The sequence below is a fragment of the Mercenaria mercenaria genome, chromosome 10 (genome assembly GCF_021730395.1).
Source record: "Mercenaria mercenaria strain notata chromosome 10, MADL_Memer_1, whole genome shotgun sequence".
NCBI lineage: Eukaryota > Metazoa > Mollusca > Bivalvia > Venerida > Veneridae > Mercenaria > Mercenaria mercenaria.
Window position 1 is genome coordinate 66927829 of NC_069370.1, and position 144179 is coordinate 67072007.

The following is a 144179-nucleotide window of genomic DNA, read 5'->3' on the forward strand; positions in this document are numbered from 1 at the left end:
TTTTTTTCTTTTGTACACTCAATGACACTGGATGCTAGCGCAGCCCCTACTGTACAGGAGCAATGCTCATTATCGCCTACTTTCATCCAGTCTCCTCTTCTACGAGAGCCCACAATCTGTGGTTAATTGGTCCCTTTCGAAAAACAGACTGTTATGAGGCTGCGAAACCAGGTTCCATAATGTCTGATCACATCATCTCTAGATAAAGAGCCTGTTATAGAAGAGGCACATGAACAAATTGAGAATGTATACAGTAGAACTATATGTTTTACCCAAAAAAGACTTTTATTTTCATAGCCATGCAAAGTTGTAACCCTTACCCTGCTAAATTTCTTTTATGAACTTGTCCATCTTTCAATTTGGACAATACCGTTAACTGATAAAGGGGTTACTGACTGAATGGCTTTTTTGTTTGTTTTGAGTTTAACGCCGTTTTTCAACAGTATTTCAGTAACAGCGGGCAGTTAACCTAACCAGTGTTCCTGGATTCTGCACAAGTACAAACCTGTTCTCCGCAAGCAACTGCTAACTTCCCCACATAAATCAGAGGTGGAGAACCAATGACTTCAGACACAATGTCGTTTATCACATAGTCACAGAGAACATACGCCCAGCCCGAGGATCGAACTCACGACCCTGCGATCCGTAGACCAACTCTCTACCTACTGAGCTAAGCCGGTGGGCTCTGACTGAATGGCGAACAGTGCAGATCTTTTTAAGCAGACAGCACCTGGGTCATTCTTATATTTTTTGAACTTTTAGGGATAAAAATGATAAATTTTAAAGCTTTATAATTTACAAAAGTTTGGTTCAGCCGCGTACAGATGGTTATTCTTAATTAGAAAACTAATCCACAATGGGAAAACAGCGTTTTGACATTAATTTAAATAGGTTTCTCGTTTGTCGTTTCCAAACTTTGGTCATTACCGTAACAACAGATAGATTTTCTCTAACTAGAACACACCTGAGTCTGTCAACATCGTTGAAAACATTATTTTGCGAAACAAAAGTGTCTCAAAGGTTCAAAGACTTCGTAAATTGAAAATTATTTCTACACAGATTATAAAAGATCTGCTCACAATCTGCGTTACGGAAATGACATAGTATATACGGTTAACAGGTTTCCAAAACTGTTATTTTAACAATTGTATAAGACATAAATTACAGAATTGTTTTCTGTAATGAAATGTCTGTTTTAAATAACAAAATGTCATATCCGTTATGTACGGAATCCTGTTGGGACCATTTATAATGTCGCCGTCGCGTTTGTGGGGTCGACACACGACAACGCGAAGTGACATAGCGACATTACGAAGTGACACCCGACAATCGCAAACGACGGCGACAATCCCAAACGACAATGTCGCGATATCCACTTTGAAATGTCGCTTTTCAAAAGCACGATATATCGCGATGTCACTTCGCGTTGTCGAGCGTCATATCACATTGTCGCTATGTCACTTCGTAATGTCGCGATGTCACTTCGCGTTGTCGTGCAAACGCGACGGCGACATTATCAAACGACATGCGATAATCACAAACGTCGTATCGTATGTCGCGTGTCGCGGGTTTGGGTTAGGTTCGACGCGCGACAATTCCAAACGATACACGACACGCGAAGTGACACTCGACAATACGAAGCGACATTTTCATAATGTCGTATCGCATTGTCGTGTGTCGACCGGTGTTCACTTGAATAAATACCGGCTAATCTTGGTCGCATTTTTTCGAAACATTCATCAATTTTATTTTATTATTAAAAGCGTTAAAAGTAAGGTATCAAAGTGAAATTTCTTTTAATAAGTAGTATAAGCCTAATCGAATATTAAATACAATGTTCTTCCCCGACGGGCACCCGTCAGGAACATTTGCTGAACTTTGTCATTTTTGGTTTAAAATATTAGCAGTAAAATAAGGAAAATGTGCTTATAAAATATTTATTTTGGATAAATAACTGCAAATAAAAACTTGTTTTGATAGAAAATGACAAAATCTGAAAGTTTGTGACAAAAACGACAACATCTGTTCGTCCGTCTGTACGTAATTAAAGATAAAAGCTGTATTGCCGTTCTTTTCCGTACACATGATATTTTAATGAAATAACTTTTATAAATTAAATTCAAACATTGTCTAAACGGATATGTAACTTGTATAATTTTACCGCCGACGGTTTTGTCGGAGGACCGTCTCAAAATGTATCAGCTTTCGTGAAAATATGCATACTTCTTCATATATTAAATAGAGGGGTGGTCCTTGTCTGAGAAGCCATATCTTCATAACCTGATGTCCGATTTTAATAAATGATACCTTGCTGCAAAGGACAAGTCAGTACCTAGAGAAAAGAGGCCACGTCAGGTTCGAACCCGGTCGGCTAGGGGTCAAGGTCATAGGTCAAATTCCGGTAATATTCTCAAAATATGAACTTGTCAGAGCAGTCAAGACGGTCCTGAAAATCCAAGCACTACCTTCACTGAGTCCAATGACACCATTAAAGCAATTCTCACGGCTCCCCGAGTCGGGTCAGCTTAGTCTTGGCCAGCACCCTACCGCATATAACAGGTTTGATCATTTTCTGAAGGTAGTGCTTGGGTTTTCAGGACCGTCTTGACTGCTCTGACAAGTTCATATTTTGAAAATATTACCGGAATTTGACCTATGACCTTGACCCCTAGCCGACCGGGTTTGTACCTGACGTGGCCTCTTTTCTCTAGGTACTGACTTGTCCTTTGCAACAAGGTATCATTTATTAAAATCGGACATCAGGTTATGAAGATATGGCTTCTCAGACAAGGACCACCCCTCTATTTAATATATGAAGAAGTATGCATATTTTCACGAAAACTGATACATTTTGAGACGGTCCTCCGACGAAACCGTCGGCGGTAAAATTATACAAGTTACATATCCGTTTAGACAATGTTTGAATTTAATATATAAAAGTTATTACATTAAAATATCTTGTGTTTGGAACATTCTACAATTATTTGAAGTTAATGAAAAACACGGACATTTTCCGTACGGAAAAGTACGGAAATATTTTACCTTTCCACCGGTAGACGGGCGACATGCGATACGACATTATGAAAATGTCGCTTCGTATTGTCGAGTGACACTTCAGGTGTCGTGTATCGTTTAGAATTGTCGCGCGTCGACCCTCACCCAAACCCGCGACACGCGACATACGATACGACATTAGGAAAATGTCGCTTCGTGTTGTCGAGCGTCGTTTGAGATTATCGCATGTCGTTTGATAATGTCGCCGTCGCGTTTGCAGGGTCAACACACGACAACGCGAAGAGACATCGCGACATTACGAAGTGACAATGCGATATGACGCTCGACAACGCGAAGTGACATCGCGATATATCGTGCTTTTGAAAAGAGACATTTCAAAGTGGATATCGCGACATTGTCGTTTGGGATTGTCGCCGTCGTTTGCGATTGTCGGGTTTCACTTCGTAATGTCGCTATGTCACATCACGTTGTCGTGTGTCGACCCCACAAACGCGACGGCGACATTATAAATGGCCCCAACAGGATTCCGTAGTTATGTTATCTGTTATGGAAATGACAGTTTCGGAAATGACAAATTGTTTAAATTTTGTCACATCGCTGCTTTTTTTAGTCTAAATAAGTATTTTAAATTCAGGGTGTGGAATCATGTAAGCAAAATCTACAAGCGGGTGTTATGCTCTTAATTAATTAAATCTAGTTAGCAATTTGGTTAAAACTAGACCTTCCTGGTTAAAATAGGCGTTGCGACTGTAATGACAAACAAAAAGTATACTCACTATAATAAATCAAAGCCTTGAGATGTCTGGTGGCGGGTTTTGTTAGATTTATTTTCTGTTTAAATGCCAATCTATAAATATACATGAATGAGAAACAAATTAACAAAATATACAAATGTGCCATATCTAAGATGAACTCTGCCTGACCTAGCTTGTGATGTAACCATGGGCTGGAAAACCTTATCATTGATAGATCTTATGTAATTCAAATGATCAGTGTGAATGGATACAGGTTGAATCTCAGAACTGCTTGATCATTGATAATTCATCCGCATTGTTCATGAATGGGACTATTTTGTGTAGCACATGAACATCCTTTGGAAGTGATTTGGAATAAAATAAAGATGCTATATATGATTGTCAGAATTACACTTGTAACTTTGGTAGCGGGTAAACCCGCAACCAAAAATAAAACATGTTGACCATCAGAATATATTATTACATTCCATTATGTTTTGTAAAAGACAAAGGTCTTTAAATAAAAACATCACAACATTCTTCTATGATACCCCTTTGAATGATTATAAATACTTAAATCTGTTCCGATGTCATAGGGATTCCACATGGGTTACGGAAATGACGTAAAAGTTAGAGGCAGATTATTTTATGATGTTACTTGCAAGTAGCTCATGAATTTATTTCAAGGAAAAAAGTCCACTTAAATTAGCTAATATTATAAACTGTTGCCTGCATTAAAAATCGATTTGTTGAAGTCACGCCGGTCCAGAAAGGGACACATAGTCTAGATCTACATCTACATCTACATCATTACGCCAAACTGTCAGACTTGACATTTCTTTGACGGTGTGCAAGAAAAGAGAAAGTGTGAGAAAACTGTAAATAGTGAAAGCTAGAAGTTTAAGTCCCGGTCAAGATTGGGTGCAGATACAGTAGACAAAAGTTAGAACTGTGAAGATGTACCTGGTCATGATAAGAGAATTTTTATCAGAAATACAATAAAAATATATAATATCTGTCACATGTGTGTTATTAAAGGTAACTAACATGCTTTATATTATTTTTTTTTTTGTTTTCAGAATTAAAAAAAAGTTTGGGGACAGGAGTTCCGAAAAAAAATATAGAAAGACCCGTGGATCGCTGGTCGGAAAGACAGAATCCAACATGATAAGGGTTAATAATATCACAGAAGAATCGTGTAGATCTACTGTATTATAAAACGAAATCTGTAGATGTATAAGGCGTAGTCAAGTGTAAGTACGACTTCCCCGTCTACCCGGAAGCGCCTCATTAATTACTCTAACAAAGTTACTTCCCTTCATGTCAGGCCCTCCATTGAAACGAAAAGTAGGTCAGGAAAGCCGTAATGGATAACAGCGGAATATGTTGAAACTAGGATATTCAAAGCAAGCCTTAGCAGACAGTAAGACACAGTTATAATTTAACTTTAATACAGTAATGCTTAAGTGCATGATTATATTTAAATCGCTCTACTACACGCGTTTCGATGCGACATGTTTTTACGACTTGTCAGCTCCAAGGGCCTCAATCAATACAACGGATGGAGTGATGTTTTGCGTGTTCTATAGTGTACTAAAGTAAGAGTAGTGCAGTAAATTGCAGCAGATGCATAATGTTTTGTGCAACTGTGTTAGAATTGGCCATGATTTGAGAGTATATATTTGTCACGAATATGATAGGGTGGTGAATGTCTATTTCAGTCTACTGAGTAAGGGAGTTAATTCTGTGTTTACTTCCCTTAAGAGGTGAAGGCCATGCTTGGGGTATAAAAATATGTAGATATTAATTAGTTTTAAAACACTGCTTTCTTACCTAGTATAGAGTAACCAAAGGCGGATCCAGGTGTGCGCCCCCCCACCTTAAACTCGCCGGAGCATAGGTAATTTGTCTTTTGTTCTGGATGAAAAAAGTACAAAATATGCATTTTTTCTCGCCCATTATGCTCGCAATTAGATATAGGAGAGATCGCCGTGACGTCACACATTAACCTCTGGGCAAAACAAATGTTTTTACATCGTTTTTGTATGGGATCGGAATTTTTAATTCTTAATAACATTTTTGCTCATTTATGGATTTTCAAAATTCAAAAAGTTTTGAAATACTTCTTTCAAAAACAGTCAAAAATCTGAATATTTGTTTATTACACATACAACCAAGACATGTTTAAAGGAGCTACCTTACATTTTTAGGCATTTGTCTACATGCTCGGAATAGGCTCGCTCACTTAGCTCAATACAATATTGAGAGCACAGAGATCTGAGGATTTTTGGGTGAGGCATTGATAAAAGACATTATACTGGGAATAATGTATTTATAATTGATAAGCAGCAAAGTCCTGATACTCAGATTATGCAATATATTATCATCAGATATACAGTAGAAGCATATTTTTAGGTTATTAGATTTGTACCGAGAAATATGCACAAGTTCTGCACATAGTGACTTTAGGAGCGCAATATCATTCACCGAAAGAACAAGTGCATATTTCTCGATGCAAATCTAATAATCATTTTGTTACATATACAATGTCATACCACACTTAGAATTATTATACAAAATGATATAGATTTGTTCTTAAGCTTGAGTAAAATTGTATACATCGTTGTTAAAGAACTTTCAAACGCAACAACGTGCATGAAACTGACATCACAAATGATGTCACATAGCCAACGTTTTAGTTTCCACTGTAACTTAACTGCATTTATAAATGGGTATGTAAAAATTTAATCTGTCGAAACATTAAGAAGCGGTTATAGGCTGGCAGAATAATTTCACACAGACTTAGACCAAGACTTAGTGAATTATACATAACCAAGTGAAGACATAGTTGTCCAAATGGCTGTTCGGTGTATGTGTCACTGCGTCCATACAGATTTCTTTGTCCGGACCATAAGTTTATCATTGATTGTGGGATTTTAAAATAACAATTGTTCACCACCATGAGACGGCGTGTCACGCTCTAAACCTGTGTCAATATCTTAAAGGTCAAGGTCACACTTGGAGTTTAAAGGTCAAATATGGCTATAATTGACCTTGTCTGGACAATAACTTCGTCATTGAATGTGGGATTATACAATAAGCTGGCACAATTGTTTACTACCACCATGAGATGGTGTGTCGCATGCAACACCGGCATCAATATCTTAAAGGTCAAGGTCACACTTGGAGTTTAAAGGTCAAATATGGCTATAATTTACCTTGTCCGGACAATAACTTTGTCATTGATTGTGGGATTTAAAAATAACTTGGCACAATTGTTCACCACCATGAGACGGCATGTCAAAGGTTAAGGTCACACTTGGAGTTTAAAGGTCACATATGGCTATAATTGACCTTGTCTGGACAACAGCTTCGTCATTGAATGTTGGATTATAAAATAACCTGGCACAATTGTTTTATTTGGCATATGTTTGTCTCAGTGAGACAGAGTTTTGTGTGCAACTCCCAGTCCTTTTGACAGCTGGCGGGCTCAACATGTTGCCCTTGGGCATCTAGTTTTGTATAAGCATTGGGGATAAAGTTCATTCCTGGATTTTTGTTTTTGCAGGTAACTAGAAAAATGGATGACAGTTTCTCACAAGAGACCCTAGAATCATCATGCATTTCCCAAACAATCGATGAATTGACACAACTTCACCAAGTAGTTAGCTACTCAACTAGCCGGGCTAGTTCTTCTCAACAAAATGTTGCAGGCAGTCACCATGGCAATGAAAGTAGCAGACACACTGTCACTCCACAAGATCATGTTCAAGGTCATACATCAACAAGTACATTAATGAACTATCAACACAATTCCTCAGTTGACACTGAAACTGCCATTCACATGCCAGATGGGCAAGTCTTGACACCACACTATGTCATCGTTGAAGATCCCATATCACTTCACAGTTATGCCGACTTTTCAAGTCCTGGCATATTGCCAGGCTTCGGACTTTCAGAAGAAAAGGATCAGCCTGTTGTTGTTGAAAAAGCAGTGCCCTCAAATAGCTATGAGATTTACATTACAACACATGCAGAGCCTGGTACTGTTTCTTCAGCAACTGACATGAAAACAACTGTAACTGAAGCTGCAAGTACCAGAAAGGAAACAATACTCACTGTCCCAGTGATAGACATTCAGAAATCACCAAAGAACCAAGTATCAAGTATAGATGAAGAAAAAAGCAGAGGCAGTCAACGTTCTGTTACGTTAACTGAAGTGCGTGAACAGTTAAAAGAACATTTAAGTAAAAAAGAAGCTGAAAGTCTTGGACTTCGCAGGTTGAAAGTGACTGCTGTGAAAGAGCAGAAAAATGTTTTTGACAATTCAGAAAGAGATGGCAGTAATATACCAGCAACGTTAGCCACAAATTCTATAGATACTGTTAAAATTTCGCAAGTTAGTTCACTCGCAAACTCAGTAGAAGCAAGCACTAATACTGAAGACGACATGGCATTATTGAAATATGATACTTCTGATAATGAACAGTTAGTAAAGAAACAAAAGACCCAAGAGAGGACAGCACAGGAGAAAACGTTTTCTGAAAACCTTGGTCTTATTCCAGCAGAGAGTGAAATAAAGATTAAAGAAGAGAGGGCAAGGAATGCATCAAAAGGTGTAAGGACTCGTAAAAGTTTGGAGCTTGGAACTTTAAATGCTACAGTGGAACCAGTTACTTTTCCTGGTGTGGCTAAAGTTAAGAATAACAACAGAAGTGTTGATGTCGATTTTGATGAATCTGTGCCATTGCTAGGACACAAACATCGTCCTGGTTGTTACAGATGTGGTTCATGTACCAAGACATTTATGACGATTTGTAAGTTGCATGATCACTTGCAAGACCATTGTTTTGGAGGCTCATATCACTATGACCACCTTTTGAAAACAGCATTTCCAAAATATGACACCGCATGTTCCTATTCACAGACTAATTATGAATTTGATAAAGATCAGGCTCAGAAAATCTTAAAACCAAGAAAAGGTAAATTAAGTGTTAAATTTAAGGCACCAAAACTAAAAACAAAAACAACAGCTTTAAGGAACTTCGTACCTGTTGGTAAAAGAAAAAGAGGAAGACCTAGAAAAATTCAGGTTGCGCAGGAAAATGTTGAAAATGACCCAGATGAAGACATGGAAATTCAAAATGATTTCGCTGATGGCAATGAAGAACTAGTATTAAAAGAAGAGCCAGTTAGTTATAATATTGATGGGACGCCATTTGATACTGATGGTGAGTCTGAGTCAAAGATGGATGAAATAGATGATAAAGTTGAAGAAAAGTTTGAAAATATGGATGATAACACAAATGCTTCCAGCGATTTTGTTGATAACTATCTGAAAAACCTTGATGATGATATTAACACAATTGCTTCAAGTGAGCCTGAGAAGGAGAAGAAAAAAACACGTAAACGAAAAAGTAGCATTCCGAGAAAAATTATGGTTAATTCTGAATCGGAAGATGGTGAGAAAATAGTTAACAGTAGAATAAAACCAGAGATGAAGATAACCTGTGAATTTTGTCCAAATAAGTTTCAATACACACGCGGGCTCATTCGGCATGAACAAGAGAAGCATGCAGACCAAATGAAATATAATTGTGATGAGTGCAACCAGAAATTCATGCGTGAGTATAATTTGGAGCGGCATAAGCTTTGCTCGCATACAGTTGGAAAATCTAAGTTTATACAGCAAAGAAAAGGAATTTATCGTGAAAAGAAGAAACCTGGACGTAGACCATTGGAAAAATCCCCAGAGTCAACAACGCCTTGTGAAATATGTGGAATTGACGTGCCATCTTCAAAGTTGGATATTCACATTCGTTTACACACAGGTATATATATAGTTTTGGGCTACTGTAGTACATTTTCACAAATCTGTTAAAAGTACTGAGGAAGAAAAGGCAGGAAAACTGTTTGAAAGATTCAGATAATCATAAAGATACCTGTTACTTTCAGTGGTAAATTTAAATGTATATAACCTAATTTGTTAGGGTCATAATTTAGTTTAGTATCCAGCATGTTTGTTAGTGGTTTGTACCTTCTTTGAGGTTTAATTCCTGAATAGGCCTTTAAGGATCTTCCTCCATTAGTAAAGCTTATTGCTGCTTAATGTTGATAGCCGTGACCCATCTATAGGTAAAACACAGGGCTGTTTGGGAAAACAAGATTATAAACGGTTAACAAATTAGTTTTAATGAAGTTATGTATCTAAACTGTAGGCTTTTAATAAAGGGTATTTTAAATTTACATTTGATATAATGTTGTTGCAGCATACAGAAAAACCTATGAGAAGAACTGGCTTATAAAAAAAACAAAAGTTTAATATTATCCAATCTATAGTATTCTGTATACTTTGGAAAATAGTTCTGCACAAATATCAATGCTTTCACATCATATAGTAGAAGAAAAAAGTGCTGGTACATCAATCAAAGATGGCTTTATTTCCAGGTGAACGTCCCTACATTTGCCATGTATGTGGGAAGGGTTTAATCAGTGACAAGAAACTGAAGCGCCATCTGTTGATACATTCCGAGGTGCAACGTCATACGTGCGATGTGTGTGGACAAGGCTTCTCAATGAAGTACAAGCTGCGGACACACATGTTTGTGCATACTGGTAAATATTTGCAAAAGCTTCTCTTTTTTTGTTGAAAACAATGCAACCTCGAAAGAATAAACACCGTTGAGAAGACCCGTATACAGTATACACTCCAGGAAAATAAGATCACAACATCTGTTTATGGCAAATATTTCATTCTTTCAACTTGTATGCAAACATTTTGATATACATTTATCATTATTCATTAAATCTGATCTCACATGGTGGTTTCTCTTATGGTAACAGAAGCATGTCCTTTGTTACCTGTGCTTGTGCAGCTTGTGCAGCTTGTTACATGTGCTTATGGAGTTTGTTTTGTAATTCATGAAATACAGAAACTGTTGCATGTACTTACAAAAATGGAATGTTAATAAGTTAATGAATGTAAAAGTTTATTACAAACTACCAATCATTTAACAATGTCATGACTTTCATGGATTATAACACAAGCTCTATGTTCATATGTGATAAAGGTCATGTGCATAAAGTATCTAAAGAGTAGACTTTGCGCTTTTTATGCCCCGGAAGGGGGGCATATAGTTTTTGAACCGTCTGTCAGTCTGTCCGCAATTTTCGTGTCCGGTCCATATCTTTGTCATGGATGGATGGATTTTCAAATAACTTGGCATGAATGTGTACCACAGTAAGATGACGTGTCGCGCGCAAGACCCAGGGCCATAGGTCAAAGGTCAAGGTCACACTGAGACGTTAAAGGTCATTTTTCATGCCAGTGCATTCGTGTCCGGTCCATATCTTTGTCATCCATGGATGGATTTTCAAAAAACTTGGCATGAATGTGTACCACAGTAAGACGACGTGTCGCGCGCAAGACCCAGGTCGTAGCTCAAAGGTCAAGGTCACACTTAGACGTTAAAGGTCAGTTTTCATGATAGTGCATTCGTGTCCGTTCCATATCTTTGTCATCCATGGATGGATTTTCAAATAACTTGGCATGAATGTGAACCACAGTAAGACAACGTGTCATGCGCAAGACCCAGGTCCGTAGCTCAAAGGTCAAGGTCACACTTAGACGTTAAAGGTCATATTTCATGATAGTGCATTGATGGGCGTGTCCGGTCCATGTCTTTGTCATTCATGCATGGATTTTAAAATTATTGGGCATGAATGTGTACCACAGTAAGACGACGTGTTGTGCGCAAGACCCAGGTCCGTAGGTCAAAGGTCCTAAACTCTAACATCGGCCATAACTAGTCATTCAAAGTGCCATCGGGGGCATGTGTCATCCTATGGAGACAGCTCTTGTTCTTTTTGAGTATTGCTCTTAGGTTAGAACAGTGGTAAGGTTGATTAACCTTTAGCCTGCTAGGGGCGAGTGATTCTGCCTTTGCGACCAGCACGTCTGTGCAGGCTGATCATGGTCTGCACTGTTTGCTATTCAGTCAGTAAGTTTTTAGTGAACCCTCCTTTGAATAATAAGTGGTACAGCCCAAATTGAACGATGGACCAGCCCATTTTAGAATTTTAGCAGGCTAAAGGTTAAGAATTTGCCTAATGGGAAGGGTCTGCCTGCATACAGAGGTGTTTACTCTTTAGAGGTGCTGCTAGTAGAGGTTATACTGTGAACAGTATTCTAACACAGGCAATGTAAGCATGAATGTGATACAAGATTGAAGATTAGTAATTATGAGTTCTCAACTGATAAAATGGGTGTCGTGAATATACTTTTTAAATCTTTTAAATGACTTTGTGGTATATTTTGCAAGACAAGTATTCAGACTCAGAACCTCTTGGAGTTTTTGTTTGAAGCTATTGTCCACACTGGTCCATACTTGCAGGAGTTCTAAAAAATGAGTATGTTGTTTAAGAAATAACAAGTTCCCAAGTGTGGTTTATCGTAGAATAACCCATGTTTTGAGTTCTTATGTGTAAGAATATATCATGAAAGCCGTAGGCCTGAGTGATATATTGTTTCGCATAAGAACGAAAAACTAGGGTTATTCTACAATAAATCACACTTGGGAACTTGTTATTTCGATTCAAACACGACATACTAGTATCAACAGCGTTAGAAAAAAATGCTAACTACTTTTTACGACAAGAACTACACTTTTTTTGCAACGCACCTGGATCATTCTATACATAGAGGATGATGTCACTACTTTGCACCCGCATGGGTTATCGCAAAAGAACCATTGATTAATTTTCTCCTATGTGTATATAGGTTATTTGCTGGTCGTGTTAGAATACATGTTACTGAGTAAGGGGAAAGTATGTTATGACCTTAATGTAGGTTTTAACTTTAAGATAGTTCATCCTTCTTGGTTCAATAACTTCTGCACAATGATGTGAGTATTTTATAAAAACATAGAGCTATAAAACCAAATGGAGAGAATTTTTCCTCTATCTTGATTCCAGGTCACAAGCCGTATCTGTGCTCAGTGTGTGGAGCTGAGTTCAACAACAGCACCTCCCTTCTGCACCATAATCGTACTGTACACCTGGGTGACAAGCGGTACGAGTGTACAATTTGTGGGGGGCGGTATGGGAAGAAGTCCCAACTTGAAGAACACATGTTCAGTCATTCCAGCGAGCGGACCCAGACATGCAAGTAGGTTCTTCAGGCTTAACCCTTACCATGCTGGACAGGATTGATTCTGCCTTTGCGACCAGTGTAGGTCATGATCAGCCTGCACATCTGTGCAGTCTGATCATGATCTGCACTGTTTGCCATTCAGCCAGTATATTTTGGGTAAACACCCCTTTTAACAGTAAACGGTACTGTCCAAATTGGAAGACAGACAAGTTCAAAATAGAAATTTGGCAGGGTAAGGGTTAAAGTGCCTTTTAGTCTGTAGACAGGCTAATTTTAGCATCACATTTATTTTGTAGTCTGATGGGCAACTGGTATATTGGCATTGTTAAATATTTGTATGTCTTAGCTGGTTATATTTTAGGAGTTAGTGCTGCATAATTTTCATGACCATGTTGAATTTGTGTGTTGCTCTGTTCACGAATATTTTTGAATTGGAATTTGCCCTTCACTCAAGTGTGTTTGAAACCCTAGCAAGGGAAGCAGAATTATTGTAACAGGAGAAACTAGTAAGGCATTCAGCTGCCTTACTGAAAATCAGTGGTTCCACCAGGTTGCCCATCTGTGTCCAAAATAATCTCCAGAGGGGCACATGGGGGGCTTTGCAACATAAAGCTGGATAGTCACCATATGACATGAATTGCTTTGATGTGCCTTAAAATCCAACAAAATAAGTATATTTGAGCCGTGCCATGGGAAAACCAACATAGTGGGTTTGCGACCAGCATGGATCCAGACCAGCCTGCACATCCGCGCAGTCTGGTCAGGATCCATGCTGTTCGCTAACAGTTTCTCCAATTCCAATAGGCTTTAAAAGCGAACAGCATGGAGCCTGACCAGACTGCGCGGATGCGCAGGCTGGTCTGGATCCATGCTGGTCGCAAACCCACTATGTTGGTTTTCTCATGGCACGGCTCATTTATCATATGTATAACATCATGTTGGTGAAATAAAACCATTACATTATTTTGGTATTACACTAGTCATTGACATTGTTTTATGTGTAGAAGATGTTGGGCGAATTGACTTTCTTATTAAAAGGAAAATAAAAAAGTTTTTATATTTAAGAAAAAAATCTAAAGTGATTTATAAATAGAATCTGATATTTGTGTGTTTATTTTTTAAACTTCTTAAATAAAATATGATAAAATACTTTGCAGAGCCTTACATTTTATTTTGTTCATGTACGTAATATCCTCTACATCTGTCTGTTCATTAAAATTTTGCTTGGGGATGAAGAAATTTATATAAACACCACACTATCATTCAGTTAATATATGAGCCACGCCATGAGAAAACCACATAGTGCATTTGCGACCAGCATGGATCCAGACCAGCCTGCGCATCCATGCAGTCTGGTCAGGATCCATGCTGTTCACTTTCAAAGCCTGTTGCAATTAGAGAAACTGTTAGCGAACAGCATGGATCCTGACCAGACTGCGCGGATGCGCAGGCTGGTCTGGATCCACGCTGGTTGCAAACGCACTATGTTGGTTTTCTCATGGTGCGGCTCAAATATTAGTTATAAACTGTAGTTTGGATTATCTCCCTAGTCCTAACTACAGGGTACTATTTGGGACTAATTTGTGTCAATCCATGAAATTGAATCCTAACAGGCAAATAAAATTTCTATTCATTTTATATTCAAAATTTGAAATCCTCGAATTCATTTGCTAACAAAATATCCTTTTTTGATGAAACCACAAAACTTTCATACCCTCAAGATAAAATGATTTCATAGTTAAAAAATCCACAATTATGGAAACTCTGTGTTAAGGTGGTAATATTTTTAGCTCACCTGTCACAAAGTAACAAGGTGAGCTTTTGTGATCGCGCGGTGTCCGTCGTCCGTGGGTGCGTGCGTGCGTCCGTAAACTTTTGCTTGTGACCACTCTAGAGGTCACATTTTTCATGGGATCTTTATGAAAGTTGGTCAGAATGTTCATCTTGATGATATCTAGGTCAAGTTCGAAACTGGGTCACGTGCCGTCAAAAACTAGGTCAGTAGGTCTCAAAATAGTAAAACCTTGTGACCTCTCTAGAGGCCATATATTTCACAAGATCTTCATGAAAATTGGTCAGAATGTTCACCTTGATGATATCTAGGTCAGGTTCGAAACTGGGTCACGTGCCATCAAAAACTAGGTCAGTAGGTCTAAAAATAGAAAAACCTTGTGACCTCTTTAGAGGCCATATATTTCACAAGATCTTCATGAAAATTGGTCAGAATGTTCACCTTGATGATATCTAGGTCAAGTTTGAAACTGGGTCACGTGCCATCAAAAACTAGGTCAGTAGGTCTAAAAATAGAAAAACCTTGTGACCTCTCTAGAGGCCATATATTTCACAAGATCTTCATGAAAATTGGTCAGAACGTTCACCTTGATGATATCTAGGTCAAGTTCGAAACTGGGTCACATGTTGTCAAAAACTAGGTCAGTAGGTCAAATAATAGAAAAACCTTGTGACCTCTCTAAAGGCCATATTTTTCATGGGATCTGTATGAAAATTGGTCTGAATGTTCATCTTGATAATATCTAGGTCAAGTTCGAAACTGGGCCACGTGCGGTCAAAAACTAGGTCAGTAGGTCTAAAAATAGAAAAACCTTGTGACATCACTAGAGGCCATATATTTCATGAGATCTTCATGAAAATTGGTCAGAATGTTCATCTTGATGATATCTAGGTCAAGTTTGAAAGTGGGTCACGTGCCTACAAAAACTAGGTCAGTAGGTCAAATAATAGAAAAACCTTGTGACCTCTCTTGAGGCCATATTTTTCATGGGATCTGTATGAAAGTTGGTCTGAATGTTAATCTTGATGATATCTAGGTCAAGTTCAAAAGTGAGTCACGTGCCATCAAAAACTAGGTCAGTAGGTCAAATAATAGAAAAACCTTGTGACCTCTCTAAAGACCATATTTTTCATGGGATCTGTATGAAAATTGGTCTAAATGTTCATCTTGATGATATCTAGGTCAAGTTCGAAACAGGGTCATGTGCGGTCAAAAACTAGGTCAGTAGGTCTAAAAATAGAAAAACCTTGTGACCTCTGTAGAGGCCATACTTGTGAATGGATCTCCATAAAAATTGGTCAGAATGTTCACCTTGGTGATATCTAGGTCAAGTTTGAAACTGGGTCATGTGCCGTCAAAAACTAGGTCAGTAGGTCAAATAATAAAAAAACCTTGTGACCTCTCTAGAGGCCATACTTTTCATGGGATCTGTATGGAAGTTGGTCTGAATGTTCATCTTGATGATATCTAGGTTAAATTTGAAACTGGGTCAGCTGCGATCAAAAACTAGGTCAGTAGGTCTAAAATTATTAAAATCTTTTGACCTCTCTAGAGGCCATATTTTTCAATGGCTCTTCATGAAAATTGATCTGAATGTTCACCTTGATGATATCTAGGTCAGTTTCGAAACTGGGTCACATGCGGTCAAAAACTAGGCCAGTAGGTATAAAAATAGAAAAACCTTGTGACCTCTCTAGAGGCCATATTTTTCATGAGATCTTCATGAAAATTAGTGAGAATGTTCACCTTGATGATATCTAGGTAAAGTTCAAAAGAGGGTCACGTACCTTCGAAAATTAGGTCAATAGGTCAAATAATAGAAAAACCTTGTGACCTCTCTAGAGACCATATTTTTCAATGGATCTTCATGAAAATTGGTCAGAATTTTTATCTTGATAATATCTAGGTCAAGTTCAAAACTGGGTCACATGAGCTCAAAAACTAGGTCACTATGTCAAATAATAGAAAAAACGACGTCATACTCAAAACTGGGTCATGTGGGAAGAGGTGAGCGATTCAGGACCATCATGGTCCTCTTGTTAGACAGAAGTCTTCAGTTATTTCATTCTTTCATGTTGAAATTAAGAACAACCTTATACTATATCAGCAGAGCCACTTCTCTGAAAGAAATCATATTTGGCATACTGTAAAATCATTTAATTTCGTGGGCATAAAATTCCGTGCTTTCGGTCAAAACGGCAACTTTGTGGGGATATGAATTCGTGGATTTCAACTTTTGAACATAAAAAGAATGAATGGGCATTTTACCTGTTCTTTGGGATTAAATTTCATAGATTGACTCAACCACAAAATCCATGAAAATTAGTCCTTCACGAATATTAATGATTTCACAGTATTTGATAGTGTCAGAAACTTTTTTAAGAATTAACCTTATCCCTGAATATACAAACCTATAAAAGGCATATATAGTTTTATTACTGGATGACGATTGTATTAATGTTGAACTTCATTGTTTCGTTTTTTGTTATTAGGTACTGTGGCAAGTCATTTAAGCATGCCAAAAGTTTACGTCGTCATGAATTTACGCACGTCTCCAACCAGAAGTTCCAATGCGACCAGTGTGAAAGTAAATTTTCCCGCAAAGACAATCTTGAACGACACAAGATGTGTCACTACGAGGCAACTCTTCAGTGCAGCTTTTGTAAAAAGAAGTTCCGGGAACGTCAGCCACTTCTTGAACATGAACAATTTCATGTTAATCAAAGAAAGAACACATGTCAGATATGTAAGGAACGATTTCAAGACGAGACTTATTTCTTAAACCATATGGAAAAGAACCATGGCATAACTCGCGACATGGTTCCTATGATTAATGCCCTTGCAATCTCTCCAGTAAAGGAGGCAAAGTCTAGGAAGTCTGGAGGAGACCAAGCAAATCAAAGTTTGATAATTGATCCAATAAAAGCTTCAGCTTCTTCAGATGATGACCACTTGGGATTGTCTGCTCCACAGTCTACGTCAATAGACACGCTAAACCTCAGTATGAGTGTAGCGGGAATCTTACCAACCTCAGAACAAGATCTTGGAAATGGTTCCCAATCAAACATGCAGTCTGGTTCCCTTTCTCTGAGCAACCTAACACAGCAAGTATTTAATGTTGGTACAAATACACCAGGTATGAACATGAATGTTTCTCGCGGGATTTTTAACCAGGCAGGGAATGCTAGCATTGTTTCGAGTGGGGGCGTCTTTCCGGGGATGAGCGAAGTGCAGAGAATAGCTCTGAATGTCATGAATGCCGGACTTGATCAATCAGGGGCTGGGTTAGCTCTTCCTTCAGATAATGTGTTGATGCCTGACCAACAAAGAATGATTCAGGATGTCGTAGGTCCTGGTCTTCCAAATATGCAAGGTCAGGGTTACCGATTGCAAAACCTTTTTAATCAGTAACTGATTTATGTACTTCCTGCAAGAATATAAGCATTTCTTTATAAATTAGAAAGACTGTGTCAAAATTCATAGTATTTGTAAGTACTTAATTGCAAGATATGTAGAATATTAAAATACAATACATGTATTTGTAAATGTTCATTTGTAAATATTTATATACTAGATAATGTGACCTAGAACCTAGGGTTGTGGTGATTCCAGTCTTTTGAAAGTTAATAATAGGGGCTATTTGGTTTTTGATGTGATAATTCTCTTTTTAGCTCGACTATTCATAGAATAGTAGAGCTATTGGACTCGCCCATGCGTCGGCGTCCGCGTCGGCGTCCGCGTCCCAATTTGGTTAAGTTTTTGTATGTAAGCTGGTATCTCAGCAACCACTTGTGGGAATGGATTGAAACTTCACACACTTATTCACTGTGATAAACTGACTTACATTGCACAGGTTCAATAACTCTGTTTTGCTCTTTTACAAAATTATGCCCCTTTTTTGACTTAGAAATTTTTGGTTAGGGTTTTGTATGTAAGCTGGTATCTCAGTAACCACTTGTGGGAATGGATTGAAACTTCACACACTTATTTACTGTGATAAACTGACTTACATTGCACAGGTTCCATAACTCTATTTTGCTTTTTTACAAAATTATGCCCCTTTTTCGACTTAGAATTTTTTGGTTAAGGTTTTGTATGTAAGCTGGTATCTCAGTACTCACTAATGGGAATGGATTGAAACTTCACACACTTGTTCACTGTCATGATCTGACATGCACAAAGCAGGTCCCATAACTTTATTTTGCTTTTTTACAAAATTATGCCCCTTTTTCAACATAGAAATTTTTGGTTAAGTTTTTGTATGTAAGCTGGTATCTCAGTATCCACTAATGGGAAAGGATTGAAACTTCACACACTAGTTCACTGTCATGATATGACATGCAGTGCAAAGGATCAATAACTCAACTTTGCATTTTACAAAATTATGCCCCTTTTTCAACTTAGGAGTTTTTGGGTTGAATTCTTATATGTAAGCTGGTATCTCAGTACCCACTAATGGGAATGGATTGAAACTTCATACACTTGTCCACTGTCATGAGCTGATAAGCACTTTGCAGGTTCCATAACCCTATTTTACTTTTTTACTAAATTATGCCCCTTTTTCGACTTTCTTATTCATTCAAGCGACAAGGCTGTTAAATAGTCAAGCGTTGCTGTCCTCCGACAGCTCTTGTTTTATATCTTATAATTACGCTACCCTTAGATGGATTCTGGTACAAGCCATATTTTGTTGTTTTATGTTAATTACAGGATGTTTTTGTTGAAGATTGTTCTACCTAGGTGAAATATGTACACTTTTTTAAGTATTTAAAATATTTACACATATTACAGAGTTTGTCCCTATGTATTTATTTGTTACTATATAATATTATTTGGAATTAACAATCATTATTATGGTATTTTTATTTTACAAATAGATATTTTTTTAACCAATCAGTATGAAAATAGATTTATGTAAATTCAGTTGATTTATATGGTTTACATGTAATGTGATAATTATTACATTTTGAAAAACCAGTTGACCTATTTATTGTGTAAAAATTATAAGGTGTTTAAACAAATAAGAGAAATACTTTTTGACAGACAATTGACTGATTGCCAATAAACTGAAACTGATCATGTTTTGACAAAGATTGCCTTGAAGCATTGATATGTCAGTGAAAACAATAGAAAATATTTACAGCAATAAAACAGTCTGGTTGTTTTTTTAGTTTGTGCAGTGAACAAAACTGTTATTTACTCCACTGAAAGTTATTGTACTAGACCCAGATTTTTTATTCAAAAATATATAAACAGTACCTTATAATTACTATACAGTTTCTGAAAATATTAAATTAACAGGTTTAACATAGTAAACACTTAATACATGTATAGTATGTATAAATGTGGACTACCACTAAACAACTGGAATTTTTTTTTAATGACTTTCTCCATGAGATTAAATTATTGTTTTGCACAAATGTACCCCATGATAGGACGATGTGTCATGCACAACTTCCAGATCACTAGCTTAAAGGTAAGGTCACATTTGGCATTCAGATGTTTACATGGCATGAACAGGGTCTGTTTCGTGTCCAGTCCATAACTCTGTCATCCTTCAAAGGATACTAGTAACAAATTTTATTTGGCATAAATGTTCCCTATAATCAGGTGAGGTGTCATGCAATAAGAAAGAACCCTAGCTCAAAGGTCAAGGTTAGACTCGGAGGTCGAAGGTCAGTAGGGTTATTTTTCCTATACATGTATTTGGCTGAATTTTGGCCCTTTTTAGACCTGGAAATCAGTGAAGTTTTTCGTACCAGTCCATATTTTGTGTAAACTGTTTGACTGTTAGACATACTGGTTGGGAACCATTTTCCGGACACATTTTCATATTTTGGCTCCATTATTCCCTAAAAAAAATATTTGACATAAATGAAGCCCACACTGCACAAACTTCAGCTCCTTCGCATCCGATGTTGTAATCAGCATCGCTTTGTGACGTAAAACATGGGTTCTATGGGGCCTCAAATGGGGTCACTAAAAAAAGTTATTTTCCCCGTAAGGTAAACCAGTATCCGGACAACTATTTTGACGGTATTTTGCTGTTAATTTGATATCGAAATAAGTAATTAAACTATTTTTACACATTTCTTCATCATTCATCTCTTCAAAAAATGTACGTGTAACATAACCTGACGTTCAATAGCAGCGATGAAAGCAAACCGAAGTTGACAATAAAAATTTCGAATTTCGTCTAACGCGAATTCTTGATAATTCCAATAGATGTAGAATAAAATTAGTGCAAAAATCGACAGCCCTGCATTTTGTGTAACTATCACCGTGAAATTTTAAGTAGCAAATGTTATCAGCAGACAATCAATATGAAGTTTAATTATTTCTTCCCCACTTGATACCTCGGCAAGTGTGAACTACTGCGCATGCGCAATGCTATCTTCATGCCCCCTTAAGACAGAAAGTTGTTTTGTAAACACAGGTGAGTTATCATCATAAAAACTAACATAAAACAGTTTTGTAATATAGTGGTTTGTTGTAGACATGAAGAACAAACACCTTAATGATCTAGATAAAACAATAATAGGAATAACAACAAAATAAAGCGGATATTACATGTGTCCGGAAACTGGTCCTGTCCGGAAAACGGTTCCCAACCAGTACGGCTTTGAAACTTTGACCACTGATAACCATCATAGTCTTCATATGTAGGTTCGACTACATAACTAGGACAAGGGTTTTGGCTCAGTTATGACCCTTTATGGCATAGAATTTAGTTAAGCTTTGCCTATTCTTCAAGTAGTGGAGCGCACAGCTTTTGTTTTTATATTTATAGATGTTATAAGCAATAAACAACTGTAGATGTTTATATATGCAAATTTTAATCCTTACATTGTGTTATAACATATTGTATATAGTACAATATTGTTTATAGGTCATCGACAGATGCCAAATCATTATATTATAATGCAGTAGAGAAAATGAGTTGCCTTCCAGAAGTTCCAGTAGGGGACTTTTTTCTTTCTTTCCTTTCCTAGTAAGTTTGTTACAAAGTTGTTGAAAATCAGGGTTCTAGCGGTTTTGATTTGTGTGTTTGAAATTGCAACATCATAAAATATCTTTTTAATAAGCTTTACTGTCACTTTTAGTCTGTTGTTTTTAGTATGTTTCAAATGATATAAATTACTATATAGTTTAAGGTTACATAAATTTACCTTATTATGTTAAGAATACCAATTTGTCCATGATTCAAACTGAATTATTTTAAAACTAAACAATTGTTCTGTTTGATTTTTGAAATTCCTGTACAAATTAGTAAAAACATTCAGTAAAATAAAGTGCTTTGGCAGGATGGTTTATTTCTAAGTGTTCATTCCGAATCAGGCTTTGTTAATAATAACTAAAAAGTTCACCTGTAACTATCAAAACAGAGGTAACAAATTGTTTTTCCATTTTTAAATCACTTCAGTGTTTTCATAATAATGCTTAGTACAAAAAATATAGTTGTGACATGTACATGGCTCATGTGTAAAAAGCAATACATAATTTTTGTCTGTGTTTTATTCTGTTAAAATTCTGTTTTTAGCTCATCTCTTTGAAGAATAGGTACAGTTATTGCACTCACATATTCAACAGCGTCCACATCTGGATCAAGGTAATGGTTCAGTTCTAGTTTGCAAGTTGGTACCTCAGCAGTCACTAATTGGAATGGATTGAAACTTCACACACATGCTGAAACCAAAGAATTTCTTTTCTTTATATATGTATGCTTTATTATATTTAAAAAGACCTTGTCTGGTGTTATTTTTGTGGCCATTAGAATTAAGGTCACTGTTAGGCCAAGGTCAATATGACTAAAACTGGAAAATGTTTGAAAAAACTGGTATTAACAAGTGTCTGAAATTAAAATTTAACTGCAAAAATATCCCCAAAGTAAGGATCTTATGTTTCATTGTATTGTTCACAATGGGTTTTACATTATATATGATTGTGATTTTTCAACAGTTGTTAAAGGTCTTGTTTTTTTTTCATTCTTGTATATTTAAGTATGACTGTTATGTATAATTGAGTGGCACCATGAGAAAACCAACATAGTGCGTTTGCGGCCAGCATGGATCCAGACCAGCCTGCGCATCCACGCAGTCTGGTCAGGATCAATGCTGTTCTCTTTCAAAGCCTATTGCAATTAGAGAAACTGTTAGCAAACAGCATGGATCCTGACCAGACTGCACGGATGTGCAGGCTGGTCTGGATCCATGCTGGTCGCAAACGCACAATGATGGTTTTCTCATTGCGTGACTTATATCATTGTTTTTTTTTTGGGGGGGGGGGGGGGGTTTAATACAAGTTGCAGAACCAGCAATAATAGAAGATTGTTTCTCAAAGTTAACTTTGATGAAACTTAATAATTTTTTATGCAGTATTTTTTTCTGTTACAGATAAAATCTTGTTTCCAATGTACATGAAGTATTCATTGTCATCAGGTTTTGATTACCATTATATTTACTGGTGTTAAACTGAATAAAAGTGCCTCAAATAGATATTTTTAGGTTTTTTTTATTATACCCTGTGAAGGGGCAGCAGACAGTAATCAGACTGTCGGTCTGTCTATCCCCTTGGTTTCCACTCGAAAACTGAAGAACACTTTGACGCAGGAACCTCTAATTTGGTAGGTTGTGATTGGCAGATGACCCCCATTGATTTTGAGGTCGGTGACTTCATATGATGATCGCCTGTGGTCAGTAGATGACCCTATTGTGTTAAGTGTAAATAGGTAAACAAGAGGGCCATGATGACCCTATATCGCTCACCTGTTATCATTGCACTTGAGGACAAGAAGGTCCTCAGAAAAAATATCTAAGTCCAAAGGACAGGAACAACAAGGGGAAGAAATTTAACCAAAAAGAAGGAAAAAATTCTTACAAGGTATAGATATGTCAAAAAACACCTAAAAATTGGAGGTACCATCCATGTTGTACCACAGAAAAGTGGTCTCGGTTTTTCCCTACAGCCAATAATAAAAAAGTTACTAAAAATAAGCTATTTATAGTAACGTTAAAGGGAAGTAATTAAAAAAAAAATATTGTAAGTGAACAAAAGAAGGATCTGCCAAATAAATCTGTTGACATAAATGAAATTTCAGATCAGTATCTTCATTAGTTATGAAGATATACCCATTTTAATTTGAAATAAAGGGAGGTAATTTGACATAAAATCAGTCCATAGTTATCTACCTGATTGTCTCAGTCCAACTTATAACAATAATGAAATTTCAAATAAGTCCTATAAGAACTTACTGATATAAATCCATTTTGATTACAATCAGGGGAGGTAATCAGATATAAAATAACTCTGGAACCTATGATTGGATCTGATTTGTCATGGAATCCAAGATTTATTGTTGTTGAAGATATTTTGGAAGTTTGTATCAAATAAAACCATAAAAGAAGTATCTATATGGCTGCAAAAGCCAAAATAGCCAATTTTGGACCTTTAAGGGGCCATAACTCTGGAACCCATGATGGAATCTGGCCAGTTGAAGAAAGGAAGCAAGATCTTGTGGTGATACAAGTTGTGTGCAAGTTTGGTTAAAATCAAATCATAAATGAAGCTGCTATTGTGCAGACAAGGTCAAAATAACTAATTCTGGCCCTTTCAGGGGCCATCACTCTGGAACCCATAATGGAATCTCGCCAGTTCAAGAAAGGAACCAAGATCTTATGGTGATACAAGTTTTGTGCAAGTTTGGTTAAAATAAAATCATAAATGAAGCTGCTATTGTGCAGACAAGGTCAAAATAGCTAATTCTGGCCCTTTGAGGGGCCATAACTCTGGAACCCATAATGGAATCTCGCCAGTTCAAGAAAGTAACCAAGATCTTATGATGATACAAGTTGTGTACCAGCTTGGTAAAAATCAAATCATAAATAAAGCTGCTATTGGGCAGACAAGGTCAAAATAGCTAATTTTGGCCCTTGCAGGGGCCATCACTCTGGAACCCATAATGGGATCTGGCCAGTTCAAGAAAGGAACCAAGATCTTATGGTGATACAAGTTATGTGCCAGTTTTGTAAAAATCAAATCATAAATAAAGCTGCTATTGTGCAGACAAGGTCAAAATAGCTAATTTTGGCCCTTTCAGGGGCCATCACTCTGGAACCCATAATGGGATCTGGCCAGTTCAAGAAAGGAACCGTGATCTTATGGTGATACAAGTTGTGTGCAAGTTTGATTAAAATAAAATCATAAATGCAACCACTATCGTGCAGACATGAAATTGTTGACGCACTAACGGACGGACGGACGACGGACGAAGGGTGATCACAAAAGCTCACCTTGTCACTATGTGACAGGTGAGCTAAAAAGCAATGTCATAGTGAACATGGGACTATAAATAGGACAGGCCAAAAGTGTTTTACTAACACATTTTGTTGAACCTTTAGCCTGCTGGCGGCGCGTGAATTTGCCTTTGCGACCAGTGCAGACCAAGATCAGCCTGCACATCCGTGCCTGCACTGTTCGCTATTCAGTCAATAAATTCATTGAACACCCCTTTGAATAATAAATAGTTTTGCCCAAATTGAATGATGGACCAGTCCATTTTAGAAACTTAGCAGGGTAAAGGTTAACCCTTAACCTGCTAATTTCTATAATGTACTTGTCCATCTTTTAATTTGGACAGTACCATTAACTGTTAAAAGGGGTGCTAACCAAAACGATACTGACTCAATGGCGAACAGTGCAGATCATGATCTGACTGCATTGATGTGCAGGCTGGTCATGATCTACACTGGTTGCAATGGCAGAATCAGTCCTGTTTAGCATGATAATGGTTAAAACATAAAATGGAAGAAAAAGGTAAAAAAAGACAAGAAGAGTTATTTAAAAGCTGTTTAGAAATACACATGCTCTTGAAAAGGTAACACCAGGCACAGATATAATGATCTGTAAGGGTGTACAGTTTATAGTTCTGGTTTTGCACAAATTATATACTACATTTCCTTAAAGGGAATACCTATAGTTTTTTATGCGCATCTTTCTGCGCAGCCGACACTTTCTATGGAAAACTGAAGTGAAGTCAACATTTGTTGAAATATGTGACAGACAATCTTAAATATGAGGTATCTTGAATGAAATAACATTTTTGGTAAGTTTTATCAGTAATAAAAAGTTGATACTGGTTTATGTTGTATTGACAAGTATCATGCCTGACAGGTATCTTGCCATTTTTTTGGTTGTGTTGTCACATCGCATTTTAGCACAAAGACAGTGTTGTTCATATAATGTAAGACAATTGACTTAGTACTGATAAGGCAATATCACCTTTCAGATTATTTAGTATTCAATTATAGAAAGAATTAGAAATTTTTAAACCTTTTTTTTAACTTCTAGCAGATATACATGTAATCAATTTTGTCAGGTTCGCGCCATTTTCGTCTGAACGGGTGTTGTATTCAAGCAGTCTTAACATAAAATTTAGCCTGGTGACCCATATATTTTTAGCCATTTTTATGCTCACAATACAATTATTTATATACAAGAAAAGCAGGAAAAAATTCTATGAAACAGTTTTTTCAAAATTAAAAAAAAATATTCTTCACTATGGGTATTTTTCATTGAAAAAAGCTCACAAAAGTGAATATGAAACAAGACTTTTTTTCCATTTGTACCCATTATTGTAAGGATCTAGTATTACAAATATGACTATGATATCAAATAAGCACACGATAAAATCTGTAAAAAGAATAAACCTTATTGTGCCGTCTTGATGTATATTTTGGTCGGTATTTATAAAAAAGCAGGAAATTATGAAAATGTTAAAAAATCGCTGGCAGTTTCAGCAACAGTGGGTGTGTTCAAAGAAATTTTTCACAAAAACAAGCCTGGTGACCTATTTTTTTTATTTGTTTATTCTTTTCAGCACAAATTTTCCTGTCATATATGTGAATTTGAAAAAATTCTATGAAAGGAAAAAAACTACAGGAATTCTCTTTAAGGTATTCAAAACTTGTATTTATGTCCTCTCCCCAACCCTCGACCACAACTTAAAGATTTGGATATATTGATTATTCATGTCTGTTTGTTGGCCATGACCACTGGATTTAGATCAATAACTTGAGAACACTTGGGCTTAGAGCACGCTGGTCTGGATCCATGCTGGCCGCAAAGGCACTATGTTGGTTTCTCATGGTGCAGCTCATTTCAACAGACCAAAGTGTTAGTGTGGTTAAGTATTTCCCTTCCTTTCCTGTATTTGTGTATTATCCAGATCATTGTTTGTCTAGTGGCTAGTTTACTACCTGCTTTACCTTTGTTACAGGAATGTTCCAGCTTCACAAGTACTGCTCACTTCATCTTAAATAACTCCAGCATCCAGGCTAACTTGAGCAAATAATTTGGTTTTCTGTACTCTATTATTTTGCTAATTCCACTAAGGATACAGTGTTTTACTGCAGTACATTTTAAGTATCCACCTTATTTCAAATCAGCTTTGCTGTCACAATTACTTAATTAAATAATTAAAAAAAAACACCTTTCAAATTTTAATACATTTATTTGCATTAATGCTCATACTTATAAAGCGTTAACATTATACTCAAAGGTGAAATAACAGCACAGATAACATGTATAACATAATAGCCATGAATCCTGATACATTCAAGAATGGGACTAACACTATAGCCATGAATCCTGATACATTCAAGAATGGGACTAACACTATAGCCATGAATCCTGATACATTCAAGAATGGGACTAACACTAGCCATGAATCCTGATACATTCAAGAATGGGACTAACACTAGCCATGAATCCTGATACGTTCAAGAATGGGACTAACACTATAGCCATGAATCCTGATACATTCAAGAATGGTACTAACACTATAGCCATGAATCCTGATACAAGAATGGGACTAACACTAGCCATGAATCCTGATACATTCAAGAATGGGACTAACACTATAGCCATGAATCCTGATACAAGAATGGGACTAACACTAGCCATGAATCCTGATACATTCAAGAATGGGACTAACACTATAGCCATGAATCCTGATACATTCAAGAATGGGACTAACACTTGGTAAAGCGTAATGAAAACATAAACATTACAGCATCAATGAAATGATACAACTATCCAATGATAATTGTATGACAAGCAGTGTGCAGTATTTAAGGGAAGGGAATGGTAATGAAAATCTGCAATTTCTGTTCAACTACATATTCTCTATGCAACTTTTGCATTTTCTGGCTGGTACTGAAAGACACATCCTCGTAAATACATGCTGACACAAACAACAACAAGAGGGTCATGATGACCCTGGATCGCTCACCTGAGTAACATGAGCTACATGTTTCAAATGTCAAACTGATGATAAAATATTAAGAAAGTCACATTCATGGTCAATGAAATTCAGTTTTACGATTTGTGTGCAAAACTGTGTATGTCATCAAAATTTCAAGGCTGTATCTTAAACAAGAGGACCATGATGGTCCTGAATCGCTCACCTCTTCCCACATGACCCAGTTTTGAGTATGACGTCGTTTTTTCTATTATTTGACATAGTGACCTAGTTTTTCAGCTCATGTTACCCAGTTTTGAACTTGACCTAGATATTATCAAGATAAAAATTCTGACCAATTTTCATGAAGATCCATTGAAAAATATGGTCTCTAGAGAGGTCACAAGGTTTTTCTATTATTTGACCTATTGACCTAGTTTTCGAAGGTACGTGACCCTGTTTTGACCTTTATCTAGATATCATCAAGATGAACATTCTCACTAATTTTCATGAAGATCTCATGAAAAACATGGCCTCTAGAGAGGTCACAATGTTTTTCTATCTTTATACCTACTGGCCTAGTTTTTGACCGCACATGACCCAGTTTCGAAACTGACCTAGATATCATCAAGGTGAACATTCAGATCAATTTTCATGAAGATCCATTGAAAAATATGGCCTCTAGAGAGGTCAAAATATTTTAATAATTTTAGACCTACTGACCTAGTTTTTGACCGCAGTTGACCCAGTTTCAAACCTGACCTAGATATCATCAAGATGAACATTCAGACCAACTTTCATACAGATCCCATGAAAAGTATGGCCTCTAGAGAGGTCACAAGGTTTTTTTATTATTTGACCTACTGACCTAGTTTTTTAAGGCACGTGACCCAGTTTCAAACTTGATCTAGATATCATCAAGGTGAACATTCTGACCAATTTTTATGGAGATCCATTCACAAGTATGGCCTCTAGAGGGGTCACAAGGTTTTTCTATTTTTAGACCTACTGACCTAGTTTTTGACCGCACATGACCCTGTTTCGAACTTGACCTAGATATCATCAAGATGAACATTCAGACCAATTTTCATACAGATCCCATGAAAAATATGGCCTTTAGAGAGGTCACAAAGTTTTTCCATTATCTGACCTACTGACCTAGTTTTTGACGGCACGTGACCCACTTTCAAACTTGACCTAGATATCAAGACGAACATTCAGACCAACTTTCATACAGATCCCATGAAAAATATGGCCTCTAGAGAGGTCACAAGTTTTTCTATTATTTGACCTACTGACCTAGTTTTTGTAGGCACGTGACCCACTTTCGAACTTGACCTAGATATCATCAAGGTGAACATTCTGACGAATTTTCATGAAGATCTCATGAAATATATGGCCTCTAGAGAGGTCACAAACTTTTTCTATTTTTAGACCTACTGACCTAGTTTTTGACCGGACGTGACCCAGTTTCAAACTTGACCTAGATATCATCAAGATGAACATTCAGACCAACTTTCATACAGATCCCATGAAAAATATGGCCTTTAGAGAGGTCACAAGGTTTTTCTATTATTTGACCTACTGACCTAGTTTTTGATGGCACGTGACCCAGTTTCGAACTTGATCTAGATATCATCATGGTGAATGTTCTGATCAATTTTCATGAAGATCCCATGAAAAATATGGCCTCTAGAGAGGTCACAAGGTTTTTCTATTTTTAGACCTACTGACCTAGTTTTTGATGGCACGTGATCCAGTTTCGAACTTGACCTAGATATCATCAAGGTGAATGTTCTGACCAATTTTCATGAAGATCTTGTGAAATATATGGCCTCTAGAGAGGTCACAAGGTTTTTCTATTTTTAGACCTACTGACCTAGTTTTTTAAGGCACGTGACCCAGTTTCGAACTTGACCTAGATATCATCAAAGTGAACATTCTGAGCAATTTTCATGAAGATGTTGTGAAATATATGGCCTCTAGAGAGGTCACAAGGTTTTTCTATTTTTAGACCTACTGACCTAGTTTTTGATGGCACGTGACCCAGTTTCGAACTTGACCTAGATATCATCAAGATGAACATTCTGACCAATTTTCATAAAGATCCCATGAAAAATGTGACCTCTTGAGTGGTCACAAGCAAAAGTTTACGGACGGACGCACGCACGGACGGACGGACGACGGACACCGCGCGATCACAAAAGCTCACCTTGTCACTTTGTGACAGGTGAGCTAAAAACAAGAAAGTAGGTCAGTAGGTCAAGGTCACAGTCAAGTGACATCATATTACTTGGGGTCATCAGGTAATTATAATTAAACAGTCTTGGAAATAGGATCAGATGATTTTTTAAGTATTTTTCCTATATAACTCGCATAATAACTAAGTGACCCCACGGCGGGGCCTCTTTTAACCCCAGGGGCATAATTTGAATAATTTTGGTAGAGGACTACTAGACAATGCATAATACCAAATATCAAAAGCCTAGGTCGTATGGTTTCAGACAAGAAGATTTTTAAAGCTTTTTTTCTATATAAGTCTATATAAAACTTGGGACCCCCAGGACAGGGCCTCTTTTCACCCAAGGGGTACAATTTCAATAATTTTGGTTGAGGAATATAAGACAGTGCTACAAAACAAATATCAAAGGTCTAAGTATTGTGGGTTCAGACAAGATTTTTAAACTTTTTTTCCTATATAAGTCTATGTAAAACTTGGGACCCCTGGGGCAGGGCCACATTTGACCCTAGGGGGATAATTTGAACAATCTTGGTAGAGGACCACTAGATGATGCTACATACCAAATATCAAAGCCCTAGGCCGTGTGGTTTTGTAAACCATGTGACCCCCGGGGCGGGGGCATATTTGACCCTAGGGGGATAATTTGAACAATTTTAGTAGAGGACCACTAGATGATGCTTCACACCAGATATCAAAGCCCTAGGCCCTGTGGTTTTGGACAAGAAGATTTTTAAAGTTTTTCCTTTCGGTTGCTGTGGCAACCAGAGTTCTGCATGGAATTCAATTCTTTGAACAATTTTGAAAGGGGGCCACCCAAGGATCATTTCTGTGAAGTTTGGTGTAATTCTGCCCAGTGGTTTTCAAGAAGATTTTTTTAGAAATTTTGACGCACCGCACGACGGACATCAAGCGGTCAAAATAGCTCACCTTGTAACTTCGTGACAGGTGAGCTAAAAATATGTAATTGCATGGCGATTGTTGACTGCCAATACAGGTCCACTACCTCAAGACAAAATGAAGGGTTGAAATTTCAAAGCGAATACAAGTTCACCTAAAAAAACATACATAAAGTGAGAAGAATTTGCTACACATTTTCCAATAATTTCAATTGAGTTCCTCTCTACATGAGAATCTACATAAAAATTATTTGAAAATTTCAGATTTAAATTTCGCCAGTAAATTTTGAATACATATACTTATAATGTGTAAATATTGCAATATTCTGGATTTTGACAACTAAGAAGCTTAATAAAACAAAGTGCAATTTTTAGAAAACAAAATTTCTTAAGTAAACAGAATATGGCTTTTGAGAAAACATTTAAACATATAATATAGGACAGCAAACTACCTGTAGAAAAGATAGGACTACATAATCAAAGCTCAAGATGGGACTGAAATAAACAGAAATGCCATTTTCATACGAAGGTTAGTATGCTACACAATAATAATATATCACTCAGTAATTGCACAATATTCATATAACAGCTACAAATCATTTCTTCAAAAATTAACATGTCCAATTTTTGATCAAACTTTCAAGTTAGAGAAAATTCTAAATGCAGTGCTAAAAAATTCACTAGAAATATAAAAAACTTTAAAAAAAAAACAATGCTTGCTAACTAATATACCGGTAACAGTTATAAGATTCAGAATTACATTGCACAAGTATTTTATCATGACGTCAAGCATTGTACTGAATTTCGACACTTTAAACCTATTAGACTACCAATTTATCAAAAAGTACTATTTGTACATGTACCAACAATTTTTGTTAATATAAACTTACTGCCTCTCAAATTACTGAAATGTGACTCTAATTGTTTAGTCAGATAAAAGATTATCATATTACTTAAACATGACATTGAAGGTAACTTTAGTACTGTTTTTCCAAATTGTACCCTGTCCACACTTGCTGCAAAAAAATGAAAATATTAATAAATACAGCAACACCATATAGAACACACACTACAGAAAAAAGCTTTACTTTACAGTCCAATTTCACTTGTATATAATAATCTCCTGATAAAGTTCACTGCCTTTTTTCGCATGTACACAATTACCAGCCAAATCAATGTCCACAAATTTTTTTTTCCTGTTAACTTACATACATTTCCAACTTCTACAAAATAGTCCAATTTATATAAGACTTGTGATATCTATTTCTTGAATGATATATTGTTAATACCTTAAACAAAGTACTACAAAATACCATTAACACCTCATTGTTATGCTTTGCATAAAAGTGTTGCAAGCATGCAAACTTGGTAAAAGATTTTTTTATTATTTTTTTCCTTCGATTTAAGAAGGAAGAATTTGTTTCATCATAACATAGTTAACTAATATGTATTACTTTATGAGAAACAAGAGCTGTCTCCATAGGATGACACATGCCCCCGATGGCCCTTTGAATGAATAGTTATGGCCGATGTTAGAGTTTAGGACCTTTGACCTACGGACCTGGGTCTTGCGCGCGACAAGTCGTCTTACTGTGGTACACATTCATGCCCAATAATTTTAAAATCCATGCATGAATGACAAAGATATGGACCGGACACGCCCATTAATGCACTATCATGAAATATGACCTTTAACGTCTAAGTGTGACCTTGACCTTTGAGCTACGGACCTGGGTCTTGTGCGTGACACGTCATCTTACTGTGGTACACATTCATGCCAAGTTATTTGAAAATCCATCCATGGATGACAAAGATATGGACCGGACATGAATGCACTATCATGAAAAATGACCTTTAACGTCTAAGTGTGACCTTGACCTTTGAGCTACGGACCTGGGTCTTGCGCGCGACACGTCGTCTTACTGTGGTACACATTCATGCCAAGTTATTTGAAAATCCATCCATTGATGACAAAGATATGGACCGGACACGAAAATTGCGGACAGACTGACAGACCGACAGACGGTTCAAAAACTATATGCCTCCCTTCGGGGGCATAAAAATCATGAAAGTCCCATTGTGTTTACAGAAATATGGGAAAAACATTTAAGTGTATGGGAAAACTGTTTGTGAACTTTAACTTGGCAAGTTAGTGTAGCTTTGCCAGTAAAAACTTTATAAAACTTTAACCACAAAAATTCTAAGTTAAAAAGGGGTATTACTCTGTCAAATTTCAAATCAGAGTTATGGGGATTGTTTCTTCTGGTGTAGACTTTGATAGTAAATAACTATTTGAAGTTTCAAGTCAAAAGCTTTCATAGTAACAGAGATATTTGACTTTATATCAAACAATTCTAAGTTAAAAGGGGGCATAACTCTGTCTAAATTCAAATCAGAGTTATAGGGATTGTTTCTCCTAGTGTAGACTTTGATAGTTAATAACTATTTTAAGTTTCAAGAGTAACAGAGATATCTGACTTTATCAAAAAAACTTTTAATTTAAAAAAACGGCAATGCCGGGGCAAGTGCAATAGCTCTACTTTTTCTTCGAAATTTGAGCTAAAAATCATAATTATCTAACTTCACTAAGTTTCCATCAATTATTGTACAAAACAGAATGTGAAATTGTACTCCTAAATATCTGGTAAGGGTGTCAGTTGTTAGTACCCTACTTTAATGATTTTTCTCTTGGTAACTTTATGATGCTTTTGATTATATAATATCCATCCTTCTGTAGCGCTCTTAACATATTATAACACAAACCTAAAAAAAGCAAGCACCACTCCAAAAAACAACACAAAAAAACAGAAGTACATCTAAGTTCAATGGTAAATACCAACCTTACTTCATTTTAATTTTGTATTCAACCAAACTATGATCAAATTGCAGCTAGTTTTATGGTTCAAACTTTTGCAGAGTTTAATATCAAACTGAAATTAGCAGAACTATATCAAATGTTCAGCTTTATTCGAAGGGCCACTGTTGCATTATCTCAAGTATGGGCGGTTGACCTTTCATACATAAAAAAGGCTGAACTCTGGTAGGCTCAAACCAACACTGCAGAGGGACAACAGATAGCAAGTCAGCCACCATTTAACTTTGTGTTATATGATAATTTCCTGTTATATTGAATTTCTATTATATGTAAATAATGAACCATAGACATATTAAATAGCTCTACTATTTTAGCAAAATTACATAGGAATTTCTTTGCAGTATATTTGATTTTACAAAACAGACATGTTCCATTTATATCTGTGGTTGGTTGGTTTTGAACAAATCAAGGAACTTAAAAAATCTAAGACAGGACACAAAAACAACAATAATTTGATGCAAAATGTTACTGTTAGTGAACTGAATGATTATTACAAATATAATGTCTGACTAGATATCAATAATGCAGGTGAGACAGAAGGATTAAATATTAAATTAATAATCTATATACAAAAAAGGTATTGAGGTAATACAAAGGCCAAAAAAAGTGGGTTTGTTTCCTGCTACAGTGAGGATTAAAAGCTATTTCCAGCAATTACACGACAGTTTAGCATCATCAACATATACACTCACTGCAGAATATTTGTAACAAAACAAAACTATGATGTTTCAATGCCACTATGTCAACAACAAAAAAACTTTCACCTTTAAAGAACAACATCAGACAAGACTATGGAGTCAGAAACAAACCTTCTTTTTGAAGACCCTCATCACACTATTCCAGACTGATATAACTTAAAATACAAACAAGCTGATTTGAGACAAAATTCAGAGATGAAGGGGGAGGGGCGGATGGGGGTGGTGTTGAAAGGTGATGGGTGAAAATAAGAGCAAAGGGAAAGAATACAAAGTTTGTTCCAAAGTCAGAAAAAAATCAGAACCTACAACACAGAAAAAAATAATACAGCTGCTCTGAAAAGTCAAAATTAGCAAAATACGCAACAAATAAATATATATCAATACCAAATACAGGTTATAAATAATAAACATGAAGGCATTAAAATTGCAAAATGGATCAGTAAATAAAATGTCTAGTACACTGAGTAAATGTCATTAAGTGACGGTTAATAAATTCTTACATAAGAGATGGCACAATGAAATTAAATCTGTGAGCAAAAATCTGTATTTACCCTAAATCAGATAAACCATATTTTTGTGGTAAATCCAGAGGAAAGTGATGCACCTATCATCACAGTATAGAACCCAGTACTTCACTGATAAATAGTGGTTTCATTCCTTATTTTAAAAAAATCTTTAGTAACAGTAAAATGGTATTCACAAAACAGCTTTTTTGTAGAAAAAAATTCATACAGCTTATATTACTAATGATAACATGAATGGAAGTGTTATTTTATTGGGATACACGCAACCACTAAATCTACTAAAATCAGGTATTTCACAAAAATGAATGCTTTCTTTCTACATAAAGGCCAGTAAATATGAATACACTTGTATATATTATATAGAACCCATGTTTCAAAGGCATCTCCAACATCAATGGAAGACATACCATGTATATGATAATATAATAAAATTGTTTTGAACATTTGTTCTAAATCTACAGCCTAGCATACTTTAGACTGGGTAATAACCGGAATATTCATGGAGGTTTTATCTTCTGCTAATAATTTAAAACATGAACGTTAAGAAGAATTATCTCCCTATAATATACACAACTAAGTAGGAAAAATCCTTTACAAAATCAGTGTCTGTTTTGTATCAAACTGTGAAATAAAGTAGATGCCCACAGGCAATATGTCGAGCCCGCCAGCTGTCAAAAGGACTGGGAGTTGTACATGACACTCCTTGTCTCATTGAGGCAAACATGTATGCCAAATAAAAAAGAGATTGCAAAAAGTTACAATATAGGTTATTTAAAGTAACAAAAAAGGAACATAAATCTAAAAAAAAAAAAATTAAAAAATTAAAAATTTTTTTAAAAAAATTCTAAGTCCACACAAAAATCCGCACCAGTAGAGATAAGTCAAACTATACCTGAAAATTGGATGTAACATGCATGTTGTACTACAGAAAAGTGGTCTTGATTTTTCCCTACGACCAGTAATAAAAAAGTTACAAATATAAGCTATTTATAGTAACAACAAAGGGAAGTAATTCTAGGATCTTGGGCATGACACTCCGTCGCATGATGATGAACAATTGTGCCAAGTTACATCAAAATCCCTCTATGCATCAAAAAGAAATGCTCCAGACAAAGTCATTCTTGTATTTGACTTATGACCTCTAAGTGTGACCTTGACCTTAGACCTAGGGACCTGGTTCTTGCGCAAGACACTCCGTCTCATGGTGGTGAACATTTGTGCCAAGTTACATCAAAATCCCTCTATGCATGAAGAAGAAATGCTCCGTACAAAGTTGTCATTCTTGTATCCTTTGACCTCTAAGTGTGACCTTGGCCTTAGACCTAGGGACCTGGTTCTTGCGCAAGACACTCCGTCTCATGATGGTGAACAATTGTGCCAAGTTACATCAAAATCCCTTCATGCATGAAGAAGAAATGCTCCGGACAAAGTGATTTTTGAATTTGACCTTTGACCTGTAAGTGACCTTGACCTTTGAGAAAGGAACCTGGGGTTTGCGCATGACACTCTGTCTCACTGAGGTTAACATTCATACCAAATATTACCAAGATTGCTCCATGCATGTCAAAGTTATGGTCCGGACAAACAAATCCGGACGGATGCACGCACGCACATACACCGAACAGACATTTGGACTATGTCTTCGCTTCCGCAAGCGGGCTCGACAAAAAAGATGTGAATACTACCCATTCTACAGCAGGTTGCATCATTATTAACAAAATGATTTTCATCTTCTAAGTTTTGTAACACAGCTAAACTATTTTAAAGCTATTTTTGACCCAAAATTTAAGTACACAATGTTACCCTGTATTATGCATAAAGTTGTTCAGACCTCTTCAAATAAATTACATGATTTTAGTCTATGACTCTAATTGTAAAACATTAATAAAAGCTAGAAATGCAGCTGCCAGAAACAAATCTTATGTCTTATATAAAATAACTGTCTTGTCAGCAAAATGGGTGCTTTTTTTCACAAATTAACTAAGGGACATGCTATTTGGAATAAGTTCCTTTCTATCCATACATCTACACATACTGAGTGACTATCTATACAGGAATATCCATTGTGAGGTATATTTAAATGAAATAATAAATGTAAACATGTATATAGATGGCATTTTATAAGGGAACTAGGCAATATTCTTATCATCAAAGTAAAGTAAAACATAACCATAAATATATTATGCTTCCAGGTTTTAAATGACCCTGATCATGTCTTTAACAAAAAACTCATTATAAAGTACAGCAAAACCCGTGATCTCAGACCAGAAATGAACAGAAATCACTTGACTGTGTGATCTGAGACCACCTACAGTGACCACATTTTGACTCTCCCTTCCAAACAAATTTATTTTCCAACATGCGTGACTGCAGTCAATAAAGACTGCCCTGGGGAAATGAAAAAAGCGGTTTTTGGTGACAGTCTACACGAAAGCATTTACATTATAAATGGATAAAAGGGAAGAGAAAATACTGGCCTTATACACAGGTTTTATACAGGTGATTTTTATTCAGGAGTGGTCTATAGCACAGGTCTGACTGTTTATACATTTAAGAGGCTGGACAATCATAACACAATAAATAAACCAATACAATGTTAACATCACATTAATTTTAACAGGCACAAAACAGAAACCGGTTAACAGTAAGTGAATTATCAAAAGTTTAACACACCAACTGGTTATTATCATCCTTGTTGCAAAACAAAAATTGCAACATTTTAACAAACAATACAGCAAGCTTGCAACAGTTTACTACACAATATATAATTTGTGATAGAAAAGATTAGCACACATCAAACTACCCGCATTTAAATTTGATCACCAGGATAACAGCACAGACAATTTACAGTTATAACAAGATACATCTTAAGGACGGCCCTGAATTTATAGAAAAGCACACAAAACAATACAAACTGACTTTGAAAACATCACAATATGATTAAATAACTGAAAAATTCCTTTAATTGGTTTAGAAACCTTATGTACCTTTTTTCCTTTTTTAAAATACAGAGTTAAACAGGATTCTGTTTCAAGCATTTATATTTTTTTCATAGTTAAACAAGTTCTCAATCACTCCGCCTTAAAGTATTATATTCCCTAACACATGATTTCTTGATGCATTACATATTAAAAGGTTATCTTGAATCTTATTGAAATTTGGAGATACTGAGAAGAAAAAAAATTATCAATTAAGGTAGATAACTCTCTAAACCCTATTATACCAGTTAATGTTGGGTTAGCTTCAGGACCTCAGACATGAACATAAAAAGCTAGAACTAACAATAATTTTAAAACTAGAGCTGTCCGTAAGACAGCCAAGCTCGACTATTCGAAATATTGTCACAGAAGCAGGAAATTATTACCCAAAATGTTAAATATCAAAAGAGTTTTAAGTTCGAAAGGGGACATAATTTGACCAAAATACATGTCAGAGTTATGGGACTTGATGCTAGCAACTAGTTTTATAACCCCGAAGAAACATGTTAGGTTTCAATTCAATATCTGCATTAGTTTTGGAGATAGTAACTTGCATGTAAACTTTAACCAGAATTTTCTAAGTCCAAAAGGGGGCATAAGTTGTTCAAAATACATGTTAAGAGTTATGGAACTTGACCTAGTGAGGCTGGTAATTGACCTAGAAAAGGAATAAATAAGATTCAAAGCTATATGCCTTTTGGTAATAGCTGTATGTACTTGCACGCAAAACTTTAACCAGAATTTTCTAAGTCCAAAAGGGGGCATAATTTGCCCAAAATGAAGGTCAGAGTTATGGGACTTGGTGCTATAAACTAGTTTTATAACCCCGAAGACACATGTAAAGTTTCAATTCAATATCTGCATTAGTTTTGGAGATAGTAACTTTCATGTAAAACTTTAACCAGGATTTTCTAAGTCCAAAAGGGGGCATAATTTGCCCAAAATACATGTCAGAGTTATGGGACTTGACCCAGTGAGGTAGGTAATTGATGTAAAAAAAGAAAAAATAAGTTTCAAATCTATATGCCTTTTGGTAATAGCTGTATGTACTTGCACGCAAAACTTTAACCAGAATTTTCTAAGTCCAAAAGGGGGCATAATTTGACCAAAATGAAGGTCAGAGTTACGGGACTTGGTGCTATCAACTAGTTTTATAACCCCGAAGACACATGTGAAGTTTCAATTCAATATCTGCATTAGTTTTGGAGATAGTAACTTGCATGTAAAACTTTAACCAAAATTTTCAAAAGTCCAAAAGGGGGCATAATTTGCTCAAAATACATGTTAGAGTTATGGAACTTGACCCAGTGAGGTTGGTAATTGACCTAGAAAAAGAATAAATAAGTTTCAAAGCTATATGCCTTTAAATGATAGCTGTATGTACTTGCATGCAAAAACTTAACCAAGGTGTGACGCCGACGCCGACGCCAGGGTGAGTAGAATAGCTAGACTATTCTTCAAATAGTCGATCTAAAAATCATCATTAGCATAAATCCATTAAATTTTTCATGTCTGAAAACTTCATCCGGTTCTAATGTAATGCTTAAAAGCAAGTGGTAACATTAAAACGTTTACGTAGCTTTATGCATTCATATTTTTTTAACTTGTTCATCAAATGCCCAATTTTAAGATGAAATCCAGTGGAAAAAAAGCTGGAATGTCTGAAAACCCGCATTTTAATGACAATACAAAATAGTTTATCTGGAATGACTAATTAAAAGGGGTTGATTATTATTATATTCAGATAATATTAAGCATGATACTGTATGGCTTTTATGTTTACACAATACTGAAGTGAAGTTACAGTATAATAGATCATTTTTGAAGCTGATAATGACTGAAATTCAATATAAAATCACAGGAATGTCATAATTAATACTGTTACAAAAACTAAAACCAAGGAATGTATTCAATTAAACAAGATAGCATGTGTATATCCATTACAAAAGCATGCAGAGATTCTTCAAAAATTAGTATACAACTCTCGTTATAATGAAATGCTTAGGCATGAGAATAAACTTCAGCTATGTAAGCTATTAAATGCATTACAAATATACCAACTATTAGATGTACCATATGAAATTACAATATATCATTCAACATTTTTACAAAGACACTAATCTTTGGTACAAAAGTCATTATCAGGATGGTAAAAGCAGCATGTAGCCACCAATGTCAATCTTTAAAACCCAAAATGATCTATTGTTCTGAGGATACATCTACTAACGCCCTTTCTGAGAGTGGAAGTTGGACTGTATCTGCAACTTGTATACACTACCTTTTATGTTATAAGTAGTTTAACATTGAAAATCTGTTTGATTTACTGTCATTTTGTTCTCCCTCTGCAAGTAATCATTTGATTTTATAGCTTTAATTTCGTTTTTCAAACAAAAATACTAAAGTACACATAGAAGTATCAACAGAAAGAAAGCGTAAGCACTAGCAAACCATTTATATAAATTATAAATTTGGCAGTGTGTCTTCCTGATAACATTTAATCTTCTGATCTATAACAAACCCATATTTTTGTTTAAGCTTACATCAACTAAAAAAAAAAAATACAAGGCAGATAGGCAGTACTGTTCTGCAAAATTTACCAACTTTTCTATTTAATAACATAAACAATTCCATGACTATCAAATAATAGATTCTTCATGTAGCTGAAACTATTAAAAATTCTACCATTTCTGTAATTTCTGTTTATAGTTTTGGTGTTAAATTTGGTGTTTATGATAATATTTGGGTGTTTACAGTTTCACATCTGATGTTTACAGTTACAAATTTGGTGTTTACAGTAACATATTTTGATTTCTCTGGTTTCCTCCTTCTATACTTTGGACTACTTCATACTTGTTTAATTGCTGCAACAATTACTTGGTTCATCTGTCATACATACTTGACAGAACCTTTCATTAGCCTGGTCCAATATCTGACCCAAACAAAACATTGACTGTAAATATGTAACAAGTTATTGTGAGTCTTTTGTTGCTTCAGTACAACTGTATTTTACATATTTAATATTGTAATACTCCTTTTCATTATAGTCTTAGGTCTTTACATATTAAAGCCTACAAGCTTATCTAGATAACAATCAGACAGCCTATTATCACCATGGAAACAAATTGTAGAATCATAACATATACAACAGCTACTGGCCAGTATCTTTCTCTATCCAAGCTACAATCTTTCCCTCCCAACCAGGAATTATACTTTCTTCATTGGAAATCTGAAACATAACAAAAACAGGAACATTCGGTATGCAAAAAAAAAATGGTTATTTATATTTTGAAAGAACTGTAAGAACTTACTGGTTATAGGTGTAGATCAGACTATTCCACTTGAGGGAAACTGTTAATCCCAAGTAATTGAGAACTGAATATTGATCCATACCTATAACAACTGACAGATTTTTCTTCTTGGATAAAATATTCTACCATGACAGAAGAAATGAAACAAATGACACTTTTTATTTAATAACCTTTTTCTTACAGAAGCTCATGACTTTGTGCATTTGTTCATAATTGAGGGACAAGCTTTTGCAACCAGTGTGGATCATGATCAGCCTGCACATCATGATCTGCACTGTTCATCATTCAGTCAGTATCTTTAGTAAGCACCCCTTTTAACAGTTAATGGTGCTGTCCAAATTGAAAGATGGAGAAGTTGATTATAGAAATATAGCAGGGTGAGGGTTAGATTAAGATTTCTCTGACACTGTAACACAATGTCTGAGACTTTAACATCATTTCAAACAGAGAAGGCTTTCAGAGAGGACATCATTTTCAGGATTACTCTGTAGTGATAGTAAACAAAAACTTACACACATCCATACACTTTAGCATATGAAAGAACAGACCTATGTTTTAATTAATTCCTACTTATATAAATTTTCTGTCAGATAAAGGAAAGGCTATGTTGACATTGAGTGTAACTGTGTATATGTTGCAAAGAGATGTCAGATCAGATATGCTTCATAAACAAATCATTACACTTGTTTCACACTTTAAAAACATCTAAGATCTTGTAAGTCTCTGGCACTTCAACAAAATTTAAAATTTGCTCAAAAAGTATCAGACTGCTTCTCTATTTTATACCACAGTGGTTTTCCACTTCTTTTTTTTTAAACTGTCACGAAAGTTTTCAACAGTCTTTTTTTGAAACTATCATTCTAAAACTAGATATTTTACTTCATATTTTGACTTGATTTTGCTTTTATATGCCTTCACCATAGAATAAAATCCTTACCTCCTCTTTTACTGTTCCAAATTCTGGATCCAAGGCTTTAAAATGGTACCTATACTGGCCAGGTCTATCAAAAGACCCCTTGAAATCATGAAGAGTTATCTCTCCCAATCTGAAACATTAAAATATAAAATTCATACCTACAGTCTAGATGTAATACCCTCCTGTCAAGGAAAAAAACCTAATATATGACTTTGTATTGAAGTTATTACTCTTTTGTATAGCTCTACAAAAAAAATTCTGGAAAAAGTTTATTTATGTAACCCAACATATATAATTACAGAAAAGTGACAACAGGACTGTGTTTGTTCAAAAATGTCCAATGACAGCTAATAGGTCAGCAACGCTGTTACATAAATACATGTATACATAAACAAGTACAATACAGGCAACAATTTTGCTTAAAGTAAGCAAGATTCATAGAACATTCCTCTCTCAAATACTAAATGGGGCACCAGTTTACAAATAAAATCTTAACTAATATTGCCAAGTTGAAAATGAGGCAAAACTTCCAAGAAAAATGATAGAGCTACTGAACCCTTGCATTACAGGTTAGATCATCACAGTCAACAAGTATGTAAAGTTACAACAAAAGATAAAACATGGGAGGGGAGAACAACACGTCAAACACCAGGATGGTTGTAGACTATTTATTATATGATCGACCAGTTTCGGTCTACTAAGACCTTCATCAGGATACACTTCAATAGAAAAATGCTAACTGAAGTACTAACAAGAGCACCGCCTTGCGGGTGCTGACGCTCATCTGATTTTTTTTGTGTAATAGAAATATTGTCCTACCCACGATTTTCTAAGTCTAAAAAGGGCCATCATTCTTGCAAAAAGCAAGATAGAATTATGTTTCTTGATGTACAGTGTCCACTTATGATGGTGAAAAACTGTTGCAAGTTTTAAAGCAATAGCTTTGATAGTTTATGAGAAAAGGCGACTTAAACATAATACTCAACCAAGAAAATGATTTTCTAAGTCCAAAAGGGGCAATAATTATTGCAAAAAGCAGGATGGAGTTATGTTGCTTGCTATACAGGGTCAGCTTATGATGGTGAACAAGTGTTGCAAGTTTCAAAGCAATAGCTTTGATAGTTTAAGAAAAAAAGTTAACCTAAACATAAAACTTAACCAAGAAATCTGATATTTTCTAAGTCCAAAAGGGGCCATAAATCTTGCAAAAAGCAGGATGGAGTTATGTTTCTTGCTGTACAGGATCAGCTTATGATGGTGAACAAGTGTTGCAAGTTTTAAAGCAACAGCTTTGATAGTTTAGGATAAAAGCTGACCTAAACATAAAACTTAACCAAGAAAACTGATTTTCTAAGTCCAAAAGGGGCAATAATTCTTGCAAAAAGCAAGATGGAGTTATGGTTCTTGATGTACAGGGTCTGCTTATGATGGTGAACAAGTATTCCAAGTTTCAAAGCAATAGCTTTGATAGTTTAGGAGAAAAGTTGACCTAAACATAAAACTTAACCAAGAAATCTGATATTTTCTAAGTACAAAAGGGGCCATAAATCTTGCAAAAAGCAAGATGGAGTTATGTTTCTTGCTATACAGGGTCAGCTTATGATGGTGAACAAGTATTCCAAGTTTCAAAGCAATAGCTTTGATAGTTTAGGAGAAAAGCTGACCTAAACATAAAACTTAACCAGGCAACGCCGACGCCGACGCCCGCTCAAGTGATGACAATAACTCATCATTTTTTTTCAAAAAATCAGATGAGCTAAAAATGTGGCATCGGTTTGTGACGTTTGCTACTATTTATAGAACATTTGTTACTATCTTTATCTAGTGATCTGGCAAGCTGCCAATTTTAGAGTCTACCAAGACTGTTCCTGTCGAAAATTCAACAAGTATGTAAAGTTTAAAAACATTCCCATCAGTCGATACTGAGAAACCAGCTTACAAAAAGAAAAAAAAAAAAAAAACTTGTTAAGCAGAAAAAGGGCATAACATCATGAAAACAAGAGCTGTCGGAGGACAGCAACGCTCGACTATTCAACAGCCTTGTCAATTGAATGAATACAAAAGTTGAAAAAGGGGCATAATTTTGTAAAATGCAAAGTAGAGGTATTGAACCTCTGTACTGCATGTCATATCATGACAGTGAACAAGTGTGTGAAGTTTCAATCCTTTCCAATTTGTGGATACTGAGATACCAGCTTACATACAAAAACTTAACAAAAAACTGCTAAGTCAAAGGGGCATAATTTTGTAAAAATGCCAAGTAGAGTTATGGGACCTTCACAGTGCATGTTAGATCATGACAGTGAACAAGTGTGTGAAGTTTCAATCCATTCCAATTAGTGGATACTGAGATATCAGATTACATACAAAAATTTAACCAAAAACTGCTAAGTCGAAAAAGGGGCATAATTTTGAAAAAAAAAAGAGAGTAGAGTTATGGGACTTGCTTAGTGCGTGTCAGATCATGATAGTGAACAAGTATGTGAAGTTTCAATCCATTCCCATTAGTAAGTAATGAGATACCAGCTTACATACAAAACCTTAACCAAAAATTTCTAAGTTGAAAAAGGGGCATAATTTTGTAAAAAAGCAAAATAGAGTTATGGAACCTGTGCAGTGTAGATCAGTTCATCACAGTGAATAAGTGTGTGAAGTTTCAATCCATTCCCACAAGTGGTTACTGAGTTACCAGCTTACATACAAAACCTTAACCAAAAATTTCTAAGTCGAAAAAGGGGCATAATTTTGTAAAAAAGCAAAATAGAGTTATGGAACCTGTGCAATGTAAGTCAGTTTGTCACAGTGAATAAGTGTGTGAAGTTTCAATCCATTCCCACAAGTGGTTACTGAGATACCAGCTTACATACAAAACCTTAACCAAAATCAGGACGCGGACGCGGACGCGGACGCCGACGCATGGGCGAGTGCAATAGCTCACTATTCTATGAATAGTCGAGCTAAAAAGTAATGAAACCTGTACAATCCATGTCAGATTATAATAGTGAACAAGTATGTGAAATTTCAATCCATTCATACCAGTTTTTACTAAGAAACAAGCTTACATACAAAAGCCTAACCAGATAGTGATATCAAGGCAGATGAATGCGCATGCACAATAGCTCTACCTATACTGGGAATAGATCTAAAAATATTTCTTTTCTTTATCGCATCTATAATATCTGGTACAATATAAACTGGATCAATGACAAAACACACACTGTCATCATATAAACAATTTTAAAAAACTTACCTTTTATAAATTGTTAGCATGGATGGTGTTGTAGAACTTTCAGTAAAATATAGCACTTTGGTGTAGTTTTGGTTTGGGGGACTATCTAACTTGCGGGGATTAAAACCTGCAAACAAATTAAAATGTTAATGGACTTTGAGTTAACATGCTTCCGCAGGGGAAGGTGGGACGTCAGGGTAGAAACTCTGGGTATGTAGATACAGCGCTTGAATTCAGCCTACAGCACAGTCCCATCATTCAGCAGAATTATCAGATAAACACATGCTATAGAAATATGAAATCAATTATTATAAACTATTTCATTTCAATAATGAACAAGGTCTTTCAGTCTAGCGTTATAATACTAACACTGAGATTAATTCTTTAGTGCTATCACTTTAGAAACTTTTTTTCAACATAAATATGATTTATCAAAATAAAACAACTGAAAAATTTAAGTGCAAGACACAGTGTCAACCAAACCTTTTATACTATAACCTTTTAGAGTTTAATCATTTACTTTCTAGTGATATATGCCCGACAAATCTGATATTATATACTTTTTTTTTCTTTTCAAGGTGCACTATTCAATTAACAAATAATAACCAGGTTCATGCACACACTGGGATGTAAGTAAAAACAAGTTCCCAAATTCTAGCATCTAACTGGTTATTTCTAAGCTAGGCTTTGTAATCTGTTACTACTATTTTTGTACTTATGAAATATCCAGCAATATGATACATATCCATAAAATTACTTAATCACAACATAAAAGGGGGACACCACAAACATACAACAACATGAACACTGCACAACATGGTACAAACAAGTATTCAGTTGAAATTTGAAATACAGTCTTGGAAATTTAGAATACATTTGAAAACTGGGATAGTCTTTGAATGGCTGATAACTGGAAACAGTGCTGGAAAAGATGACAACTGGGACAACAGCCTTAGACAGGCTGACAACTGGGACAGCTTTGAAAAGACTAAAATTTGGGTCAGTCTTGAAGCTGTTGAAAATTGGGATACAGTCTTGGAATGGTTTAAAACTTAGACACAGTCTGGAAATGGTTGAAAACTGAGACACAGTCTAGAAACAGATAAAAACTGGGACACTGATTTGAACTAACTAAAACCTGGACACAAGTCTGGGAATGACTGAAATGTTGGACTCAAGTGTTGGAACAGCTGATTAAGAATTGGGACTCAACCTTGGCAACTGGGAGTATAAGCCTATTTTTACGACAGGCAATTATCACATTTATCCTTCTTTAAACCCAACAGACAAGACAATGTAAATATCTCCCTGCTGAGGTAAGCTCTATAATTTGTGACAAAATAATGTTTGTGTAAAATTAAAACAAAACTGGCTGATGGTCATGTGTTAGGGTTATGTACAAACATTCACACAATTTTACCTTTTCAATGATACACAATTAGAAGATTATATTGGTGTGAAAGAGAAAATGGTTACAAACCGTGCGTCACTACACTCACTTGATTGTTTACTACCTGGGATTGCTGTAATTGGAGATCTACGTACGTCTCCCGTACCATCAAAATTTAACTTGCGTGAAACATGTTGCTCATATGAGCTCTGAAATAATATACAGAATAATTAGTAAGCACACATATCATGACACACTAACAACTGCTTAGTCTAAAAGGGTCAGCAACCTGACTATATTTTCTCGTACAACTAGCACTAGTGTGTGTATACAAAAACCATTCTATTCATTCACTACCAATGTAAGAAAATATGTTTACTCATTACTTATATATGATATTAATATTTAGGAAGGTGCGCCCACAATGGGAAGGTCAAATAACAAATAAAAGACAGTCAAATAAAATTAAGCTGATAAATACATCATTGTATAGAATGTAATATACATATCATAAAATGCTGTTGTTTTTTATTTTTGATGGGTTTAGAGCCACACCAACATAATGTAGGTCATAAGGTAATTTTTCCCACTTTTTACGGTCGTGGGAGAACATTTGCTCCCCTCGGCCTCCAGGCATTGTGTAAGGCACCTGCTAGCATCTAGGTAGAAACACTGACCTTCCAAAACCCAGCGTGATGACTTTCTCACAAGAAATCAACACCCTGATCAAAGTTTTGAACCTACATCGGTGATGGGCTAGCAATTCAAAGTCACAGACTTTAACCACTCAGTCCTGAAGTTTCCTACCATAAAATAAATTAAAAAAGAAAAACTCCAGTGGTTGCACAAAATGATATAAAATTACTAACATTTAAAGAATGTCCACCACTATTAGACATTGCATTATTAGGATTTGGAAGTCGTTCCATTAACGTTGATATCCCCTGTTCTAAAGTATCTAACGTGTGTTGCTGGGGGTCTGTGTTGAGGAAGCACTGACGTAAACTGGACAAAGATTCCCGCAATACACCTAGTTCATCAGCACCAGTCTACAGTGTTAAATATGAGACAAGATACAGCAAAATAACCTTCAGAAATATGATGTTACAATATACAAATGATTTATGCCAAGCAATTTCAAAATCCCTTCATCAATAGCAGAGTTATGGACCGGACACGAAACAGACCATGTTAACCTCTGATCTCTAAGTGTGACCTTGACCTTGGAGCTAGGGGTCTGGGTCTTGCGCACGACACGTCGTCTCATTATGGTGAACATTTATGCCAAGTTATTTCAAAATCTCAACATGGATGGCAGAGTTACAGCCCGAACAAGAATTTACATGGACGCATAGAGGGCATAAAAATATTCCAAATGTACCTTACATATAAAGGGTACAGTAAAGTATATGAGCACTAAAAAAAGGTCAACAATATTGTCTTTTTTTAAAAAACATTCTTTGTGATAAAACCTATCTTTATTTAAATTACATTTCTGTATTTAAATATATATACTGTTTTGTGTATAGTACGTAAGTTGTGACAAGATACATTGTGAAATCATTTACTTTTGTCAATCTACAAAATTAAATCCTAGTAATTAAAATCAATTTTTTATCTTCAGAAGCTCAAATCCAGGAATTGTCCCACAAGAAAGATGCAAACCTCAAAATTTCATGCCCACAAAATTAAATGATTTTATAGTTAGCCCTAAAATAAGAACTTTTACTACATTTTCTGCATTTTGAACGTTTTTTTAATTAATCACAGTTCAGCAAATTTTCCCCTTTTATTTCCCCCGTAAATTAATCAACATGCTAAAATTTTCTTTGTAAAATTTTCCATACATTTCAACAGTCGCATAAACAGGAGCTGGGAAAAGCCAAACAGTGTTATAAAATCACTGTTTTGAAGAAAAATCATACAAAACCTAAGAAACTTTATGAATCTCAGTTTATAAATAGTAACAGCTAGAGGAAGGAAAGACATTCTTACAGGAGGAGGTCGTATTTGTTCATTCTTTGTGTGTAAGATTCGTCCAGCAAGGCGAGCCATCTGTTTGTCTTGCGAAGCAACACGTGCTTTCAGAGATGCCTGATAAGCATAAGACAGAGAGAGAAAGTTATAAAAACATAAAAAAAAATCATATGCTACATCCTAACATAAAAGAACAGTCATACTGTAATAAGAATAGACAGACATGTTACAAATGAAATCACATTCAGACAATAAAGACTGACATGCTAAATTAATATAAGACATAAGATATACAATGCAGGAAATATTTGCATAATTAAAGTTGTATTTTATATCAAGATAGGCCTAAGGTCTGCAAGTCGCGCACCTAAGACAGACCTTGACATTTTGACCATGTTTCTGAAACAATTATGGTGGATGACCATAAAGGTTCATGAGAAGTCGGTTTTTTTCTATTTTTAGCTCTAATGGCGAGTGAAACTAACTGAACAAATCTGAGGACAGCCTGCTACCTTTTGAGCAGGTATGCTTCTCACCAAATTTAATGAGCATTATCTGAAGATTCTTGAAGAGAAATCAATTAAATATTTGTTCTATTTTTAGTTCTGGCAACACCCATGTGCAGTCAAGCAAAGTCATGATCAAACTTCAATAAAGTCTATCCAAGGATTCTACACAACAGGTTTTGTGAAGATCCACAGTGCAGTTTGAGGGAAGAAAGTGTTTAAACCTTTTGTCTTTTTTATCTAAGAGGCCTTTAATGCATTTTAATGAACTTGAGAGAAGTCCATGCCAGGATGCTACAGATCAAATTTGGCGTAATTCTGACTTGTTGTTTCAGAAGAGATGTCTAAGTAGAATCGGGGACAATGAACAATAAATGACTGTTGCCAGACCATGCACAAATACTAACAAGTTCAGGTGGGCTAAAAACCAGATAAGTGTCTTATAAATTACAATACAAATATTCCTATTTAACATACATAGGGAGTAATTCAAAACAAGAGCTGTTACAGGAGACAGCATGCTCTACTATTTTGATGCCTGAAAGTGAAACAGTCATCACTTTAGTGATTAATACCCCCATATGGATAATGATGTGGGACATTAGTTTAACTATGTGTCAAATTCTTTTAGTAATAACCGAGAAAGAGTGAAAGTACACCAAAATATAAATCAGCAAGGAACCAGAATTTCTAAGTATAAAAGCAAAATTCATGGAATATTTCTTCAGGGGTAATGAACCTTGTGTCATATGATGTGTATGATGATGTGGGACAAATAATTAAGTCTGAATAAAATCCATTTAGTTATACCTAAGAATCTCGGTCCAATGTAAGAGTAAAAGTGTGTAAAAACTTCAATATTAGATTCAAAGGAATTAAAAGGGGGTATAATGCATGAGATATATGAGCTGGAGTCATGAACCATGTGTCGTATGATATTGGGGATGATTTATGACATCTGCTTCAAGTTTAAATCAAATTTATTATGTAATAACAGAGATAGAGTGAAAGTGTGTCCAAACATTAACCTGAAATTCTAAGTAAAAAGGCAGCATAACTCAAGAAATGCTGGTTTGAAAGTTATCACCCGAGTCATATAATGTGGGTGAGGAACAAATAATATAAGTCTGAAGCAAATCTATCATGCATCGACAGAGATAAAAAGAATGTGTATCAAACCTTTAAGGTTCACACTGATTACAGCATCAGGTTGAGTAGGACAGCTCTCTATACACTATATGTAGTCACAAATATATTGTTCCATAAAAAGTAAATATGACACTAAGTCTGGACAATTCTTACCCCTGTTTCATCAACAACTTTAAATCGGTCATTTAATTCTTTCATTTGTTGCTTTAAAGATTTATTAGCATTTTCCTTCTCTGATATTTGCATCTGTAACTCATGGCGTATGTGGTCAATTTTTTGGTCTCGTCTCGCTAAATCTTTCTGAAATTTCATAGAGAAAATGTTTGTTTTGGTAAATTTTAAAAAGATAAAAAATATTATAACAAGTGAGAGCCAGCAAGATAAAATGCATTGTCATAAGCTTTACAACCTTGCAAACTGACATCTTGTTGAAAAATATAATGATACAAGTTTGTAGGGTTATTCTTTCATATGTGGCACTCATCACTTTAATTCTCCTCTACAGTAAATCTAAAACAGAAATACAGTTACTGGTATAGAGATTTCTAAACAAGAGTTTTCTTTTTGTATTTTGTAAATCTGAAATTTTGATATTCAATACTGTAATGGTCCCTTTTACTATAACAAAACTAGTGATATGTTCGAAACTATGGATAAGTCTTGAAATATAATTACAACAGAACCATCTGAAAAAAAAAACAACTTACTTTAAGGTCTGAGATTATTTTATCTTTATCCCGCAACTGTCTGGAAACATTTGTCTGCAAAATAAAGAAAACTTTGATAATCTATTTCAAAATAAATGAAAAACATGTAGCCAGTGTCCGACAAACAAATTGCCCGGAGTCCGCGGGCTACCAGAAATTTTCATCGGGCTTCCAAAAAAAATCCTGACTTAAGCCCACACGGCAACCATAAATTTAAAGCATCAGTAGCCCGATCATTGTATATTTTACAAAATCAACATCCCATCATTTACTCGATTATAGCTTGCAATAAACAACAACTGACCATGTGTAATGATTATCCGGTTGTAACCAGTTCAAACTAGTTTAGCCCCGCCCATTATTGAAAGTGGTTTTTGCTCCGTTTACTTGACTCACTAAGGTAAACCAGATACAGTTCCTCAAATTTTGATGTTACTTATCATCTGACCTTGTAGTTTTTGAGAAACCGACTTATATGCAATACTTTAACCTGAAATTCTTAGTTAACATGAGCTGTCAGTGGACAGCACGCTTGACTATTCTCAGTGCTTGATAGTATAATATAAGCTATGAGTAAAACTTTAACATTACAATAAACATATTCTAAGTCGAAAAGGGACCATAATTCAGTCAAAATGCTTGATAGAGTTGCCTCCTTCTTTTTACAGACAGGGGTCATGATGGTAAACAAGTATGCAAAATATGAAAGCAGTATCTCAATGGACTTTGAAAATATTTGGGGTGTTACGCAAACTTTAACATTACAATAAGCATATTCTAAGTCGAAAAGGGGCCTTAATTCAGTCAAAATGCTTGACAGAGTTGTCTCCTCCTTTTTACAGACTGGGGTCATGATGCTAAACAAGTATGCAAAATATGAAAGCAATATCTCTATGGATTTTGAAAATATTTGGGGTGGTACGCAAACTTTAACACTTGTGTGACGCTCACGCCGATGCCGGGCCGAGTAGGATAGCTCCCCTATTCTTCGAATAGTTGAGCTAAAAAGGGGCATCATTTTTAAAAAATAAAAGCTAGAGTTTTGTAACTTGTCCAGGTTGGTCATCTCATGATGCCGAATACATATAAATGAAGTATGAAAACATTTAACCAAGTAGGTTCTGAGATACCTGCTTACATGCAAAACTTTAACCTAAACTTCTGTGATGCAGACGTGGACACACTTGCAGACGAAAAGGTAATTGCAAAAGCTCTACAATTTGAAAAATTTCAAATAGTGGATAAAAAAAAAAAGGTTTCTAAGAATAAAACGTTTACAGAAATTGTTGCTTAAAAATGCAATAAACCTTAATATTTAAAGTTTTCTAGCCTATAATGGCAGATACTAAATTTAGGAGTTGACTAATTTTTGTGAAGATTTATTTTAGCTCAACAGACCATGACCAAAATAGCACTGTAATAAAACTGCCACAAAATGAGGTATTTTACAATATTCCAACCAAGAAATATGACAACTACCTGTTCAGAATCAAAGTTTTGTTTTTGAAAATCTCTTTGTAACAATTCTGCTTTAAGCTGTGATGTTGTTGACTCCTGTTCTGTGATTCTCTGTTGTAGGCCAGCCTGGAATCATACAAGAAAACAATTAATTTCTAGTGGAATACAAGTTGGGCACCAAGCAAAACAATGACCTTTTTTAAAAAATATTAGCTTCTTCTTCTAATGTACACATAAATCCTGAAGAGCATCCAGTCCGCTAAGAGTCAGTCTAGTTTCCAGGCCAATTGTTTTCCATCTTCAATTTTTTTCTGTCAGAGGAAAATGTGCAGATTATCTTAGCAATTCATTACTAGTTAAAAAAATAGCACATACCACAAATAAACTAACCATTCATATCATATGTTGTAACAAAGCTACCAAATGCAAGTGAGTAATTCATACTTGAATTTAGTCATTATTCTTTGCACATGTCCCTTAGTTTTACTGGATTCCCTGAGATACATATTTGCCTCTTAAATGCACTTTGAGACAGAAACTGCTAATACTGATGCAAACTCACAATCGTAGGAGATCACAAAGTGCCAGATTTTCAGTTGTAAGCTATGGACTCTTATAGCTACAGACAGGTTCTTACCTTAACTCCTTGTATCTGCATCAACTCTAGTTTATTTTTTGACAATTCCTCTCGCAAACTGCTGTTGACCTCTTTGGTTTGCTGTAACTGACTGCGTAATATCACCTATATAGAATAAACACAAAGTTAATATACATGTACTTAACTATTGAAAACAACAATTATGTATCCTTATGCAACCTGCAGCATTCCTTTTTAGCAAAACACAAACAAGAGAAGTCACTAACAAGTACCATGGTGACAAATGCTCCTGAAGTGGACTGCCCATACCAATACATGTATAAGGGCAAAGGTCCTTGTTTGTGATCTTGACCTTGGGGGTACAGACACCTGATTTGTGCATCCTAAACAACTTCTCACTTATGCTTAATATTTGCGTCAAGTTTCACGGGAATCCCTTATTAAATCATACATCATCAATCAACATACCAAAAGACTATAGTTACTATATAATATGTCTCAATAATATGAAAGTTAAACACACAAAGTTATGTACTTAAGACTTTTTATTAGTATGCACTGTTTACATTACTAGAACGGCATGCGAAGTCAGTAAATAGGTATCTCCGGTCAAATACTGACAGGACACTATTTCCAGACTGATCTTTTTCCAGGGAATAACCAAATAAACTGAGGAGCTGCGTTTTCAAAACACAAAATTATATCCCCCCCCCAGGTGTTTGACCAAAGATCTTGTTTTTGAGGTTTCAAGTTAAAATCATCAAGGTCAAGGTCATCTATGTATTGGTCAGTTTGTATGTCTTGCCAATGTTTGTCTAACATGTATATATAAATGGCCTTGACTGAAGCTGATTCTCATATGATCTTCACCTTCAAACTTTAAACATTTTTGGACGTACAGACCACATAAATGGCCCAATTTAGTTTATACTCACACTCAACAAACCTGTAGGCAATCTGGTTCATGTGGATAGATGGCAGGATGGACAAACAAACAGACAGTTCTCATTAATGCCGGCTGTGGGCAATCAGGTTTGTACGACGGACAGTTCAAATGCTATATGCCCTGGGGCATAAAAACAACACCTGCTTTAATTTGAAACATTTCATAGTTACCAGAAGTTAAAGTTATGCGTGCACATTTGTTCACTTACAATTTGTTGTTCAGGGGTAGTTCCTTCTACAATATGAATAGGTGAAGACTCTTCTCCATCTGGCGGCTGACCACTCAATAACTGGAAGTACACATACAAATTCAATCTTGCTATGGAGAGAAGGTGTACTAGAAAAAAATGTGTCAATTTTTTACACAATTAAAATGACCTGTATTAACTCAAGTATTTAAAGCTAAATTAGGTTGTTGTTAAACACAGGGGTTAATTTGTCCTGACCGGAAAAAGCAAATGCGCCTGATTAAAACAAGCTGCTGTTGAATACATAAGTTTGACTGAATTTAGGATCAAAATACTTGCACAATGTTTGTAATTTCATAGGCTTACTACAACATATCTGCAACGTTGTTGTATGGGAGAAAAATATACTAAGAATTTCTTTCTCTTTTTTTTTTTTAAAGCTACTTACAAGGTCCTGTAATTGAGACAAATCTTTTTTTATCACAGTCATGGCCTCGGCAAGCTTTAGATATTCTGACATCAGATCATCGTACTGTGTTTTCTGTACCACATCACCTCGACCTGGAGTAAACACAGTATCCTCCAACTCTGTACCACTGTCTTTATCTGTAAATGGTGAAAACAACATGCAATAATGATATACATCATGTACTTTAAACAGATTTATCCATGCCAGAGTTATATTTATTAAGTTATGATCCTTATTGTTTCTAAAAGTCAGTCTCACCAAAACTCTAATTTCAAAACCATTTTGGGATTACTGATTACAAGGAGATAAAACCCAGAGTTTTCTCTAAAATCTCTGATATTACACAATTATTGCCTTTTGGTGAGGTCGGTATGTGGATTTATCAGGTCGATAAAATCCACATATCGACCTAGCTTAAAAGGCAACAGTTGTTTTATTATTAAATCTAGCCTACCCGTAAGTATAAACATTAAATACAAATATCTGCAGCCTTTGGACATTTTTCGTGATAAATTGTGTACGATGTCGCATTGTTTTGACGTCAAACCGTGATGACGTCACAGCTGGCGGTCAATATGTGTTTTTGGCCCCCACCTTCGAGTCAATACGACCTTTTATCATTGATCATGTGACTACATCTAGACCAATGGAAAGGATTATAAATATAGATTTAATAATAATACAGGATATTGTTCACACTAAGTCCTGTTATTCAAATACCTTCAAATTTTCTGTAAAGACACCACAAGGACCGTCCAAGAGTATCTGATAGAACTGCGGCTTGGAAAAAGGGTAAATATTCGACAATAATGAAAGAAGCCTACTCAAATTTTACTGTACTAAATATATATGCTTTGCTCACTCCTACAAGTAAAATGCATCAATCATTTCTTGCATGACAATTTCATGGTTCCCCACTGGTACAACTTCTCATCATAAATCAGAGGAGGGGTATGAATAAAATCAGATAAAAGTATACTGTCTTCTGCCTAATCTTCCTCAAGAACTTTGTTTTGCCTAGGAGTCAAACTTGCAAATTCTGGAAAAACCAATATGCTCTACTTTTAGAGCCGACCATAGGGTTTTGAAACATAAGAAAAAGGATGAAATGGAAGATAACATACATGTACTATATTCTGCCGATTTACTTCTCGACATTGATGATGATCCACTACTGGCATGAGTATCCTTGGAAACAGAGGATGTGGAACACACTAATGTCACTTGTGGGGTATGTACATTACTGGAGATGGGGCTGCTTCCAGCGCTAGCACCATCTACATCACCACGCTCCCGACCAGGAACTATACGTGGGTGGTCAGCATGGAAGCTCGTGTCAGAGTCACTATACTGGTCGGAACTACTTTCTTGGTGGTAACTTCTCCTGTAATATAATAAGCAACCACTATGAAGAAAACATAATATAAACATTTGACCAAACCCTAAAACACATGTCCAAATATCAAGTTAGAACTGACATACGGTAGAAGAGTGTAATGTCAGATAACCAAACCAAAAGGCAGGGCATAGAAATAATTTTTTATTCTAAATATATGAATTTTTAGGCATCTCAATGAGGACTGTACATGACATCAGTAATATTTCACTGCTTATCAAAGTACAAAGTATCTTGCAATTATACACTTTAAATGACTGAAGTAGTACAACCAAAAACTGATGAAGCACTTGTGGTTTAGATACCAGGGCTCGCTCAAGCAAGCAATATGGTTCTGGGCCATTTTCCTTTTATTTTCTGTTTGGACTGCTTAAACTGGAGCATTTTGTCACCTCAAACAATCAGTATTTTAAACATACCTTTGATGATAATCTCTACCTTTCCTCCGGAAACTGCTTCCTGCCTTTGCAACATTTCGTCTTGCTGCAGTAAGGGCTGCAGATGCTCCCTATGATACACATAAAAAATCAATGAGCACTTTTGTGATATTATCATTTTCTTCCTTTTCAAAAATTTACCAGCTGTTATTTGTTATTGAATATTTACAAACATTTATAAATCATGTATTTTAAACAATGTCTGCATTCACGGATACTTCTAATGCTGATTCTTATGCCACTATTTTTCTTCTAAATCTCATTCCTACTTTCTATAAAAATGTGTAGGAGGACTCCTAGATCTCTAACCTTATGAATATGATTACCCATCGTTTGTTTTGATGGGTTTTATGTCACACCCACACAATACAATTCATCTAATGGCTTTCCAGCTTTTCTACTGCAATGCACTTTATATCTTTACAGGGATTATTGTTGGGATTAACATCTAACTGATGCATTGATAGGTCATACTGAGACTTTCTGGCTTCTAATGATGGAGAAAGTCCCTCGGCAGAGCTGAGCCAGCTACCTTAGCATGCCAGCTGGATGCTTCTTCACATGAAAAAATTTTACATCTCAAGGTTTATTGTACCCCCAGTCCTCCAGGACAAGTGATCTGTGCCCCCAGTCCTCCAAGACAAGTGATACGCAGTCAGTGACCATAAACACTCGGTCACAGTGACCCCCCCAGATCCTTTCAGACATTAAGGCTGAGTTTCATGACATGGGGTAGAACTACTAACCTTCCACAAGCCAGATCGATAACTTCCTCATATGAAAGATTTTTGCATCCCAAGGTTTCAATCCCACTGACGTGAGAGGAAAAAGATTCAAAGTCAATGACAGTAGTCATACAATCACAGAGTCCCTTCCATAATTAACTTCAATTTCAAAATCAAATTTGGAATTTATGTGCTGAAAAAGTTCTCAAAAAGTTTGAAATGCAACAACATGTTACATTTACCTGTGCGATAGAGCTAACATTTGGACTTCTGCTGTCAGATGATAACCCTCGGTTCCCGGACGAAGAATGCTTGACACTGTCTGGTTTATAATGGGCTGCCAAGGCAAGTATCAGTCGCATAATTGACTTCAAGTTACCATCCACAATATCTAAAATAAATATAGGATGACATGTGAACTCCAAGACAATATTTCTGTTTTTTTTTCTCTTTTGCTATTTCAAAGGTCCTGGAGCAAACAAGAAGATATTAAATAACTTTAATTTGCTTAAAACTGACAAATGTCCCTGAACCAGAGGAGGAAAGATACAGGTTTATGATCCTTGCTGGAAACCTTGGAGGTACAAGACTGACTTGATAGCCATATATCTTTTCAATATGCTTAATACACAGAATTTGACTGGAATGGGGTTTACTTAATAATTCAGTTAAAAGCAATACTTATTGCATTGGAACTAAGTGTTTATGGAACCTGTACAGCCCATAATTATCAGCTAATGACAGTGGATAAGTGTGTCAAGATTTTATCCATTCCCATATGTAGGCACTGAGATACCAGCTTACATACAAAAACTTAACCAAAAATGCTAAGAAGAAAAATAGGCATAATTTTGTAATAATGCAAAGTAGTGTTATGGAACCTGTGTATTGCATGTCAGATAATGCAAAAAGAATGAAAGAAGTGTGTCAAGTTTCAATACGTTCCCATTGGTGGGTATGGAGATACCAGCTTACATACAAAACCTTACCAAAATTTTCTAAGTTGAAAAAGGGGCATTATTTTGTAAAGAAGTAAAACACAGAGAGAGTTATGGAACCTGTACAGTGTCAGTCAGTTTATCACTGTGAATATATGTGTGAAGTTTCAATCCATTCCCACAAGCAGGGGTGTAAAATTTTTTTTCACACCACTCGCCCTGCAGGACTAGTAGCCAGTAATATCTACTCGCCCTTAGTGAACAGCCACTCGCCCTAATAATTGACACTTTTAATACTGTCACTTTTATGAAAGGAGTATTATGTACAATAGTATTATTTCCCGAAAAATATTTATTTTGAAAAGTGTCTAAAAAATTTTGACACAGTAATCATCGTCCATCCACCCGTGTTGAAAGAGAGGAAAAAATACGTTAAAGATTGTCGGTAATTATTCTGTTGATAAAGTAATTGACCTTGTTTTCATGATCAATTTACAAAAGCTAAAAGAAGTGTGTCAGTATCTTGACATCTGAAGTGGAGATCAAAGCGGTATTTTTGCTCGAGATTGTCATGGCATTACGTCATGTTTTCGCGCCATGTGACACGTAACTGTCTGATCGTACCGCATCGGTTCTTAAAATTGCTTAAAGTTTCTTCTTAATTTGTTATCAAAAACGAATGTGCTATATCCCGTATAAAAGGTAAATGTCTCAAACGATAGTTACTATAGTGGATATCCTACCTCTGTGACCTATTTGCCCTCAAGGAATTTACATTATTGTTTGACAAAAAAAAAACTTTTAAATTGTTGGTCAAAAAATACATGTACAAAGATTCATTTAAAACTTATTCAAAACCGCAATGACATCATGACATCACATTGCTTTATTTTAAAATCGCATTTCTATTTACGTTCACGAGGTCACGTAACCTATTCTGCCGCACTAACAGAAATCTGTTTGCCAAAAATCGTTTTACTCCATGTATTGTAATTACCGCTTTTTCATTATTTAAGTTTTTTTATTCTGTTTTTTGTTCTTTCTGGTCAAAAGTCTGAATGTTATGCCTAGAGTATTCATCATTTATTTACTTTTAGCTAGAAAGAAATAAGTAACTAAGGTCCCGCTGTTTGAATTTTTACAAATGATTATATGAAAATTCGACCGTTTCTATTGAATTTTGCCTACATTTCTGTCGATATCTTACTAAAATCATTATAGAATTCAAATAGTATTATTTCTCAAGAAGTGTTGAAAACTTGAAGCGGAAGTGTTAAACAAGAGCTGTCGGATGACAGCGCGCTCGACTATTCGAAGAATTGATTGAAGAATGGGGTCAAAATATTTCCATAGATTTTCAGACTAAACAAAAAAATGGATTAAACAAAAAATGTTCCTGTATTTGTGGATTTCGATTAGTCTTCCACTAAATGGCAATGTGTGACCATGATGGCAAATATGTTAAGTTACATGTTAGGCAAAACATGGACTTATATGAAAAATTTAACTTATCTCCAAGTCCAAAAGGGGCCATAATTCAGTCAAAATAGTTGACAGAGTTATGTACTCTTGCCTACAGATGGAAATCATGTTGATAAACTAGTGTTAAAAGTTTCAAAGCCACAGTTCAAATAGTTTTGACAAAACGCTGACTTGTAAGAAAAACTGAACAAATTTGAAAGTCCAAAAAGGGCCATAATTCAGTCAAAATAGTTGTCAGAGTCATGTACTCTTGCCTAGAGATGGAAATCATAATGATAAACAAGTGTTTAAAGTTTAAAAGACATATGTCAAATAGTCTTGACAAAACATGGACATATACAAAACAGAACCAGTTTCCAAGTTCAAAAAGGGCCATAATTCAGCCAAAAAAGAGGAGAGAGTTACGTACTCTTGCCTATTGATAGAGACTATTATACTGAACAAGATATAAAAGTTTCAAAGCCATATGTCAAACACTTTACACAAAATATAAACTGGTACGAAAAACTTAACCAAGATTTCTAAGTCAAAAGGGCCATAATTCAGTCAAAATGCTTGATGGAGTTATGTACTCTTGCCTACAACTGGATATTGTGATGGTAAACAAGTGTTGAAAGTTTCAAAGCTTTATCTCAAAAGACTTTGTCAAAATGTGGACTGGTACGAAAAAACTTAACCAAGATTTCTAAGTCAAAAAGGGGCCATAATTCAGTCAAAATGCTTGATGGAGTTATGTACTCTTGCCTACAACTGGACATGGTGATGGTAAACAAGTGTTGAAAGTTTCAAAGCTTTATCTCAAAAGACTTTGTCAAAATATGAACTGGTACGAAAAACTTAACCAAGATTTCTAAGTCAAAAGGGGCCATAATTCAGTCAAAATGCTTGACAGAGTTATGTACTCTTGCCTATAACTGGACATGGTGATGGTTAACAAGTGTTGAAAGTTTCAAAGATTTATCTCAAAAGACTTTGTCAAAATATGAACTGGTACGAAAAACTTAACCAAGATTTCTAAGTCAAAAGGGGCCATAATTCAGTCAAAATGCTTGACAGAGTTATGTACTCTTGCCTATAACTGGACATGGTGATGGTTAACAAGTGTTGAAAGTTTCAAAGCTTTATCTCAAAAGACTTTGTCAAAATATGAACTGGTACGAAAAACTTAACCAAGATTTCTAAGTCAAAAGGGGCCATAATTCAGTCAAAATGCTTGACAGAGTTATGTACTCTTGCCTATAACTGGACATGGTGATGGTAAACAAGTGTTGAAAGTTTCAAAGCTTTATCTCAAAAGACTTTGTCAAAATGTGGACTGGTACGAAAAACTTAACCAGGGTGTGACGCCGACGCCGACGCCGTGGTGAGTAGGATAGCTCTACTTATTCTTCGAATAGTCGAGCTAAAAATGAATGCACTACGCACGGTTTTTGTGTACGTGTCGATGTAAATTAGATATTTAATACGATAGGTCGCACGTGCTTGTGGAATGGAAAATTACCGGCATGGCGTTTTGATATCTTTACGATTCGCGGGTAAATTCCAGTCAATCCAGGTAGCGACTGCACCATCTCAAAGTTTGTTGACGTTTTGGAGTTGTAATTTCTGAATTTTGGTAAAGTAAGGACGTAAAAAACCACTCGCCCGATCGGTCGAGTACACAGTGAGGTCCACTCGTCCTACTCAGTCTTTAACTCGCCAATGCGAGCGGGCGAGTGGAATTTTACACCCCTGACAAGTGGTTTGTGAGATATCAGCTTACATAAAAAACTTAACCAAATCGGGATGCCGACACTGACACAGTGAGTCCAACACCTCTACCTATTCTCTGAATAGTCGAGCTAAAAAGGCCTGAGAGGACCATATTGAATGGAAGGTTCCAATACAAGCTGATAATAGCAATCAACGTAATGGAAATATGTTCAGCTGAACCAGTCATACGATGATGTTTTCAACTTGTGCATTACTCTGTGGTATGCCCATGCTGTGTTTTAAAGCCATTTGCGGAAAAAGATTTTTCTTTGCTTTTCAGTACACTTATATTCTTTAATAAACTGCTTTTCTGCATATTCTTTTTTGTGTAATTACGTGCATCTTATCTGCAGCTCTGATAACATATTCTTGAAAGCCATTTTGGCATCCTTCCACCTTAACTGAAAGTAGCCTTTTCATTATAAACAGAAAATACCAAATTAAATATCAGCCGCTCCATGCGAAAACCAACATAGTGCGTTTGCGACCAGCATGGATCCAGACATGCAGTCTGGTCAGGATCCATGCTGTTCGCTAATGGTTTCTCTAATTGCAATAGGCTTTGAAAGCGAACAGCAGGGATCCTGACCAGACTGCACGGATGCGGAGGCTGGTGTGGATCCATTCTGGTCGCAATTGCATTATGTTGGTTTTCTCATGGTGCGGCTCACATGAAGAATATGTTATCAAGCAAACAATGCAGATTGTCAGTATGGGCCCACCACATAATTAAGTATTATTTATAAACACAAAAAATAACTGACCTTTGGCCATTATGTGATGCATACGTATTTTCTTTGCAGACATGAAATGCAGGATCCTCTCCACGTTCTCTTTCATCTCGGCAAATGTAGATGGCACATCATGCACCCCAGAAATCTCCTCACCAGCTGTTATAAAAGAAATATGTTATTGCACACAGATGTCTATCAAAATAAAATACTACCAGATGACTCTGAAAATCAAAGAACTACAAATATTTGTCATATGATACGTTACTGCAGTCATGCTCACCTAAAATCTACTTTGGTTACTAGGTACAACCTCAGGCACTTATCACTAATATTTTTACATTTGTTTGAAGATTTCAACTACAAAGGGGTTTCCAGCAATGCCTCTTGGAAAAAATCTTAATATTAATACTCTGACAAATGAGGGTGATGAAGGTGAAAGCAACTTCTGCTTCTTTAGTTGGGCTTTTATGCAATAGAACAAAGGCAATTTGTTATCTAGCTTGATATATGAATTTACCTGAAAAATAACCGTATTTTGTTTCGAACCAAGCAAAAAATACACATACCTATCACACTAATAAGGTCTATAAATGCTACACCATCCCGTGTATCATAGCGCAGATCTTCTACCAATCTAGCTCCTGGCTTTTTCTTTAGCTGGGAGTTTATCCATTTCATATAGGCATCTAGCTGGTTCTGTAAGACAAATAACATGTCCTGTATATATTAAGATACAAGCAAATAGTTTCCTGAAACATTTTCAGCAAACTAGGTAATACTCTAGTAACTACTTGTCTGTATGAAATAAAGACCTGTTTTATAGCTGTTAATAACATGATTGTACATAAGGTTTGTAAATAACATGATTGTACACAAGGTTTACTGGGGTATAATGATTTCAATCCATTCATTTGTTAAAGAGTTTCTGAACACAAAACCAAACTTTACAATGAAGAGGAATCATGGTCCTATGTACAATGTAGCTCCACAAAACACTGATGGATTGAAGACAAAATTGAACTTGGTCTATATTCTATAATCATGTACCTGTGTACTTAAACTAATTCAATTCATTCATCTGTTCAGAAGTATTTAAGGGATAAAAAATATAACTTCGCAAAAACTGAAGGACTATAACCGAATTTAATCCATTTATTCTTCCCAACTGGACATCAAAACAGCAAGACAAAAGCTGCAATTCTGCAAAATATTGGTGGATTGAAACTAAAATTTAACTTGGCCTGTATTGCATGATCATGTACTTGTACATTTTAACAGGATTCAATTAATTAAGAGATATCAAACAGACATATACAATTTACTGGTTTTTTTTATCGAAAAGGGGTTATAACTCTAGTAAAAACAAGAGGACCATGATGGTCCTGAATCGCTCACCTCTTCCCACATGACCCAGTTTTGAGTATGACGTCGGTTTTTCTATTATTTGACCTATTGACCTAGTTTTTGAGCTCATGTGACCCAGTTTTGAACTTGACCTAGATATTATCAAGATAAAAATTCTGACCAATTTTCATGAAGATCCATTGAAAAATATGGTCTCTAGAGAGGTCACAAGGTTTTTCTATTATTTGACCTGTTGACCTAGTTTTCGAAGGTACGTGACCCTGTTTTGAACTTTATCTAGATATCATCAAGGTGAAAATTCAGATCAATTTTCATGAAGATCCATTGAAAATATGGCCTCTAGAGAGGTCAAAAGATTTTAATAATTTTAGACCTACTGACCTAGTTTTTGACCGCAGTTGACCCAGTTTCAAACTTGACCTAGATATCATCAAGATGAACATTCAGACCAACTTTCATACAGATCCCATGAAAAGTATGGCCTCTAGAGAGGTCACAATGTTTTTTTTAATTATTTGACCTACTGACCTAGTTTTGACGGCACGTGACCCAGTTTCAAACTTGACCTAGATATCATCAAGGTGAACATTCTGACCAATTTTTATGGAGATCCATTCACAAGTATGGCCTCTAGAGAAGTCACAAGGTTTTTCTATTTTTAGACCTACTGACCTAGTTTTTGACCGCACATGACCCTGTTTCAAACTTGACCTAGATATCATCAAGATGAACATTCAGACCAACTTTCATACAGACCCCATGAAAAATATGGCCTTTAGAGAGGTCACAAGGTTTTTCTATTATTTGACCTACTGACCTAGATTTAGAAGGCACGTGACCCAGTTTCAAACTTGACCTAGATATCATCAAGGTGAACGTTCTGACCAATTTTCATGAAGATCTCATAAAATATATGGCCTCTAGAGAGGTCACAAGGTTTATCTATTTTTGGACCTACTAACCTAGATTTAGAAGGCATGTGACCCAGTTTCAAACTTGACCTAGATATCATCAAGGTGAACGTTCTGACCAATTTTCATGAAGATCTCATGAAATATATGGCCTCTAGAGAGGTCACAAGGTTTTTCTATTTTTGGACCTACTGACCTAGATTTAGAAGGCACGTGACCCAGTTTCGAACTTGACTTAGATATCATCAAGATGAACATTCTGACCAATTTTCATGAAGATCTCATGAAATATATGGCCTCTAGAGAGGTTACAAGGTTTTTCTATTTTTTGACCTACTGACCTAGTTTTTGAAGGCACGTGACCCAGTTTCGAACTTGACCTAGATATCATCAAGATGAACATTCTGACCAACTTTCATAAAGATCCCATGAAAAATGTGACCTCTAGAGTGGTCACAAGCAAAAGTTTACGGACAGACGGACACCGCACGATCACAAAAGCTCACCTTGTCACTTTGTGACAGGTGAGCTAATAAGTGGATTGCAATCAAAATCATCCTGCTCTTATTACCAGTGTACTGAAAATGAACTAAATCCATCCATCATTTCAAGAGTTATCAGTTATCACAGATGCATGCATGCAAGGACACAGACATCATCTGGTGACTCCTGTATCCCCTCTGTAAACCTTTTTAGTAGGGGGGGTGGGGGGTTCAAATGAGATCCTATTATCTATCTCATGTCATTTGCAATCAGACTTTGAGCTGAAAATGCTTTAGCAACATAATTATCTAAAATACATGATTAAAACTACAATACTGGTAATATGGCAAATAAAATTAAATTTCCATTACAGCAGCAATAGAATGACTCATTACCTTGTTTGTTTATTTTAACAGTATTTCAGTTATGTAATAGCGAGCAGTTAAACTAACAGTGCTCCTGGATTCTGTACCAGTACAAACCTTTTCTCCACAAGTATTTGCCAACTTTCCTACATGAATCAGAGGTGGAGGACCAATGATTTCAGACACAAAGTCAATGTTTTTTATCAAATCCTCATAGAGAACATACATACTGGCATCGCTATGGGATCAAACTCTTTTTGTTAATTACCCTGAGATTTGTACATAGATCTGCACCCTCTCTACTGAGCCAAGCTGGCGGGCTATACACTCATTTTTAAACCATTGTGTTTAACTTAACTTACAATTAACCCTCAAATGTCAATATTTTCCACACTGATGCCAGGTATCTGACATCAATACATGTATGTGTAATTGTGGTAGAAAGTTCATTAATAAGAGTTGTCTGTAAGACAGCACGCTCGACTTTTTTCAGTGCTTGAATTAAAGCTTTGCCAGTAAAAAAATTCCAAGTTAAAAAGGGACATAATTCTATCAAAATTAAAATCAGACTTCAAGGAATTGTGTCTCCTGGTGTAGCCTTTGATAGAAAATAACTATTTTGAGTTTCAAGTCAAAAGCTTTAATAGTAACAGAGATATTTGACTTTATCAAAAATTTTTTTTAAAAAATTCTAAGTTAAAAAGGGACATAATTCTGTCAAAATTCAAATCAGAGTTATGGGAATTGTGTCTCCTGGTGTAGACTTTGATAGTAAATAACTATTTTGAGTTTCAAGTCAAAAGCTTTAATAGTAACAGATATTTGACTTTATAAAAAATTTTAACAAAAAATTCTAAGTTAAAAAGGGGCATAATTCTGTCAAAATTCAAATCAGAGTTATGGGAATTGTTTCTCCTGGTGTAGACTTTGATGTTAAATAAGTATTTTAAGTTTCAAGTCAAAAGCTTTGACAGTAACAGAGATATTTGACTTTATCAAAAATTTTAACAAAAAATTCTAAGTTAAAAAGGGGCATAATTCTGTCAAAATTAAATCCGAGTTGTAGGGATTGTTTCTTCTGTTGTAGATTTTGATGGTAAATAAGTATTTTAAGTTTCAAGTCAATACCTTTGACAGTAACAGAGATATTTGACTTTATCCAAAACTTTAACCAAAAATTTTAAGTTAAAAAGAGGCATAATTCTGTCAATATTCAATCAGAGTTATGGGGATTGTTTCTCCTGGTGTAGACTTTGATAGTAAATACCTATTTTAAGTTTCAAGTCAATAGCTTTGATAGTAACAGAGATATTTGACTTTATCAAAAACTTTATCCAACGCCGACGCCGGGGTGAGTGCAATAGCTCTACATTTTCTTCGAAAAGTCGAGCTACCGGTAATAATGATATCAAGCATTTTACATAGGCTTAATTTGCACAGTATTCCTGATGTTGTACTTGTGCATACTCTCAATACAAATCCATCAAGTGAAGGAAGTATTACCATGCAATACAATACAAAGTCCCAAACAGATTACATGACAACTATCCTAAAATTCAATGGCAAAATTGTGTACCAGGATATTTCTACAGACATTTTATCTGAATATAGCAATGATGTTTATTTATGTAAATAAGAACTACATGAACTCATAAACGTCTGCTATACTTACTTATCTCATAATTCTGTTAAAAATGACATAAGTTTTTTAAAAAGATTTTACTGTCCTGTACTGTGTTAAATATAATACCAGGACACAACTGATGGAATATTTCAGACACACAAAGTGGAAACCTGTATTCTCAAAAACTGGTTTTACCTATAAAAATAAGACTGCTAACGGCTGAAACATTCTTATAGTCACTTTGTACAAGTAAGCTTAACATATTCTAAAACTAATCGACTACTGCCTATAATTTGGCCAAAATAGTTTCCATGGAGACACAATATTGTGGAGGCATTTTTCATAACTGATTTTATACACTAAATATGTGAAAACTTAATTTCATGGATTCATAAACAGAATATTAAAACAATGATTTTGCAAAGTAATAAAAATCTTACATTCCATGAAACCCAAGACCCACTTGAGTGACTTGAGCTATCGGTGTCAGGTGATTTTACTGGTGACGTTGCCATGGCCTGTATTTAAAAAGAAATTTAGCTGCATTTTCCTTTCCCTTATTTTCATAAATCTCTTTCAATCTGAATGATGAACATGCTTTTGACAACTCCACTAGGGAATGATTCCAATATATTAGATCATAGATAAGGAGAACAATCCCTTTCTGACACAACTGAACCAGTAAGGAATTATATTTTCCAGACATTTCAACAAAGGTTATATATATGCTTTAAACCATTTTAAGCTAAAACTTATTACATGTATCTTAAAAAACCTAAGTAAAAGTCTGATTTAGAAAGCTTCAAATAAAGCCCTTTTATGTGGGATGTACTGAAATATCCCACAATCAAGAACTGCTTTTCCTGCTGGATAGACAGGACATAACTTCATATTAGGCATATTTGTACAGCCTATATATGGTACAAAATACGTGATTAAGGATACTGGCATTTCTGCACATGACAAACAGTTATGGGAATATGGGAACATGACTGTTCGTCAGCTTGAAAACTAACCAAGAAATGTCAGTTACCGTAAGTCAATCCCGTGTTCTAGCAATCCAGTAAATTGAAGCCTAGGTCTATGGCTTTCTAAGTGTCCAGACTGGACCAGTAATCAACTTGTTTATGAATTAAGTATTTTTCAATGGAAGTACCGAAATATAATTCTTATAATAAGTTGTTTAATCACACCTGATCAATATCTGTATTAAAATGCTGCTGTTTATTCTATCTGCCATTGACGTCAACATCCCTTGCGGAAACGTAGACTTTTTACGAGAACGTAGATGTTTATAAAGTTGCACTCTGTTTTTAAACAGAGAGCGTTCCAAATACAATTTTGCTACATGGTAGTTGTGCTGAGACAGAAATTGCAATTTGCAAAGCGGATAGCAAAGATAACATATTGCGTTTGATTTTGAAATTGGTGCACAGAAGTAAAAACAATATTATATTTTCCTTTTTCAACATGTTCATGACACGTCTACAAACATGATCTATCATAAGAATTTAAGACTCTCTCAGAGGTGGTGGTCAGGGATCAAGGATAACAGTCTTTTGACTAGATAATTTTTGCCATTTATTCAATACACTTTCATAAACAACTTGATTACTGGATCCCTATAAGACCCATAAAGGACAGGCTAGGCATCTGACTACCTGACAATTACAATGCAGCGTTAGATCGATAAATGTCTAATTACGGACAGCTACTGAGCTAGACAGTCCTAGCCATGGTTAAATCTGTATTAGAAAAGGAAAGATAAAACAAATAATTAAGGAATCATTCCAAAGTAGACATACCCAGGATTTCTCAAAATTATGCATTAGACTACAACTAAACCAAGTTTTTGTTTGATATAAAGAATCCTTCAGCTTCCTGAATAATTAATGAAAAATCATTTTCTTAAATAAATATTCTTTAAAGAATGTTTCACAAAGATGCTTTTAAACGCATTAAAAGACTCCTGAACTATGAGGCAATTTTTAAGGATATCATTCAATGACTTTAAAGAATCTCATTGAAAAACTTAAAAGAAATTATGACAAAACAAGTTAACAACTTGTTGAGCCAAGTTGACATTAGTAACGGTAAAATAAACTACAAATGCAGCAAATTTGCAATGTTGAAACCTGTGAAGTCAATAAGGAAAAGTGTAAACTAATTCACCACTACTACTTCATGGCTTTAGACTAGGCAGTTTTTCTAGAATTCTCAAAAATATTGGGAAAATACGGAAATAGTTGCACAAACGGTTCCATTATGGCGAATTTTAATCTCTAAACCTATGACTAAAATACAGTAATTACATCCATAACGAAGATAAATTGTTGATGATTAAGAAATAATTAAAAATATCTGCAAGTTGTAGTTGTATTATCCCATTTCTTCACATAAACTATCGTAAATATAAAACATTATTTGAAATTGTTTTGCATTTGAGAATAAACCGGCGACGAAGTCATTTTGTCCTCTAACGATAAGTCCCAAATAACTAAAACAATTACAACTATTTGTAAATGTTGGTATGGTCTTTGTAGCATCAGCGAACCGCGAATGCAAGCAAATAGCACTCAAAAGAATAATATAGAATATCTGTCCGGCCACTGTAAGCGATATAATACAAAATTAATTGGCATATTTTACGGGGTTAAACTCTTTTGACATTTTAAATTATATTCAATTCAAAAGCTTTCACGAATTTATATTGTACTGTTGCTACCATACCGCTTTCAAATAAATTTAATTTTTTCCTAAATCTCATTTTCAAGAACTGTGACAGATCAAGTGGAACCACGCACCATACAGGTTTACAAAATATAGATGCACAGTAATTTCAAGAAATGATTTATGTATTCAGTCAGGTCGCAAATAATCAACAGTTAAACCCTTGAGTTACATACCCCTTGTATACAACTAACAAGTTATCCATTACATGGACTTACTTTGCCTCCTGGTATAACATTTCAAATACTAGTGCCAGGTAAAGGGAGCTACCATATGGTCAGAGACCACCAATTCAAAAAAGTACAGGGACTTACTGGGAATGAGGTAAATGTATATCTGGGAATAAGGTAACGTCTGTGCGTTCTGATTGGTCAGTCATGTAAACAAACCCAGGAAGTGATTTGTTTTTCAAAAATGATATTTTTTCACTGCATTACAGTATTTTATTATACATTTTGACAAAACTTGCTACATTTTATGTGTATTGAAAAAAAAAAAGATTTATCAAACGAATTTCTCCCGCCATGTCAATTATGTAAACAGGGGTCGTCTCATTCACACGGAAATTACTTAAATAAAGTATCACTGTTCATATGTTTTTCGTCCGATATTTTGGTAGAACTAAGACAGTTCTTGAAAAACTTGTAATTAGATATACATGTTTCGATGTATGGAAGGCCGAACACGCCATAACGTTACAATGTAAGTCTATGGGAAAACAATTGGTGGTCTCTAACCCGCATATGACGCGTTTAGTTTAATCATATTTTTTTGTATATATATACATATTCAATACACACACATACAACAAGCATACATAAATACATCAATGTAAATATACAAAAAGGTTGGGCAAGAAGTTATAACAACATTATCGGGGCCCTATGACGCGTCCAGGGATTACACTCTGATCTCCAGCACTCACAGCAGACATTCTTTATTGAGCTATTATTCATACAGTCCAGAGAAGTTCTGACAATCTCAGTGCAACCCTCATTTATAAGGGAATATAGGCATGTAAGTATTATGAGATTTTCAGATGAAACGACGGCTTGAGTTGCAATCATCGAATGCAACCTCCGCACAGAATCATATTACGGTTATACTGTACTAAATAACACTATGTTGGTGTTTGCTTGTATATAGGAGTCTGTTTCCTTCTCCAATAACAACATGTTATCTTTTCCATCAACCATACTGATTATAATGATATGACATGCATTTTTCCAGATTTGCATATTTCTCAGTAAGGCATATTGACACTGAAATAGGCTATACGTCGATGCGATTTATGAATTATTTTTTGGTTGATGGAGATTTTTTCATATAACAACATCTACAAACATACATCGACGGATCAGAGTAGAAGTGGTTTACATGCATAAAGATGAAGAAACACTTAGAATAATTTCGCCTCTCGCCTCTCGAAAAATAAACATACGGTTTGACAATTTATACTCAACTAAACTGAATGGGATTCGCTTCCTACTACTGAGTCTTTGTTATTATATGGTATCGTATTATAGGGATAACGTTACTTAATTTCGTTCATAAAATTGTGTTTGGTCTATAACCTCTAACATTACAGTCCAGTTGTTGGGACATCTTTTCTTAAATCGAAATTAAATTTACTTTTCCATTAAGTGGAAGTGTTGGGTTATGTCAATAATTGATGGTTACGACGAAGTCTCCTTTAATTCAACTTTGTGACCTCTTAATTGGGCAGGTGGTCTTGTAATATATCCAAATATGACATTGTTTAGAGCGATAATAGTAACATTAATATCCTGTGTATGTAACATCTCCATAACCCAATTCATAATAATGGTAATTATGTAAAAATTCAGAGAGCGCACGGGAAACGGATGTTCATCCATCATAAAATAACAAAAATCATTGGTATATTTCTTTGTTTCATTCAGAATTAGGAAAAGTGTTAAAAATCGACAAGGCTTGTATTCATATTGGGCAAAAGATCGTAAATATCTGTATAGGCATCATATAAAGATCAAGTAATCGAAAATTGACCTCTGTGCGTACAGCAGTGCTATAGTTCCAACTATACTACTTTATCTTAATTTTTTTTTAATAAGATTTTTTTTGTCGACTTCCAACAATAGCGATTATTTCAGAAATAGATGTAATCTTCTTATCTAAATTTTAATCATTTGCCAACCCTCATACACATACCATTGTCATATTCTCCATGTATAAATGATCACCATTCGAAGAAGTTATGTGCTATACGTTTTATATATAAAACACTATGTCTGTTTACTACAACATAGTGGTGTACAGTGCACAGAGCCAAGTCTTAACACTCGCAAATCTAAAAAATGAAGGCCTATACCAACTCAGAAAAAAAAACTTTGATATACTTTACAGGTACACGAATTTCAGCTGCGGTATCACAGCCACTACAGGCACACACATCTTAACTGCACTGTCCACGCAGATCTCAAATGCGCTGTCACAGCTTCACAACGATTCACAAATCTCAGTTATACTCTTACAGCCTCGCGGATGTCGTGCAGACTAACAGATCTCAATTGCTCTGTAACAGCCTCGTACAGACACACAAATCTGTTATATTTCTACATGCTCACAAATCTCAACATTGCACAGACGCACAAATCTCAGTTATACTTCTACCGGCACGCAAATTTCAACTGCATTTACACAGCCCCGTACAGACTCATGAATCTCAGTTATACATTTAAAGATTCACAGAACTCAAATGCACAGTCAAAGGCTCAAAAAATCTAAATTATACAGCTACAGGCTCGCAGATCTCAACTGCACAGTTACAGACTCACGCATCTCGGTTCTAAGCCTCCTGCTCGCAAATCTCAACTGAGAAGTCACAGACTCGTACAGACTCAGAAAACTAAGTTATACTCCTGCAGGTCCGCAAATTTCAGCTTTACTGTCACAGCCTCAAGTAGACTACATATCTGTAATACTCCTATCAGCCCGCAGATCGCAATCGTTGTGACTAGTCACAGCCTCGCACAGCACCAGAAAACTAAGTTATACTCCTACAGGCTCGTAGATCTCAACTGAACGGTCACAGCCTCGCACAGCATCACAAATCACAGTTATACTCCTACTAACTCGCAGGTCGCAACTGAACAGTCGTAGCCTCGCACAGCATCAAAAAACTAAGGTATACTCCTACAGGCTCGTAGATCTCAACTGAATGGTCACAGTCTCGCACAGCATCGCAAATCACAGTTATATTCCTACTAACTCGCAGGTCGCAGCTGAACAGTCGTACCCTCGCACAGCATCAGGAAACTAAGTTATACACCTACAAGCTCGCAGATCTCAAATGAACGGTCACAGACTCGCACAGCATCAGAAAACTAAGCTATACTCCTACAGGCTCGCAGATCTCAAATGAACAGTCACAGCCTCGCACAGCATCAGAAAACTAAGTTATACTCTTACAGGCTCACAGACCTCAAATGAACAGCCGTAGCCTCGCACAGCATCAGAAAAGTAAGTTATATTCCTGCAGGCTCGTAGATCTCAACTGAATGGTCACAGCCTCACACAACATCAGAAAACTAAGTTATACTCTTACAGGCTCGCAGATCTCAAATGAACAGTCACAGCCTCGCACAGCTTTAGAAAACTAAGTTATACTCTTACAGGCTCGGAGATCTCAAATGAACAGTCGTAGCCTCGCACAGCATCAGAAAACTAAATTATACTCCTACAGGCTCGCAGATCTCAAATGAATGGTCACAGCCTCGCACAGCATCAGAAAACTAAGTTATACTCCTACAGGCTCACATATCTCATACTGTTCAAATCTGATGCCTCTTTACAGACTATAGAATCTAAGTTGCAAATATATTCGAACTCGGAAGCTTTCGCTGCTACATCTCCCACACGACTCGCAAATCTCCTTTTACACTGCTTCACAATTTTAATTCCATCTTTACATAAATCTCTGTGGCACCGTTACATGATCGCAAATCTCGATCACCACCACAAATTCAAAACTGAAACAATCGTGCAAGTTGCTCGCCAACACTCTAATGACAGTTTCATTGCCAAAAGATCTCAAATGTTAGCTGCATTGCCATTGATTAAAAAAAACTCAATTACATTGGCGTAAGACTCGCTAATATCTCGCGAAACTACATAATCACAAATGCCACACACATAATGCCATCGTGATATAACTAACATACACTGAACATTGTACTGGCACCTTAACAGACAGACATATAAGTGTATTACACCCGGGGCTTAACTCAAACATTTTCGTAGTGCTATACTTGTATGCTGTGGAATACCATTTCGGTAAAAAGTCTGCTACTATGATGTACATGCACGAACATAATGATATACTGTACGTTCAGGTATAACATTATACGTAAATATATATGAACAGTATGCACATCCAGTGACCACGCGCATAAATCAAAAACTCGCGCGCTAAAAACATGATAATTACACTAATGTATATTGAGATATAGATTACCTCAATTCGGGATGATATTTTTCCGGATCGACTTCCGGAGCTGAGCCTCGGTGGTGACATCGACCTGTCCGATCCATATGCGGAAGGTCTCGAACTCGCTATTCCTGACCTTGACAGCACGGGAGACACATGTCTAGAAGAACCTGCACTACTCGATCCACTCTGTGACTTTAAAATATTGAGTTCGAACCCTACCATGACCCTTGGAGACAGCCGCGACGGCGGTTTTCCAGCCACCACTCTTGTGCCTGGCTCCTGTGGTGCCCGGCCATTATTAAGATTATTCAGGATGTACTGGTTATTCATATTACTCGTGGTAGTCATAATTTTGTTCATGTAAAGACTTAAAATATTGCTTCCATATTAATCATTTTCCACGGAATCACAATTCACAAACTTTAATTTCAATTTCAATGTGTATTAAATTATCTACCATGTATTCAGTGCAAAATCCACAAATGTCTTCCACATACTTTCACCGTTTTTACCTGAACCGCATTTGTAATCAAATGCCTGATTTGTTTTTTGATTGTAAAATTAACTTTAACAATAGCATATAGCCCCAGTTATTTGTTGTGGTAAATCAAGAACACGTCTTGATTAACGATCCGCGTCAGTGAAAACAGCATGTTTAAAATTAATTTGCACAAAATGAATTTGCAATTTACTACGAGGCAAACATTTTATGATTTACAGTTCACGATTCGCTCAGTTTCACGCTCATTAGTTTTTCCCCTATCAAATTCACATCTTCGGCAAATTTAATAAGCCTACAAGCATTTAAATAATCAAAAGATAGTTAAAGGTTTTGCTGTGTAAGAAAGACCTGTTCAAAAGAATGCTTAAAATTCTTAAAATGTCATCTCTGTATCAATCATGGAATTCCTAAGAAGAAATAATTCTTTAGTCTTTTATCTACCTGGTATTTTTGTTATCTTTTCGCCTTTGTCGGTCTGTTAATCTTATTTGAAAACAATATGCGATACACCCAAAAATTTCTATGACCTATTTCAGCTTAGTCTTGTAATCCAGTAGGATTAGACACGATTTTAGCAACCACGTGGAAAAGTGTGTGTAAATAAAACATAATTGAACACGGAATTAAATAAACTCCACACATTTGATGAATTAATTACGTTTTCAAACTAACTAGGTCACAGACACTCAAAAATATCCCTTCACTCGTGCCTTCATATTCCAGTTCTATGGTCAAAATCCGTTGTTAGTTTTTACGAATCTTTTGGCCCAAAATTTATATAATATTTTGGCTATAAGAGTCAACGTAATACTTCTTAATTTAGATTTCATTGTAACAAAGTAGCAAGTCCTGTTAAATACTTCAAATATGTAACAATCGAAAGTCCATATTTGAACAAATTACGTCCTATTATGACAATATATACAAGGGTCCTTGAAAAATACTATTTGTGAGAGAATATTTAAGTTACAGTTAACAAAGCGAATATTTGCGTGCGTTGTTTTCCTTTTTCGCGCTCCCTTTACGAAACGAAACACAATACCTAAACTATTATCGAACAAAGGCAATTTCGTCTAATGTCCAACTAAGTTTCTTTCAATTTGTAAAGATTACATTGTTTGTTTTGTCTTCAACCATCTTCTTTGTTCTATCAGGTTAAAATTTCCCCTTAAATAACACTTAAGAAAATACAAATATTTTGTCAATCTATTTCCACACACACGTAAATTTTGTAATTTACACACATTTTGTACGCTACAAACATACTTAAAGATAATACTCCAGTTCTCATTGCCACGGTATCCGTTCAGATAGTAGAAAAATGTACTTTTAAAAAATTAATTCCATACGTTTAGTACAAAATCCGTCTTGGCTAATTCCTAATATTGACGGTAAAGATGGAGTTGCTGTATAATCCAGTGATAACTTAATCCCGGACTTTCAGAATTTCTATAGCAACAGTTTTGTATTCCGTACGGTTTGATTTCGGTCAGTGTACAGGGCGTATCATTACTGTTTGATGAAGCGTGTTAGTCTGATGATGATGGACATTTTAATGACCCCTGTGGCCAGTTTTGACCCCTCTCCACGTGACCTCTAACAGCTGCCGGTCTTAATTTAATGAAAGGGAATGTTTTAATGAATTCATCAAACTAGCATGTGTGTGGGAAACGCTAAACTTACAATTTACGCCCGTGTTTGTTGTGAAAATAATTTTGGTTTCGTTATCCAAGCGTCTAAGAAATATAGACACCAACATGTAACTCAAGCTGTGCCCAACACACACGAAACTATTGTCATATTTTTTCACATTTTTTAGATATCTGAAATTTTCAGATAAGCAAAATGTTCTGTCTTAAAGAATTCTGCTTATGTTTTAGTTTTGTATAAATATTTAATTTCGGAAGCTCAAATTCGATTAAATCACTCTCGTGTTCGTTCTCTACAGAAAAAGTACCGTGTATTATATGATGTATCACAGTGGTGGCTCCTGTGAGGTCCAAACCTACAACCTTTGGGATGATCAACAACTTTTTCCCTACCACCAATTCTCGAAGCCTGCTCCCAGACAAAAAGTCATTTTAAGGAGCAGTTTAATGAGCGTACTGTAATTCTCTGGTTCGAGACAAGTTTACGTTTGGATTTAAGTGATTAGTGTGGTCAGCATGCAGGGCCTTATTACAGTTTCCTGCTTCTTGTGTGAAAACTACATGACTTTTGTATAATGTTTATCTGCATGGTTTGACAGTGACTGAATATATGGTAAAGGCCTGGAAATGCATATCGGACAAGAGCATAACGAAGGCGTGGAATGAATTTTCGAGGAAGCGTATATCCCGTATCTGGTCACAAACAAACATTGTGCCGACAGTTTTTGGTGACAATCTGATCGATCCAACAACACCAGCAACACGGGAGCCATTTTCATTAAATCAGAATCCCTATCAGACGTCTGGTAACGATATGGAATATATTGGGTCAGGCTCCCGGTCAGCACGTGATGTCTTTTTACCAGACAGAATAAATCTGAAACGTTGTAGGAGGCAATGCAACAAAAATATCAGTCATAGTAACCATTCTTTTAGATATCAGAACATTTTGAAATCGTATCATTCCTTCACCAACTGTATTGTGGAACTGGTATAGAAGTGGATACAATGTCGACTGATTATCACGCTGGCAGCAAGTTCGAGCCCAGCGGGGCTGCGTTCCGTTATCACCACGTACAATGTTACTGATTAAAGCTGATCACTACCAAATCAAATGCAAATCTGCGAAGGTAGTCCAAATATAAATAAGAGCTGTCCGTAAGACAGCGCGCTCCACTCTACGGCCGTTTGACAGTAAAATGAATTTATGTCTAAATAAGAGACATCTACTTAAAAAGGAAGATACACCAAGATATAAAAAGACCCTACTATTCAGAGGGGTTAAAATTATATCCAGAAAGCAAAGATTGCCAAAAAACGTTTAAGTATGATGCAGATGATGTAAAGAAATTATTTTTTAATTTCAAGCCAATATCTTTTAAAGTACCAAAGATATGTCTATAAACGAAGCTTACCAAAAAAAAAACATGAAAATAATTCCAAGTATAACAACATGGTGACATTGACCTTGGGTATAATGGACCCAGACCCTGCACATTCTTTGTTTGTACGCTTGACAATGTAGTAAGATACAAGCAATAGTAACAAAGACATGACTGAAAAAACAAAGATTGCAGAAAAATTCTAACATTAAAAATAACCTAAATATAACACCTTGGTGACCTTGACCTTATGTATAATGGGCCCAGCCCCTGCACATACGTTGTTTGTATGCTGGACAATGTTTAAGATATAATCAATCGTAACAAAGATATGACAGAAAAACAAAGGTTGCCGAAAAACATTAACCTTAAAAATAACCTAAGTATAACACATTGGTGAACTTGACCTTGGATATAATGGGCCCAGCCCCTGCGCATACTTTGTTTGCATGCTGAACAATGTTAATGTGAAGTTACAGTAAGATATAAGCAGTAGTAACAAAGAAAAACAAAGGTTGCCGAAAAACTTTAACCAAGAAGGCTAATGCCGACGCCGACGCCGGGGCGAGTAGAATAGCACCCCTATTCTCCGAATAGTGGAGCTAAAAAGTCATAATATTTAATTTCTCCCTTTCCGCCTGCCACTTTTCAATAGCATATTCTTCATTTCCACGTGCCCCTTTTCAATAGCATACCCTTCCTTCCCGCATGCATGCCCCTTTTCAATAGCATATCCTTCCTCTCCGCGTGCCCCTTTTCAATAGCATATCCCTCTTTTCCGCGTGCCCCTTTTCAATAGCATATCCTTTCTCTCCGCGTGCCCCTTTTCAATAGCATATCCCTCTTTTCCGCGTGCCCTTTTCAATAGCATATCCTTCTTTTTCGCGTGCCCCTTTTCAATAGCATATCCTTCCTTTTCGCGTGCCCCTTTTCAATAGCATATTCTTTCTTTTCGCGTGCCCCTTTTCAATAGCATATCCTTTCTTTTCGCGTGCCCCTTTTCAATAGCATATCCTTCCTTCTCGTGTGTCCCTTTTCAATAGCATACCCTTCCTTTCCGCGTGCCCCTTTTCAATAGCATATCCTTTTCCTTTCCGCGTGCCCCTTTTCAATAGCATATCCTTCGTTTTCGCGTGCCCCTTTTCAATAGCATATCCTTCCTTTCCGGCGTGCCCCTTTTCAATAGCATATCGTGCTACCGTTTTTTACGTGTCTTATCCTGCATGCTCCTATCGTATGTTAAATAAAAATGGCTACGTAAGAATTTTTTAAAAGTCCACAAAAAATATGATTCTAAGAAGTTAATAAAGGGACGCGAACCTTTCTTACACAAAAGCTAACACCAAATTTCCCCTTTTTCTTAGTGGGAATACAAGTCTCTTAAAATCCGAAATTACAGAAAATGTCGAAATAACGTTATGAAATAAGTGGGATATACATGTATGAATAAAGAATAGCCTGATTTAGCGTTGTTCAACTTGAATCATGGAGTTGAAATTTATGATAAGACGCCTAACGACTAACTTGAGCAACACAAGTTAAATGCATATCTTTATTTGAAACGACAGGTTTATAAAAGATTTATCAACAAAATATATTTTTTTCATATAAACTTCAAATTTAACAAGTAACATTACAACTTCAACAGATCACATATATTATATAATTGTATATTAAATCTTAACCTTGCATATAAATGATAAGGCACAAATGGATTTCAACATAAGTCAGCTGTAGTACACGTACTGCGTACAAAAAACATTTACTAAAATTGAACTTCTTCACCTTAAACGTTCAAATAAATTTTTCGAATTCAAAATCCGGAATATAGTAATCATGATGTTATTTTCACATTTTCTATAAAATACTGTAGCATAATTATAACATGTCTGAAAGGAAATAAAAAGAAAAAAAGAAAGTAAATAAAAGATCACATTTGTTATCGACCAAAAGCGTTTGTTTTCAGAAGGGGAACAACAGAATTACTTAAATTTCTTTAAAACGATAACTTATTCTATGAAATAAATAAAGTGTTGCCCTAAATGGCTTTAAAACAAAGGAAAACTGCATATTACCCTTGCATCAAACTATCAGATTTACAGACAACGAGACAGATTTGAACAAGAAAATAAGAGTTTGAATAGCGAGGTAATGTTTTATTCATAACATTAAGGTCCTGTTTTCCAGCTGATTTCTGCATTTTTCCATCCTATTTGTACGCCTGGGCGGGAGTTTTCATCTTCTAGCCATTTCTGCAGAGGTCTGAAGTACTCCAAAATGGCTGTGGTACTAATTTTGTTACTTCCGGTGAGTTTTACCATCGCTTCCGGCCATGGTTTGGATTTACCGAGCTTCATCATATCTCTATAAAAAAGAAAACAGTCAGGTTTGTCTTGAAGATTAAAAACATTGAAGGGGATACAAATTCGATCTTTAGGTCTGGGACCGTTAGCTACTGCTGAAATAAGACTAGACTCAAAAGCGGTGTATAACAATTTTTGACTTATTGTTTTATTCACAACTAGAATAAAACAAAACAAGTAAAATGTGAATGCATGACACGATTAAAATGTAACTGAATGTATCATTTTGCGTGTGAATTCCTACATTTCTTTAGTCTTTATTTACAACCCATAAACATTAAGGTTTATGAAGACAATTTATGTAAATCACGATCTGTGAAAAGACTCGATTATTTTCGGGTAATAAACGTCACTTTTTAAAAATTTGACCCCAAACAATCGTATTTTACTGCTTTATATCGGACAGTTTTATTTCCGCCGGCCTATCTTTTCGATAGTTTGCGAAAGGGGCTAGCTAACATGCAGACCACAACGAACGAAATATTGTTTTTATGTTTAATCTGCAGATGAATGAATGATGAATCAACGTTGTGGGCAATCTTTTGTCTGTGACGATTTTTGGTATGCAACGTAAACAAGAATTGCTTACAAATAGCTGTACACAAAACTTCTGGTGGTGCTGTTTAAATAACTTACAGTAGTTTCCGGCCGGCGTCTTTTGACCGATAGAAGTCGCACTCAAAAAGATGTCCTTTATGTCCGCTTTCGTCACACATTGCTTTGTAGAATTCGAACTGGACTATGAAGCTTATGAAATAACTGAAAAACATTTTTTTTTTGGAAATTGGAAACTACAGAATTCTAACAGATTATCTTATCAAGTTTCAGTGTAGCAGACGTTAATTTGAAAAATATTGTTTGTTACACTCAAAGCAGCGATAAACTCCCCTAGACTTCTCAAGGAAAAACCATTGCATGGGAACATCTGTATGACATTGTTTTCTTAAAAAACAAACAAGAGCATTTTATGTTCAAGAATGAGAGACACATATTTTGTATAATTTTCTTATATACTTTTATCTTTTTTGTACGTCCTATTCTCAAACAGCCTTACGTCTTCAAATACCTTTACATCTTCAACCCTAATTTGACAATTGTTTGGTACAGAAATGCCAGTGACGAATTCGATTTTATCACTATGTTATATACACAGACTATATTATTAAACTTATATGTCATGTGATATGATTTGATATCATGATAATGGGGTTACCAATATTGAGGCCTTGAAAAAAAAATCTATCTTACCCTAATGATGAACGTCTTAATTCAAGAACATTATTTGAATTTTGACATACATACCATATATATGGACTGTTTGAAGGTATATGATATTTGGCCCCCGGATCAAAATCAGCTTCACTTCGTGGAACAGGGGCGACCAGCCCTTGATATTTCAACCTGTACGAAATGAAAACATGGTAAATATACGATATAACAAGAGCTGTGGCAGGACAGCAACGCTGGACTATTCAACAGCCTTGTCAACTGAAAAATGTAAGTCGAAAAAGAGGTATAATTTTCAAAAAAAGCAAAACAGAGTTATGAAAACCTGTGCAATGTAAGTCAGTTTTTCACAGTGAATAAGTTTCAATCCATTCCCATAAGTGGTTACTGAGAAACCAGCTTACATACAAAAACTTTACCACATCGGCACGCCGACTCTAACGCAGATGCCGACGCATTGGTCAGTCAAATAGCTCTACCTATTTTTCGAATAGTCGAGCTAAATCAGTACTGGACTCAAATGTCATGCATGTTGATTGTCAGCGAGCTATTATGACAAATAAGAAAATTATGACGATGCCACCGATTGAATTGTCACCTAATTTTATATAACTCAACTGTTTCTTTTTTGTATCATTCGAAATTGCAAGGTGCTATTTGTACATTATCGTCACACAATCTTAAAACTTTAGGTTAAAATACCGTTATATACCTGATATAAATGATAACAAAATTATACAGAATCATGTAACCCATGCCAGTAACCGGAATCCTGCACATGGCCGGTTAATGGCACGACGCGTGCCGGACCAATGACTGACGCTTGCCGGACCAATGACTGATAATCGTGTGCTGTCAGTGATAAGGGTTATTTCTAAACTTACATTAGCACTCGGGCTACACCCTCGTTCCAGTAATGATCTACTCGAGCCAATAACCACGTCAGGCAAGCAATTGATATTTAATATATGTATAAGTATAAACCTGAGGTTCCACCAATCTTTGTTGTAATTTTCTTCTGTTGTAAGTCCTCTGAACACGTTCCAGCGCCATTTGTCTATCATATACCCGAACGGAAGAAAACCGATCTTGAATAAAGCTCTTTTGAACAAGAAGTTGATGTCGCCTGCAAAAAAGGAGAAGATGATTGCAGTTGTGTAAATACCAAAATTAGATATCAGTATCTCATCTCAGCTGACTTACGTCGGTGGTTCTACCTAGGATCCCGTGTATGCCTGATACAATACCGGGGAGGGGGCACCTGGGTTTTTTCTTCCACCACGAAATGCCGAAAAAAGTGACATAAATTGTGCCGGTGTGACTACAACTTCAACAAAAGCAAAACAAAAAGAAAAATTGAAAATGGTGTACGCCCAGAGTCTATATATTCAGAGCCCAAATTAATAAAACTGAGTTATGAGAGCAGTCCCAAAACTCCAGCGTCTGATCGATTGTTTTTTGCAGAAATTAAATACTGACTAATCGCAACGCTACATTCTGAAACATGTCTCCAAACTCAGGTTTATAACCTTGGACACAGTGCAGGTTATGATTCTTGAAACTGACCAATGTCAAGGTTACACCCCGAGACCAGACTCCAAATGAAATTGATTGACCAATGTCAAGGTTACATTCTGAGACTGATCTCCAAACACAGGTTTTGTAACCATGGGAACGGACTTTTGTTAGAGCAGCTTCATTTCATTCTACAGCAAATGTTTAAATAACTCGAGAACGGAAGATAAGTAAAACTTTAGAAAGGCCATGTCTATTAAGAGAAGAAAGAAAACACTTTTATTGAGGGACCAATATTCAGTTCCTTTTTGTAGCTATAGAACATAGCTCTTATAAAGAGACCAAACGTGTTACGAGACCACCCTTTGTCCTTCGCTTAAAGCAGGGAGTATACTGTACTAGAAACTACAATATACCTATATACAAAATTATTTTTGAAACAGAAAAATGCGGTTGGAAGATATCAGACTCCTTTTTTGATAGGCACGATTTGTCTGTTACCCTCGGAAAACGAGTGAGTACCGGAACACCTTTCGGCCGAACGACAGACATAAAATTTTGAAACGCAGGAATTTTCAAAAGTAAAGTTTGATTTTGAAATCTTAAAATATCATAAATATAACTTACGTTTCTTTTTCACTTCTAGTTCTCTGATCAGAGCTGTCAATCTTTTCCTTTGACTGGCTATATTTTCCTTATTACCGCGATTTTTGCCCCCGCAGTTGCCACCGCAAAGACCAATGTCCCTGAGATGTTCTGGTGATCTTACGGACAGACTTATAGTATCTCCGATCGCCTCGTGGAACGCTGAGTTTGCACCGGTTCTATAAACTGCCGGCTGATCTTGGTAGGCCATGAAATATTCTATATGGCCCATCTCGTGATGAATTGTCTGGAACGAGTCCATGTCAATCGCCGTGCACATTTTGATTCTGTAAACAATAAAATCATTCGGACTAACTTGTTTATTTTTTTTTTCTGACCCATTCTAGCTTTATCGGTAAAAGAAAATTTAAAGTACCCTACCGCGTCATTTTTGAGGTACGGATGGGTATCTTTTGATTGGTCAATGAAAGTGCAATTAATGATCTATAGCTACGGTGTTGTACTTACCCGTTATGGTATCGCAGGAACCTAGATGTTACTAAGGCACAACCTGTTAACACGCCAATGAGGCGAGATTACACCAAGAGCTGTCACTATTAACAGACCCTATTTTAACATTTGACCTCTAAGTGTGACCTTGACCTTGGAGCTAGGGGTCAAGGTTTTGAGCACGACAAGTCGTCTCATTATGGTGAACATTTATGCCAGGTTATTTCAAAATCCCTTAACGGATAGCAGAGTTACAGAATGGACAAGAATTTACACGGACGTATACACGCACGCACTGACGGACAGTGTGATTTTCATATGCCCATCTTCGGGAGCATAAAAAATAAGACTACTTTGTATGGCGTTTTTTGGGCAACCACAGATGATAGCCCTTACGACTGAGTATGATCTATTAGTCTTTATGCCGGGTTTTTTTTCTTTTTTACCGTATGTTTTGTTTGTAGGAGATAACTACAGAGGTTATTCTTTTGTATAATTGTGTCCCTTTCCTAAAGCTTAGACAGAAAAGCTGAAAGTAGACATTTAAACAAATATTTCTGAAAGAATTATAAATTATTTTCCGGTAATGAATCAGATTAATCATCTTTCAAAAAGACCCGAACAGTATCAGCAAAATCAATTTAGACCTACTATATCAGCCGCGCCATATTGCATTTGCGACCAGCCTGGATCCGGGAAGACTGGTGTGGATCCATGTTGTTCGCTTTCAGAGCCTATTGCAATTAGAGAAAACCACTATGTTGGTTTTCTCATGGTGCGGCTCATATATTTTATAACGGAAAGTTTGAAAAATTCTTAAGTTAACTGTCTAACTACTAGTATTAATTACCTGAAATCTTTATCTGGTTTCTTCGAGTAAAAGTCGCTGGCAGATGCGTGGCAGACGACTTCCCTGTTTTCTGGTCTGACCTTCATTGAAAGCGTCTTGAATTCGTTCGACATTGAGGACAGTCCAATAGATTTATAAAACTGTTCGGCCGTCTCGAACATTCGCTCTGCAGTGTATCCTTGAGCTTTCAGTTCCGCTTCATAATCCGGTTCTTCTAGCTCCGGGTATGGCTTGACACGATCGTAAATATTTTCCCAGTCCTGTGCCCACATATTTCCTTAAATTGTGCATAAAGAAAAAATGTATACATTCGCAAACAGACTCGAACTAATTGACCATGGTATGATCAGATTTCAACTTGGAAATTTATTTTGTAAATAAGCAACCATAATTTTTACTTGTGTACATAAGCTAGCAGAATAAGAAAATCCAACAAATCGACAGTCACATGGTACAACATATTTGAAAACTGTATACATACAAGCATGATTTATTTTTTAAATCAACAATGATATACCCCGAATCATTTTTGAAGGTATGGTTTTTTAAACAACCATATAATGATATAGCTGTTTATGTTTAAAAAATAAAAACAATCAACATATACACAGTTATTTGATCAGCTTTTGACATGGAAATGGTGTGGTTTTTTGACACAGAAACAATCATAAAGGTGTGTACGCATAAACGCTAAAAATAAAGAGAATAAACAAGTTGACCATTGTATGACGAGATAGTGACTTGGAAGGGTCATGCCTTTAGTTTTCCAAACTGTTGTTTGAAGTACTCGATCTTGACTTCCCTCCCACGCTGTATTGATATAAACTAAAAAGAACTAAAACAAGAAACATGTGTCACCTAAAAGATGAGCAGGAATTCCTCCACTATTGAAGATGTGATTGTATTCAGGATACTTTTGCTGAAGCTTCGTCCTCACATATGCATGTAGTTGCTCATACAAAGGGCGTATATCGTTCCATAAGTTATCTGCGTCTTCTTCAAGATCAGGAGTTTGGTCGAATTGCGATGCTATCCATGCATCAGCATAATTAGAAAAATCTGTAATTCGAAGTCACGTTATTAACAATAGGGTATAGTGAGTTCACATAACCAAACAGTGACGACCATATGGCTACTTTCCAGCCTCATCCAGGGTACCCCTCCCGACATCAGATCCGACACGTGGGACGCCTAGGAAGATTGACTGATATTCAGCAACCAACCTGGATGGCTCTCTCACATACAATCTGAGCTTGTAGTCCTAAATGCTAAATCGGATCGCAAAGGTGTTGTCGCAAAATGTCAAGTCATAGAGTGCTTTATATTGTACTTTCAAGTTGAAAGAAAGTTATTAAATATATAAACATTAACGAAAACAGAGAATGTTTATAGTTACGCTGCAAGTCTTTGAATAGTTGTACCTAATAAAACTGAGGAAAACATGGAAGTGATTAATATATGTTCAAATGAGCCGTGCCATGAGAAAACCAACATAGTGCGTTTGCGACCAGCATGGATCCAGACCAGCCTGCGCATCCGCGCAGTCTGATCAGGATCCATGCTGTTCGCTTTCAAGCCCTATTGCAGTTAGAGAAAATTGCAGTTAGAGAAATTGTTAGCGAACAGCATGGATCCTGACCAGACTGCGCGGATGCGCAGGCTGGTCTGGATCCATGCTGGTCGCAAACGCACTCTGTTGGTTTTCTCATGGCGCGGCTCAAATGTCAACTTGTCTTAAACAATCACCTGTCTCAAGCAGCCAGATAGTGACGCTTTCTTGGCTGGCTGCTTAATTACAAATTTTTATGTACGAATATTTACTGTGTTGTGTTGCTCCTTTATTTAGTAATTTAACCATTTTTGCGTAGTCCTTTCTCATAAACGGCCCCGTAGCGTTACGCCACCCCCACCATGCGGCCAACAGCAATTTTGAGTCATTACGTTTCGCCATGATTTCAGTAAGATGTGGCTCCAGTTTAAGCGTCTTGGCACCATTTCCTTGGTCCAGGGCCTCCACAGTAGCTTCGCTGTAAGTCTGTTGCAGTTTAGTTTGTGCATCAATAAGCTCTCTGTAACGATACAAACTTGTTGTCTTATTGTCCTAATGTAACACAATTGCGCAACAATCTAATAGGACACTGTTACTATCTTTCTAAAGTTAAAATATGATATAAAAACATCTGACACGTCAAAGAATTCAAAATAATGTCTTAAAATTAGCTTGAAAAAATGCAGTTCACCTTTAAATATCTCAAAAATAAATACAAGAACTACCTTAAAACAAGGTTTGTAAAAAAGCGCCTTAGATAAATAAGCATCCATTTATGTAACACTTACTTCATATCATTCATATCCTCATCCGGGTCTGTACTAAAGGCCATAAAACGAAGCTTTCGTTTTAGGTCAAAGTCGAGGTGATGGTATCTCGGATCGTCAATGTAAACCTGTGCGTTTTGTGCCAATCCTTTACTCCAACGGGTGAAATCTAAAGAGGCCTTGCTGAGCTGAAAGAAGATGTGGTTGTTTAATTTTACTAAGATGTTTCATTCGTAGAATGCTTTCTTCACAAATATGAGAAAAAATACGGTCCCTTTCTTCATACTGTTGCATGTATGAGACGTGCATTTGTGTTTTTAGCGATTTTCAACAGAACATACTTTTGTTTGTAAATGTATTCTAGTCTAATTCAAAATTCCAGTTAAATCATTATGAGTGGTAACTACACTTGATTATTTTCAAATATGTGAAAAATACATCTATACTTAACGTACTTTACATTACTGCAAATGTTGTCTGTAAAATGAAGTGTCAAAAAGAAAAAAAATCTAGACTTGCTAATGTGACTAGCAAGTTGCAGTTTTACATCGTTCATGAACGAGAGTAAATTCTAAACGGGGGATTTAAGAGAGATATTGTAGAAGTTTTAGAATGTTTGTAAATGCATTATTTTGACGTAGTCCCGTTAACCAGATTTTCGGAAAATATTTGGGTAAGTTTTTTCGTTAATGCAAGGTTGTGAAGTAAAAGGGTCGAAGATTACATTTGTCAGTTTTAAAAAGACCAGTTTGATTGCTGATTTTGAGCTGACACTTGAAATTGACCAATTGGAGAGCAGCAATTTGAGAGAAACAAAGTATATTTCCGTTTTGCTGCTAATTTAAATAGCTAAAAAAGCAATAACTGCTCATTTACAAAATGTATAAGTTAATATTTATGGTTCAAATTCATTTCATTTGGTGCAGATTTATACAGGTGTTGCTTTTCAATTCTCATGAAATATAGCCTCAAGGAACCAGCTACAGTAAACCCCGCTTATAAGGAACAGTTTGGGACCACTAAAAATTGTTCCTTGTGACCGAGGCTCCTTATATTCGTATAGCGTACTAGTTCCTTGTAACCGATGTTTGTATAACGAGCACAATTTGTATAGCGAACACTATTTGACTGATGTTTGAAAAAAGCTATTTGTTCAGACTCCAGGTCGACAGATTCCACAACATAAGTATGTTAATTTCTGCCAAAAGCTTCGGAGGGTTAAACCAGCTTTGTGCGGTAAGAGACGAAGTCTTTTATCTTTAAATTCCACATCCAGTTGATGTAAGTATGTGACATCGTCGATCTGATTACGAAATAGTGAACAATACTGATGTCTTATACGGAAGTCTAATATTGACCCAAGCAAACTCGATACATCTATGAAAGTAAGTGTAGAAATACTCACAGCTTCTTCGTTCTCGTTAGTGAGGTCCGTCTCAAAGTTCCAGTTTGCAATGGCTACTTCATTTGTCCACAATCGAAGACATTCATCCCAGGCATCGACATCGGCTTCAACTTCTTTAACAAAGTCGTCGTAAGGATTGAGTTTTATCTCGTTATCGTCTAGTGCGACATTGCACGCTTTTAGCATTACTTGCTCTTCAACAGTGGTCTTACCTTTAGCTGAAAGTATACAAAAAGATTCAAACTTGAAAAAAAAATATTTTGTTGCTTATTTGCTAAGGGTTTAAGTCCCATCAACAAAATGGTACGCCATATGGAGTTTGTTCAGTATTAGATGGTTGAGAGAGACCTGGGTACAACCATCGACCTTCCGTAAACCGGAGGAGCAAGTGATTTTGCGTTCGGTATTAATCACTCAGCCATGCAATATTAATTTTAAAGAATGAACGCACCTTTGTGCCCAAAGTAATTGAACCGGTATAGCTAAGAAATTATCCTCTTTATTGTTTTTGCTAAGTCAAAAAGCATCTACTGTCTGATCCACTAAATCTGTAACAATGTTTTTTTTTTCAAAACTCATTTCTTTTTTATTTTTCAAGATCCAGATGTAAGTTATACATCATTCTTCATGTTTGCAGTGGCAGTAGGAAGGTTTTGAATGTTTCAAAGATATCTTGATTGAGAAAAAAAGAAAGCTATTAGCAGAGTTCATCATAGCTCAATTCGTTTCGATATTATTTTTCGTAAAGACACTGATTGAAGGGCGATTCATCACACAACACCCACAGCTTATATTCAACTCTTTATGCAAATGAATATTTTTTGATTGCCAATATTGTCTAATAATGCATGAAACATTCATTCTCGCAGCTGATAATTTACATTCTGATCTGCATATTTCATGCATGTTACACGCGCTGAACTGGATATTGTTTTCTTGTATGCAAGACAGGATTTCCCCTGTGCTTTTGCCTGTGATAGAATTTAAGGATCGCACAAGCCTGCCCGCGAAAAAGGGTTAGGAAAATGTGCGCCTTACTCAGGCAGACATGTTAAATTATTAATCTCGCTTACCGTTAATATCACTGCAACATTATCAAAACCATTGTAGATCAAAAGACGCTATAATATCACGTCAATACGAGCGCGTGTAGCTATCTCGGGAAAAGATCAGTGATAACTTTATCATTCCCCTTAAGAAAGGCAAGAAACGTTCGTCATACACCCCAAGGTCTTACATAGCAGGGTGTAATGTGATTCTTGAGCTCTAATTTATATCTGAATGCGTTTATTCATTTGCTATATAATAAAATAGTGCATTCAATTTATTTTATTTCTTCGGTTTATTTGAAAAATAACGGATCCTAAAAAAAAAAGAACCTGCCACTAGTTGAAGGTGTGGGTGAAAATATCTGGCTCGAGGATAACTGTTCTGCGGTCACTCGGCAAAGCCTAGTTACCACATAAACCCCGAGCCAGATATTTCCATCCGCACTTTCAACCAAAGAAATATTCCGTTTTTATTGTCTGGTAAAATATGTACTATGTAGAGTCAATTTACAGTAAAGTTTCCAAGAAAATCGAGATGCTTTGAACTTCACATTTAGTATGTGAGTGCGTACGGCTAAATTCTAATAATTATACATATACATGTTATTGCAATGTTCGGAATATCTATATGTCTGGCTCTAACTTACAACAATAAGTAAATAATATTAGAACTTATACCCGTACAAGTATAAAAATGTAACCATTCTTATATCAAATGGCACGTGGTGTCACGTACTTATACCCTGATCAGCTTTTTTAAATCAATATTTCATCAATTCGAAAGACGATTTGTTCGATAAATAATTCGGAAATATGATGAAAATTGCGTGTTTTTATCATACCGAAAATATCACTTGAAATCAGTATGCAATAAATCACGTAGCAAAATAATATAAGTTGCATACAAAATAATTATTTTACAATATACAATATATGTGACTAATTATTAATTTAATGGTGTACTGAAAACGCCGATGAAAATTTTACAATATACAATATATGTGACTAATTATTAATTTAATGGTGTACTGAAAACGCCGATGAAAATTTTGTTATATATAACAGTGCCATATTCGTTTGCGGTTTGTGTTTTACCTTTCACTCCTTGACGTTTTTCCTCTTCTTCAATAAATTCCAGCTCTTCCATATACATCCGTAGTTGGTTTAACTGTCTGGCCACTGACCTGCCATCAAGTCGTTGGTCCCTAGCGCTGACACACCCTACATACAACGTAACAGTCACTGTCAAAATCAGCAGCCAACGGCCCGCATTTCCGCTTGCCATCATTTCTTCTTTACCTGAAAAGAGTTCAAAATCACATATTAACAGCTATATACATTTATAGAAGACAAAATAAAGCAACAGGTGATGAGACAAGTCTTCACCACACGGAAGCTCTTTGATTCGCCGATATTGTAAATATAAAACAATTAAGAACTGCGGATCACAGAATACTCAGCTGATAAAAGGGCAGTCAGAAGCTGTTTTGCGGAGAGCTGTTGTTAAGCATTGTCATGCAAACATGACCTGTCGCTATCATCACACAAAGGGAAATATAATTTTTGTTTGTTTTCGGTGACCTTTTGTTATCGTTTTAAGTTAACCGCATTTTCGACCTCTCCTATAGATTACTTATGAGCGAAAATGACATTATCCACAGTTCCTTCGACATACTACGAAGAGAATATTTATTATATTGTTCCTACGATCTTTTAAATTTTTCGCAGTATATTTATGTATCAGGATGAGAAATATGTGCAGCCAGACCCCGACACGAATCCACTGCCTCGGAATACCGTTACGATGGTGCACCGACTTGGCTACCATGTCGCCTACATATTTTCTCTCCGTTTTAATAACCATTTAAAAGTCCTACATCGTGAAATATTCCCACATCACTTTGAAATTTGTCCTCGAATTTATAAATTTAGCGGAGAATAACCAGTGCGAAATGTAACAGGCAGTTACCCGGCCGCCTACATAATTATTTTCTCCCCGTTTGTATTTTCAAGTCCTACACTTTGGCACTTAGATAAGTATTGAAGCATATGTATTGAAGCTATTTTAAGACGTCAAACAAATAAAGCATAAGAAATATCACGATCAGTATCATAAAATGTTATGGTGTTTTATTATGCAAAGTAAGGGATTTGATGCATACCTGACATTTATACAATTGACACCGATGGAGCAATGTGACTTTTTATTACAAACGGCAGTTGAAGTAGAAGAAAATAAACTCAAGTTTCCGACATGTGCTATAACAAAATGTGCTAATTTGAACGCTAACAGTGATTTGGTGAATACCTATAATATCAGTACCTTATATCAATTATAGATATGTACACACGGTATATAATCCATGCACATCTACGATAGCTTTAGAGCTTAAGGCCTCTAGTATTTCGATTTTCGCCTACTAGGTGACAAAAAAAAAGTTCTGAACTATCAATGTTGGGTTTTCTAGTAACTTGAGATTCACGTAATGTGTGATAAAAGTTGTTATGATTTGACAATAGACTTAACGGTTTCGCTTTAAGTTTAATTTCGTGATTTAGGTCTATTGTTGGAACATAACATGCAAATTCATGTAATACGTGATGTCTTATTAATTTAAAGGATGATGCTGCACTACAATGTTTCATTTTCAATGCTATATCTATATTACATTTGACTTTGTTATGCTTGCGCATATTGCTTTGTATGTAAATATTTTGTATGTAAATATCTTTGTATGGATGTAAATATGTTATACTCTCCGATATTGGAGGAAGTAAAAGTTAATAATAGCTATATATTAAGAGTATTTTTACTTCATAACGCACCAGCTAAGTTAGACGTCATCATGAATAGAATTATCTGATTACGATTGTTATTCTTTAGAAAAGCTATTTTAAGTATTTTACAATACAAAAAAACGGCCTACAATCACCCCAAGACATACGGTGGTATGTTTAGACACCACCCAGCTACCAGCTAATTTTCCTGTTGATGTTGTATGTGTGTACTTTTATTTATGGTTAGTTACCACCAGATATCATGTGCTCCAGTACAGTACAACACACATATTATATATTACAAATTCTTTCTTTTTGCCATGCACAGAACTTTATTAGACTAAGGAGCAGGGACAGGAACTTGCATTGAACCCACTGTATCACAAAAGAAAATGTATTAGAACACATTTTGTGTGCCGACCATCAGTTCAAACACTCCGCAGGAATAACCTTCACACCGTCTCACCGACACAATCTGGAGTGAACGCACTGAACGAGCGGGCTAGGACGTTTTTCTACGGAGATGAAGGTCCCGGTAACTCCCATTACGGTGTGTCCTTGGGCAAAGGACTTTATCAGTCCACCAGTCGTGAATTGGGTACAAAAAATTGCTGAGGGTAAGGTATAACTGTTTTTAATTGTTCTTAACACAGGGTCTACAGAGCTTATGTTCATTGTTTCGCACAGCGACAGTATATATTATTAGCAAAGGGCGACGTTTTCAGCTAAGACCCAGAATACTCACCGGTGAGTTGTTTAAGTCACGGGTGAGCATCTGGATATAACCACAAACTGTCCGTAAGCCAGCTTGATGGCTTACTAATATGAAGAATTGTACCCTCCCAAGCGATGTTCTACACTCTGAAACCACATCAATAACTAGAAGGTGTTTTTGTCACAAAAACATATGTCTCTCCCCTATGTATACCTTTAGCTCTGGCGGCCATTCCGTGCAGCGAAGCGTGTCTGCAATATGCACAACTTGGGTTAGTACTGACCACTCCGTCGAAATCCAGCCACTAGTTTGACCTGTGAAAGCCGGACAAGATTTTTCTACCTTTAGCTCTGGTGGCCTTTTTGTGCAGCAAAGCGGAACTGCCGGCGAAATGCACAACAAGGCTTGGCACTGATCACTCCTGTGAAGTTTCGTCGTAATCCGGCCAGCATTTTGACCTTTCGTCGTAATCCGGCCAGCATTTTGATCTTTGAAAGCCGGACAAGATTTTTCTGTTTTTAGCTCTAGCGGCCATTTTGTGCAGCGAAGCGGAACGTACAACTAGGCTTGGTACTGATCACTCCAGTGAAGTTCTGTCGAAATCCGGCCAGCAGTTTGACCTGTGAAAGCCGGACAAGATTAATGCGGACGGACGGACAGACATACGGCAAAAGCAAAAACAATACGTCTCCTCCACCTATGGGGGAGACATAATTATAAACTCCCCAGGCAGTCAATTTAATGTAGAAGAAGACAACTGCGTAAGAGACTGTCATCTGATGGAGATATAATGCCGAGGCATGCCCCTTTAACATGCAGATTTCTTTGAACGATAACATTCTATTTTCCTCGTTTTCCTTGTTTATTTTGCCCGTTTAAATGTTAGTAAGTGCTCAATGCGCTTGGAGGCTTTAAGAAACTGTATGTGTATAAAGCTCTTATTACGAATCGATTAAACCTCCATTTAAAACGAAAATTATCCTGTTAGATTTAACTTGTATTGTACTGAATACAATGCTGAAATATGTTTCAATAAACTAAGGTTTATAAGTATGATCAGACAAATTTGTCAAGGCAGATAAATGGGTGTTTCCCATAGATTATTGTCAGGTGCATGCAATTTACACTTTTTACAGTTGGGGAAGTGTCTTTCCGGACAGTGTTTCAGGTACGAGCGGCCACTTTGGTAGAACCACCTACCTTCTGCACGCCAGTCGAACGAGAGACCCAGTTTATCGGACGTAAGCATGGATCCTATATGTTTTCGCTCGAAAATATTGGTTAGTATTTGACAATCCTAGTTTTTCAACCAAGAACGTAACTATTGGATAATTGTCTTGCCGTTTTTTACCATAGTTTACGGACGTGAGCACGAACCTATGTTTACGAACGTGAACTTGGGTTTACAAGCGTGAACAATAGTTTATGAATGTACGTCCGAAAAACTAGGTTACTCGAACAAAACTATGATATTCTGTCGTAAACCTACGCTCACGAGCTTGAACCTTTAGCGGTCTCGCACAACCAAGTATTATATAAGTGCCTCACTTTAGGATTCCAAAGGAAATATGTTCTATAAATCCATTCACTGGAAATATCTAATTATCTACTAATGAAACGTACTGACCGTTTGTGAAGCAACTGAGAAAGCTTTAAAACACATAAATATTTAAATATTTGACTGATTCCATGTTGTTATAAAATTACAATCTAAAATATCTCATTTTTATTCATTCATATTTCTTAGCTAATTACGGACTTGTCAGTTAATCTAAATGGTTTATATACGCTTACTCTTTCTGGTATATTTGACTGATTAAAATCTCGATTATATAATGATTTGAGCTGCACCGTGAGAAAACCAACATAGTGCATTCGCGACCTGCATGGATCCAGACCAGCCTGCGCATCCGCGCATTCTGGTCAGTATCCATTTTGTTTGCTAACAATTTCTCTAATTGCAGTAGGCTTTGAAAGCGAACAGCATGGATCCTGACCAGACTTCGCGGATGCACTATGCTGGTTTTCTCGTGGAGAGGCTCAATTATTTTTGTTTCCATATATTCTACAAACGAAGACAATTAACTTAACAACAATTTGTACACGTATTCTAAACAGAGCTCAAACTTGCATTTCACTACACCTGTACACGTATGAAAGAGAAAATAAATGTACATGATGTACTTGTGTTTACCTAAGACACGGATATAGGTTTTTATTTCTCAGTATTGATAAAACCGATAAAATAGCAAAAACAGACGTTACGGAAGTATGCTTCACTGTTTACATACCGACAAACTTCAGTCAAAGTAACTCGTACACTTTTCTATCATTTTAATATATGCTAGTCAAATGTACATGCTTTCAATTAATATTCAAATTTCAATGGAATTTACAAAAATGCAAACGTTATAAAACAACTACAAATAATTAACACATACCTTTCAACACTTAACTATCCTCTGTCGGTGTCTTTTTTCATCCATTTTCTATCCAAAATTACTGAAAATTGTTATAACAGATGTATATTATCTAGTTACAGTATAGACAGTAAATTCACTAGCATGTATAAAGACGCAGTTTGAAACATATGGCTTCCTAAAAACCAATTATTAGTTGTTATATATCCAATATAAAGTATCCAAGTGTTATTTATTTCATTCATGCACGCTTACTTTCGTGTATAGTAAAACCAATTTACATTTAAGTATATAACTGTAAAATGTTTATAAGATATCAAAATGTCTTACTTTTGTTCAGTCAAGAGTTTCGGGTATATTAATAGAACGCAAATGGATAAACCAATTTCATTTATTGACTTAAACATTCATCCGCCTTTAACGCATAGGTAAAACTACACTATTTCGGTTGGTTAAACGCAATGGACAAAAAATGAAGAAAGATAAAGGCCAAAAAAGTGAAAGAATCTTAAATAGAACAAGAAGATCGTTTATTATTTTTAACAGTGCACTTCACCTGGTAAAGCCACTACAGTGGCTTCATATATTACACACTTACTGAATGTTTGTATGTCAACAGTCGAAACTTTTGCCTGAGGACCGAAGGACGAGGGCAAATAGTTTTGACTATTGACCGGCAAGTCATTTAAGATGACATCAACATTTAGTTTTCATTGTTTTATTTTTTTGTCTCACGGGTCAAGAAAACATGTGTTGAAATCTACAAATACATAAAAGTATTTTTTAATTAAAATGAATAATGACACAATATCCTGTTTATTGATCGTCTGTAGGAGGACAATTGTTTTTCAGGTTATAAATATTCTTTATCTGTGTATGGGAGGATGTTAATTAAGAATGATTTAATGTTGTGTCAATTTAATTGAAATATAAGGACATAATATTTTTCTTCACTTTGTCTTCGCATATCGATGAGCATTTATTAATAGCCAATAATTGTCCGTATCTGAACAGATAAGTATGGAATACTGTTGGTGTCATCGGTATTAATGCGAAAATAACAACAGCTGCGAGCGTCAAGTTACTTGGCGACAAATATATAGATATATTAATCTTGACAATTGATCGTCTGTTTGATGAGATTTCCCTTTTCTGTACGGCCAGATGACACAAAAAGAGCAACACCATTTAAATAATGTCTATCCGTTATCAAACTTTCATGGGATGAAAATGATCGATTTTCAGCCGTTTTAATCAATTCTTCTGTTAGTAAGTCAGTACTTTAACATTTCGGCCCTGTTCACGTGACGTACTCTTGAATACTTCAAGGGGATTCTGGTTAATAACATAGTGCGAATATCTTAGGCGACAGCTTTACGATGACTTTTTATTTTGTAAATGATAAAAAAAACACGCTTTGGCATCCGATCACAGACGCTTGAGGCCAGGAACCCCATCCACACAGCTCTCCATTGCCCCTGGTTAAGTTTAAGAGTATATTGTTTTAGCATTTTAATATGTATTGAGCATAGGTGACGATCATAAAACGCATTTTAGAACAAAATTTCAGCGTGTTTTAAAAATGCATTTTTTTTTACCATTAATGCCCTTAAAATAGGTGTCTGTGTTTCGACCTGTGCTTTTATAATTATATCAAGATTATAAAATTTGCCACCGAAGTGCGACAAGTCGAAACATATTTCCAAAAGGACTTAGATCTTCTTTTAAAGCGAAAATGACTGAAGAAAGGACATTCGCCTAATCAGTCCCCTCTAGATCCGCATTCCGTTTCCATTTTCCGTGCACTTTTGTGTATAAACTGTATGTCTCTAGCAACTTGTATAGCTGATTCAATTAGAAAAAAACATCAGACGTGCATAAACGACAAAATCTTTCTAGTCTTTCATTCAAAATAAGGCATCTTTAACGGCACATGCATTGGAATAACCTCATTTAAATGCAAAAGTAAACTTTTGAAATGCTTGCAAGTAAATGTATTTATAATCAAATAGGATTAAAAATTAGTATACAGGGGCTAGAGCTCAAAATTTGATCGCGCACTTTTTGTTTAAGCTATATTGAATAAATCAAGTACAGAAGGTTTAAATTACAATAAAGACAGATATTGGCAGAAGTTATTTTGACGACACTGATTGTCTTTATTAAATTGCTTACTATTTTGTCTATTAACAAACCTCTATGCAAATTTATCAGAGTGGTTAAACGATCGGTTTAAGATAATGATCTCGCGTATCAATATGCTGTTGGAATGGACTTTAAATGGTTTTTAAAGTGATACAAACTATCTGACAGAAGTTTGATAGATAGTTACAATTGCAGAAATTGTACTTAAAGATACATGAAACGATTAGGACATTGGTGAGCGAAACGAAAGTTGGAATTATATTTCTTATAGATTATTATACAATTAAGGGTCAGTATTTTATCCTTTCTCTTCATCTTTTAAGATTTTTATTTTTAAGTTCAGTACCACATGTACATAATATGACAGAACAATAATTTCATCTGTACATTGTACTTTATGTCTACGTCATAGCGTACCATCAAATAATCTTCAGACAAAGGGGCCTCCATGGCCGAGAAGTTTAGGTCGTTGACCTCAAATCACTTGCCCCTCATCGATGTGGGACAAGCCTCACTCGGGACGTAGAATTCTACATGTGAGGAAGTCATCTAGCTGGCATACGGACGGTCGGTGGTTGTACCCAGGTGCCCGTTCGTGGTGAAATAATGCCTAGAGGTGCGCTGGAGGTCTTCCTCCGCCATGAAACGCTGGAAGTCGCCATATGACCTATAATTGTGTTGGTGCGGTGTTAAACCCAACGAAAACAAAAATATCTTCAGGGGCAACATTTGAAATAATGATTATTTGGAGATGTCTCACATTGCAGTAAAGGGTATTTTTCCTGCATTAAGGTTACTTATCACATGTCTGACGACGCGGGAGTGTAATAAAGCCATTGAATAAAAATGATAATACACTAGTGTAATAAAGCTTTGGCGTCGACGTCATTTATATACTATAGGCGACGTCGGTCAAATTGTCTAGTTTATATAGTAAAAGAAAGTCGATTTTTTTTTTATTTTTCGACAAGAAAGGCTAACATGTGATAAAAAGAATATTACATTTGTGACTTTCCATATTGAATTTATCAAACTATTGATAAAATGCTCGGCAGAGCCTCGCATTTTATTATTTTATTCAACTCGTTTGATAACTTCAATATGAAAAGACACTCATGTAATATCCTCTATATATTTACAGTTACGATTTCTGTATGCCCCCGTTTATCAACACATTATCTATCAAACTTTGACAAAAATAAAATAAAATAAAATAAAATATCAAATATGTTTAAAAAAGAATATAAACTGTTTAAAGAAACAGTTACTCTTCTCTTCCACAAACCATTGCGATAGGGAAACATGGCAATATGAAAAGTGTGCTTTAAAAAAAAAACAACTAGGCTAAATTCCCGTAAAGACTGATGTTTGAAGTCCCCCACACCCCAGACATTATGAGAGTGTTCATAATTCCACAAGTGTGAAGAGTACGTGCGGAATGTGTGCAAAGTTAGATATTTTTATTCTCCACATGTGCGAAGAATGTGATTTATAAAAATTATGACATTCAAGCTTACTGTAGGCCGGTGGTTCTACGCAGGTACCGGGCACTACCTGAATAATGTCTGGAAGGGCACCAGGGGTCTTCTTCCTCCATCAAAAACTGAATAGATCGCCATATGAGTTTAAATGGTGTCGATGTGATTCTAAGCCCAAAGGCATCTAAATAAAAATTTTCATACTTTATCGCCAAATTTTCAGAAACTACCAATGATTGTGAGAGACCAAGGATAATGTTCAAGTCTTCAGAGTTGTTGATTTTTGCGTCGCTGGTTTCATTTACATTTTCTGCAACAACTACAGCTCCAGGTAATGTAAATTCGTCATTTACAGTCTATGCATGTTGCCGATTATATGCACCAAGGGAATAATTGCAGCTATGTCATCTATATATGGAAGAAAAGTGGATTCTCTATATCTAATGGTAACCGTTTCTCAAATAGTTAAGCCTATTCATCTTCCACTTTTGTGGGACGCCAGACTTTGCGGATAACTGACGTACGTCCACCAATTAACCGCCACCGTGAACCTCCACCAATCTGCTTCGTCAAATACTACAAATCAAGATTTTTCCTTATTCCAGTGCAGTTACGTTTCATGTAATAGTACGATTATAATCGAAGTGGCCCAATTCATTATTACATACCACAATATGTACTCTGCTATCTTTACAATTAATAAAAAGAACCATATTCCAGAATGAGGCTTTGTTCGGAAACGACATGATATAGTTATGTTTCAGACTAATCTGTGGAATCAAAATTATGACATTTCATTTAAAGGTCTGGTACTTTTGTAGCTTTAACGGGTACCATGCATTCGTTTCTTTTACTCAGTTACAGAGGCGGTAAATACAACACCATCAAAGACTGATGACGGGGGTCTGCAAGGGGGAGATATTGCCGCTATATTACTTGGATGTTTTCTGCTGGCTTTTATCGTATTCACTGTTGTCTTATGCATTCTGTATCAAAAAGGTAAAATTGATATTTATTAACACCAAATAATATGTTCTGACAAGTTTTCATGTTTGTCATTTTCAAATATTTGTGTTCGTGTCATAGAGACACGGTCGTGACCCCATTGGGATAGAACCAGAAACCACCAAGATGACCGATAGACATCTTATCAGTTATGTCGTGGTCCTATATACATGAATGCCATTATTTTCTGGACGGAAATATGTTGCTTACTTATTATATTAGTACAACTGGTTTGTGTAAACTAGCCAGTCGTTTTCCTTAGTCATCCAGTAAGTTAATATTTGACACATTAAATCCCATACTATGTAATACTTTCGTTGTTAATGTCATTCTAATGGTTTGATGCAGGGTACATAGGCAATCGAGAAGACCAGGTGCTTCCTTTTTTCCCCGACATCTATACTACACCGGAAAGGTAAGGTTAATAATTGTATCTGATTTCTGTTCTTTTGTGAAGACTGTATTACAGTAAAGTATATATATATATACTTTCTTGACGATGACATAGATTCAGTGTTGTTATATTTTCTGGTCCTTTGGGATCGTGGAGTCCATTCAATATTCGTAATAGAGCTCCGCATAAGCCGGTGCTAGGGGCCATGAGAGGTGTTGCGTCTCCATTTGCCTCCCGTGAGCAGACTCACTCAAACCGGATCTGCTATTATTTTGCTTGGTTGCAGTCTCTGCTTCCAAAGGAACTTCTTACAGGTTTTATTTCTTACTAGTACGCATTCGCGTACTAATATGTACGGTGATGTTTGTATACTATGTGCACACGTATTCGTTTTAAAAATATCTATATCACTTCTGTGCCACCGTAGCGTTCGTATCTTGTGTTAAGCATGGAATTAAATGTTTATTCTGAGACAATTTAATATTATTTGAATTTGCACCGACAGCACGTACATTTGTTGATGTTAATGAAGGGTCTATATATAGTTCAACACTGGTTTTTTTTAAACTTGGTAAATAAAACATTGAAATCAATTTCTTTTGTCATGTTATGTTGGGACATCGAATAAAATTTAACAGTTTACATTATTGACTGATAAGCCGTTCAATAAATGTCTAATTATAATTCACACATGTTATCTTCCAGTCTGCGACAATACACAGATGCGGCAATGGAGAATTTTTCAAAGGGCAAGAAAAGTCCTTATGTAGAGAAAGAGCCAATAATGTAAGACATCGTTTAATACATGTGTTTCAATGCCATTGAGATGTGATAACTTGAACATTGTTTTAAGATGAAATCTGGCAAAAGTCGAAAACAAATTTTCAATTCTATTACTAATTATTTTTATATCTTAATATCTCTCAGTGTTCAAATTACCGAGATTCACCAGTAATTCACCATATTTTGAATTCGATAATAATCAAAATTTTAACAATATTCCAAAGTAGCATAAATTTGCTCGTTTACATAATTTAAGGCGATTATAGGTAGGCCTACTGCGAAAATGACTGGTTGTAAAAACTTACTGGTATATGATTTTTACCACCAAAGTTATTTTTCAGGCGGGAGTAACCCGTCGCAACGTTTTTGAAATGATTGAGAACATCAACATTTTTCCTGTTTTTTTTTTTGTTTTTTTTTTGTTTTTTTGCCAATACCTAACGCTGATTTTCACTAACTAAAATTTTTTTAATGTCATATACTAGTAAACAGTTTATAGCAATAGGCGAGTAGCGTTAAGGTAAAATACTGCAATTTTCACACTTTTTTCTATAATTTTGAATTGCGTGTCTTTGCACTTAGGCCTATTAATTATCTAGCTATTTCAAATTTTACCTTTATGTATATCGGTGAAATACTTGGCATACATGTAATTAATACTGTATTAAAATCCTGTCTGCACGACTTTGCATGGCATAATGAAATTTGAATTTAAATTGAAATGAATTAAGGGTAAATGTCAGTTGCCTATTTGTATATAGGGCAAAAATATTCCTTAGGGCAGAATTTCTTTAAAGTTTGTGTACTGACTGAGAATCAACTTTAAAACGGAAATATGTATCAAAATCATAGGAAAGTCGGAAAATACTTAAAAAATCTACTTTCAACGGCAGATAATTCAAGATCCGGCCTAGGTACCTATGATTTTTAATACATATTTCCCTTTTAAACTTGATTCTCAGTCAGTACACAAAGTTTAAAGAAATTCTGCCCTTAAGAAAATTTTTCCATATATATATATATATTATAGGCAACTGTGGCATTTACTTTTAAATAAATTACATCGTGATAAAGTGACTTCTGTCGTCTTCAGTAAATTCAAAGTAGAAATAAGAATTGTATAAATTGATTGTTTGCAGAGGACTGTAGTGGATAAGAACTTTAAAAATAGCATATCTCAAATAGTGTTGGACATGTCGTAAAAACGATTTGAACGGTGTACTTCTAGTTGTAAGCTATATCTATTTTTGGACCATAAAACTTGAGGTGGGGTTGTAATTCTGAATCTATTTTTCGCTTAATTCATAGAAAACTCTGAGAATCTCTCTGTCTGTATGAACGGAACAACCATTTGTAAAACTGCATAAAATTAATACTACAGGTCCTAATTAATGAGTTTGCAGTGGATAATTCAAATCTAATATATATTTCAAATGAAAACTCTACCATACAGTACTAGACCCTTCTCAGTGTGGTCTTATCCAGGAATTATTGTTTGGTGATCATTTTTTGCAGATATATAAACGATGATATTTACCATCCGCCCAAGTCCAGACCGTTACCGACAGACAGATCTACGCCTGAAAAATATCCAGAATTGGTCCTACCAGCCAAAATGCCGAGGAAACATCGTGCAAACCGAAAGTCGTCACGACGGAGACGTCATTCTGAGATATGCCGCTGTTACAGACAAATGACGTCACCGCCTTCACAAATGACGTCACCGACTTCACCCTCGATTGCATCATATCCGGACAACGCGGTTTTCATTCCAGAGAAAGGAGGAATGAAGTTTACTATGTTTTATGAAACTCGATCTCCCTATGCAGATAGGAAATTTATGTCAAAAACCTTTTGAAATAGCAATGGGAGCCATCACATCATATGTAGATGAGCATCTGACTCGACATTTTTAAGTTTTAGATTTAACAAAGTCCTTAATGATGTAGGAAATACGTATGCTTATATTCAAGAGTTGTTCTTTAGTGAAATCCAAGTGAGAGAACTAATACTACTAAAGTAAAAACAATAACGAGGTAAACGAATTTCTAACTTTTTAAAAGGATGACTCTGAAATATGAACTTTTTAGCGTGAAGACACTCGCTTGCATTCAAAAACAGTATTTCAAAGCGTATAGACATCTGAACCGTTATAGATCTAACTACATTGTTTTATAAATAATTCAATGTTTTTACCAGTGTGTTTACGTGCATTTTTGTATCTAGATCTATAATATTTAACACTACTAACTGCCACATATTGTGACATGGACATGTCAACAGAAAATTATGGCAATATTGCATTTGCTTCATGTACATACAAGTGCTGTTTGGTTTTACTTCAAGCCGAATGGAGACATGCAGTCTGCCCTGGTATTCCGATTCAGTCTAAAATGCAGGCCACTCTCAACGTTTTTCCTATGGTGAAAAGACTTACTCCGACAGTCCATCGACAAGCGTCATATATTGACTTGAGCTGCTCTTTTCAAGTGATGTCTAGTTAATTTCCCGAAATGTACGCAAATAAATAATACTCAGATATGGTATATACAGTAGGCCCCTATTATATACCGGTAACTATCAAAATATAAGTAGATCACTTTTGGCATACTTTTGATAAAAAGTTGTTTATATTTAAAGTTGTTTATGATTATTATAAAGCAATCATTGAATATGGGTATTCTGTTGTATTATATATCAAATAGGCTCAGTGTTATATGCACAACCCGTGCCCCAATTCTGCTAAATAGTCACCATTGGAAAAGGTCTTGAACTCGTGCCAGTAGTTAGCCTGGACTATTGCACATGCTACTTTGCGTTCCATTGAGTAATGTAAAAATCATAGCAATGAATAGAGGATATTTGTTTGCTTTTCGTGAATATGGAATATATCTCACTGAAAAGAGAGAAATTGTGAAAATTTTCTGAAAACTATGTTCGAATACTCGAGTTAACGGTATTTTTTTTACGTGAACTATGCATTTTTAACCTGCATATCATCTGCATCATATTTTTTTGTTGGATTTAACGTCGCACCGACACATGATTGTCATATGGCGACTTTCCAGCTTTGATGGTTGAGGAAGACCCCAGGTGCCCTTCCGTGCATTATTTCATCACGAGCGGGCACCTGGGTAGAACCACCGACCTTCCGTAAGCCAGCTGGATGGCTTCCTCACATGAAGAACTCAATGCCCCGAGTGAGGCTCGAACCCACATCGATGAGGGGCAAGTGATTTGAAGTCAGCGACCTTAACCACTTAACCACACGGAGGCATCATATTCATTTGTGCTATAGTTATGACAGGTTTTATTTTGGTGGTGGTGGTGGTTGTGGAAGGGATTTGGAGTATGTCGCCAAGTTCTTACAGATACTTTTTTTCGGATAGTTGTTTAAATTTAGACATAAAATATAAATATTGATCATGACATACTATCTTATCATGCAGTTAAGACTTAACTAATAGTTATAAAATTAGTTTCACTCCTCATCAAGTCATCAGTCACCGCCACTTCAAGTCTGGGTTCACATTTCCACGTTTTGACTGATTGAAAAATATTTATGAAACTGACGAAATATTCATTTCATTGGCTCTGCGTGCAGAACCCATTTGTACAGCTCCCAAGCAAATGTTGTAAGTGATGGTCAATGTCTGAACACCGGATGCCTGCCCAATCCATAGTTCTTAACTTGTACAAGGATATTTATTAAACTTCAGAACAATAACCCAAAAATGAAGATCTGCAGAACCCATGTGTTAGTTGTTTCAGACAAATGTCATTGTCACACATAAAGGTCTAACAGTTGAGTCTTTGATATGTGTCCAGTGTATATTTTCAAAACCCACTAACTTTAATGTGTTACTGTTCACAGCCAGTGCTCAATTTAATACTGAAGCTAAAAATTTGAACCTCAGTTCGTGCCCGGTTCAAATCTTTAAACTCACTGACGGATATTCGTAAAAAACTATGTTTCTTTTTCGTCAACTAAAGATGAACCAATTTAACCTTTGATTGCTGCCCAGTCTATATCTTCTAAGCCCCAATGGATATTTATGTTAAATAGAGGATATTACATGGTTGCCTTTCATACTGAATTTATTAAACGAGTTAAAATTGATAAAATGCTCGGCACAGCCTCGCATTTTATTATTTTATTCAACGAGTTTAATAAATTCAATGTGGAAAGTCAAAAATGTAATATTCTTTTTACCGCATGTTAGCCTTTCCTGTCGAAACATCAAAATATCTACTTTCTTTTACTATATAAACAAGTCAATTTGACCAACGTCTCCTATATTATAAACGACGTTGACTTCAAAGCTTTATTACACTATTATAGTGTATTATCGTTTTGATGCGACGTCAAACATGTGATAAATGCTCATCTCATCAAGACAACGAACAAAACCGATCTATTTCAGAAGATCCGGTGGTTGGTTTTAAAATCCCTTGCTGAACGAAAGCCTTATTCCTACTCTAAGATCGGAAACGGGATCTACCACTGCTTACTGCGTGAACAAAAGCAATGTTGGATATGGGCGTCTCCCGCCTAAGCAAACAGTTGTTGTAAAAGGTGGTCAAGAAATGGAAATATTTTTAAATAATGAATTGTATGTATATTAAGTGAAGAAGATAAGTTTTATTAAGAATTATGACATTCAATACGTGTGAACTATTTATGGTTTATACAGACTGCGGTTCATTAAAAGTTGTCAATCAGATTTTGGTCAGGAAAACTTAATTAAATCTGATATTTTAAACTTTTCATTGGGGGTATTTTTAAAATTTGATTTTCCTATCAAGATAGATTTATTTAAGCGGTAAAAGTATAAATTTTATACATACTTTACCTTGGAAACGATATGAATATAAGTAATATTGTATATAAATTATTGTAATGTATCTGTTAATGAGTTGCATTTTACAAATATAATTGGGCTTTTATTCCAACAAGGATATCCACATATGTATTGCTTCTCGTCTGCTGTTTCACATATGCCTTTCAGTGATTTATACATGTTTATTTGTATATGACACTGTTTATAGGAGAAGTAATATTATGGTTGGTAAACGTGCTGCTGCACAAAATTGCTTCTCGCAATTGTAAAATTTATTCTATGTAAATGGATGGCCATTAGACAATTAGATGAACTTGGACTGTCATATTTTGCTCAGACTCGTTTCAAATTTATGTACGTGCATAGAAAACTTGGTGCGAAACATCCATTAACATAGAATAAATTTTACAATTGCGAGAAGCAGTTTTGTGCAGCAGCACGTTTACCAACCATAATATTACTTCTTCTCACGGGTGTGTGCCACCCGAGAAATAAAAAACCGGATGGTGGTAGTTCTGTTCATTTTGAACGCGGTTATTGAAAATGAACAGAACTACCACCATCAGGTTTTTATTTCCCGGGTGGCACACACCCGTGACACATACATTATCCGTCGTCCGTCCGTCCACCATTAATAACTGTCGTTTTTAGCTGCTTTTAAACTAAAAAAATAATAATTGAGATAAAACTTTATATGAATCATCAACGTCAACTGGGCATGCCTGTTTTCTGTAGACAATGAGGAATAACGTACCGTTAGTTAATATTAATATCGGGTGTCATAGCCATGTCACAGCTAAATTAGACCACCCCAAGAAGAATTGATCTTCATATCGCACGATTTGTTTGTGCACCAAACTTTTTTATCAAGTACGTTCCTATTTTGAGTTTGTATGAAAACTGGCTTAATTGTTCGTTAAAATTATTGCAGTTAAACTATGTTCTGTTCAGCGTTTTGAAAAAAAAAACAGCAAAAAAAAACAACAACAAAAAAACCGAAATTCATCGTAATACTGTTCCGGCTGTTGATTATAACGGTAGTCAAGCTAAAACATTATGTATTTCATTAGACTGCATTGAGGACATTCCCATCTAAAAACTGAAAGTTTACAACACTAAAGTAAATCTGTTTACTTCAATCAATTTTAAATATATGTCATTCCAAAGCCATGTAGAAGCGTCAAAATTATAAGTTTTATTTCACTGCACCTCCCAGCATAAAAACATCAAATATTAGAGCAACAACTAATTATTGAGATTGCATGAATCTTTCTAGATTTAGTAACCACATCTGACTGTGTAAGCGTTTCTTAACCATAAAAGCTCTGTGACAAGCTAGGCACAAATAACAAGAAAATGTTGTAAGCAGTATATTGTTTTCTAGACCAAGGTATTGTTTGCCATCTGTTGCATGTTTGTTATATCATAATCGTCCTTGCACATTTCTTTGCAAAACTTACAATATCCGTGAAATGTATCTCTACATCAAGTAAATAATGATACAGACACAAAAGTCTTGTGACAGATGTTTAGTCTAAATTCACGAAACGATAATAAAGGAAATGTATGGAAGCCGTGAAGGGCCACTTTTGAGTTTCGACTTACGGGTGTTTTTGACTTTTGAATTATGACTTTCGACTTTGACTTATGACTTATTACTTTTGACTTATGAGTTGCGTATTTGTTCCATGTGCATGCCTTATGATGGCGGACAAGGAATATTCAGACGAAGTAAGTCATTTTGTCATAGTTTTTTTCCTGTATTATTAGCGAAATAATTAAAAACAGAACATGTAAACACACGTCCACGAACAGTCTATTATTAATTTTGCAATTAATTCAGAAAGAGGAGTCGAAAAACACTTTGTTTGCATGGCACTGTCCATGCAAAACACCAGCACAAATGGTGTTTTGTTTTCATTCCTAATGTGTCGAGATCAATGGACCAGAAAGGAACACTAAGATCCTTTTTCCATAAGGCTATTTTGATAGAATTCATAGTTCACTGATTACTTTGATTTGTATGCACTGTCACTCCCTATAGAGCTCCCCGGGGTGCTCTGTTCTGTGAATTTCTCCGAATAGAGCTGATTTTTTTCGAATACAGCTCCTCTGCGACGAGATTCAAAATGTAGGTCTTTCTGTAACATACTCATTTCAGGAACAGGGAATCATTGCTTCCTGTGTAAAATCAATTTGACATATCTATTAATGAAAAGCCTAAATATGGGATCGAGTTTTAAACCCACTTAGATCAGTATTGTTTGTTGCCGTTTGTAGTTTCAAGTTTGCAAGTTAAACTATCGCATTTCATCCGTGGTTCATCCGTCCGTCCGTCATTTAGTTCGTTCGTTAACAAATTCTTGTTATCGCATATAGTCGTCAGAAACTGTTGGGTATATTTCAATGAAGTGTGACTACAATGATACCCTAGTACTTTGTTCTTAGTAAGAATGGGGTTGCTAGGTCAAAGGTCAAGGTCACATAGATCTACCTTTGAAATTGTCGTATCTTGACTAAAAATACTGGATTGATTTCAATGACACATGACCCTAGTTGAGAATGGGGTTACTGGGACAAACGTCAAGGTCACCGTGAGCTGATTTTTGAAATCGGGTTCTGCTTGATAACTGGTAAACTTGTTCACCTGAAGCGCATGTAAAGAAAGCTCTACGTAAGGAACTAGATTAATTTCATTCTTGCGCACTCAATGGTTTGAGGTATTTTATCTAAAAGCGACTTACCTTTATCAAACAGAGAGAGAGAGAGAGAGGAGGGGGAGGGGGGGGAGGGGGAGAGAGAGAGAGAGAGAGAGAGAGAGAGAGAGAGAGAGAGAAAACATGTTCGAGTTGGGAATCAAACCCGGGCCGCCGCGGCAATAAAAATTTTCCTGCGGTCCCTGACCAATGCACCACTGAGAAATTTGCACGTAACGGTCGTTAAATAAATATAAAGGCAGTTTACCTACACTTACCGATATTTTGAACGGAAAAAATCGCAAACTCAACTAATGCTTAGGTGCTTTTATAACATATTCTGTCAGTATCTAAGTTTCAAGCTGGAAATGGATGATCATGTTTGCTTCCAGTAGTCACTGGGTAATAAAACATATGAACCGATGATTCATAATAACCTGATAATAAGCCACATGCTATGGCCACCAACCGCTGTAACCAACGATCTGGAGGTCAGTGCCTTTAAAACAAGTTTACTAAAACATGTTCTGTGTGAAATCATTATTCTAAAACCGGTTGACAAAATTTCCATAAATCATGTCCAAAGAAATGACAAGCCCTATCGGCGTCGGGGCAAGATACGCGTATTTTTTAATGACTCGACATGATTCTTCCGAAACCGTATTTCAGTAGAAACTGCTAGATCGATATATACATTTTCGTACATTGTTCGGAAGATTTTCCTAATGTTTGGTTGAACACACCTACATATGCGAACGTGAATAATAAAACAACAAGTCGAAAGATTTCCTGCGGCCAGAAGTTATACAGACCAGAAATTGTTGATAGTAACTTATGGGTGAATAACGTACTTGTTTTGTTTTTTATTATACCATTACGCTTTAGTGTAAGAAATATTACTTCATTCTACATGATTTACAAGTAGATATGAACTATGTATTTCTTAATTCTGAAAGTTATTGTTTTGAGCAAAAATAACTATATTTCCCTTTCATGTATAACATAACTTTTAGCTCAACTGGTCGCATTCCTTCACTATTGAAATACTTTACTAGAGCTTTCACAAATGTGATTCATGCCTTCACCTGGACTTGCTTGACAACACAGGACCATAATCTAGGAAATTTGAAGAGCAATTAACATAAAAACCCTTATGCACAACAAGGTATGAATATTGATCATTGCTGAAAGTTTGAATAAATTATATGAAATAATGAATGAGGAATTCAGGTCACAAACATTTCTCTATATATCATATAGAGTGCTAGCGATATTGCAAAAACGGCGTTCCATAAATGCGATAAGCCAATCGCATATCGGTAAAAAGTCACGTGAAATCACCCAGTCCCCATGTGCTATACTACTTGTTGCATTCCAATATACCTGCGGCCTTCAGGGCCGCAGGTAATGAATATGAAATGCTCCTTCGGTACAGTTACTGGAACAGACCCGGAGAGAGAGTAGAAACTACTCGCACCCTAGGAGGCTCAATAAAAAGCAATAAATCACATATAACAGTGTTGATAAGCTTAGGCCATATTTTCCTTGATGTAGGAATAAACGAATAACATGTATAAAATGATAGTGTGCTGTTTATAGTGCATGCATGTGCATTTAACTGCATGTCTTTTAAATTTGCCCATTTTCCCCCCAGAAAACTTGATATATGGATATTAGACAAAATTAATCAACATCCACTTTAATCAATTTTGTGCAAAATATTTAAAACCTATGAAATATAATGGGTCCTATCATTAGTATATAATAACTTCCATCAGGAAATTTGATAGTAAGAAGACTATATTGAAAATACCTATATGTTATGCTATTCAAATTTCTACATTTGTATGCCTGTTTGCCTGTCTATCAGTCAAATAAGGTAGATCTTGCTGCAACTTTATAAAATTAACATGTTTTATAAACAGATGGCAGTCTGAAGAATATGCTTATCGTTATATTTCATCCATATATTAAGTATGTCTGTCTGTCTGACAGTCATTTATTGAAGATGGAATCTATAATTGGATAAAAGAAACCATTTTCAGATTGGACCAGATGTTGTTTATTATTTATGCCGATGTACCACGTACAGGTTTTCTAAATTCTATTCTGCTCTGTTCTATTATAAAACGCTGCTAAACAGTGGTTTCACCTTACACAAAAACAAATAATGTAGATATGCACTGCATTTATTCTCTTATAAAGATCGTATACTAAAATGCTCATGTTGAAAGCATCTTAAAAAAACATTTTCCTTGCAAATTATAGAGAAAGTTCAAAAAGAAAAAAGAAAAGAAATAAAGTCAACGCCTTAAATTATCGTACACTGGTTCATGTAAATTGATAAATTACCTCTACTGACATGAATTTGCATTATGTAACAATAAGACAACGAATACACATGTTTGTGGATTCAATTTCGGTAGTTCTGCACATTGAAGGTAAAATATAATCCACAATGTAGAATTTGATAAAACCACTCCGTTTTAGAATTTCAGGACATACTAAGAAAAAGTCGCAAAATATATATATTTAAGCAAGATTTTGTAATTGGAGTTTATATGAAAATCGCATTTTTTGCACTACATTGCAGATTTTATTAAAAATTCTCACAGTTTGTGAAGACATTATTGGAATTGTTTCATTGTAAACATTGTAACAATTGAATTTCATTTTAGAAAGATTGTGACATTGCCATTTAGTAAACACATGAACACCAGTAACGCATACATAGGCTTTATTCTATGTTATCAAGAACAATGAAGTTACTTCATTACTTTCAGTTTATAAAATTGTGAAGAACTAAGATATGAAAAACCATGCTTAAAATTGTTCATTTACATATTCAGATGTAATATAAATTTCATTTAAACATCACAACAAGAGGGTGATGATGATCCTATATAGCTCACCTGTAAAACTTGGCCTTGACCCCACATAAACCAGTTTCGAACTTGGCCTCTTGGAGTGTTAACAAGCTTTTCTTTTGATTTGAGCACGTGACCTAGTTTTTGACCATACATGCCAGTGTCACACTTGGTCTAGGAATCATCAAGATAAACATTCCTACCAAATTTCTCTATCATGTTCACAAGAAATTGTGTACAGACGACGAACGAAGGGTGATCACAAAAGCTCATCCACAGGTGAGCTAAAAACAAAATGCCTCTTTGATGAGCTTACGATTGATTAGCAATGGATGGAACTAGCTATGGCAAATTAAAACGATAAAAAAATCAATGTAATGAATTATATACATCTTAAAATTACGTTCACATTCATTCTTTCATTTTTTTCGAAAAGGCCACGAAGAAGAATACCTTTTTTAAATAAAACAGGAAGAGTAAAACAATTGATCCTATATATTTAATTAATAGGTGATTTACACTTTAAAAGTTATCACATAAAATTACAAAATATGCAGGCTTTTACCAATCTTGTTAGGTCATTCGGATACTCTCTGATAATAGACATAGCGACACATTTGAAATTGCAAAGTTTTTTAACTTTCTTATAATTATATATCATGGAACATTGTTGGTCCAAATATTTAATAATAACAGAACAGAACAGAATAGAATTTTATTAAAGACCTGTACATGGTACATCGGCATGCATAATAAACAACATCTGGTCCAATCTGAAAATGGTTCTTTTAGCTCTTGCTTGTCGTCACAGGATAATTTTCCATTTCAAGGACATGTTATTGCATATTCCATCTTTAGTGACAGACAGACAGACAGACAGACAGACATGTATTATAATGATAAGCATATTCTTCAGACTGCCATCTTCTTATAAAACAGGTTTTGATATGTTAAAACAGATTTATAAAGTCGCAGCAAGATCTACCTTATTGACTGATAGACAGGCAGACAGTCATACACAGCTAGAAAGTTAAATAACATAGATTTTTTCAATATTGTCTTCTAATTAGAAAATTTTGTGATGAAATATAGTCTGTGCTTTGAATTATATTCTAATAATAAGACCCATTTTATTGGCATAGTTTTTAACTATTCTTTCCTAATTGAGGCGACTCTCTGACTGAACGCGTCCATGGATTACATATTACTAAACCCGAGGATGGTTGACTGGTTCTTTTATTTCCTCCATTCTTGAAGAACATAACATATGTACAAACAGATAGACATATATCAGCAAATTTACATGTAAACAACTAAATATTATCATTATCTTCAATTGCATGGTTAATATGTGAAAACAAACCCCATTGCGACCCTTTAATTATGTGCAACAAATCCACGCATCGAATCATAACGGATTCACCGGGTCAATGTCTTATTGCCGTATTTACTCAACTGAAAGTGGTAACAGATTTAATTTGTTGTTGGATTTAACAATTTATGTTAAATAATAACTAGCGTAAATACCTACTTGACATTTTTGGCAGTATAAAACAGACATTGCAACCAAAATTTTACAAGATGATAGTTATATTTATATAGATGTGCCCTAGAAGGAACTTTTGCTATGCTTATTACACCTGAATCCGTAACTTATAATTGCAGATTCGAATGCTCGCTTTCATTTTTTAAACCTAGCTTATTTTGTTGCATGTACATTTTAAGAGTTTTAAGACAGGAAATTATACACTGTTTTTCAAAGAGCCTACTGACTATACTGTATTTGAATGGGACTAAAATTTCATTTTCATTTTTTTATTGAATGGCTGCATAATGTCTCTATAGTAGCTACGAAAATCTTCCTTTTTCTTGTAGATTAACAAGTCATATTGAATTTAAAATTAATCAAATATATGTAGCAGAAAGGTTTTGCACATGCGTTTTGTGTCAAATTCAACCCCGTATAAATCTTTGTCACTACATTTTATGGTCAAACGAACAAACGAACAATCGAGTTGTCATTCATTCACATATGTGTTCAGTGACAGCTCTTGTTAGCTTCCGTAATGTTCACTGCAAGTGAATAGTCTTAATCTGGGACTGGGTTTTCCCAAATCAGAGTAGGTACACATATCGCAAATTTGTTAAAATCAAATATGCGAGTTTAACCTTTATTATACAAAAATTCTTTGAACTGACAATCCAAACTGGTACTGTTTACTAAAGAAAGATATGTTAAAGTCATTATGTATAATAGGATTCATACAATAATGTTGAATTTGTGTTCGTTTGTGTGTTTAATATTTTGACATTTCAAAACGTCAAAGTACAATCTGCTTATAAACTGGTTTGTTTTTTATTTGTACGTATACAGCGCGTACATGAATCTTGGAAATGCCAGACATAAACCGATTTCTGGCGTAAATCTTACAGGCCTTGGAAAGTGTTTGAAAATGAGCTGCATCTTGAAAAGCGCTTGAAATGTCGATCGAATGGTAGAAAAGTAAATTTACTGATTCCTGTTGTGATTTACTGACAATGGATTTCAAAATGGCAAGTGCCGTTTCAAACTGAGTTGGCTAAAGGATTAAAGATGGTGCAGAAAAGAAAAAGACGTCCATAAAGCGCATTGTCGAGTTTGTAATAAATAAACTGAAAAAAGTGTCATGGGCGAAAGTTATGAATAATATTTATGGCTTAAATAGTTTGATAAATGTGTTTCAAAGTAACAACACCAAAGAAAAACTGTAACAGTCTCAAAAATTGGAGCGCGGTACAGGTCCTTGAAAATGCCAATTTGTCCTTGAAAAGTCTTTGAATTCAGTTCTCAGATTTCTGTATGAACCCTAGAGATTACTGTGAAATCATTATTATTCGTGGGGTTAATTTTCGTGGATTTCGTGGTTGAGCGCAATCACGAATTTAAGTCCCAACGAACAAATTGTGCCTACGATATTTTCAATTGTACGCAAAGTCGTCAAAAAAGACACCACAGCCATTCGATCTGATCCGAGTTGTATGCATGCGGCAGTAATTACCTGCAGCTTTCGTGTAGTTTATGGAGGTTCCATCAATGATAAACTTAGGTATGCGTGGAAACAAAACCGACTATTTTATTTAGAAATGTACCCGAGGTTTGTTTATGACATGCTTGTAAAAGTAAAAGTGGATACTAAAAATAGAAGTCTGACGTAGCGTCACGTGCCAACCGCACTATAGTACGGCTGTTATTTTTTCGGCCCCACTAAGTAATGTTAATACACTAGCCTTTATTTTTACGGACATGTTGTAAAATACTAAGACTTTGGAACTATTAAATCTACATCTACATCTACATCTTTCACCCAACCGTCGATTTCCGACTATCACTGGGCGGCGCTGTCAGAGAAACAGCTGTTAAAGAAATGATATGTTACAATGTTAAAATAATAAAAGCTAAAAAAGACAGTATGCTACAGTTAAAATGGGGCAGAGGCAATAGAATTACATACTGACCACCGCCAGCCTCTCTCTAAAGATACCGAGACTGGGGCTAGATTTAACATAAGTTGGTAGGGAGTTCCAGAGACGGATGGTCCTTGGGAAGTAGGAGTTAGAAAAGTACTGAGTGTGAGACATGGGGATTAAGTAATTTAGGTTTCTAGTTGGAATAAGATGAGATTGATCGACTGCAACTGTCTGGGTCCTTATTTTATAAAACATTACTAATGAGTTGTGTAACCTTCTATATTGGAGTGTATTCCATTCTAAAGTTTTCAGCATTTATGTAACACTACTGGTGTAACTGTAGTCGTACATGACGTACCTAGCAGCTGACCTTTGGACATTTTCGACTTTGCTAGTGAGGGTTTTTTGCCAAGGATGCCAGACGCTTGAACAGTACTCAAGTTGAGGGCGGACATAGGTGTTATAGGCAGCAATTTTGACCTTTTTATTGTCAGTTTTCACATTCCGTTGTATGAAGCGAAGAGTGGAAGTTGCTTTGGAAGTGATATTGTCAATGTGTTTGGACCAGTTTAGATCTTTGGAAATAGTTATGCCTAGGTATTTAGCTGCCTCACAAGTTTTTAACTCTATGTTGTGAAGTTTGTAGGGGTAGACCACGGGATTTTTCTTTCTAAAGATTCTAAGGACTTCACACTTATCCGGGTTGAACTCCATGGACCATGTCTTCTCCCAGGTTTCTAAGTTAATGAGGTCTTGTTGCAGAGATACACTATCTGAAATGGAGTTGATGGTAAGGTATATTATGGTGTCATCTGCAAACATTCTTGCGTTACATTTGACCGAGTCTGGTAAGTCATTGATATAAACCAGGAAGAGACATGGCCCAAGAACAGACCCCTGGGGAACTCCAGACAGTACAGGAAGTTCACTGGAAAAATGACCATCAACAGCGACTTTCTGGGATCGGTTGGACAGGAAAGATTTGACCCAATTGGTAATTTGTGGGTTGACACCAAGGCTTTGTAGTTTATAAATTAGTCTTATGTGATCGACCTTGTCAAACGCCTTGGAGAAGTCCATGACAATAACATCTGTTTGTAATAAATATTATAAATTAATTGCTAAATTTACGTCCCATGCATTAATACTTAATTCACATTACACGTTTCTCGGCAGGAAATAACACATGCACAAGTTCAACAGCTTGTAATTTTAGATGCAGAGTGAGACGCGCCATTCATTTTGCAAAAAAAGCCGGACCAGTTTATAATAGTATATCTAAGGATTACTATGGTTATACCAGTAGTACGGAATAAAAACAAAATTATTTAAATCTATTATAGTTTGTTTTAATTTTTTAGTATTTTGCTATGTTATAAATACAGCTGAATTGCCCCGACCCATCAGTACTCTCAGTGCTTTGATTTTCTGTGCGTAAAGTGCATGTCTTACAGAAAACAATAAAATGTGCTCACAGTTACTTTGATTTAAAGTTTGAAGTGTGCCTTCGACGTGTTGACAGGACATGGAAAATAATACAGATATGTCTACGTAATTAAAACAGAAGAGACACGCGGACTGTAGATTATGTTTCGCTCTCTTTTTATGCCCCCAGCATCTACTGATAAATGCGGGAGGCATATAGTGATTCTCCTGTTCGTCCGTCCGCACGAGGTTAACCAAATGGGACCGTTTCGTCTAGCATCAATACCCCTTACTAGAATGACTCGATACTAATGCAGATGTAACCCGTCACCATTCCTCACCTTCAGACATCATCTGACTTCAGTTTGACCTTGACCTCATTTTGGACTTGAGTTGCTTTATATGGACCATCTCTTGGTGAACCAAATGAGACCGTTTCGTCTAGCATCAATACTGTGACCATTCCTCATCTTCAAACATCATCTGACCTTTGACATGACTACACGCTCTGGCAAACCGAATTAATTGAGAAATATATACCCCATAACATGTAGCCTGAGGTACATCCCCATCCAAATGGGGAAAATTTACAATACTAAAATTAAAATCATCCCTCTTGTCATAAATTTTGGTATGTATAAAATTGTCATAAATAGAGAGATGTAAATCTAAAAATGAAGCATCAGTATCCGAATTGTTAGTTTTAATTAACTGAAGCTCCCTAGGATAAATAGTACCCACCAATTGACCAAAAAACGGATTATCCATATTAAGAATATCATCTAGATAGCGTGATGTATTATTAAATGCCGTTATAATATCTGCCTGCGTATCTGGAGAGAGGCTCAACATAAAGTCTCTTTCATAACAATATAAAAACAAATCTGCGACAAGGGGTGCACAATTTGTTCCCATGGGAATACTAACAACTTGTCTAAAAACTGCATTCCCAAACCTGATGTAAATTTGTTCAATAAAAAGGAAAGGGCTTTACAAACTTCGTCACAGGTCCACATTGTATAATGTTTAATAATATTGTTAGTAAAATAGCTTTATCAAAATTGCAAGCAATAAATGTAGCATTCTCTCTGGCAAAAGTCTTTTGAATTAGGGCAGTTAATTTGTCATTTATTAAGTTATGTGGTAAAGTGGTATACAAAGTAGAGAAATCGTATGTACTGACTGTAGATACCTTGTAATTATTAATTTTCAACTTATCCTGGATTTCACCAGAATATTTAATCGACCAAAGTAAGTGTTTACCAGAGTTTTCGTATACTTTATCGCAGTATCTTTCCACGTGGGCTTTCACAGCAGTTAGACATGATGTTAATAGTTTTGAAATAAAGACACTTCTGCGAAAAGATATTTCTAAACCCGTTTTTTATGGGGATGTGGTTTTACAAACTTCGTAAGATCTTGGGTCATGGTAATTTTCCAAATGTATTTGGTAAAATTATAAAACGTTTTATTAAAAGAGGTTACGACCCAACTGTTTTGAGACATACCGCATGTTTAGTGTTCAACCCGTTTACAGTTGGACACTACGCTTCCCTCTTTGATTGTGTCTGACCGAAGTAGGGGAGGACTCTATGATAAGCTGTTTTTAAATCCTACCAGGACTGAACTGTTTTGATATCTGTCTTCTGGCCTGTTTCGTCGAGCCCTTAAGAGTGTTTCTCTTGTTGCTCTGTCTTTTGAAAAGGCATTGAGTACATACCTTTTTGGTTGGGTTTAACGTCGCACCGACACAAGTTTAGGTCATATGGCGACTTTCCAGCATTGATGGTGGAGGAAGACCCCAGGTGCCCCTCCGTGCATTATTTCATCACAAGCGGGCACCTGGGTAGAACCAACGACCTTCCGTAAGCAAGCTGGATGGCTTCCTCACATGAAGAATTCAACGCCCCGAGTGAGGCTCGAACCCCCATCGATGAGGGGCAAGTGGTTCTAAAGGTTTGCTTTTTATATTTTTATACACGAGCATTTTTTTTGTTTTACATGCCATGCCTTTTTGTTTCCAATACGTGTGTAAGAGAATCACCTGGAGGGGATTACTTTTATTTACACTGTCCCGTGTGTTTGGAACATGGTGGGGGTAAGAGTGAGGTTGGGTGCGCACCATAAACCGGTTTAAGCTCCCCAGTGGTGTTTTTGCCACTGACCGTTCCAAGACGGTGCCCCACTGTGTTCCTTTGTTTGTTCGTTTTGTCCTCTTGTGTAGGCTTTGTGTATGTGTGTGTGTTCCTTTGTTTTTTCGTTTTGTCCTCGTGTGTTGGCTTTGTGTGTGTGTGTGTTTGTGGTGTGCACGTCTGCGTGCTGTAGGTTTCGTTTTGGGGAGGCTGCGATTTTGGTACGTGGCATTCCCTGTTTGATATTTGTCTTTGTTTTTACCCACTTTTTCTATTGATCGAGCCTGTTCATGGACGGTAGTGAAAATGCATGCTACCGTCCACGCCCTCTAGCCCGGTAAAGACTTTGTTTTTGGTTCTTAAGGTTTGCCTTTTATATATTTATACGCGAGCATTTTTGTGTTTTACATGCCATGCCTTTTTGTTTCCATTACGTGTGTTAGAGATTCACCTGGAGGGGATTACTTTTATTTACACTGTCCCATGTTTTATACACGAGCATTTTTGTGTTTTACATGCCATGCCTTTTTGTTTCCATTACGTGTGTTAGAGATTCACCTGGAGGGGATTACTTTTATTTACACTGTCCCATGTCTTTGGAACATGGTGGGGGTAAGAGTGAGGTTGGGTGCGCACCATAAACCGGTTTAAGCTCCCCAGTGGTGTTTTTGCCACTGACCGTTCCAAGGCGGTGCCCCACTGTGTTCCTTTGTTTGTTCGTTTTGTCCTTGGGTGTTGACTTTGTGTGCGCGCGTGTGTGTATGCTTATTGTTCGTCTTGTCCTTATGTGTTGGCTTTGAATGTGTGTGTGTGTGTGTGTGTGTGTGTGTGTGTGTGTGTGTGTGTGTTGTTCGTTTTGTCCTGGTGTGTAAGCTTTGAGTGTGTGTGTGTGTGGTGCACGCGTTTGCGTGCTGGGGGGTTCGTTTTGAGGAGGCTGCGCTTTTGGTGCGTGGCATTCCCTGTTTGATATTTCTCTTTGTTTTTATACACAACAGCAATCTTTAAGTGCCGTGTGGCGGCTGTAAAAAGTCTCCCCGTACTTGGATTCAGTGTTATATTTTCTGGTCCTTTGGGATCATAGAGTCCATTCAACATATGTGTAACAGAGTTCCGCTTAAGCCGGTGCTAAGGGGCGTGAGAGGTGTTGCACATTTCATTACCTCTCATGAACAGACTCAATCAAACCGAGTCTGCTATTATTCTTCTTGGTTGCATTCCTTGCTTCCAAAGGATCTTTTTACAGACTTTATTAACTATCACAACAGCAATCTTTAAGTGCCGCGTGGCGGCTGTAAAAAGTCTCCCCGTACTTGGATTCAGTGTTGTTATATTTTCTGGTCCTTTGGGATCATAGAGTCCATTCAACATATGTGTAACAGAGTTCCGCTTAAGCCGGTGCTAGGGGGCGTGAGAGGTGTTGCACATTTCATTACCTATCATGAACAGACTCAATCAAACCGAGTCTGCTATTATTCTTCTTGGTTGCATTCCTTGCTTCCAAAGGATCTTTTAACAGACTTTATTTAATTAGATCTAAGCTAGATTACGGTTGTATTGTTTATGGTTCCGCAAGAAAATATTGTTTACATATGTTAGATTTCATCCATAATTAAGGCTTCGTATTGCTCTTGGTGCATTCCGAACAGCGACAGTTGAAAGTTTATATGCTGAAGCAAACGAACCCTCTCTTTACACACGCCGAGATAACTTTCATTGCAATATGCTTTAGGAGTGGCTGCCAATAAATCCAATCCTGCTCATGAAATTATTTTTAAAGGTCCAATACTAAGGAAAGTGAACATTTTAATTTCTTTTAAAAAGCACAGAAACTATTTCATTTTATTGGAAAATGAAAGTTGGTATGTAGAAATTCGAAATAAATCGCAGTATATGTACAATTATTTTTCTATGAAGTATGAAGAAAGTTAAAAAGACCTGGGGGGTCATTCTGTCGATTCATTGAAATTTCAACATAATACACATACATTTCTTTGAGTTCCAAAGATCTTCTGTAAATTTTGACCTGCCAATCTTCATTATTTAGTGTCTTGCAGAAGTCTATGCACTGGCTATGAAAAAAATTGCCAACTCACTTTCCCTTAGTAATGGACCTTTAAGTAGAAAAAGTTGAAACTCCACAGGTCGCTCAACACAACAAAAACGAAAATGTTGCAGGCTCGGTTTGATTGAGCCTGTTCATGGACGGTAGTTAAAATGCATGCTACCGTCCACGCCCTCCAGCCCCGGGTTGAGCAGAACTCAACATTTACTCATGCTAAAAGTACAAAAAACAATTTAGAGACATCCGCAGATGTGTTCATACGGCGGTGCACATTGAACCTTCAATGCTTAGCGTGTAATTCCATGAAGAGCGGCGTATGGTCCCCAGTTAAAATAATGGGTTTGCCCTAAACGAGAAAACAATGAGCAGAACTAAACAAACTGGAATTTAGAAAGGGGAAATGAGGTTAAACCAAAGTACTCCGATTCTTATGAGGAAAAACCAAAACAAATCAAACCGTTTGGATTTCGCATAAAATCTTCTATGAATGAAACTGACTTTGAATTCGATGGTATTAAAGAAAATTCAATTCCAGATACACCACCATGGACCCTTCATGTCCCTACAGTTCTTTTCGATTTGAAAACTACCTTTAGAAAGTGTGAAAGAAACCCTGAAATATTCCAAATAGAAAAAGTGGAAACTCCACAGGTCGCTCAACACAACAAAAACGAAAATGTTGCAGGCTCGGTTTGATTGAGTGAGTTGGGTTTTACGGCGAATCGACACAAAATGGTCATATATCGCCGAGAAGAAGTCATATTGCAAACGCCAACTGTAAAGCCTAAACATTGATGTAAAAATGTAAAGCATACCTAAAAACATCCATGTACAAATGTAAAGAACACTATGAATAATGTAAAACATATCTAAAAGCATCCATGTAAAAATGTAAAGCATATCTAAAAGCAGTAATGTAAAAATGTATGTACGTGTGTGTTAAAATATCAGCTTCAAACAATAATATTGCAATATGTAAATAAAAATAAGAAAAGTTAGATCTTTTGATATATTCCTATTTGCTTTAAAAACGATAAAATATTTCCGACTGAAACGTTGTCAAATAATTCTCTCAAAGATTGAACGTCATAATATGTACTGCGTTGTGTAGCAAAGTCCACACAGTCGATTAAAATGTGTTTAATATTTAGCGGTGTTTGACATGGTACACATTCGGGTTGATCTTCTTTATTCGAAAGGTAAGAGTGAGTCAAACGGGTATGACCTATTCGACAGCGAGACAGAACAACTTCCTCCCTGCGAACAGATCTGTTCCCTTGGTGCCATTCCCCTAGAGTAGGTTTGATATCATGAAGTTTATTGAATGAAGCACTGTTCCATGACGACTGCCATTTAGATAAAATGTATTTCTTTATATTGGGAATATAAACTTTCAACTGGCGATGTTCGGAATGCACCAAGAGCAATACGAAAAAAAAAACAAAGAAAAATATCAAACAGGGAATGCCACGCACCAAAAACGTAGCCTCCTCAAAACGAAACCCCCAGCACGCAGACGCGTGCACCAAACACACACACACACACACACACACACACACAGACCTTGATTATGTATGGTATCTAACATTTGTAAATAAGATTTTCTTGCGGAACCATAAACAATACAGCCGTAATCTAGCTTAGATCTAATTAAAGCCCTATAAAGTCTTAATAAAACCGTGCGATTGGCTCCCCAATCAGTATTTGAAATTACCTTTAAAAGATTTAATGACTTCATTTAATGACTTCAACGGCATTTAATAATACATCACGCTATCTAGATGATATTATTAATATGGATAATCCGTTTTTTTTGTCAATTGGTGGGTACTAGTTATCCTAGGGAGCTTCAGTTAATTAAAACTAACAATACGGATACTGATGCTTCATTTTTAGATTTACATATCTCTATTTATGACAATTTTATACATACCAAAATTTATGACAATAGGGATGATCTTAATTTTAGTATTGTAAATTCTCCCCATTTGGATGGGGATGTACCTCAGGCTACATGTTATGGGGTATATATTTCTCAATTAATTCGGTTTGCCAGAGCGTGTAGTCATGTCAAGCATTTCAATGAACGTAATCAATATATTACAGGTAAACTTCTTCAGCAAGGCTACCGTTATTACAAATTGCGTAAATATTTTGCTAAATTTTATTATCGTAATTCTGATTTAGTTTTAAAATTCAATAGTAATTTAAAGACACTTCTGCGAGAAGGTATTTCTAAACCCGTTTTTTATGGGGATGTGGTTAACAAACTTCGTAAGATCTTGGGTCACGGTAATTTTCCAAATGTATTTGGAAAGATTATCAAACGTTTTATTAAAAGAGGTTACGACCCAACTGTTTTGAGACATACCGCATGTTTAGTGTTCAACCCGTTTACAGTTGGACACTACGCTTCCCTCTTTGATTGCGTCTGACGGAAGAGGGGGAGGACTCTATGATGAGCAGTGTTTAAATCCTACCAGGACTGAACTGTTTTGATATTTGTTTTCTGGCCTGTTTCGTCGGGCCCTTAAGGGTGTTTCTCTTGTTGCTCTGTCTTCTGAAAAGGCATTGAGTACATACGTTTTTGGTTCTTAAGGTTTGTTTTTTATATATTTATACACGAGCATTTTTGTGTTTTACATGCCATGCCTTTTTGTTTCCATTACGTGTGTAAGAGATTCACCTGGAGGGGATTACTTTTATTTACACTGTCCCATGTCTTGGAACATGGTGGGGGTAAGAGTGAGGTTAGGTGCACCATAAACCGGTTTAAGCTCCCCAGTGGTGTTTTTGCCACTGACCCTTCCAAGGCGGTGCCCCACTGTGTTCCTTTGTTTGTTCGTTTCGTCTTATGTGTTGGCTTTGTGTGCGTGTGTGTTGTTCGTTTTGTCCTTATGTGTTGGCTTTGGATGTGTGGTGCGCGCGTCTGCGTGCTGGGGGTTTCGTTTTGGGGATGCTGCGTTTTTGGTGCGTGGCATTCCCTGTTTGATATTTTTCTTTGTTTTTTTTTCAGACATTTGGCTTTCAAGTATTTTATATGCTGTACAAATGAAAGCTTTTTATCAAAGATAACACCAAGAAATTTTGCTTCATCAACAGCGGGTATTTTTGTACCATTTAGAAAAAGCTCAGGGTCACAATGATGTTTCCGTAATTGGCAAAAGTGGACACACTGAGTTTTCGATTGGGAAAATTTAAACCCATTTTCCATGGCCCAAGTTTGGACTTTATTCAAACACTGTTGTAATTGGCGTTCAATCGTACGCATATTTTTTGAACGATAACATATCAAAAAATCGTCAACATATAATGAACAGTCTGTTCCTCTGATTGAGCCTGTTCATCGACGGTAGTGGAAATGCATACTACCGTCCACGCCCTCTAGCCCCGGGTGGACACTACGCTTCCCTCTTTGATTGTGTCTGACGGAAGAGAGGGAGGACTTTATGATAAGCAGTTTTTAAATCCTACCAGGACTGAATTGTTTTGATATCTGTCTGCTGGCCTGTTTCGTCGGGCCCTTAAGGGTGTTTCTCTTGTTGCTCTGTCTTCTGAAAAGGCATTGAGTACATACGTTTTTGGTTATTAAGGTTTGCTTACACGAGGATTTTTGTGTTTTACATGCCATGCCTTTTTGTTTCCATTACGTGTGTTAGAGATTCACCTGGAAGGGATTACTTTTATTTACACTGTCCCGTGTCTTTGGAACATGGTGGGGGTAAGAGTGATGTTGGGTGCGCACCATAAACCGGTTTAAGCTCCCCAGTGGTGTTTTTGCCACTGACCGTTCCAAGGCGGTGCCCCACTGTGTTCCTTTGTTTGTTCGTTTTGTCCCAATGTGTTGGCTTTGTGTGTGTGCGCGTGTATGTGTTTGTGGTGTACGCGTCTGCGTGCTGTGGGTTTCGTTTTGGGGAGGCTGCGTTTTTGGTACGTGGCCTTCGCTGTTTGATATTTGTCTTTGTTTTTTTTTTAAAAGTTATTTGAAAGCGTTACATTCGGAAAATTGTTTTCGTTTTTTACAGCAGGTAGGCGATATATGACCATTTTGTGTCGATTCGCCGTAATACACAACTCACTCACTCACTTAAAGCAGATAGGAATATATAAAAAAATCTAACATTTCATATTTTTGTTTACATCTTGCAATATTATTATGTTTGCAGCTGATATTTTAACACATACGTATATACATTTTTACATAACTGATTTTAGATATGCTTTACATTTTAACATGAATGTTTTTAGATATGTTTTACATTATTCGTAGTGTTCTTTACATATTTGCATGGATGTTTTTAGGTATGCTTTACTTTTTTACATTAATGTTTATGCTTTACAGTTGGCGTTAGCAATATGACTTCTCGGCGATATATGACCATTTTGTGTCGATTCGCCGTAAAATCCAAGTCACTCACTCACCTAGCTCTATTTTAAGTATTCTAACTTAGGTGAAGGTCCACCAGGAAGCTCATGAGAAGTTGTTCAAAACTGTTTATGACTGATATAATGCCAGTTTCAATAAATATTTTATGTGTAAGTTAGTGCAAAAACAAAAAAAAAAACAAAAAGAAAAAAACAAACAGAAATATCAAACAGGGAATGCCACGCACCAAAAGCGCAGGCTCCTCAAAACGAACCCCCCAGCACGCAAACCTGTGCACCACACACACACACACACACTCTCTCTCAAAGCTTACACATCAGGACAAAACGAACACACACACACACACACACACACACACACACACACACACACACACTCAAAGCCAACACATAAGGACAAGATGAACAATAAGCATACACACACGCGCGCACACAAAGGCAACACAGAAGGACAAAACGAACAAAGGAACACAGTGGGGCACCGCCTTGGAACGGTCAGTGGCAAAAACACCACTCGGGAGCTTAAACCGGTTTATGGTGCGCACCCAACCTCACTCTTACCCCCACCATGTTCCAAAGACATGGGACAGTGTAAATAAAAGTAATCCCCTCCAGGTTAATCTCTAACACACGTAATGGAAACAAAAAGGCATGGCATGTAAAACACAAAAATGCTCGTGTATAAATATATAAAAAGCAAACCTTAAGATAAACAATAATGTCCTTACATTTTCAGCAAGAGTTTGCTTAAAAATGTACTATAGAAAAACAAAAAGACTATTTCAGATCACGGTCACATAAACATATCCGCTTCGAAATATAACAAACATTGAAATAAGAACATAAATTTGAAACAATCATGCATTACGTCAAAGATATATCAACAGTAAAATTAGCACTGCTTTTCACATTCTTCCTGTGTCAGCTTTAAATTATGTACAGTGTCATTAAATTGTGAGACAAAAGACTGCTCAGCACTTGTGATGTCGTGTCAACATATTAAGTTATGAAGACAATATCAATATGCGAAAATAACTGTGAAAACTTGAATACAGGAAAGGGACACCAAATAACAATCCAAAACAAAGTTGGTTATGGTTCTTGCTTTCAGTTTCAGAGTTCCTTTAGTTTCTGGACAAAACAGTTTCTTATAAGAAGCTAACTGGAAAATGAAACATTTTACCTGAAAAATTCTTAGTTACAAATAATCTATGAGCTTAATAGGCTTATGGAAGAAGATTTGAAAAATGCTTAACATAAATCCGCCAGATAGACATACAAATGCGTGTAAAACGTTGAAAAAGTGAAGCACTTTACAGCTTTTGCCTAGAATACAAGTTTAACATGTCCTTCCGATTACTTTAGTTTTCATGGCAAGTCTTTTGATGGCGGAAGAGATTACTCTGGTGGTAATATGCTCTACCACAATGGCATCTGTAGTTCTCTCGGCGGTGAACCCCGGAAACATGATCCAAGAAACGTTGACGGTGATTGATTTCAGTACCACATTCTTCACACTTGAAGTGTGGCTTTCTGTGTAGGATTTGGTGCCTACTTAAATCACCTTGTGTAGCATAAGACAGTCGCCAACACCAAATGTAAACTTTTCTTCTTCTTTATGGTTTGTTCTTCATGTGAGGAAGCCATCCAGCTGGCTTACGGAAGGTCGGTGGTTCTACCCAGGTGCCCGCTCGTGATGAAATAATGTACGGAGGGGCACCTGGGGTCTTCCTTCACCATCAAAGCTGGAAAGTCGCCGTATGACCTAAATTGTGTCGGTGCGACGTTAAACCCAAGCAAAAAAAAATCTTAATGGTTTGCACTCCGGTTAAGAAGAAAAAAAAAAACAAGTCTGGGTAACTTTGAGAGTACTGTTGATCTTCAACTGTTCTACGGTTAACAATCTATTTACATTTATGAGGCATCTATTCTTACTTAATTTCATCATAATAATAATGTGAATTTGTTCTTTAGCCTGATGAAAATTGAAACGAACGCTTTTCGTGAACAATCGAAATGACTTTGATCTCGCTGTTGTTATATTTTCTGGTCCTTCGGGATCATTGATTTCAATTCATTTAGATTCGAAGATTGGATACTGCTTAAGCCGGTGCTAGGGTGCGTGGGCAGTGTTGCATTTTCCATTACTGCTCATGAACAGACTCAGTCAAACAGAGTCTGCAATTTTCACTGTTTGCCTTGTTTTCGGTGCTTCCAAGGGATCTACTCTTCAGATTTTATTTGCATACAAAAATGATGTCAAAATTTGAAATTAAATGACATCACGCGAACCGATATGAAATTTGCCATTCAATTTTGCAAAGTTTCACCAAGTAATCGAATCGGATGCGATCAACCGAGTAATCGTCCCGTCCTAATATTTAAAAACATTTTAATTATGTCTCATTTGATGACATTTATTAGAATGTGACTAATTTTCTTCTAAATTAAATATAATTTTATAAATGCTGGTGAAAAAAAAAACACACTTTTATTTACTCTTCATATCAAATAAATTATTAAATTACAAAACATGACTAGGTTAAATTTCTCAGTCACTGATATATGTTTAGACATCTAATGTAAACAGTCTGCACACTTCCCATTGAATATCTATATGTAATGAAGAAGAGCGGTAGCTCTTCGTGTAAAGAATCTCCCGTCCAGTTGATCAAACAAAGACCACCACTGCAACTACTCATGCAACACCAGGCTTTCCAAGTCCCAGTACGTCAAACTTCCATATAAAGACAAAAATACTAGTTTCAAAATTCATTTACTGCAAATTAGTAAAATGCATTGCTTTTATTACATTCTTACTCATTTTGCATTCTGTCTTATTTACGGTACAGAGTTCGCAACAGTAATACAGATTTACATAAAACAATAAACATAAATCAGGTACTGGATTGATGAAAGATTTGAATTGATTAGTTGTTTGATATGATTGAAATAAATTGTAATTATTTACTAAGATTTGAACGAAGAATGAATATAATTGATCGTTTCACCCTCGCCGTACTTTAGAATGTTGTATAATATCAATCTTTAAACAAGATACTTTGCGTTTGATGATACGTCGATAGCAATGTGGTTAAGGGTCTATTTGTATAATTGGTACATGTATAACAAAATATTCCATAAGACTTAATTTGCTTGTGGGTGTAGAAAATACAAATACGAATAACTTGCTTTGAATTTCGAGACCTCGGACGTTTAATGTAACACTGCCCTTTCTCAGCTGAATTCAGTTTCACTAAGTTGTATCAACGTACACTTGTACTCTTGGGATCTTTTAAGATCAGACTTACAGGATCTGGACAATATAATATTGATGAAAGATAAAAGTAAAGTCTGCGACTTTGCTTGTAACTGCTAAATAACATCATGTGTATTCTAATCATATACTGAAAGGAAAAAGAAACAGGTTTTAATTTTGAATAATTTTTTAAAGAGGCACCACAAAATAACTGTATTCTTTTGTAGCTCCATGATGGTAACTATAAATGATTTGCATGAAGAATATGAGATATACAGTACAAGAATTTAGATTCAAATTGAGTGACATATATTAGGCTAAGACAATATGTTTAATATCTTAATATTATATTGAATTAATATAGAAATATGTACATAAATCAGTGTATTTAGTTAAATTTCAATCACATTTTGTTTCTAAAGTGTAAGACAGTTATTCGTCTATATTCTTAAAACTATGCTAAAAAGAGATTGACTGAATAAGTTTGCAGATAAAGTTGTGAAAGCACATTTATTCAGGAAGGGCCTAAATTGTCCACCTAAAAACTTGTAGTATAGCTGTATTTCACCTGTATTATAAAAATGATTTTCATGAAGATTTTGTTGGCGAAAAAAATAGGTCACTAGGCCGTGGTGGGTCTTTAACTAATAACAAACATTAAAATTTGCCTATACTGCTTTGATAATGTGGCAGTTGAGTCCAATAAGTCTAGAGGTGTTCAAAGATAATCCGTCACAGATCTATTGTAAAGCAATATTGGATTTACCTGTATTGGAAATTAAACAGTGTCGATTGCGATTGTATTGAGGTGAACTGCCACATTATCAAAGTTTATTAGTAGACTAATATCGTGTAACAAATTGTAACAACATGTCGAACTCACTGAACCGTCACAATTTCGCACGTGATTCGCTTATTAGCACTTTTCACCCTTCAGTGGCATTCGTACAATACGACCAGATCTTGTCTGCGTTACCGGTGTTGCAGGTGTTTCTGAATTCACTGACTGACCGATTGTTCCGTTTCAGTTCGAGAATCTGTCTGGGGCAACAACTCTTGGACGTTTATTTTCGGATCTATGTCTACAGTCTCCTCCCTTTGTTCATTGAAAAGTTCGTGCACTCGTCCGTCGGAGATGTTTTCTATTTCGGCTCACTCGTAAACATTTCTCTCAGAACGTTTGTTAAATACCGCGTTTGTGGTTTTTGCGACAACAGTTCCCTTTTCCCAGTTTTATTTCATTCATTTCGGGTGGGTTATCACAATATCACCGCTCCAACAGTCCTAATGGCTTCGCATTCCTGTTATGATAGTAGCTTTTGAAGTAGGGCCTGTTTCGTCGGCCCTTAAGGGTGTTTTCTTGTTGCTTTGGTCTTGCGTGAAAAGGTATTGAGTACTACGTTTTTTGGTTCTTACGGTTTGTTTTTTTATTTTTTTACCGTAGCATTTTTGTGTTTTACATCCATGCCGTTTTGTTTCATAGCTGTGAGTAGGAGATATCACCTGGAGGGATTCTAATTTATTTACACTGTCCATGTCTTTGGAACATGGTTGGGGTAAGAGGTAATGTTAGGTGCACCATTAAACCGGTTAAGCTCCCGTGGTTGTTTTTGCAGTGACCGTTCCAAGGCGGTGCCCCACTGTGTTCCTTTGTTTGTTACGTTTCGTCTTATTGACAGCTTTGTGTTGCGTTTGGTTGTGTTGTTCGATTTTGTCCTTATGTGTTGGCTTTGTGTGTGTGTGTGTGTGTGTTTTCTGTTTTGTTTTGTTTTCTGTTTATTAACGAGCAGCATGTAGCTTGAACTTTTCCGCTGGAATTGACTGTCAAAACTTCATCACTTTCAGACTCCGACTGTATGTCAAACTGTTTGAAATTTTGTTACTGAACGACACTTCGAAGCGCAATGATTAAATTTTCCACATTTTTGACATCTGATCCCATAAGCGGGACAATTTCCTGCAGCACAAAACTTCCCACAATATTTACACTTCGATTTCCTCGCTGAAGATTTCTTACGATCTGCTGTAGGTTTCCGTTTAGGTTTAACGACCTGAATATCTTCCTGAAAAGATGCACCTTTGTCCAATGACTGTATTTTCGTAGACGACGCTTCCGAAGCTCGGCACGTGTCTATACATTTTTCCAGAGTTAATTTGTCTTCTTGTAAGAGGCGTTTACGCAATCCATTGTCTCGTATACCCAAAACTAATCTGTCCTTGATCAATTCATTTTCTAACGCTCCGTAATTACATGTTTTAGACAACTTCCTCACTTTCGTCAAATAGCTGTCAAAAGTTTCTGACTCACTTTGAGAAGATGTGTGAAAAACATATCGGTCATATGTCACATTTGTTTTTCCGACACAGAAGGTTTCAAACTTATTTAAAACTATATCGATATCCTTTTGTGAGTCGTCTGCAAAATCAAACCCATCAAAGACATCCATCGCGTCTGGTCCTATGCACGTAAGAAATGTAGCTGTTCTTAAGTCCTTCGATTTATGTATAAGTCTGGCTACTTTCTCATAGTTAGTCCAAGAGCGTTTGAACTTTTTCCAATTAGTAGCGACATTACCGTCCATATCCAGTTTCTGTGGAAAGGGAATCAGCGAAGGCACAGCCGTAGAGCTATGAGACGGTGCGTCTGCAGCCGCCGGTGCTTCCTCATTAGCGCTCATGGTTAATTACTTAATTCACTGCTGAGATAAGTAATAGTAGTCCTCTAAATTGGACGATTAACTTAGCATTGTCTCACAAGCATGTATTTAGTCCATTCACATCTGACACTATGTTTAAAGAGTTAAACTTTGCATTATATGATCTCATAGGCATGTATTTAGTCCATTTACATCTGACACAATGTTTAAAGAGTTAATCTTTGCACTATATGATTAACAACAAACATCGTATATATGAACATACGTTTACTCAAGCCGCTCGCCTACACTAAACTGACTCAACATCGCATGCGCAATATACATGTATTACGTACGACATACAAAGCATCATGGGAAGGTTATCAAATACCGTTACAGTTACGTAACGTCGTGAAATGCCACGGCTACCCGAAAGAGATAGAGGACGTGCAGCCGACTTGTTAATGCAAGGTTTCTCACAGTCACGGGTCGCTAGGCAGCTTGGTGTTGCCAAGTCAACTATCAGCCGAGTTCGGCAACGTTTACTTGTGACGGGACACGTCCACTACGAGGTATGTCCACTAACCGCCCCGTCGCACGTAAACGTTGCCGAAGTCACAATTTGTGTACACGATATTAGTCTATGGGCAAGTTTTAATTTGTTTGTTATTGGTATTTAAAAATTATGCAAAATTAAAACCTATGCGTTTCTTTTTCCTTTCAGTATATATTAAAGAGTGTAGGTTTTGCATATTTCCAGGAAGGCGAGGAGAGTTTGGTAGTGATGTATGGACTCCTACAATTTCCGGAAAACTAACTGAAAACATTTAGTAAATTGCAACTGTTAAGTACAAGTGCATCAAAATTATTCATTGGAACCCGAGGTGCACAGCGTTTTACTACATTATTTTTAACTAGATCGTCGTATTTTGTACATAAAAATGCTTTTAGAAATGAGGTTATATGCCTATAATTAAGTGCATTGGAGCGGGAATTTAATTGATTATCCCAAGTGTCTTAAATAGCAAAGGAAAAAGATTTTATGTGGGGGTGGCTAAAACAACTATTGTTGAGATTCGCCAGAAATCAAAACACAATAACACAAAGTATTGGACTATGCTGTATATAATTTACATTTGATATTTTCGTTGTACATTACTGACGGCTAAATTATGTGAGGAATTCATCAGTGATTTTTGAAATCATAACGTTTTGACAGTGTTTTTACTACAGGCTTAAACCGGTTTAAGCTCCCAAGTGGTGTTTTTGCCACTGACCGTTCCAAGGTGGTGCCCCACTGTGTTCCTTTGTTTGTTCGTTTTGTCCCCTTGTGTAGGCTTTGTGTGTGTGCGCGCGTGTATGTGTGTGTTCCTTTGTTTGTTCGTTTTGTCCTCGTGTGTTGGCTTTGTGTGTGTGCACGTGTATGTGTGTTTGTGTTTGTGGTGTGCACGTCTGCGTGCTGTAGGTTTCGTTTAGGGGAGGCTGCGATTTTGGTACGTGGCATTCCCTGTTTGATATTTGTCTTTGTTTGTATAGTAGACCGAGAAAACACATTACCCGGTGACTTTATTTCAAAGAAACAAGGAGGTCAAAACCCTTGCATATTTATGTGAAGTAGTCCGTCACTGATTTGCAGCTAAATCGCAAATGTTTTCATGAAGGTTTTTCCTGTGCTCATTGTATGAAATCACTAAACGTATTGAACAATTAGGTTCATTTCAATATCGGCGAATCATACCTGTAAACTAGCTTCAAGATTATGTTCTCTTTGAAACATTGAAGCTACTTGCCCACAGTTTAGGCGAAATATTTCAACATGTTCATTTCCAGAATGTAAATACGTATAATGTATGATATTTAAAAATGGTGAAAATAAGTCAGGTACTGGTAAAAATGCCAGATAATTGTCAGCATTTTTTTTAAAAAGTGGCAACGGTTTAAAACCGACTGCACATTTTTTGGTTATTTATATGTCTAAAAGTTTGCACCACTAGTCACTTTCAGAGTACTTCCTTCTTACGGATTTTTGGGAGAAAGTATTTTTCACCTAAAATGTTGTACATATATATGTACAAATTTATGCTGAGAAACGTTTTAAGGGAAAATAATGGTGAATAAATCAATGCATTTTGTCATGTCGCCTTGGCGTGTGCGCGGTTTATGTAGCACCATTCGCTGTGTCATCTTTGTGCAAGAGCCAACGTGTCCGAACTATATATTGAAAAATTCGTATAGTCGTTTAAGCTCGCGTGCCAATATGACAAAACGAAACTGTCAATTCGCGACTCCGAAATATTAAATGCAACATAACGAAACATTTAATTTTGCATGCCCAAAACAAAATCTTTGTCAATGGCCACGCACGAACACAAATGAACAAAATATCTTAATAGTTTGTCTTGGCACTCGGGCCGGTGTAATGAAGTATTTCATGATTGAGCGCGCGAAATATAATGTTTTATTGACTTATATTATTGTTTTTATGGCAGAATTGTTAAATATGCATTAAGTGATTAAGGCTGTCTAAAAGTAGAAAATGCGGACAAATAATTGAGATTAGTTTGAAAAATAAAAGGTAAAAGGTAATTATTATTGAAATGGCAAATTCACAATATTTGCTAGTTTCGCAGTTTGTTTGACTGCACATTTCTTTCGTCTGCTGCATTGTAATATAACGTAATGTGTGACTGTCATATTTGACAGGTCATAATTAAAGAATCACATCTGTCATAAGAACGGAAACTAACTATGACAGATGAATTGATAACGGTAATAGAGGTCAATTACTCTCACTCAACAACAATAGAAATTCCTGCAATGCAAGAAAGCCGAAGAACAAGGTTTCTGAAGAGGAAGATTGTACAGGCATTAAGTAACTATGACAGATGGCTGTATTAAAACAGACATTTTCCAATTACAAACAAATCAATATCTAATGTTATGGTTATGCATATTTTAATAATATTTTACTATTTATTACATTTGCATTAGAAAGTGTATCAAATTACATTATATATCTCACATTCCTTTGTGTCTACTTGGTATATAACTATAGTAAAGTCTATAAGGAGATCCCTTTGCAAAGCAAAATAACAGCACACTCAGTTTGTGTGACATTGTATGTTCAGGACAGACAGCTATCAGCTAATTTGCCAAAGCTGGCTATTATGATTATCATAAAATAAAAGAAATATATAAGTACAGTCCATCCTGCGTATGCAGTCACCTGTCTATAGTTTGACATTGGTTAGAACGGCCATTTTTACATGTAGGTCCTACCTTAGCAATTCCATATCTACAGGCCCTTTATTTAGCGTGTCCCGGTCTCACGCGGGCAGTAGTTACACGAAAAGAATCAGCAACATGTACTATAATTGCAACAAAAACAAGGAAGGATATTCAACATGGAAAGCAACGTTCCAAAAACGCAGCCTCCCCAAAGGCACACACGAACAAAACTCGCACACCACACACACGCTCAAAATAAACACAAGGACAAAACAAACAAATACAGGAACACAGTGGGAGACCACCTTGGAACGGTCAGTGGCAAAACCACCTCTTGGGAGTTTAAGTAAGTAAGTAAGTAAGTTTTATTTGGCACAAGTGTACATGACATGGCAATATAGCGATAAAACAAATGACAAATCAATGCATAATAAATATTACATAGTGACAAACCAACAAATCATTAGACAGTTATATCATATTACTCAGCAAAGCCATGTAATGGTCACCAATACCAGGGATAACACAAAAAAAGATGAAATGATTCTTCTTATTGTTCCTTCTCTTGAGAAGGAACACTTATGGTGAACATGTCACACTTGACTGAGCAGGTAATAGATACAACGGTATCATCAAAGGCATCCGAATTCCAGTAGGGCGCCGCCATCTTGGACTTATGCATATTCATTACAAATAGCCTCTTTGCCAATGTGTGTTTACGCATCTTTAAGTCAATCTTTAGTGAAATACAACTACGTAATAATTGACCTACAAGAAACAATAATATAGTTTAAATCATATAACTCCTAAATCTGACATGTCATAATGTAGAATAGAGATTAATTAAATGAATATGCATCATCTAAAAATAGACTCCCGCCCAAATTATCGTGTGCTATTATTCTTCTTTGTTGCAATTCTTTGCTTTCAACTGATCTTTTACAGATTCTATTTCATATCAACTATATATCATTTTGACGTTAAGTATTACCATCAAAATATACTGTACTTATAAAGTAATTCGATATTTTTTCGCTTGTCTGGGAATGCTATTTGCACGCTACGCACCGTCATTTCATTTACTTCCCTTGTTTTGATCCAGAATTGTTTAATGCAATTTTTGTCACTTTTATTGAGTTATAAAATGTTTCGAACATAATTTAATGACTTTTGATAAGTTGTTTTATAAGATTTAAGCTGTGAACTTTTTGTACGCATTTTTTTTCAAACCCTCTAGGTGTTGGTTCCCTACTTATATATAACCCCTTGTTCTTCTAACTTAATTATCAGGTCTCAGACGGCCGTACATCCCGAAACTTTGATAGAATCATGATCTTAAATATTTCTTGCCCATTGATATTATTTAGGTAGAAACGCTTATCAAAAAGTGGGTGGTTAAAATTATAAATTAAATGTTTGTGTGAAATAACTTTAAATACACTAAAAAAGATAGGAATGCACGTAAACTAACAAAACACTTTTATTACACATTTGTAAAAGGACCCTTAGAAAGCATATTTAATATGCGCTAGAAGGAACCTTTTGGTAAGCTAAATCTTGTTAAACCGGTTTATGGTGCACCTGACCACACTCTTACCCCCACCATGTTCAAAAGTCACAAGACAGTGGAAATAAAAGATATCTCCGCCAGGTGAAACCCTAACATACGTAAAGGCAATAGTCGTGTATAGGGAAACCACAAGATATCGTTTTAAACTGCTGTAATACATTTTCCAAATGCCGAAATGATCCGGTAGTCTGAACATCAATATTTCCTGATGCAGAAGGCTCAACAGCATAACAGGCTTTGTATAAAGGGAGATAGTTTTGCCATATTGAACAGAAACTCTTCTAAATCTACTCGAATTCGTTTTTGTCCAGAACTTGTGTTTTCAAATAGAAATAGACAATCCTGACTCTTAGCAGAACTAGAAATAAATTATCTGCTTTTACGGAAAGTATTTATTAGCAGGACGACTTCCCAATCGTTTGTATCAGAATTATTGATTATGTAACTAAAAGCAGATATTTGTTTTCAATTATCATCACATTTCAGTGTAACTGATTCCAGAGTAAAAGATGTTAAAAAAAAACAAACAAGGAAGAATATCCAACAGGGAAAGCCACGTCCTAAAAATGCAGCCTCCCCAAACGCGTACACAATCAACACACACACACACACACACACACACACACACAGAGGACAAAACAAACAAATAAAGGAACACTGGGGCACCGCCTTGGAACGGTCAGTGGCAAAACCACCACTTGGGAGCTTAAACCGGTTAATGGTGCACCTAACTCACTCTTACCCCCGCCATGTTCCAGATAAGAATTTATCAAAAAATCTGATATTTCATATTTTTATTCACATCTTTTGCAATATTATTATGTTTGCAGCTGATATTTTAACACATACGTATATATATTTTTACATAAATGATTTTAGATATGCTTTACATTTTTACATAAATGATTTTAGATATGCTTTACATTCTTACATAATATGCTTTACATTTTTACATAAATGATTTTAGATATGCTTTACATTTTACATAAATGATTTAGGGTATGCTTTACAATTGGCGTTTTCAATATAGCTTCTTTTCGGCGATGTAAGACCATTTTGTGTCGATTCGCCGTAAAACCCAACTCACTCACCCCACCATGCACAATAGCCATACAAAATTTCTAAAAAACATCACTAACTGTAACTGTAAACACTAAACAGCACTTAATGCAATGTTATTCCATCTTAATCTCATAGTTCCATTTTTAACATGATTACTTCTTTCAGTATGTCCATTTTATTTTCTTTTGCTGCTTTCAAGTCTAACATCCATCTTTCTTTCTGTCTGTGATAAACGTGTAAAGTAACTAGTGATCTGTTGTGCTGTCAAGTATCTATCCTTAGTAAACTGTCCATTATTTCTCAGTGGCACTGTTGGAACAAGTCCTAGAAATATCCAGGCCAAGTATCATCATCTTCCAACATATTTTTATCAGAGACGTCGTTTGGTTGGACGGATGACGGGCATACTGTGTGATCACAAAACCTTACACCGAGCACTATGTGCTCTGGTGAGCTAATAAGTTTACCTTCTTTATCTGTAATACAGATCCAATATCAGACTGTGAGCATGGCAAAAATGAGACATACTTATTATACAATGATACTATAGACCAAGTTTGAAAAAGATCCATCAAGCAATCTATGAAAATATGTCATTTAAAGGTATTCTATTTTCAATCTTAGCTGCTCCTAAAATTCATTAAGTAGCTCTCACTAAAAAAAAAAACAACAGCCAATGCCCTTTCTAGTAAAATGTTTTATGGATGCCATAAGTAGTGTGAACAATAAAATACTGATATAGGCAGTACAAAAAACAGAATATTATCAAAATGTTTACAGTTACCTTCCTTTTCTGGCACAAAAAGATGACATTGGTGAATCATTATGTGAAATCTGAAATGATGAAAAATAAAATCAGAACTTTAGCAGTAAATCAGATTAGGCAGCAACTAACTTTAACTGACCAGTCATCCAAAGTGACTGTTTTCATCAATTTGTCTTATCTGTTGCAGCCACATACCTTCAACAGTCATACTTTATTGATCCTTTGGCTGGCTGCTTGATACAGGGTTTACTGAACTCTATTTATACCATAAATAAAATTTCTTTTCTTTCCAGTACGTCAGGTCATAGTTAATATGTTTTCCTTACTTCTTGGCATACATAGGTTGTTGTTTCTGCAAAATATACAGTCTATCATTTTAAGATTGATCTATGTTTTTGGTAGCTGCAGAATCGTTAAACATCTCATATTACAATGCAGGTCAATCACTAGTTTACAAATTCTACCAATTACTAATTATAGTAGTATATCTAACGGTCTTACAGTTGTTACATGTCTGTAAAATACCATAAAAATGTATAATTATGTCTCTCTCCCAGTATACTGGGTACTGGGGGAGACATATTGTTTTTGCCCTGTCCGTCCGTCCTGAACATTGAAAACCATTTCCGATCAATAACTTGAGAACTACTTGACCCAGAATGTTGGAACTTCATAGGATAATTGGTCATGCAGAGTAGATGACCCCTATTAGTTTTGGGGTCACTTTGTTAAAGGTCAAGGTCACAGAGGCCGAAACATGGAAAACCATTTCCGCTCAATAACATGAGAGTCACTTGACCCAGAATGTTGAAACTTCATAGGATGATTGGACATGCAGAGTAGATGACCCCTTGAGATTTTATGGTCACTCTATTAAAGGTCAAGGTCACAGCGGACAGAACATGGAAATCCATTTTCGGTCAATAATTTGAGAACTATTTGACCTAGAACCTCTAAACTTCATAGGGTGATAAACATCATAGGGTGATAGGACTTACAGAGTAGACGACCCCTAATGCTTTTGGAATCAAAGGTTAAGGTCATAGGGGGCCGAACATAGGAAACTTTCCTGTTAATAAGACGAGAGCCACTTGACCCAGAATGTTGAAACGTAATAGGAGGATTGGACATGCAGAGTAGATGACCCCTATTGATTTTTGGGTCACTCTGTAAAAGGTCCAGGTCACAGGGGCCTGAACATGGAAAACCATTTTCGATCAATAACTTGAGAACCACTTGACCCAGAATATTGAAACTTCACAGGATAATTGGACATGCAGAGTAGATGACTCCTATTGTTTTTGGGGTCTTTCTGTTAAAGGTCAAGGTCACAGGGGCTTGAAAATGGAAAATCATTTCCGATCAATAACTTGAGAACCACTTGACCCAGAATGTTGAAACTTCATAGGATGATTGGACATGCAGAGTAGATGACCCCTATTGGCTTCTGGGTCACTTTGATAAGGGTCAAGGTCACAGCAGTCTAATATTTTAGTTTAATTTTAATACGCAGTAGTGCTAGCCATGTATACAAAATTGTGATTGGTTCGAACATGTTCTGTGTGTATTTATAAGCGAAAATGAATGGATGAATTGAACAGATTTCTCAAGATGAAAGCTTGCATGTAAACATTGTAATTCTCTGAACGGATGAAACCTAAATTTATTGGGATATATCTTCAAAACAACGAAATACGCCAGCTCCTTTGTATTAAATGTCACCATGGCTCTTCCTGGTTTGCAATGCAAACTTTATCATTAAAAGCTCTAGTTGCTTACATGTTGAATTAGAAACATTGAATTGTATTACCTGTACCAAGTAGCGCTATGACGCCTGTTCTCTCTGCAATTGTTTTCATCATGTGCGTATTTAAATGTCTGTCCCCACAGTATTTTTATTTCTTGCATGAATATTTATATTCAGTTAGATGGGTAAACTAAATATTTTCTTTTCAGTCTAGACTTATAACTGTTCTGAATAAAATCTAAGTGTGCTGAACATATTTTGTAATGAATGGTAGCAACTGATGGTAAAAGATGAACATGTGGCAAAATTACATAGCTATCAAATTTACTAATAGACTGCAAATCATTTATTTCTTTGGAACACACGACAGTGGGACAAAATATTGAAAAACTACAGCTTGTCACTTTTGCTTCCATTGTGTTTCTAGGGACACATTTACCCCTCCTTTTTAGAAGAGCTTTAAAGGCGAGAAATGGCATGGTCTAAAACCATTATAATTATAACAAAAAGGACTAAACATATCTATATGATTGATTTTAATTATTTTAAAATAAGATCTCATCTACATGAAATATTTTAATATTTTTCATTTTAAAGACATTTACCGAGTCGGAATAAAGATATAAATATATATGCGACTCACCTTTTCCGATCTAACCTTCTCGGTAGACGAATATTGTCGGTAACATTTGTCCATTCTGGACGCTTTTCAACAATTAATGCCCGTTTCTTTAGCAACAAAGAGCATTTCAGATCAGAAGTGACATTAAAGAGATACATCAACTTCACCAAAATCGTACAATTGTAACAGCTTTTCGGGTAATGTTGTTAAAAATCACAATAAATCTCGGAATCAAAATCCTTGAAACAAACCAGGAAGTAACTAGTTATCCTCCTTTTTAAAGAAAGTAAAGGGGAGGTAATAAATATTTGGAAATTGCATCCGAATCAACACATTTGGCCCAAACTTACATTAACGTTTATGAATGACCCACTACAATTCTTGTTCTATGTAAAACATTTATCCCCTGTGTACACATAAACATATACCCCAATATCGAAACCTGTACACTTTTCAGGATATCGGGAAGAATATATGCCTATGTTTTGCTCTAAAAATTATCATTTTTTCATCATGTGGTATTCCACATACCCTCTAAATCAATCTAACAATGCCATTTATTGGTATATCCTAAAACCTTAATAAATAACCTTTAATACCATTTAAGTAAAATTGCCAAATACACCTTCCATGTTTTTATAAAGAACATAATATGGAACCATCCCCGTTTTTCATAAAATTATGAAATTTGAAAAAATGATTACTCGTTTCCATGGCAATTGGGACATCAATCGAAAAAAATAAAAAACAGGATTTTCTTAATTTTGCACCCTCTTCAAGAAAAAAATCTGTGACCATGACTTTCCAACTTTTTTTTTTGGTTCTTACAGAGAATTGATCTTAATCCGAATGTTGTATTAGATGTTTTAGTTAAAGTCGCAATTTAAATTTTGAATTTAGAAAGAGTATAGATGCCAAGACTATCTACGATTGCATACGTCGGACTTCGTGATCATTGATTTCAATTCATTTAGATTTGAAGATTGAATACTGCTTAAACCGGTGCTAGGGGGCGTGGGCAGTGTTGCATTTTCCATTACTGCTCATGAACAGGCTCAATCAAACCGAGTCTGCAATTTTCACTGTTTGCTTTGTTCTCGGTGCTTCCGAGGGATCTACTTTCCAGATTTTGCACATAAAACACCAGGACAAAAGCCGCTGTAATAGATTTTCTTCGCCATATTTTTTATAAAAACAAGGCAGTCTGAAAGACTGGGGTTAACAATTCCGTAGTACCTTTTCCCTTATTTATAGAAACAGATAAAGAGATTTTGTCTTCCTGTCACATTTTTTCCCCTTATCATCCAATAGTGATTGCCACTAAGTGCTCCTTCGTCTTAATTTCTTTCCAATTTCCTCATCCATACTGCATCTGGTTCTCCCAATAATGGTGACGTAAGCCTAGCATGGCGGAGAATGCTTATGCTCGCTGGACGAAACAATCAGTCTCTGCACTTGAGCCGTGCACTGATGGCCCGCCGAGCCATAGGGGGATACAAGAGATAAGTAGAGATGAAATTCCAAACTCTACAGGTTATCTTATCCGCAATTAATTTTTTTTTCTTTTTTTTTTTTTTTAATTTTTTTTTCTGTACGATACCCACGTTTGGGAAAAAAGTGCGTTTTCCGTACTTAATGATTTTTATTAACTTTTCCTTCCACTCTCAGTCTCGTGTATGATGCAGCGAGGCAAGAAGCAATGGGCGACATAGGTCTAGCACGGCGCAGACGGCTGATGCTCGCTGCACGAATCAGTCTTTGCGCTGGGTCCGTACACTGATGGCCCGCCGAGCCATAGGGGATACAAGGTATGCGTAGAGATAAAATCTCAAACTCTGCAGGTCATCTTGACCGCAATTAATTTTTTTTCTTTTTTTATTTATTCTCGCTGATACCCACTTTTGAAAAAAAGTGCGTTTTTCGTACTTAATGATTTTTGTTAACTTTTTCTTCCGCTCTCAATCTCATGTATGATGCAGCGAGTCAAGAAGCAATGGGTGACATAGGTCTAGCACGGCGCAGACGGCTGATGCTCGCTGCAGGAATCAGTCTCTGCACTGGAGCCGTGCTCTGATGGCCCGACGAACCATAGAGGGATACGAGAGATGAGTAGAGATGAAATTCCAAACTCTAGAGGTCATGTTATCCGCATTTAAAATGTGCCCCTATCCGTCCTTCTTGATACCCCTCGCAATCATTTTTTTAATTTTTTTTTTTTAATTTATTTATTCTTGACGATACCCACATTTGAAAAAAGTGCGTTTTCCGTACTTGGTGATTTTTCTTTCTTTTTTCCGCTCTCAATCTCCTTATGTATGATGCAGCGAGGCAAAAAGCAATGGGTGACGTAGGTCTGGCACGGGCCAGGGTGTCGGCGCAGACGTCAATCTGCAGAACACTTACAATACGTGACAATATTTTATTTTTAGAGGTGCTTACCCACATTTAGAATTTGCCCGTTTTCGTACAGACATGTTTCAGACATGATATGTATTAGAAATCCTGACATATTTCGCAGTGTCCGTAGGAAAAGTACCAAGCCTTCAGTTTCCTGAACAAGGCATTCACTACGAAAAGCTGATCATTGCTGCACAGCTTAATTGAAAGGACTGACAGGAATTATTTCTAGCGTCAACCCATTTCGCCATGCAAGGTCTACTTCGCTAGCTACTGCTGTCGAACAAGATACTTATGGCTGTCTTTTTCTCAGGCACTCACTGGCTCAATGACATTAAACAAATACAGTACATTCTACCTCAGCATAACAAATAGCGAAACTTCACGAATTGCAACAAAGTAGTGTCAAAGTTGTCATAAATTGTTTGTAATTATCCATTGTAATAGGCGGTTTCATATATATATATATATATAAAGAAAAAAGAAAAACATCTAATGGGTTTCCTCTATCTGTATTTCTGTCTGTAGACAGTTTTTATTCATTTATTATATACTTGTCCAGGAGTAACTTTTAATATATATATGTGTGTGTGTGTGTGTGTGTGTGTGTGTGCACGCATGTTTGTGTGTGTGATCAATTACCTAATTATAAATGAAACCTACTCTTCTATGACGTCCGAGTCTGGTTGGGCCCTTTTCCCTCCTTTGTATGCCTTTCCGCGGCGCAAGGCTTGACCCTGCTCTTGGTGAATCAACCTCTGGGCTCTTCTGTTCTGGAGGCGGCATATTTGAATCAATCTCTTGGCTCTTCTGTTCTGGAGGCGGCATATGTGAATCAACCTCTGAATTTTCTGTTCTGGAGGCGGCATAGGTGAATCGACCTCTGGACTTTTCTGTTCTGGAGGCGGCATAGGTGAATCAACCTCTGGACTTTTCTGTTCTGGAGGCGGCATAGGTGAATCGACCTCTGGACATTTCTGTTCTGGAGGCGGCATAGGTGAATCAACCTCAGGACTTTTCTGTTCTGGAAACGGCATAGGTGAATCGACCTCTGGACTTATAGAATAAGGAATACAATAATAACGTTGTTTATTATTCTACGTTATACTTCGCACGTTGTACGAACTATAGATAGATGATGTACTGTTTTTAAATATTATTGCCAAATGTTGGAACTCTATTCCTTGATGTAGCGAGTAGAAGTGTTTGTGGGAATACATGTTTACATAAACTTAAAGCATTTTTTTACTTACCATCATTTCGTCCTTGACCCTTTTTCGCGATATTCCAGCGTTCTTTTGAGCGCCGGGACTTATCGTAGTGGCGGTCTGCCGTGCTCAATTCATGTGCCATGAGCTTATCGAGGGCGATGTGCTCCCGCCTATCCACGAATGCACCTTCTCTCGAGGCTGTCACGGCGGCCTTCCTCTGCTTGGATGCGGTTATATTAGAAAACAAAGACAAATATCAAACAGGGAATGCCACGTACCAAAAACGCAGCCTCCCCAAAACGAAACCCACAGTACGCAGACGCGCACACCACAAACACATACACGCGCTCGCACACAAA

The 144179-nt window shown here is 36.0% G+C and overlaps 4 protein-coding genes across 10 annotated transcripts; 2 read left to right on the top strand and 2 right to left on the bottom strand.

The window, feature by feature from the left end:
- The first annotated feature begins 5071 nt into the window (after positions 1–5071).
- On the top strand, positions 5072–23187 carry LOC123561365 (uncharacterized). The gene is made up of 5 exons (XM_045353675.2): positions 5072–5172; positions 7318–9580; positions 10197–10364; positions 12723–12915; positions 17185–23187. The coding sequence occupies exons 2-5, from the start codon at positions 7330–7332 to the stop codon at positions 18101–18103; spliced, it is 3531 nt and encodes a 1176-aa protein (XP_045209610.2). The 5' UTR covers positions 5072–5172; positions 7318–7329; the 3' UTR covers positions 18104–23187.
- A 3993-nt stretch (positions 23188–27180) lies between these two features.
- Positions 27181–75788, bottom strand: LOC123561364 (dixin-like). 4 transcript variants are annotated; one of them, XM_053553264.1, is made up of 19 exons: positions 69330–69464; positions 67635–67712; positions 63013–63142; positions 62477–62602; positions 57783–57931; positions 56798–56886; positions 56107–56366; positions 54962–55119; positions 54535–54615; positions 53420–53524; positions 52804–52908; positions 51325–51378; positions 50771–50917; positions 48981–49079; positions 47855–48034; positions 47095–47194; positions 45617–45722; positions 42388–42496; positions 27181–41368 (listed from the first exon to the last, which is right to left on the bottom strand). In XM_053553264.1, the coding sequence occupies exons 2-19, from the start codon at positions 67707–67709 to the stop codon at positions 41291–41293; spliced, it is 2151 nt and encodes a 716-aa protein (XP_053409239.1). In that variant the 5' UTR covers positions 67710–67712; positions 69330–69464; the 3' UTR covers positions 27181–41290. The 4 variants fall into 4 exon arrangements, with proteins under 4 accessions (XP_053409239.1, XP_045209609.2, XP_045209606.2 ...); XM_045353674.2 differs by having other exon boundaries at positions 69367–69456; XM_045353671.2 differs by lacking the exons at positions 67635–67712; positions 69330–69464 and adding an exon at positions 74420–75787.
- A 3678-nt stretch (positions 75789–79466) lies between these two features.
- Positions 79467–103091, bottom strand: LOC123561361 (angiotensin-converting enzyme-like). 2 transcript variants are annotated; one of them, XM_045353664.2, is made up of 13 exons: positions 103004–103091; positions 95683–95743; positions 90844–91047; positions 88700–88917; positions 87316–87482; positions 86800–87047; positions 85837–86037; positions 84979–85255; positions 83661–83965; positions 82503–82644; positions 81594–81692; positions 80928–81050; positions 79467–80292 (listed from the first exon to the last, which is right to left on the bottom strand). In XM_045353664.2, the coding sequence occupies exons 3-13, from the start codon at positions 91034–91036 to the stop codon at positions 80097–80099; spliced, it is 2169 nt and encodes a 722-aa protein (XP_045209599.2). In that variant the 5' UTR covers positions 91037–91047; positions 95683–95743; positions 103004–103091; the 3' UTR covers positions 79467–80096. The 2 variants fall into 2 exon arrangements, with proteins under 2 accessions (XP_045209599.2, XP_045209598.2); XM_045353663.2 differs by lacking the exon at positions 103004–103091 and adding an exon at positions 95992–96085.
- LOC123561362 (uncharacterized) lies at positions 97748–104173 on the top strand. Of its 3 annotated transcripts, none has more exons than XM_045353669.2 (6): positions 97748–98095; positions 99508–99615; positions 100149–100283; positions 100638–100704; positions 101389–101469; positions 102982–104173. In XM_045353669.2, the coding sequence occupies exons 2-6, from the start codon at positions 99540–99542 to the stop codon at positions 103322–103324; spliced, it is 702 nt and encodes a 233-aa protein (XP_045209604.2). In that variant the 5' UTR covers positions 97748–98095; positions 99508–99539; the 3' UTR covers positions 103325–104173. The 3 variants fall into 3 exon arrangements, with proteins under 3 accessions (XP_045209604.2, XP_045209603.2, XP_045209602.2); XM_045353668.2 differs by having other exon boundaries at positions 97764–98040; positions 100143–100283; XM_045353667.2 differs by having other exon boundaries at positions 97771–98095; positions 100143–100283.
- The last annotated feature ends 40006 nt before the right edge of the window (positions 104174–144179 follow it).

Coding starts and splice junctions, on each gene's coding strand:
- LOC123561362 (XM_045353668.2), top strand. CDS start 99,540: ATGTTCAAGTCTTCAGAGTTGTTGATTTTTGCGTCGCTGGTTTCATTT. Junction 100,284..100,637: donor ATGCATTCTGTATCAAAAAG/GTAAAATTGATA, acceptor GGTTTGATGCAG/GGTACATAGGCAATCGAGAA. Junction 101,470..102,981: donor GTAGAGAAAGAGCCAATAAT/GTAAGACATCGT, acceptor CATTTTTTGCAG/ATATATAAACGATGATATTT.
- LOC123561361 (XM_045353664.2), bottom strand. CDS start 91,036: ATGATGGCAAGCGGAAATGCGGGCCGTTGGCTGCTGATTTTGACAGTG. Junction 88,918..90,843: donor AAAACGTCAAGGAGTGAAAG/GTAAAACACAAA, acceptor GTATACTTTCAG/CTAAAGGTAAGACCACTGTT. Junction 82,645..83,660: donor ACTAGAAGTGAAAAAGAAAC/GTAAGTTATATT, acceptor CCTTTTTTGCAG/GCGACATCAACTTCTTGTTC.
- LOC123561364 (XM_045353671.2), bottom strand. CDS start 74,755: ATGAACAAAATTATGACTACCACGAGTAATATGAATAACCAGTACATC. Junction 62,603..63,012: donor AGACCTTATTAGTGTGATAG/GTATGTGTATTT, acceptor CTTTTATAACAG/CTGGTGAGGAGATTTCTGGG. Junction 42,497..45,616: donor ATGCTAACAATTTATAAAAG/GTAAGTTTTTTA, acceptor TTAATGTTTCAG/ATTGGGAGAGATAACTCTTC.
- LOC123561365 (XM_045353675.2), top strand. CDS start 7,330: ATGGATGACAGTTTCTCACAAGAGACCCTAGAATCATCATGCATTTCC. Junction 10,365..12,722: donor ACACATGTTTGTGCATACTG/GTAAATATTTGC, acceptor TCTTGATTCCAG/GTCACAAGCCGTATCTGTGC. Junction 12,916..17,184: donor GAGCGGACCCAGACATGCAA/GTAGGTTCTTCA, acceptor TTTTGTTATTAG/GTACTGTGGCAAGTCATTTA.